General features: G+C 40.8%; 5 protein-coding genes and 2 long non-coding RNA genes across 14 annotated transcripts; 3 read left to right on the forward strand and 4 right to left on the reverse strand.

Moving 5' to 3' along the window:
- Positions 1–5,762: 5,762 nt before the first annotated feature.
- Positions 5,763–9,368, reverse strand: LOC114027119. Its single transcript, XR_003567210.1, has 3 exons — positions 8,808–9,368; positions 6,582–6,767; positions 5,763–5,797 (listed from the first exon to the last, which is right to left on the reverse strand). It is a non-coding gene; the product is annotated as an uncharacterized LOC114027119 (long non-coding RNA).
- A 1,568-nt stretch (positions 9,369–10,936) lies between these two features.
- LOC114027073 (verrucotoxin subunit beta-like) lies at positions 10,937–23,132 on the reverse strand. Its single transcript, XM_027840908.1, has 5 exons — positions 23,026–23,132; positions 20,993–20,999; positions 19,266–19,383; positions 14,538–16,580; positions 10,937–11,562 (listed from the first exon to the last, which is right to left on the reverse strand). Exons 2-5 carry the CDS (start codon positions 20,993–20,995, stop codon positions 10,979–10,981), a joined length of 2,748 nt encoding a protein of 915 aa, XP_027696709.1. The 5' UTR covers positions 20,996–20,999; positions 23,026–23,132; the 3' UTR covers positions 10,937–10,978.
- Positions 23,133–59,682: 36,550 nt separating this feature from the next.
- On the forward strand, positions 59,683–82,528 carry LOC114027117 (verrucotoxin subunit beta-like). Of its 2 annotated transcripts, XM_027840970.1 has the most exons (5): positions 59,693–59,856; positions 61,882–61,888; positions 63,499–63,616; positions 66,289–68,331; positions 80,604–82,528. In XM_027840970.1, the coding sequence occupies exons 2-5, from the start codon at positions 61,886–61,888 to the stop codon at positions 81,428–81,430; spliced, it is 2,991 nt and encodes a 996-aa protein (XP_027696771.1). In that variant the 5' UTR covers positions 59,693–59,856; positions 61,882–61,885; the 3' UTR covers positions 81,431–82,528. The 2 variants fall into 2 exon arrangements, with proteins under 2 accessions (XP_027696772.1, XP_027696771.1); XM_027840971.1 differs by lacking the exon at positions 61,882–61,888 and having other exon boundaries at positions 59,683–59,856; positions 63,503–63,616.
- A 6,855-nt stretch (positions 82,529–89,383) lies between these two features.
- Positions 89,384–106,688, forward strand: LRRC61 (leucine rich repeat containing 61). 5 transcript variants are annotated; one of them, XM_027840896.1, is made up of 4 exons: positions 89,384–89,665; positions 90,864–90,941; positions 94,428–95,738; positions 105,235–106,688. In XM_027840896.1, exon 4 carries the CDS (start codon positions 105,452–105,454, stop codon positions 106,238–106,240), a length of 789 nt encoding a protein of 262 aa, XP_027696697.1. In that variant the 5' UTR covers positions 89,384–89,665; positions 90,864–90,941; positions 94,428–95,738; positions 105,235–105,451; the 3' UTR covers positions 106,241–106,688. The 5 variants fall into 5 exon arrangements, with proteins under 5 accessions (XP_027696697.1, XP_027696696.1, XP_027696699.1 ...); XM_027840895.1 differs by lacking the exon at positions 94,428–95,738; XM_027840898.1 differs by lacking the exons at positions 90,864–90,941; positions 94,428–95,738.
- Positions 106,689–110,031: 3,343 nt separating this feature from the next.
- On the reverse strand, positions 110,032–115,738 carry RARRES2 (retinoic acid receptor responder 2). Of its 2 annotated transcripts, XM_027841063.1 has the most exons (7): positions 115,661–115,733; positions 114,293–114,423; positions 113,739–113,964; positions 112,513–112,617; positions 110,853–110,951; positions 110,441–110,568; positions 110,032–110,215 (listed from the first exon to the last, which is right to left on the reverse strand). In XM_027841063.1, the coding sequence occupies exons 3-6, from the start codon at positions 113,934–113,936 to the stop codon at positions 110,452–110,454; spliced, it is 519 nt and encodes a 172-aa protein (XP_027696864.1). In that variant the 5' UTR covers positions 113,937–113,964; positions 114,293–114,423; positions 115,661–115,733; the 3' UTR covers positions 110,032–110,215; positions 110,441–110,451. The 2 variants fall into 2 exon arrangements, with proteins under 2 accessions (XP_027696864.1, XP_027696863.1); XM_027841062.1 differs by lacking the exon at positions 114,293–114,423 and having other exon boundaries at positions 115,661–115,738.
- An 8,392-nt stretch (positions 115,739–124,130) lies between these two features.
- Positions 124,131–127,387, reverse strand: LOC114027152. The gene is made up of 3 exons (XR_003567215.1): positions 127,234–127,387; positions 125,460–125,595; positions 124,131–124,201 (listed from the first exon to the last, which is right to left on the reverse strand). It is a non-coding gene; the product is annotated as an uncharacterized LOC114027152 (long non-coding RNA).
- Positions 127,388–127,622: 235 nt separating this feature from the next.
- Positions 127,623–133,489, forward strand: REPIN1 (replication initiator 1). 2 transcript variants are annotated; one of them, XM_027841026.1, is made up of 4 exons: positions 127,623–127,727; positions 129,383–129,488; positions 129,802–129,879; positions 130,600–133,489. In XM_027841026.1, exons 1-4 carry the CDS (start codon positions 127,623–127,625, stop codon positions 132,411–132,413), a joined length of 2,103 nt encoding a protein of 700 aa, XP_027696827.1. In that variant the 3' UTR covers positions 132,414–133,489. The 2 variants fall into 2 exon arrangements, with proteins under 2 accessions (XP_027696827.1, XP_027696829.1); XM_027841028.1 differs by having other exon boundaries at positions 127,635–127,727; positions 130,603–133,489.
- Positions 133,490–140,891: the final 7,402 nt, after the last annotated feature.

Below are 140,891 nucleotides of genomic sequence, written 5' to 3' on the forward strand. Positions count from 1 at the left end.
TATAAATTTGACTTTATTCTCTATATATTTTATAAATGAGGCCCTTATCAGAAAGATTGGTTGTCAAAATTCTTTCCCAATTTTCTACTTTCCTTCTAATCTTGGTTGCTTTGGTTTTGTTTGTGCAAAAACTTTTCAATTTAATGTAATCAAAGTTATCCATTTTGCTTTTTGTAATGTTCTCTATCTCCTGTTTGGTCATGAATTCTTCTGTTTTCCATAAATCTGATAGGTAAACTATTCCTTGCTCTCCCAGTTTTCTTACAGTATCAGCATTTATATCTAAATCATGAACCCATTTTGACTTTATTTTGGTATATGGTGTGAAATTTTGATCTATGCCTAGTTCCTACCATACTCTTCTCCAGTTTTCCCAGCAGTTTTGTCAAAGAGTGAGGTCTTATCCCAGAAGCTGGGGTCTTTGGGTTTATCAGATAATAGATTACTATAGTCATTGACTACCGTGTCTTACATACTTAACCTATTCCACTGATCCACCACTCTATTTCTTAGCCAGACCAAGCAGTTTTGGTGATTGCTGCTTTATAATACAATTTAAGATTTGGAATGGCTCGGCCACCTTCCCCTGCATTTCTTTCAATTAGTTCCCTTGATATTCTGGACCTTTTGTTCTTCCAAATGAATCTTGTTATTATTTTTTTCTAATGGTATAAAATAATTTTTTGGTAGTTTGATTGGCATAGCACTCAATAAGTAAATTAGCTTAGGTAGAATTGTCATTTTTATTATATTAACTCAGCCTACCCATGAGCAACTGGTTTTTCTAATTATTTAAATCTGACTTTATTTGTGTGAAAAGTGTTTTGTAATTGTGTTCATAGAGTTCCTGGGTTTGTTTTGGCAGGTAAAATATTTTATAATGTCTACAGTAACTTTAAATGGAATTTCTCTTTCTATCTCTTGCTGTTGGGCTTTGTTGGCAATATATAGAAATGCCAATGATTTTTGTGGGTTTATTTTACAGCTTGCAACTTTGCTAAAGTTGTTTATTATTTCAAGTAGTTTTTCACTTGATTCTCTAGGATTCTCTAAGTATATCATCATATCATCTGCAAAGAGTGATAGTTTTGTTTCTTCTTTGCTTGTTCTAATACCCTCAATTTCTTTTTCTCCTCTTATTGCTAAAGCTAACATTTCTAGTATGATATTGAACAACGTTGGTGACAATGGACATCCTTGTTTCACTCCCAATCTTACTGGAAATGGAAGTTCTCCTCTAAGAATATGGATGTTATATCATTTGGTGCATATATGTTTAGTAATGATATTACTTCATTGTCTATGGTGCCTTTTAGCAGGATGTAGTTTCCTTCCTTATCTCTTTTGATAAGATCTACTTTTATTTTTGCTTTGCCTGAGATCAGGATTGCTACCCCTGTTTTTTTTTTTTACTTCAGCTGAAGCATAATATAACCTGCTCCAGCCTTTTACCTTTCTTCTGTGTGTATCCCTCTGGTTCCAATGTGTTTGTTGTAAACAACATATTGTAGAATTATGGTTCTTAATCCACTCTGCTATCCACTTCCATTTTATGGGAGAGTTCATCTCATTCACATTCACAGTTAAGATTACTATCTGTGTCTTTCTCTCCATCCCATCCCCCCATTTATGCTTTTCTCTCTCCTTTCTCCCTTTCCCTCCTCAACAGAGTTTTGCTTTCCACTACCACCTCCCTCAGTCTACCCTCCCTTCTATTCACTCCTTCCCTTTTCACTTTCCCCTCCTACTTCCTATAGGGTAAGTTAGATTTATATACCTAACTGATTATGTTATTCCCTCTTTGAACCAAATCTGAGGAGAATAAGTTTCAAACAATGCTCATCTCCCTTCCTTCTTTCCCTCTAACGAATTAGGTTTTTGTGCCTTTTCATGTGATACAATTTACCTTTGTCTGCCTCCTCCTTTCCTCTTCTCCCAATACAATCCCTTTTCAGCACTTAATTAGATTTTTTTTATCATCACTTCAATGTCAACTTATACCAATGCTTGCTATGTATACCACTTTTAAATGGTGTACTAATAATATAGTTATAGGGATGTTATTAATAACATGCTGTTTTTTCTTTCCTGTTTGCCTTTTTATGCCTCTCTTGAGTCTTGGATTTGAGGGTCATATTTTCTGTTGAGCTCTGGTCTTTTCATGAGGAAGGTTTGGAAGTCCTCTCTTTTTTTGAATGTCTATCTTCTTCCCTGAAAGATTATGCTCAGTTTCTCTGGGTAGTTGATCCTTGGTTGTAATCCAAGCTTCTTTACCCTATGCCACTCCCAATCTTTTAACGTAATCTGCAATGTAATCCTGACTGCAGTTCCATGATATTTAAATTGTTTCTTTCTGGCTGCTTGCAGTATTATCTCTTTGATCTGGCAATTTTGGAATTTGGCTACAATATTCCTTGGCATTTTCATCTTGGGATCTCTTTCAGGAGGTGATTGGTGGATTTTTTCCATGACTATTTTACCCTCTGGTTCTAGAATTTCAGGGAAGTTTTCTTTGATGATTTCCTGAAAGATGTTGTCCAGGCTCTCTTTTTCATCATGGTTCTCACAAGTAGACCAATATTTTTTAAATTGTTTCTCCTGGATCTATTTTCCAGGTCAGTTTTTTTTTTAACCAATGAAGTAATTTACTTTTTCTTTTATTTTTTCATTCTTTTGTTTCTGTTTCACTGATTCTTGATCTCTCATAGAGTCATTAGCTTTCTTTTTTTAAATTTAATTTTACTATTTTTTATTTCTTAATTTTTAACATGTGTTTTTAAAAGTTTGGATTACAAATTTTCTCTCTTCCTTCCTCCCCACCCACCCTCATTGAAAAGGCAAGCATCTCGATATAGGTTATAGATATGTAGTCATGCCAAACACTTCCATAGTAGTCATGTTGTGAAAAGCTAAGTATATTTCCCTTCATCCTATCCTACTCCCATTAATTCTATTCTCTCTTTTGACCCTGCCCCTCCTCAGAAGTGTTTGCTTTTGATTATCCCCTCCCCCAGTCTGCCCTCCCCTCTGTCAACCCCCTGTTCTCTTGTCCCCTTCCCCCCTAATTTTCTTGTCGGGTGAGATAGATTTCCATACCCCATTGTGTATGTTATTCCCTCCTTAAGTCAAATCCTATGAGAATAAGATTCACTCATTCCCTCTCACCTTCCCCCATTTACCCTCCACTTAAAAGCCTTTTCTTGTCTGTTTCATGTGAGATAATTTACCCCATTCTACTTCTCCCTTTCTTCTTCTCCCAGTATAATATTCTCTCACTCCTTATTTTTATTTTCCAAACATCACCCCTTCATCTTCAACTCACCCTGTGCCCTCTATCTATCTATACATACATATAATTTTTTCCCCTCCCACTAGCCTAATACTGACAAAGGACTCATGATTTGCAAATATCATCTTTCCCTGCAGGAACGTAAACAGTTCAACCTTAATAAGTCTCTTATGATTTCTCTTTTCTGTTTACTTCTTCCATGTTTCACTTGAGTCTTGTATTTGAAAGTCAAATTTTCTATTCAGCTCTGATCTTTTCCTCAGGAATGTTTGAAAGTCCCCTATTTCATTGAATGACCATTTTTTACCCTGAAAGATTATACTCAGTATTGCTGGGTAGGTGATTCTAGGTTGCAGTCCTAACTCCTTTGCCCTCTGGAATATCATACTCCATGCCCTCTGGTCCCTTAATGTACAAACTGCTAAATCTTGTGTTATCCTGATTGTTTCCACAATACCTGAATTGTTTCTTGCTGGCTGTCTGCAATATTTTCTCCTTGACTTGGGAATTCTGGAATTGGGCTACAATATTCCTAGGAGTTTTCCTTTGGGGATCTCTTTCAGGAGGTGATTGGTGGATTCACTTTCTATTTTGCCCTCTATTTTGATTCAATTTCTATTTTGCCCTCTGATTCTAAAATATCAGGGCAGTTTTCCTTGATAATTTCTTGAAAGATGATGTCTAGGCTCTGTTTTTGATCATGGCTTTCAAATAGTCCAATAATTTTTAAGTTCTCTCTCCTGCATCTATTTTCCAGGTCAGTTGTTTTTCCAATGAGATGTTTCACATTCTCTTCTATTTTTTTATTCTTTTGGATTAGTGTTACAGTGCCTTGATTTCTCAAATTGTCCCTAGTTTCCAATTTCTCCATTCTAATTTTTAAGGAAGTATTTTCTTCCATGAACTTTTGGACTTCCTTTTCCATTTGGCCAATTTTGCTTTTTAGGGCATTCTTCGCCTCATTGGCTTTTTGGACCTCTATTGCCATTTGTGTTAGGCTATTTTTTAAGGTGTAATTTTCTTCAGTATTTTTTTGGGTATTCTTTAGTATCACTCTCAGTTTTTTCTCTACTTCTCTTACTTGCTTCTTAAAATCCTTTTTGAGCTCTTCCATGAGCTGGGACCAATTCATATTTTTCTTGGAGGCTTTGGATGTAGGAGCTTTGGCTTCATTGTCTTCTTCTGGTTGTATGTTTTGATCTTCTTTGTCACCAAAGTAAGATAATATAGTCTGACTTTTTTGCACTGCTTGCTCATGATCCCTGCCAATTACTTGAGTTATAAACTCTTTGTAAAGGTAGGGGTCTGTTTGCAGTGTGGAGAATGTACTGTCCCAAGCTTCAGGGGTTTTGTGCAGTTGTTTTCAGAGATACTTCTAGGGACCTGTAAATTTTCAGATCTTCCAAGCTGCTATGATCAAGGGTGATGTGTTTACTCCTTTCCTGGCTTGTGCTCTGTTCTATGAGTGACCACATGCACTCTTTTCTGTCTTGGAATTGTGAGGAGGATTTCCTTTCCACAGCCACTACAAGCTCCACCACTCCAGAGCTCCTCTTCACCCCAGCACCGCCACCCAGAACCGTGACCCAGATCCAAGCATGGGCAAAGCAAGAGAATCCCTCCTCAGCACTGGCAAAGAGATCCTTGACATCCTCCTCTGATCATCCACTCGATTCCCCCTTAGTCTGTGGGCCAGAAGCTCAGGAGGTAGCTGCCACCCTGGGGCCCAGCTCAGGGACTGGGGCTGGAACCCCACCTTGATTCTCTCTCACCACAGCAGAAATAGACTCCTCTGAGGCCTGCTCCAGGTTCGCTGCAGCCTGAGCTCCTACACCGAACTTCACTCCTCTCCCAGCCTGGCTTGATATACCTTTCCAATCAACCATACATGTTATCTTGGGTTGGAAATTTGTTTCACTCTGTCTTTTGTAAGTTCTGCTGTTTTAGAATTTGTTTAGAGCCATTTTTTTATAGATATTTGGAGGGGTTTGGGGGAAAACTCAAGCAAGTCACTGATTTTACCCCACCATCTTGGCTCCGCCCCCCGAGTCATTAGCTTTTACTTGCTCCATTCTAATTTTTAACAAATTGTTTCCTTCTGTTAGATTTTGTACCTCCTTTTCCATTGGCCCATTTTAAGGAGTTTTTCTCTTCAGTGAATTTTTATGCCTCCTTTTCCTCTTGGTCAATTCTACTTTTTAAGGAGTTGTTTTCTTTCACATCCTTTTTTTTTTTTCCATTTGGCCAATTGTATTTTTTAAGGACTTGCTTTCTACAGTTAATATTTGTCCTTCCTTTTCCAAGTTATTGACTCTCTTTTGCATACCTCTCATTTCTTTTCCCAATTTTTCTTCTACCTCTTTTATTTGACTTTTAAAATCCTTCTTAAGCTCTTCCAAGAAGGCTTTTTGGGCTTGAGACCAGTTTATGTTCCCCTTTGAGGTTTTTGATGTGGGTATATTGACAACGTTGTCCTCTTCTGAATTTGTTCCTTGATCTTCCCTGTCCCTATAAAAAGAATCTATGGTCATTGTCTGTTTTTGGGTTTTGTTCATGATGTTTGCCTATTTCCTGACTTAAAAAAAAAAAAAAGAAACTGAGCTCTCCTGCTGGAGTGAAGGGGACACTTAGCCAAGTTTCTTCTACTGCTTACCCGGGTCTTATATAGGGATATTTTGCTGTTGGAGGATGTCTGTCAGCCTGGAGCTTTGCCTCCTGGAGTTGTGCTTCCCAGAGTTGTGTTGAGGAATTGTGGGATTTGGCTGCTGGAAAAGGCCATAGTCTATGATAGTTTTCTGAGCTGGTGTCTACAGGTTCCCCTGCCTATACTGAGATTTTCTGGCCTGTGCAGGTAGGAAGGGGAGGGTCCTGGTGTTGGTACTTGCCAGCTCCACCACCCTGGGTCTCAGGATATTCCCCCTGGTATGTAGAGGTGGGACTTGCCCCTGGCTTAGTGGGTTACCTCCCATCCTGTACTGCTCTTTCTCCCCCAGAGTGAGAGGGTCCTTTCCAGTTAATCCCCCAAGCTTCCTGGACTACAAGACTGCTGTGCCCCATCTTTCTGTTGGCTCCGCTATTCCATGTCAATATTTTCTGGGTTTTCAGAGGTCAATAAGGGAAGGTGAGTGTGACTTACTTCTTCCTCTGCCATCTTGGCACCTGGAAGTGGAACTCTTACTGTTAAAGTGATAATGGTAGAACTCCAATATGGAGTCACTTAGGCTAAGTGGTCCTAAGGCCCATAAAACTATGGTCAAAGTCAAATGAGATCATACTTTTCCATTGTTCTGACCTGAATTAACTTTGTGTCAGGCAGTTAATACTCCAAGCTTCTGACTAGATAAAACTTCTGTCCAGCTTCAGTTGTAGGAGAGTCTGGGTTCACTTTGGGAGATTTTTCTTGTGTCTGGTTCTTTACTCCCACTCAGAAGAACTAGACATTGAACCATTGGATACCTCTCTGCAAACACTTGCAAAACTCAAAGAAGAAGGAAACATTTACAAGTCAAAGAGAACAAATAGAACTTGTATCAGAGCTCAACAAAATGCTGCCCCCTGACAGTGGGCCCTTCACCAGACCCTGAACATCCTCAGACACTTACTGTCCTGTAGGGCTCCCAATTCTGCAAATGGCACCTGCTGCTAAGTTGAATTGGGTGGTGGTCATTGTGATTCCCCTTGTCTGTCACTCTGCAGATCTTTCAAGATCCCCGCAGCAGCAGCCTGTCCTACAATTCTTAGGCCTTCTTGCTCTGCTTTTGTTTCTTTTCAGTAGCCAGAAGAATAAAACTATTCATCGCCTCCCCCTCCCTCTTTTGGGTGGTCTCTCTGCCCCTAGAGAGGCATATTTTAGAGTTTCCTTGTTGCACGAGGCACTGGTTCCCCCCAGGTTTCAGTTCAAACACAGCACCAGACCTGGATACCTCTGTTCCAAAGTCCCTCTCTTACACTGGTTCCTATATTCTGCCCCTTTTGAAACCTCTCCTTCTTCCCTGTCCCCCAACTCTGGAGTCAATAATATATCCTACACTTGGAATTCCTGAACTGTATTCTATTTCAGTTGGTGTCTAGATGGAACATGGACTCTTGTCCATTTCCTCTTAGGCATTCAATAGCATGTTCCCCACCTTCCTCAGCACTCTTTGCCTTGAGAAGCTCCTTTATTAATTTTGTTTTGAATAGCATTTTATTTTTTTGGATTACTTAGAAAAAACATATTTTTTTTGCATTCTTTTTATTAATTCCTTTGATAATCTTGACCTTCTGTTCCTCCAGATGAATTTTATTATGATTTTTTCTAGCTTCATAAAATTTTTTTTAGTAGTTTGATTGATATGGCACTGAATAAATGAATTAATTTAAGTAGAATTGTCATTTTTATTCTATTGTCTCATCCTAACCATGAACAATTGATATTTTCCCAACTGTTTAGATCTGATTTTATTTGTGTAAAAAATATTTTGCAATTGTGTTCTTATAATTCCTAGGATTGTCCTGGTAGGCTGACAGCCAAGTATTTTACTTTGTCTACAGTTACTTTAAATAAAATTATTCTATCTCTTGCCACTGGACTTTGCTGATAATATATAGAAATGCTAATGCTTTACTTTATATTTTGCAACTTTGGTAAAGTTTTTTTTTTTTTTGGCTAAGCAATGTTGTTAAGTGACTTGCCCAGGGTCACACAGCTACTAAGTGTTATGAATCTGAGGCTGGATTTGAACTCAGGTCCTCCTGAATCCAGAGCCAGTGCTCTATCCACTGTGCCACCTAGTTGTCCCTTTGCTAAAGGTTTTTACCTGGTTCTCTAGGATAGGGGTGGGGAACCTGTGGCCTTGGACTGCATGTGGCCCTCTAGGTCCTCAAATGTTGCCCTTTGAATGAGTCTAAACTTCATAGAACAAATCCCCTTAATAGAAGGATTTATTCTGTAAACCCTGGTCTCAGCCAGAAGGCTGTACCTAAGCACCTAGAAGGTCATATGTGGTCTTGAGGTCACAGGTTCCCCACCCCAGCTCTACAATTCTCTAAATATACCATTATATCATCTTCAAAGAGTGATACTTTTGTTTCTTCATTGCTTATTCTAATTCCTTCAAATTCTTTTCATTCTCTTATTGGTAAAGCTAACATTTCTAGTACAATATTGAATAATAGAGGTAATAATAGGCACCCTCATTTCACCTCTGATCTTATTGGGAAGGCTTCTAGCCTATCCCCATTACATATAATGCTTCCTGATGGCCTCTCACCTGGGAATGGCTGGAGCCTAAGGGAGCAGGCTGGAACAGTCGGTTAGGGGAGGCACAGGGCTCTGAAGCATGCAGAAAAAAAAAAACAGCCAGAGGCACAAAGCATCAGGTATGTAGAGTTTGGCAGAGAACAGAGGTGTGCACAGGATATACTTTCCAGAACCAGGTCAAGAGAGGGGCCTTTGCATTTTCCTCATAAAGAAAGGTGAGCTCAGTCAAGGGGGAATTCAGAAGATTGGAGCAGAAACAAAGGGAAGAGGACTCACCAGACTGAGGAGGGGGTGCTGGACTCTGGAGAAATCTCTGGTGGCACCTAGTCCACTCCCACTGGTACTGGAGAGTCCAGTGACCCAGTTCCATGTCCAATCCCACTTCTGACACCAATTTATGTTAACCAGACCACAACTAGCCTCTAACCTGTGGGTGGTGGGAGCCACACAAAGCAGGTCAGAGGCAGGAGAGTCAAGACACAAATAGAAGTTTAATTTCAAAGTGAGGAAACTCTTGCAAGCAGAAATCCTTCTGAGAAGGAGGGTGTATCATGTGAGGGCAAAGGCAGTGCTTATGTACATAAAGACCACTGGGAGGAGCTGAGTGGGGTTGGATCACAACACAATCATTCTTGGTTCCTGAGTAGCAGTTTCCACTGCAGGGTCATACCCTGTGGAAATGGTCTCCAAGTCAATTTTCTCCCAGGAGGGTACAGAACCAGTTAGTGTGGTGGGAATAGGAGTGTAGTCCTTGGTTCAGTTTACTTAACAGTTAAAAGAAACAGGGATTGTGAACATATCGAGTGGTAAAATGGATGGTTTTAGGCTACAACATATTGGTTCTCCTGTCCCTGGGAAATAGGGGGTAGCGAACACCTGATGCTGGTCAATACCATATACTTTGCCAGAGGCTGGGATTATCCAGAGCACAAAGGATTGCTGTTATTCCAAACTCAGGCCACAGCTTGTTTGCTGAGCCTTAGCTCTGTGAAAAAAGGTGTCCCCAAATATCTTGACAGTTAAAGTTCGTAAATGAGTATAATAGAAATGTTCTTTTAAGGGAAAAAAATCATGTTGAACCACATGATTGTAAAATAGAAAAAGGAGGCAATAGTGTTGACAAAACTGTAGGATTGTTTGTATAGAATACCTTGCATTGTTCTTGAAAAGAGAATTTCTTCAGGATAATCAAAGGACTTGCATCGGTATTATGTCAAATGGGAAACTATGCTTGGTAAAGAGAAGCAACCAGAGTTGTTTGATCAAGAGTATGAAAATTGACGCAATTTAGGGGAATTTTGCAGCCTCTCTCTCGGGCTACAACCCAGCAACAGTAAACAAAAAGCATGGGGGTGTGGGGATGGCTTCTTAGAAGGGCTGACAATTCAAGAAGAAACTTCAGCTTCCAGTACCCAAAGAGCTTAAAATGTCTTTATGAAAACCATATATACTTGTAAGCCCAAATGTGAGAGGAATAAGGCAATCTATCACCCACAATCTGGTAAAACCTCTCTAGGAAGTGCTGTAGAAGGTAGAGAATAGGCATCATTAGAGTGGAAAAGAACAGGAGGTAGGAAAGGTCTGGGGAAAGGCCATGTGTTTGTAGCTGGTTCTTAAAGGATAAGTAAGATGGGAGTGATGGCCAAGAAAAAGGGAAATGCTTTCTGAGTTAAAAAAAAAAAAAGCAAAGAATCGAGTTCAGTAGTCAGTTCCTAATTGTACACAATGAGTTTTGAATTCTTGCCTTCTCCTGGCTGTTCCTAGCTATCTGTTCCGATAGCCTGAACATAAGCAATTCAGAAGTTATATCTGCTACTCTAAAAGATCAGGATACACTCTTCTGAAAGGAATTGCTCTTTAGCAAGTAGTGTGATGGACCAGATAGAACATTAGACTTGTAGTCAGGAGACTTGGGTTCAGCTAACGTCTGCAACCCTTATTAACCATGTGACCTCCATCACTTACCCTCACTTTGTATCACCAGCTCACATGGTGGAAACTAGATATGAAATGATTCTAGTTGTCAGAAGGGCTTCTTGAGAAGTACATGTATGGCAACTGATAGAACAAAGGAGAAAATTAACTCTGCAATTTTAAAAAGTATATTCGGATCATTCTCAGCCTCACCTTGGGCACCTTCTAAATTTTTCTGGTAGCTCTGAATTGAGACTTTTAACTCTTTCTTCTTATCCTCAAAAATCCTCTTTTTCTCCTCAAATTCTTCCTTTTGCTTCTCATATTGCTCATTTTCCTCTTTCAACTTTTCCTTTTTCTTCTTCAGTTCTTCAGTTAGATTCTCATACTTCTGTATGATTTCTTCTCTCTCCCTCTCAAATTGCTCCTTGTAGTGTTGCTGACGAGCCTCTGTGTCTTTCTGGAGAAGCGCTTCCACAGATTCATATATACTGTTGGTGTAGTGGGTACCCCTATTATCTTGCACCATTTCCTCAACCATGGCCATCAGCTCTGAAAGAAACATGGGCATGTCTCAGGGCTCCACGAGCATTATTGTCAAATGCACAGCATCGGTTTTCACACTTCTCCAACAACTCCTTGAAATATGAGTCATCAAAGGTTCTTAAGTAATCCCCTAAACTTTGTTCTCCCAGTTTGTCTTTCCCAGTGAATACAATGATCAAAAACTTCACTGCTTCAGCTCCTAGAATATTATAAAGCCGTTCAATGGCTGCCTTCTCCTCCTTGTTGAATCGGCCGACCGGCAGCACCAGGAGTAGAGCATGTGGTCCTGGAGAGGAGAGTGTCATGAAGCGAGCTATTTCATTTAAGCTTTCTTTCTCAGCAGTATTGGTGTCAAAAATGCTTGGAGTATCAACAACAGAAATGTCCCTTCCATTCCATCTGGTCCTGGCTTTCTTGTAGACTTTGGTGAGTGACCCTCCTGAAGATGTGGACTCAAACTCTCTCCTGCCCAGGAGGGTATTTCCTGTTGCACTTTTCCCAGCCCCTGTTTTCCCCACAAAGACAATTCTGAGTTCTGACTCCCTTGAGTCTCCTCCACTGTTGTCTGGGTCTGTAGGAAAGAAGTAAGAAAGAAGAATGAATGACTGGGTTTTGTAGATGATTGTAATAAAGCATTGCTCAGAAACCCTATCATGACATGGAGTGACCCTTAGGTTCGTGAGGGCTATGTCCATGAAGCACCAGCTGAGATGGGTTCTAACAATCTGAAGAAGCTTTGAGTATGGCCAGCTCTCTGTTGTCCTAGTGAAATTCACAGATGCTTGTCAGCTGAAGGGAGGCCACCACCAGCAGGTGACTTTTTTAAGGGGTGTGAGGAGATGGCATTTCTTAAATTTATATAACGGTAAATTCGTCCCTTCCTCTGGGGCATATAATGAATGAATCATTATTGCTTGTTGGAAAACACACGCATGTATGTACACACTTACAGATAGCCACATTAAACCCAGCTATATTAATAACTGAGGCCTTTTCCCAAGTTTGGATCTTTGTGTGACGTGGAAGTTTATTCCTTCCTCATCTTTGAATCTGAATTACTATTTCATAGTAAGAATTTCAAAAAAGAAAAGCTATTATCACCTCTGAACTCTGAGTGCAGATAGGAGTATATGTTTTTTCACTTTATGTTCTTTTTTCTTTTTTTTTGTGATGACTAATATGCATATATGAATTGCATGACTTCAAATGTTTAATGGGTGTCATATTGCTTGTCTTTTCAATGAGTTAGGTAAGGGATTGATGGAGGCAGAGTATTTGGAACTCAAAATAAAAAAATGAATTTAAAAAGATACAAATGTAATTAGGAATATTTAACAAAAAAATGAAATATAAAATGGAAGTTTTATAAGCCATTCCCTCTAGATTCTGAATTAGCATTTCACATGCAGAATCCCCCAAAAAATAGAAACGTGAGAACCTCTATAAGTCTTTTCCTCACTTATAAGAACAACTCAACACCATTCTCCTTTCACTTGACAGATAATTAGCAAGTTTCCTTTAAGGATTGTCTATTAGTTTTTGTTATTGCTCTTAAAACCAGTCAAGAAAGTCTCTCCATCTTATCCAATTAACTTAATAGATGAGTTCCCATCTCAGCTTAGATGGCTGATATCATCTCAGATCATAGATAACTTTCTCTATAGCTCCCTTGTCAGCCAATCTTGAATAAATGAGGGACTCTTTCAGTTCCATGTGGTCTTCCCCTCAAAGAAATCCTGTGTTTCTAGATTCCAAGACCCAGACCTGGAAACTGAGGTGGAAAATAACACCTTGGTCCTCATCCGTCATCATACTGGAATCTCTACCCCTACCTGCACCCCCTGAACAAATTAGGCATCTCTAGCAGAGATCAGAGAAGCTACTTTTCATATACAAAAAAAGGGAAACTAAGAAGTCACTTTTGGAACCTCCACACTACCCCAATTTAGATGTAGATTTTGGAGCATGACAGTAGCCCACTTCTATCTATAGCCCTCCTAGGGCTATAGGAATAACTTTTAATAAATAGTTTTGGAACACATAAATCTTATGGTTGGATTTCCTTTTTCCCTTTCCTGGTGTAGACACTTGGGTTACCACATAATCATTCATTGGGAGAGACATTTCCCACCAAATGAAGGAAAAGAAACAGGTAAGGTACCTTGAATAAGTCTTCTTCCTTTAAAAAAACTTCCTCAAACACAGGAATATATTTTGATAGTTGCATTAGAATATAATTGGTTTCTTTTGTGATCCCCTATTTTATTTTATTCTTTTAAAAACATTATTCTTCACAGAGGGCATCTATAGGCTTCACCATATTGCTAAAGGATGCAAGACAGAAAAAAACAACAAGAACACCTGTTCTCCAGTCACAAATTACTAGTGAGTTATTGCTCTGCACAGAAGGAGTTTCCATCATGGAATTTTTTCATGACATTGTTATGATATTACTGGTCCAGATTAAAGAAAGACTTAATGTGAAGTCAGCTGTCAACAAAAAAGCTAACAAAATCTTAGTCAATAGCAGTAGGAATACAAAGATTTAATCATGGTAAGTGACAGTCCCACTGGACCTCAAACTAGTCAGGTGCCATGTGCAACAGCATGTCCCAATTTGGGCACCAGATTTGCAGAAGTTTTCATTATGGGTTTGGGAGCTAGAAGGAGTCTGTAAGGTCATATAAGTACAAACCCTTCGTTTGACAAATGAAGAAAGTAAGTGTCAGGATGGTTAAATGACTTGCCCGAAGTCACAAAGGCTAAAAGAATCAGGATTTGACATGAGGTTCTTGGATTTCAATTGTCATCTCGTTCTACTACATTAGCAACTGGAGTTCATGCCAAGGGGGAAAATGAGCAAGGTGGAAGGTGTGGAGTTGATGGCCCAGAAGGAAGAATTCAAGGAATAGAGGATGTTTAGACTAGAGGAGAAAAGACTTGGATAAGTCATGGTCATTGGCCTCAGGTATCTGAAAGGATGCCCTACAGAAAGGGACTGTTCATGTTGCTTAGCCCCAAAGACCACAGCTGGTACTAGCAGGTGTCTCTTACAAGGACAAAGATTTCAGCTCAATTAAAAAGGAAGAAATGTCCTAACAATTTCAGCTGCCCCTACCATGCCATGCGTTGGGAGAGAGTGAGCTCACCATCACTGGTAGTGATAGAAGCCACAGGTTTTATGTACCTGGAATAAAACCATAGCTCAGAAAAATCTAGGGAATTACTATCAACTGGGTACGATTTCAATGGCAAGAATTTTGGCACTTAATTTAATAATTTGAATTAGTAGGTATCTTATCTATCTGGCATTCTTCTGGGAGGGGAGGGATGGAATTTGATTGATCAGAGACGCCATGCTCAATCCCCTCCCACACTAAATGGACCCTTAGAAACAGCAAATAATCCCTCATAGGCTGAGCCTCGGTAATTTCATTGAGTGGATTGTGAAATCAGTGAGAGTCTCCTTATCAACCCCTGCAACACTTCAAATATTCCAGTGATGAGAAACATCCTGATGGATTCTAGTTGCTAAAAGCCCCTTACCAGAGATTGTAGCTTCCTCTGTGGTAGGGAGGGTCCTCACTGTGTCACTCTCATCACTGTTCTCACTGGTCCGGCCACCATCATGCACAGCAGAAACTCGGAACCTGTACACAGTCTGAGGGGTCAGTCCGTCGATGTCACAGTATGTCTCCTCATTTCCTGTTCTCTGTTCATGCCATTCTCCTTCCCCCTCCTCACCCACAGTCTCACTCTCTTCTCTGTAGTCTATTCTGTAGTCCTTGATCTTGACTCCTGCTCCAGCAACCCTTGGACCCTGCCAGCACAGGGTCACAGACTGTGGGCCCACCACAACAGCTTCTGGCTTCCCAGGAGGGCAGATCAGGGTAAGTGTCCTCACAGCAAGGCTCACATCACTGCTCTCACTGAGCCCTGGCTCACACACCTTAGCAAACCAGAACAGATATTCTGTGCTAGGCTCTAGGCCACTCACTTTGAATACTTCTTGCTTTCCAGACACAGGGATGGTGGTCCAGTCCCCTTTCCCTACAACCTGGTACTCGACCTGACAGCCAGTGATCCTCTCCTCCTTCCCAGATGCTGAGGTCAGTGTGAGCTCTACACAGTCATGTGTGACCTCACCAATCTGGGGAGGGGGAGGTTTGACTGGTAGCTCAAAGTTGGTGCTGACCTGCAGTCCCTTTTCATAGAGGTAAACGGAGACCCCCTTGTTCTCCTGGTCTGGGACAGATGCTACAATGAAGTGAGTCTTCTCAGTGGAATGATTGGCCTTGGCAAAGTTTGAAAAGGATTCTGCCAATTGTCTTGCTTTTCTCCTTGTGTCTCTGTCCTCAACCCATGAGGAATATGTCTGTTGCTCACAGTCAAGACTGAATGGTGCTGGATTCCGTAGCCACTGTTTCCAGTCTGCTAAGTAGGGTTCCTTGTGCAAAGAGGTGAGTGCAAACACCAGGACATATCTGTGGGGAGAGCCTATTACCACATCGTCCACCTCATTCTGGTCAGCCATGACTGGCACCTCCTTCAGAAGGGTGAGGTAGGAATTTACCACCTTCATCTCCTGGAGCTTCTGATCCAGGAACTGTGAGAGCCTGCTAGTGCTGAATGGGGACTGGCTTTCCCTAATTATAATACTGGTCAGCTCATCTTCCTCTGCTCTGCCTTCCCGGGTCTCAGGTAAGGCCTTGGCTATTTCCTTCTGTAAAAGCTGTCTGTGCTGCTTATTTAGCTCTTGGAATTGCCTAATCTTCTCCCTGATTGCAGAAAAGACTGAGAGCCCTGGTGCCTCCAGCATGTCATTGCACCTCTTGTCATACTCAGATAACTTCTCCAGAGTGTCCTGGGCATCCCATACCAAGCTAATGCTGATTTCTCGAACCAGCCTGGCAGCCTTGGAATTCAGCTTCTCCAGAGGGTACAACCAGACTTGGACAGACACTCCATGGCCCCTAAGCAGCTTAGGAAGGGAGGCGTAGACTTCTACTGCATCTTCGTAAGTCACTGGATTGGTCTGAAGAACAAAATCCCCATAAAACTTACACCTGAATTCCTTGGTTGAATTTTTCTTATTATGCTCCTTTTTCTTCTTTCCCCCTACTTTTCCTGATACCTCGGGAATCTTCTCTACTGCAGCCTTCAACTTTCCTTCTATATCCTTGACATTTTCATTGGTGGAAACTTTCTGATCAAACACAAAGAAAGCCTGGGCCCCATAGAGCACAGTTATGACCACGTGGGTGGCTGTCCCATTATCAAACACATCATGGTAGGAAATATTCTGATATCCCAGGTGGTTCATGGTGAGGTGGGAATACTGGGTAGTCATACTGCACTTGAGAGTGACCCGAGCTTGCTGTTGGGATGTCTTGGTGTCACATAAATATTTGGCAGAACCTCCTATTTTAACCAGTCCTGCCAGGACACTTGCTTTCAGCTCTGCAGAGATATTCGTGGCCTTGGTCTTCTCATCAATAGAGTCAGAGGTGATGATGTCAAAGTCAGTTTTGCATTGCTCTTCTGTGGTCACATTTCTCTCAAGGGTCTCCCTGTCCCATAAAGTGATGCCTAGAATGGGACAGAGATTAGGGAGTAAATGGCAGATTGCAGAGGGACCACAACCTGTCACTTTAGGGTGCCCTCTCCAGCAGGGACAGCTGGGCCTGGGAGCAGCTTGTGGAAGGAGGGTGAGCAGGGCAAGAGGCACAGATGACAGGGGTGGACAAAATCCTACTCCTGACCTGGCAAGAACTTCTCTATGCCTCTTCAACTCCCTTGCTCCCCTGAGCCTTCTACGGCTGAAGGGGGAACCCTTACAAAGTCGCTCTCTACTCTGAACCCCTGAATCTGAATTCTCCTTCTTCCTCCCCCATAGTCCCAGTACACACCTCCCTACTCTGAGTCCCTGTGTTCCTTCCCCAAGTAGAGAAGCCTCTCCTCCTACCAGCCTGGGAGCTGCAGCCTAAAAAAGGCTCATGGTGATACAGGATTCACAAAGTTTACACAGCACGTTGCTTCCAACAGTTCTATGAATTAAGTAGTGTTATCATCTTTAGCCCCATTTTCCAGACAAAGAAACTGATACTCAGAGAGGTGGTAAATTTTTTGGAGAACCTACTGCTAGTAATTGTCAAAGCAGAGCCCTGGTCTTCTGACTACAAGAGTAGCCAAATGCATTGTCTGAACTAGATAGAGAACAGGAGATGACCCACAGTGAGGTCAGTGCTTGGTGGGTGTAGGAGGAATGTTGCATGTACAAAGCAGGTTTGGCAGTGTTAGCTGAGTATACGACCTTTGGAGCATTCTCTGAGACAGAAAAGGAGTAGTTATGCCTCTGAAGAAGTGTAGCTCCTTCTGGGTTGTCTTGGCCAGGCCCCTTGTGGTGAGACATTCTATGCTGCTAGCGAATGATAATCTTACTCTCTAGCATTAATATAGTACCTTAATATTTGCAGAGTATTGGGGAATGGCTGAGTAAGTTGTAGGATATGATTGTGTTGGAAAACTATTGTGCTATAAGAAATGAGGAGCAGGACGCTTTCAGAAAAACCTGGAAAGACTTACATGAACTGATGCAAAGTGAAGTGAGCAGAACCAGGAGAACATTGTACACAATAACAGCAATATTGTATGATGATCCACTGTGAATGCCTTAGCTGTTCTCAGCAGTGCAATGATCTAAGGCAATTCTGAAGGACTTTTGGTGAAAAATACTATCGACCTCCAGTGAAAGAACTGATGGAGTATGAATGAAAAGAGTTTTTTTAAACTTTGTATGTGTTTGTTTTGTGTATTTTCTTTTACAGTATGACTAATACAGAAATACATTTTGCCTGACTGCTCATGTTTGACCTAGGTAAAATTTCTTGCCTTTCCAATAAAGAGGGACAGGAGAGAGGAAGAGAATTTGGAGCTCAAAATTGAAAAAAAACCGAACATTAAAATTTGTTTAAAATAAATATTTTTATGTATGATTGGGAAAAATTAAAAATAATAAATATATTCAAATTACTTTGCAAATATTATGTCATTTGATCCTCAGAACAACCCTGGGAGGTCGATGCTTTTATTATCATCCTCATTTGGTAGATGAGGAAACTAAGGCAGACAGGGTTAAGTGACTTGCCCAGGGTCTAATAACTGGCATGTATGTAAGCTTGGATTTGGATTCAAGTCTTCCTGATTTCAGGTCCAGTCCTTTCAGGTCCATCCATTGCACCACCTAGCTGTATACTACTAACTGGCTCCTGGGATGTGACTGAGGAAGGCAGTGAGTGGGGTACAATTTAGTGGCTCTTCTAAATATGTCTTGTTTCTTGTTCAGTAGTTTCTGACTCTTTCTGACCCTGTGGACCATGGCTGTAGATGGAGTTTTCTTGGCAAACATACTAGAGTGATTGCCTTTTCCTTTTCCAGTGGATCCTTTCATCAGGCAATCAGAAGTTAAGTGACTTGCCCAGGGTCACACAGCTAGGAAATGTCTGAGGCTGAATTTGAACTCAGGCCTTGCTGACTCCAGGTCCTGTACTCAATCAACTGAGGCACCAGCTGCCTCTCTTCCAGATGCTGGTAAAGATCAAAAGCCAATACGTATTCATACAACCTGCAACTCTCATCCTTCTCAAGGGAAAGTGATGGGACTGCCTGCCCTTCCACCTTCCCCCAACCCCTCATTCTGAACCATCAGGTCTTCCTTTCTCCTTCAAGCTACCCTTCAACTTTATTTTAACCAGATTGGTTTACATGCACAAACACCTCAGATGTGTATGTGTGTGTGTGTGTGAGAGAGAGAGAGAAAGAGAGAGAGAGAAACAGAGACAGAGAGAGAGAGAATCTGCCCAGCTCTCCTGTCAACACTGTGTTTGATGCAATTAAGATTCTGACCCCATCTCTGACTAAAGGTGTTTTTTTTTTGAAAAAGTTCAGTCTTCTTTTGGTTTGATCTTTCAAAGATTGCTTTGTTTTCTTGACCCCCACCCTTCCAGGATGAATTAGCCCCTCCTTACCTAGCCTTCTTCAGACATCACTCCTCACTCCCGGCTGGGATTTGCCATCACATAGCATCTCCCATCAGAAGTAAGTGATCTAGATGGGTTCTAACTGGGGGAAAAAAGATGACACACTCTAGTTGCTGAGACTTTCTCTGAATCTGACTTGCTTACACTGATCATTTTTCACCTAAAAAGAACTCTTTTCTAACACTGTCCTCTCCTGACATCTGGAAGAAGGCCTTGCATTCCAGAGAGTAATTACCAGGGATGAAGGTATCTGAGCGGCAGTCATACAGTGTTCCGAGATGTAGGGGTTGACCAAGAGTTGAAATCGTCCTTGTGTGCTTCAGGGTCATGCTGCTTGGAAGTTCTTTCCCTAAGAAAAAAAAAATTGAGGTCCAGAGCAGTTATCAGGGAACTCCCTTTCTTTCAGGCTGCAACCGTAAGTGCCCCAAATTCCTCAGTGACCTGGCTCCCCCAATCTCTGTTAGCCAGGAATCCTTCCCTAGGATGGAAAGACATAATTCTTGTATGGAGGTAACAAAGGAACCAGACACCTTAGACTGAATTGTTCAGCTTAGAGAGAATCTTAGAAACAAGCTAGGTCAGAGGGCAGAGGTAGAGCTAGAGAGTAACCAGGAGGACTGGTTTGGTGGAGGGGAGTAAGTATTCATGTGCCACTAGAAGGTTTGCAGAGCACTTTACAAATGTCATCTCATTTGGTTCTCACAACAACCCTGGGAAATAAGTGTTGTTATTATCCCCATTTGACAGTTGAACGAACTGAGGCAAACAGAGGGCAAATGGTTTGGCTGGGGGTCACACAGCTAGGTAGTGTCTGAGGCTGAATTTGAACTCAGGTCTTCCTGAATCCAGGCTCAGCCCTCTAGCCACTGGACCACCTAGCTGCTTCTACCTCTCTTTTATTTGCCTTAAGGATAAAAATAAATGCACTTCCTCACTTGAGGAAATTGAGTCCTTCCCTCCCTCCCTGTAATTCCAGAAAAAAAAAAAGTTTTTTTGTATTTTTTTTTTTTAGGTAGTGGGGATTAAGTGACTGGCATAGGGTCACACAGCTAGTCAGCGTCAAGTGTTTGGTCTGAGGTCGCATTTGAACTCAGGGCCTCCGCTCTATCCACTGCGCCACCTAGCTGCCCCTTTTTTTGTATTTCTTAAAGAAATAATCGCAAAGGGCATAATGTCTTAACTGCTTCTTAACACAATGAATCCTAGATATCTGTGATTAAATCCAGTGATTACTTCCACTGAGCTGAGGGTGGAGGAACTGAAGCCTCCCTCTCTTACATGTACAAAACCCCATCTGGAGAGGCAGCTTGGTGAGGCAGAGAGCTGGCTGAGCAGTCAGCTGGGGCTGGCTTCAAGTGTTCCCACCAGCTGACATTTAGCCACCTCCTCTAGGCCACATCCTGCCCCATTCCCTTCTCTCACTCTAGCTGCTACTGGCTCAGGTTTTGCCTACTAAGAGCTGCTGCTGAGCCTCTGGCCAGCCCTGAGTGCCCTGCCTCTGGTTCCCCTCCCCCAATCTAGAAGAAGGGGTAGACTGAGGTTTTAAAGCCCTCAAAACTTTAACTCTTTGTTTAATCTCTGTCATAGGAAAGACTTCTGGCTTTGTTGTTGTTCATCCTGCTTTCTCAAAGAGGACTGATGACATCATGAGGGAATGTCTTGACATTGACTGGCATTTACCATCTTCCCCTTACATTTTAAAACTGGATCAAAGGTTTTCATTGAGTTAGAGAATTCTTGGTGAGGTAACTCCTTCTACCAGTGCAAGTCAGCACCTGCTCTGCAATGTATAGCTTTAGCACATTTCCTGGGCACTGAGAAGTTAAGTGACTTACCCAGGGTCACCTAGTCAGTATATGGAGAGATGGGTCTGGTGTCCTTCTGCCAGAATTCCTTGTCTCCTTCTTCCCTTGTGCTCTATGTCTGAGCCCAGCTCTCTACCCACTGTTCCACACTGCCTTTCATTTCCCTCTTTTGGGTAAGGCTAAATATAAAATGACCCTCATTGTTCATAGATAGTGTGGTGTTGTAAGACCAAAATACACATATTTGTGACAGATAATTTTGTTTAACTTTTATAACATTGAAGGAAGTATGGGATTAGAAATCTGTCTTCTCTTTCAATTTCATGGCTTAAGGGCAAATGTACCAGATTGCAAAATGTAACAGAATTCTTCTTCAGTCTGAGGTAATTTTGGCCATAAGAAACATTGTTAGAGTCTTAATCGGGGTTCAGGAGTTCTTTGAGGCCTGAATCTATGCTTGCGTATAGTAATGAAACCTAGGTTTTTGACCTCTGTAATATCTGCCTTGTGGTAAATATGTATTTGATAGCAATTACCCACATCAGGATCTCAGAGAGGAGATATTTCTCTCATAAGTCATCACATCCCTATGGAGACTTCAGTAATTTCAGAGCAGATTTGCAATGCAATGTTTAAACGTTTGCTTGACTTCCAGGTATAAGTGCAAGTAGCTTACAAGAAATGGCAGTCTGGAAATGTCTTGCCCATGCATACTGTTAAGTTGTACAAAAAAAATCAGACCAGCCAGGTGATCAGTAATAAAGTGAAGCATTTTATTCAGGGTGGAGGAAAGGCAACCAAGCAAACCTCTTTTCCTCATGTCTCCCTTCCTCTTCCTGAAACTCTCTGCATGATAGGGCATTCCTTTGAGTTAAGCATTGCCTCCTCCCTGAGATCCTCTTTTCGAGGAGAAATGGTTTATAGGCAGGATGATAATACACTGTAACAGTAACACTGTTGTAGCAGTTATGTGTGAGTTTTTTAGATGACTTTACTCTCTGACAGGAGGAATGGGGCAGCATTGCATCCCTGGGTTCCCAGTGAAGAAGGGATGCTTTCCTGGCCAAAGCTCATGGAGAAAAGTACAGAAAGGGGAGGTGGGGAGTACCAAAGATAAATTTCTTAGGTATCAGTTTCATTGGGATGATAACCCTGCTGGGGAGATGTGACACTATAGTCACAGAATTCCCAGAGGGAAGACCTAAAAGTTGTCTTCACACAATAGAGGAGGGGGACAGTAAGAAAGGAGGCCTGCAAGTTCAGTGTAAGAAGAAGAGCCAGCTCTGGCTCCCCATCCTTCCCCAGACATTTCTGGTGGCTGCCCTGACCATTCTTCTCCACTCCTTCCCTTCTCCCCACCCTCTTCCAGACACACACTTCTTAGTTGGGAGAAATGGAGCCATCCAGCCCCACATAGCTGCTTCTGCAGGGCCCTTCCAGTTCCATGACATGGCCCTCCCTTATCATTTCAGGGGTTTTCTGTGGGGATCACAGCATTCATGGTGGGGTACTCTTAGCTGGCTCACTGCAGAATACAGCAAAATTGTGAAGTGAGCTCAGTCTGTCTTTGATGCCCCATTGCCGCCCCACCCCCAACTTCCTTTGTCCGGGGCCCTGTTGGGAACACCCAGTGCCCTAAAGCTCTCTGTGACTGCAGAGAACTTTCCTTAATGGAAAGCTATGCAATTTTGTCCAGACTTCAGAATTATCCTTTTTTTTTTAAAAATTTCATTTATGGAATAAAACAAGCCTTTCCATAACATAGTATAATAAAAAAGATGATTGCACATGAAAACATAAATCTAATGTGTACAACTTGCTATTCCTTTTAAATGTATAATAATGTTATCATGTACATTTCTTTTTTTCCCTTTTTTTTCTTTCTTCTCACAATCCCCACTTCCCCAGAGATGGCTAATATTAGATAGAAATGAATATAAATATATATGTCAATACTCACACACACATACACATATATTGATATATATAAAGTTATTCTGTACCTATGGAGCTCTTGGAGGGAATAGGGACTCAGTCATCACACATATATTTCACCCTGACTCAACAGGAGTCAAAGCTAAGGTTTTAAGCATGCAGAAAAACAAAGCAGACTGCCTCAGAAGGGCAGGTCAGCCCTCCTGGACAGATCAGGGAGCCCACCCTCCCGAAGAGGTGCTGCCAACCCCTCACCTGGCCAATCTGGGCACTGTGGCTTTACCAAAATATACAGTCTTCTATCTCCCTCCTCATCACAGAGCTGATCTTCGGGGTCATTATTGGTGTGGGGTGTGCCTGGAGCCTGGGTATGTGTGAGCAGCAGAAGGCAGATTGAAAAACAAAAGAACTGCTGGAAAATGAAAGTTATCTGAACTAGGACCAGCACATTTCCTGAAAATGGGGAGATTTAGAGGAGATGTCCAAGGTCACCTTACTGGGTGTGCTCCTGCCTGCTGAGCCAATAGGGTCCCTAAGCTGAGGAACCAGAAAAAAGGGATCTTAATTGGGCATAAATCACTCCTCTGGAGTAACATGTAACCAGCTCTTAATGATTAGATCTGTGGATTAACCAGACCTTTGCTCACTTCCTAACTCTCTCTCTCTCTGTCTCCCTTGGTACCTCCTTCCCTAACTTTCATTTTCCTGCTTGATCACTAGGCCATTATTTTCTTTTTTTTAATCTTTTAAAATTTTTTACTTATTTTTAATTTATAGCGTAAAACAAGCATTTCCATAACAGAGTAAAATAAAAAATATTGCACTTGAAACTGCAAATTTATTGTGTATAACTTGCTTTTCCTTTTAAATACATGATAAATTTAGCATATAAATTATTTCCCTTTTTGTTCTTAATCCACCCCACCCTAGAGATAGCTATCATTATATAGAAATATGTATATATGTATGTAAATCATTCTATTTATCAGTTCTTTCCCTGGATGCAGATAGCAAATTTTTTCATCTGACCTTTGTAGTTAATTTGAGTATTGATAATAGTCACAATGACTTATTTGTTCAAAGCCCTTCTTAAAACAATATTGTTATCACTGTATACAATGTTTTCTTGGTTCTGCTTATTTCACTCTCCTTTATTTCATACAAGTCTTTCCAGGTTTTTCTGAGAGCATCCTGCTCATCATTTCTTACAGCACAGTAGCATTCCGTTCTAATCACATCCTACAACTTGTTCAGCCATTCCCCAATTGATGGGCATCCCTGCAATTTCCAGTTTGTTGTCATCAGCAAGGGAGCTGCCAGAAACATTTTAAAACTTATAGGTCCTTTTCTTTTTTCTATAATCTTCTTTGGAAATAGACCCAGTAGTGATATTGCTAGGTCAAAAGGTATAAGCAGCTTAAGAACTCTTTAGGCATAATTACACATTGCTCTCCAGAATGGTTGGAGTAGCTCACAATTCCACCAACAATCAACCAGTGTCCCCATTTTTTTCACATTTTTTCCAACATTTGTCACTTTCCCCTTCAATAATTTTAGCCAGTCTGATAGCTGTAAAATGATTCCTCAAGGTTGTTTAAATTTACATTTCTCTAATTAATAATGATTTAGAGCATTTTTTCTTATGATTATAGATTGTTTGTCTTTCTTTATTGGAAAACTGCCTGTTCATTTCCTTTGACCATTTATCAGTTGGGGAAATGACTCATATTCTCTCTCACCTGGCCATTATTTTCAAGCTCCTCTTTCACTAAAAAAGAGTGGGAAACCTGTGGCCTTGAGGCCACATGTGGCCTTCTAGGTCCTTGGGTTCGGGATTTGTTCTGTAAAGTTCACATTCAGTCCAAAGGCCGCACTTGAGGACCTAGATGTTCCCTTAATAAAAGAATTTCTTCTGTGAAACTTGGACTCAGTCAAAAGGCCAAACCCAAGGACCTAGAAGGCCATGTGTGGCCTTAAGACTACAGGTTCCCCACCCCTGCTCTAAAACCTTCTGATAAGTGAGCTTTCCTCTTCCTCTTACCCTGTAAGCTACACAGTCCCTTTAAGGCCCTTTTCACATGGAGCAGTTTTGTGATGAAAAAGAAAATAAAGGTATTTTTGTGTAAAAGGAAAGATTTAACTATTAAGGAATGTAAGATGTTGCCCCTGTTAAGAGATGAAACTGTAGATGCCCAAAAGGAATAGGAAAAGAACTTTGTTTAAAAAAAATACTTATAAATAAACAATTTTCATATGGGATTTGAGCAGTTTCAGATAGAAAGTTAACTGTGGCATCAATATAAAATAGTCCAAACCCTCACTCGATCCTGTCATCCCAACTATCTCTCTTCTACTTGGTGGCTGAAATTCTGGAAAAGGTTGGCTCCAATTGTTGTGGTTTAGGGGTACTGGAAACCCTGAAATTCAAGGGCAAAAGGCCAGGGTTCTGCCTCAAAAGAATTCAACTCAACCCTTCTTTTAGTCAGAGACAAGGTTTATTGAAACACTTGTTGGAGTGGGCAAGATTCCTAGTGAGTCTGTGCTATTGGCCAGATTTTAGGAATCTGAGCAATTTAATGGCAGCAAGATGGACCTTTATACAGGAAGACTGTGGAAAGATTTGGATGTGATCTAGGAGTGGCCAAGTAGTCTGGGGTGGGGCCAGGTGCAGACTATGAGGGCCACAGTGAAAGGGCAGTTAAAAGGATTATACTGGGATGGGCTGGGTGCCTCAGGCAAATGCCAGAGACTTGGTACAGGAGCTTTGGGGTTCTTGTAGGGGTCCAGTGGGAATCCCATCCCCATCATAATCAGCAGCTCTCTTTCCTTTTTTCCTACTCCATTCTTTTTCTTCATATATAAATTTTACTTTTTATCTTGGATGAGATACCTCACATTGTCTTCTATTTTTTCAAACTTTTGACTTTAACATGGAAAATGTGGGGCAGCTAGGTGGTCTAGTGGATAGAGAACTGGACCTGAAATCAGAAAGACCTGAGTTCAAATCCAGCCTTAGACTCTTACTAGCTATGTGATGCTAGGCAAGTCACTTAATTTCTGTTTGGCTCAATTTCCTCATCTGTTAAATGAACTAGAGAAGAAAATGGCAAACCACACCAGTATGTTTGCCAAGAAAACCCCAAATGGAATCATGAAAAGTTGGATATGATGGAAATGACTGCACAACAACAATAAAAAGGAAACTCAGTTATGCCAAAAAGAACCACAGACAACAACCCAACATCAGTCAAAGAAAAAATGTATTCTCCATTTGCCTTAGCATCCATATTAATAAAGCAAACATTATCTGACCTACAAAAAGACATAGTAACACATATGTGACAGGAGAATTCAGTATCCCTCTGTCGGTTTTGTATAAACCTAACTGAAAGATAAAGAAAAAGCAAAATATAGAACTGAACAAATTTCTGGAGAGACTAGAGTTGAAAGACTTATGGCATCTTCTGAATGGAACAGCAAAAGAATACACATATTCTTTATACTCTGTGAATTTTTCATAAAGTGGGGGAAAAGATATTGGAAGCAAATGTCAAAAGGCATAAATAGTTAATATATCATTTGCAGACCATGATGCAATAAAAATTTAAAAAAATGATTAAAGGACCACAATCAGAAGATACCAGAAGACCCAAATGAAGACTTAACAATGATGTCTGAAATCAAAGATTGGTCAAAAAACATAGCATAGAAATAATTACTATGTGAAAGAAAATTATAATGATAAAATACATATGCCAATTTCTAGAATGCAACTAAAGCATTCCTTAGGGTGGAAAAGCATATCCTAAAAACCTTACTTAAACAAAATAGAAAAAGAGAGGATTAAAAAATAGAATATACATTTTTTAAAATTAGAAAATCAGAAAAAAATGAAGCTAACATAAGTACAAAAGTACAAAAGAAGAGATATTAGATTAGATGGGGTACATATAAATTGGAAAGAAAAAATCCCTACACATGATAAAACTAAAATCTGGGTTCTTTGAAAAGATTAATAAAATGGATAAACCCTTAGTGAATCTGATAAAAAAGGAAGAGAGCAGAATGTCAAATCAACCAAATTGCAAATGAATAAGGTGAAATCATAGCAAAACCAGAAGAAATAAAAAGAAAAATCAGAACATATTATGTACAGTTATATACTAGAAAAACTGAGAACACAAAAGACATAGAGAAAAACATTCAGAAATATAAAATACCCAAAGAAGTAGATCAGAAGAATAAATACAAATCATAAGTAGCTCAAAGAAGAGGGTATCTATTTTTTCTAATGAGGACAAGGCAAGTTATTCATTCTCTTAAATTTTTCTACTTTTTTTTTTTCAGGATTTCACATCTCCAAATATATCAAATGCAATAGTTTGAGTACATTTTAAGTTGTTAAACTAACAGAGACAGTAAACTGTAAAGGATGCTTCAAAAATAAGGAATGGCTTATATTGGAAACTTTTCCAAAATTCCATTAAAAAAATCCCAACATCTGCGTAGCTTATCTTTCATCTCTCTGCTTCTTCTAGGCAGCCTTAAATTCAAAGGTCTTATATTTTATTTAATTTTTTCCCCACTCAAACTTCTTGGTTGGGATGGGATTAATGACACAGTAATATTAGATGAGACTTGGGATCCAGGTAGAAAAATGAGATCAGGAATAAATGGTTTGCAGTGGCTTCTTGCCACTGGGCTCTGCATTCTTTATGAATTCTATGTCTTTATGAATGCAGCCTAGAGTGCAAGCTAGATATGAAAGAATTATGTTTGTCAGAAAATCTTGAGAAATCCAGGTAAAGTAATTGATGTAACACTGGCCAAAATCAAGTGCAGAACTTCTCAAGTATACTCTGACCATTTGTGGCCTCTCTCCAGGTGCCATGGTAATATATCCAGTATCTCACCTCTTCTGACTCTTTCTTCTTATTATCATCATAGGTCTGCTTTAGCTTCTGATATGCTTCCTTTTGCTTCTCATGTTCTCCCTTTTGCTCCTTATATGGTTTATTTTCTCTATCTAACTCTTGCTTTGGCTTCTCAGACTTCTGTTTGATTTCTTCTCTCCGTCTCGCTCTGTCTCCTTCCAGTGTTGCTGACATACCTCCATGTCCTTCTGAAAGAGCACTTCCACAGGTTCATATATATTGTTGATGTAGTGGGTGCCATCATTATCTTGCCCATGTTCCCAATCATGATCATTAGCTCTGAAACCTGTTTCCTAAGTAATTCTCTCTACTTTTTTCTCCTAGTCTGTCTTTCCCAGTGAACATAATAATCAAAAACTTCACTGCTTTAACTCTTAGAATATTAAAAACAAAACATCCTATGGTTGCCTTCTCCTTGTGGATGAAATGAGCCACTTACAACACCAGGAAAAGAGCATGTGGTCCTGGAGAGGATCGTGATTGAAATGAAAGATTTCTTTCAAATTCTCTGGCTCTATGCTATTAGTGCCAAAAATGGCTGGAGCATCAACAAAAGAAATGTCTCTCCCATCCACCTGGTGCTGGATTTCCTGCAGACTTTAGTGACTGACCTTCCTGAGAACATGGGCTCAAATCTGTGCTGGCCAGGAGTGTGTTTCCTGTTGCATTTTTCCCAGCCTCTGTTTTCCCCATGAGAACAATTTTGAATTCTGACTCCTTTAAGTCTGCTCCACTGATACCTGGATCTATAGAAAATCAGCAAGAAAGAAGAATGAATCACCAGGTTTTGTAATATAGCTTTGCAAAGAGTCCTGTAAATAATATCTGAACAAATTCAATTCATTGAAAGTTGATTAGCAACCAGGTTTATAGGGAATACAGAGACAAAAAGGAAAATCTCTGTCCTCGGGGAAAATCCTACCAGATGCAAACACAGGATATTTTTTAAAAATAAATTTGGTATTTATAGTTTTTACACTGAAAACAAAATTTTGGGTTCCAAATTTTTTCTGTTCTCTCCTTTCCTTCCCCCACCCATTGAGAAGGTAAAACATTTCTATATTAACCATGCTTACTGATGATTTTACATTGATACTACTTATCATTTTAAGAGAAGCTTCATTTATTTCTGTTCTTTCTAGTGTTTCTAATAGGAATGGGTGTTGTATTTTGTCAAAAGCCTTTTCTGCATCTATTGAGATAATTGTATGATCTCTGTTTTTTTATCTTTATTGATACAGTCAATTATGCTGATAGCTTTCCTAATATTGAACCAGCCCTGCATTCCTAGTAGAAATCCCACCTGGTCATAGTGTATGATTTTTGTGACATATTCCTGTAATCTCCTTAGTAAAATTTTATTTAAAATTTTTGCATCAATTAGGGAAATCGATGTGTAATTTTCATTTTCTATTTTTGCTCTTCACGTTTTCTATATCAATACCACATTTGTGTTGTAAAAGGAATTTGGTAGGACTCCTTTGCCTATTTTTCCAAACAGGTTATATAGTATCAAAATGAATTGTTTTTTAAATATTTGGTAGAACTCACTTGTGAATCCATCTAGTCCTGGAGATTTTTTTTTTAGAGAGCTCATCAATGGCTTGTTCAATTTTTTTCTCTAATATAGGGTTATTTAAGTATTCTATTTCCACTTCTGTTAATTTGGGCAATTTATATTTTTGTGTATATTTATCCTTTTCATTTAGATTGTCAGATTTATTGGCATATAATTGAATAAAGTAGCTCCTAGTGATTGCTTTAATTTCACTGTCATTGTTGGTGTATCCGCCCTTTTCATTTTTGATACTGGTAATTTGGATTTCTTCTTTATTTCTTGCTTACTAGTACTTTTTCCCAATTACATGTAAAGATAGTTTTCAACATTCACTATTATAAGATTTTGAATTCCCTATTTTTTCCTCCTTCCCTGCATCCCTTTCCCCCGCCCCTGTCCCCTTCTCCAAGATGCCAAGCAATCTGATATTGGCTATACATATACAATAATATTAAACTTATTTCCACATTAGTCATGTTGTGAAAGAAGAATCAGAATGAAAAGGAAAAGCTACAAGAAAGAAAAAACAACAAAAAAGAGAAAATAGTATGCTTTGATCTGCATTCAGACTCCATAATTCTTTCTCTTGATGTTGACAGCATATTCCATCACAAATTTTTTTAGAAGTCTCAGATTATTTTACTGTTGAAAAGAGCTAAGTCTATCAAAGCTGATCATCCCACAATGTTGCTGTTACTGTGTACAATGTTATTCTGGTTCTGTTCACTTCACTCAGCATCAGTTCATGTAAGTCTTTCCAGGTTTTACTGAAATCTGCCTGCTCATCATTTCTTATAAAATAATAGTATTCCATTACATTCAAATACCACAACTTGTTCAGCCATTCTCCAACTGATGAGCATCCCCTCAATTTCTAATTCTTTGCCACCACAAAAAGAGCTGCTATAAATATTTTTGTTCATGTGGGTCCTTTTCCCTTTTTCATAGTCTCTTTGTGATACAGACCTAGTAGTGGTATTGCTGAATCAAAGGGTATGCATAGCTTGATAGCCCTTTGGGCACAGTTCCAAATTGCTCTCTAGAATGGTTGGATCAATTCACAACTCCTCCAACAATGCATTAGTGTTCCAATTTTCCCATATCTTCTCCAATATTTATCATTTTTTTTGTTTTGTCAAGTTAGCCAATCTGATAGGTGTGATGCGGTGCCTCAGAGTTGTTTTAATTTGCATTTCTCTAATCAATAGTGATTTAGAGCATTTTTTCATATGACTTTAGATGGCTTTTAATTCCTTCATCTGAAAACTACCTGTCCTTTGACCATTTATCAATTGTGGAATGACTTGTATTCTTATAAATTTGACTCATTTATCTATATTTGAGAAATGAAGCCTTTATCAGAAACACACTGACTGTAAAAATTTGTTTCCCAACTTTCTGCATTCCATCTAATCTGGGTTGCATTAGCTTTGTTTGTGCAAAACCTTTTTAATTTAATGTAATCAAAATTATCCATTTTGGATTTCATGATGTTCTCTATCTCTTGTTGGGTCATAAATTCTTCCCTTCTCCACAGATTTGACAGGTAAACTTTTCCTTGTTCTTCTAATTTGCTTATGGTATCATCCTTTATGTCTAAATCATGTACCTCCTTTTGACCTTATCTTGCTATATGGTGTAAGATGTTGGTCTATGCTTAGTTTCTGCCATACTATTTTCTAGTTTTCCCAGCAATTTTTGTGAAATAGTGAGTTCTTATCCCAGAAGCTGGATTCTTTGGGTTTATCATTCAGTAGATTACTGTAGTCATTGACTACTGTGTCTTTTGTACCTAACTTATTCCACTAATCCACCTCTCTATTTCTTAGCCAGTAAGAAACAGTTTTGATGATTGCTGCTTTATTATATAATTTCAGATCTGGTATGGCTAGGCCATCTTCCTTTGCATTTTTTTTGTTAATTCCCTTGATATTCTTGACTTTTTGTTCTTCCAGATGAATTTTGTTATTATTTTTTCTAGCTCTATAAAATAATTTTTGGTAGTTTGATTCTTGTGGCACTGAATAAGAAAATTAATTGAGGTAGAATTTTTATTTTAATAGCTCAGCCTACCCATGAGCAACCAATATTTTCCTGATTATTTAGATCTGACTTTATTTGTATGAAGTGTTTTGTAATTGTGTTCATATAGTTCCTGGGTTTGTCTTTGCAGGTAGACTGAAATATTTTACATTGTCTAGAGTTATTTTAAATGGAATTTCTCTTTCTATCTCTTGATGCTGGGCTTTGTTAGTAATATATAGAAGTGATGATTATTTGTGTGGGTTTATTTTATATCCTGCAACTTTGCTAAAGTTGCTAATTATTTCAAGTAGTTTTTTGTTGATCCCCAAGGATTCTCTAAGTTTATCATCATATCATCTGAAAAGAGTGACAGTTTATTTCCTCATTACCTATTCTAATTCCTTCAATTTCTTTTTCTTCTCTTATTGCTAAAGCTAACATTTGTAGTACAATATTGAATAACAGTGGTAATAATGGACATTCATGTTTTGCCACTATCTTATTGGGAAAGCTTCTAGATTATCCTCTTTACATATAATGCTTGTTGATGGTTTTAGATAGATGCTACTTATCATTTTAAGGAAAAAGTTCATTTATTCCTATGCTCTCTAATGTTTTTTAAATAGGATTAGGTGCTCTATTATGTCAAAAGCCTTTTCTGCATCTATTGAGGTAATCATGTTTTCTGTTAGTTTTATTGACATGTTCAATTATGCTGATAGCTTTCCTAATATTGAGAAATTGTTGTAATCTCTTTACTAATATTTTATTTAAAATTTTTGCATCACTATTCATTAGGGAAATTGGTCTATAATTTTCTTTCTCTGTTTTGGCTTTTCCTGGTTTAAATATCAGCACCATATTTGTATCATAAAAAGAATTTGGTAGGACTCTTTTGCCTATTTTTCCAAATAGTTTATCTAGTATTGGAATTATTTATTCTTTAAGTGTTTGGTAGAATCCCTTCTAAATCCATCTGGCCCTGGTGATTTTTTCTTAGGGAGTTCATTGATAACTTGTTCAAATATTTTTTCTGAAATGGAATTATTTAAGTATTTTATTTCCTCTTCTGTTAATCTGGGCAATTTATATTTTTGTAAATATTCATCCATTTCACTTAGATTGTCAGATTTATTGGCATACACTTGGGCAAAATAACTTCTAATTATTATTTTGATTTCCTCTTCGTTGGTGGTGAATTCACCCTTTTCATTTTTGATACTGGTAATTTGGTTTTCTTTTTTAAAAAAAAAATTAAATCAAACAAAGGTTTATCTATTTTATTAGTTTTTTCCCATAAAACCAGCTCTCATTTTTATTTATTATTTCAATAGTTTTCTTAATTTCAATTTTCTTAATTTCTCTTTTGATTTTCAGAATTTCTAACTTGGTATTTAATTGGGGATTTTTAATTTGTTCTTTTTTTAGCTTTTTTAGTTGCATGCCTAATTAATTGATCTCCTCTTTCTCTTTTATTCATGTAAGCATTTACAGTTATAAAATTTCCCCTGAGAACTGCTTTGGCTGTATCCCATAAGTTTTGGTATGTTGTCTTAGTATTCTCATTCTCTTTGATGAAGTTATTGATTGTTTATGTGATTTGTTGTTTGAGCTACTCATTCTTTAGGATTAGATTATTTAGTTTCCATTATTTTTTAGTTTATCTTTCCATGGCCCTTTATTACACATAATGTTTGTTGTATCATGGTCTGAAAAGGATGTATTTAATATTTCTGTCTTTCTGCATTTGATTGTGAAGTTTTTATGCCCTAATACATGGTAAATTTTTGTATAGGTGTCATGCACCATGGAGAAAAAAGTATATCCCTTTCTATCCACATTCCATTTTTTTCCCGGAGGTCTAGATATTTAACTTGTCTAAAATTCTATTCACCTCCTTAACTTCTTTGTTGTTTATTTTGTGGTTAGACTTAATTAATTCTGAAAAGGGAAAGCTGAGCCCCCCTCCCACTAGTATAGTTTTGCTGTCTATTTCTTCCTGTCTGTCCCTTAACTTCTTAAGAAATTTGGATACTATACCATTTGGTGTATATACGTTTCATATTACTTCGTTGTTATGGTACCCTTTATCAAGATGTAGTTTCCTTCCCTGTCTCTTTTAATTAGATCTATTTTTGCTTTTGCTTTGTCAGATATCATGACTGCTACCTCTGCTTTTTTTTTTTAACTTCAGCTAAAGCATAATACATTCTACCCCAGGCTTTTACCTTCACTTTATGTGTGTCTCTCTGCTTCAAATGTATTTCTTGTAAACAACATATTATGGAATTCTGTTTTTTCAATAACTCTGCTATCCACTTTTGTTTTCTGGGTGAGTTCATCCCATTCACATTCATAGTTATTATTATTGTGTATTTCCCTCCATTTTACTGTCCCCATTTATTCTTCTCTCTCTCTCTCTCTCTCTCTCTCTCTCTCTCTCTCCTTTCACCCTGTCTTTCCTTAATAGTGATTTGCTTCTGACCACTGCCTCCCTCAATCTGCCCTCCCTTCTATCAGCCCTCCCCTTTTCCTTGTCCCCCTCTCCTTCTACTTCCCTACAAGGAAATATTGATTTCTATATTCAACTGAGTGTATATGCTCTTCCCTCTTTGAGCCAAATCCTATAAGAATGAGGTTCAAAAAATGTTCACCTCCCCCTTTCCCTCCATTGCAATAGAACTTTCATGCCTCTTCAGGTAATATAATTTATCCCATTCTGCCTCTCCCTTCCCTCTTCTCCAGTTCAATCTTCTGTTTAAACCCTTTTTTTATATCATCACATCAAAGTCAATTTGTACCTTCACCCTCTGTCTATGTATACTCCTTCTAACTGCCATAATAGAGATACAGTTCTTTTTTTTCAACTATTTATTTATTTTTAGTTTTCAACATTCACCTTTATAAGATTTTGAGTTTTCTCCCCTCCTTCCCCCTAAGACAGCATGCAATCTGATATAGGCTATACATGTATAATCAAATTAAATGTATTTCTACATTAGTTATATTGTAAAGATAAATTAGAACCAAAGGGAAAAACTACAAGGAAGAAAAAAATTTAAAGAGAGAGAGAAAAAATAGCATGCTTCAATCTGCATTTAGACTCCATAGTTCTTTTTCTGGGTCTGAATAGCATTTTTCATTAAGAGACTTTTGGAACTGCCTTAGATCATTGCATTGCTGAGAACAAAGTCTATCAAAGTGGGTTATTGCACAATGTTGCTGTTATTGTGTAGTGTTTTCCTGGTTCTGCTCATTTCATTCAGCAAGTCTTCTCAGGTTTTTCTAAAGTCTGCCTGCTCATCATTTCTTATGTAACAATAGAATTCCATTACATTCATATACCACAACTTGTTCAGTCATTCCCCAATTGATGGACATCTCCTTAATTTTCAATTCTTTGCCACCACAAAAAGAGCTGCTATAAATATTTTTGTATATGTGGGTCCTTTTCCCTTTTTTATGACCTCTTTGGGATATATACCTAGTAGTAGTATGGCTGGATCAAAGGGTATGCACAGTTTTATAGCCCTTTGGGCATAGTTCCAAATTGCTCTCCAGAATGGTTGGATCAACTCACAACTCCCCCAAAAATGCATTTAGTGTTCCAATTTTTCCATATCTTCCCCAACATTTATCATTTTTTTTGTCTTGTCATGTTAGCCAATCCGATAGATATGATGTGGTACCTCAGAGTTGTTTTAATTTGCATTTCTCTAATCAATAGTGATTTAGAGCATTTTTTCATATGACTATAGATAGCTTTTCATTTCTTCATCTGAAACTGTCTGTTCACATCCTCTGACCATTTATCAATACTGGAATGACTTGTATTCTTGAAATTTGACTCAGTTTAGAGATATAGGTCTTTAGAGTTACATCTTCTTGTGTAGGGATGTAAACAATTTACCCTTATTGAATAACTTATGGTTTTTTTTTTCTTTCCTGATTACCTTTTTATGCTTCTCTTGATCTTGTATTTGAAAACTGAATATTTTGTTCAGCTCTGGTCTTCTCATCTGGAAAGTCTGAAAATTTCCTATTTCATTGAATGTCCATTCTCTCCTTCCTCTTAAAGATTATGCTTAGTTCTGCTAGGTAGTTGATCCTTGGTTGTAATCCACCTTCCTTTGTCTTCTAGAATAACACATTTCAAGTCCTCCAATTCTTCAATATAGAAGCTGTGAAATCTGTGTAATCCTGATTGTGACTATATGATATTTGAATTGTTTCTTTTTGGCTGCTTGGAGTATTATCTCCTTGACCTGAGATTTCTGGAATTTGGCTATAATATTCCTGAGTTTTCATATAAGGATCTCTTTCAGGAGATGATCAGTGGATTCTTTCAATTACTTTTTTACACACTGCTTCTAGGATATCAGTGCAGTTTTCATTGACACTGTCAATGGTACTGTCAAAGATACTGTCTGGGCTCTTTTTTTTTTTTAATCATAGCTTTCAGGTGGCCCATCATTCTTAAATTATCTCTCCTGGATCTATTTTCTAGGTCAGTTGTTTCTCCAATGAGATATTTTACATTTTCTTCTACTTTTTCATTCTTTTGATTTTGTCTGATTGATTCTTGATGTCTCATAGAGTCATTAGCTTCCACTTGCCTAATTCTAATTTTTAAGGAGCTGTTTTCTTCAGTTAGCTTTTGTGCCCCCTTTTCCATTTGGCCAATTCTAGTTTTTAAGGAGTTGTTTTCTTCAGTGGATTTTTGTGCTTCCTTTACCAAGCTGCTGACTCATTTTTCTTAATTCTCTTGCATAACTCATTTCTTTTTCCCAATTTTTCTTCTACCGCTCTTATTTTGACTTTTTAAATCCTTTGTGAACTCTTCCAGGAGAACTTTCTGGGCTTGAGAACATTTCATATTTCTCTTTGAGGCTTCATGTATAGGCATTTTGGCATTATTGTCCTCTTCTGAATTTGTGTTTTGATTTTCCCTGTCACCATAGTACCTTTGTATGATCAGGGCTTCCCCTTCCCCTTCATTTTCCAGCCTATTTCATGACTTTTAAAGACAAGCTCTGCTCCTGGGGCTCAGGGGACACCATCCCAGGTTTTTTGTGCAGTATACCAGGGACAGAGTCCCTGGCTTGCTGAGTGGGGACCTCCAGGGCTGGAGTTTGCCTGTTGAGCCAGTGGGGATGGGGTTGGGGCAGCTCTGGGGCTGGCAATTCCCTCACTGCACTGGGGTCTCCCAGCCTAGTCATATCTGTTGCAAATCAGAGGTGGGATAGAGTGAGGGGGAGGTAGTTTCTGGAGCTGTCACTTTGCCTGTTGAGCTGGGGCTAGAGGCCTCACTGCTGGCTGGCTTACTGCTAGCTTGTGGTGTACTCACCCTGGGGCCTTGGTAGCTGATTTGGGCTTGCGCTAGTGTTCTCCCATTGGCTTGCCTGAAGGGCATCTGTACTGTGCTGTGCACTTTATTCAAATGAGACAGATCTTTCCTATAGTCCTTCTATGTTATCTTGGGCTGAAAAAGTGTTTCACTCTGTTCTTTTGTGGGTTCTGTTGCTCCAGAATTCATTTTGAAGCTTGATTTAAAGTTGTTTTGAGGAAAACTGGGGAGAACTCAGGCAATTTTCATCCTTTTCTACACCATATTGGCCCTGCCACTGAGAAGTTGAAAAAAAAAAATTTTTTTTCTCCCTAGTCATCTCTCTGGTTATCTTGGGGCAATCAACTATAGTGAAGTTATTCTGATTGCTCTGATTGTAGTCCCTGTCTCAATTTCTATTTTTATTGCCTTATGATCTATAAATGATATATCAATTATTTCAGCCTTTTGACATTTGTTTGCAATATCTCTGTACCGTGAAAGTTCCATGTGATGTATGTATATTCTTTTGCCATTCCATTTGGAAGGAGCCATAAGTCTTTCAATTCTAATTTCTCCAGGAAATTGTTCAGGTCTATGTTTTCCCTTTTGTTTATCTTTCTGTTAGACTTATCCAAAACTGATAGAGGGATATTGAAATTTTCTGTCACTATTGGGTTACTGCCTGTGGCTTCTTGAAGTTTAAATAATGTTTCTTTTATAAATTTGGATGTTAAGGAATATGGAGTGTAAAAATGTATTACTAATATTAGTTTGTTGTTCTTTTCAGCATACTATAGTTTCCTTATTTATCCCTTTTTATTTTTTATATAATTGTTTTTGCTTTGTCTAATAGTGTGATGATGGCAACTCTTCCTTTTTTGGATTCACTTGATCTGAAGTTTTTCACATCACCTCAGTTTTATTTTGTGTATGTCTTTGTTTTTTTAATGTGTTTCTCATAAGCAACAGACTATTGGATTGCGCTTTCTCATCCAATCTGTCACTCTTGTTTTATTGGATTGTTTAATCCATTTATATTCACAATTATGAGTTAGGTTTCTATTTTCCTCCACCTAAATTTTTTTTTCAAGTTGTGATATTTCCCTCTCTTCTGCTGCATCTTTTCTTCTTGTTTTTGGAGGAAATCTATGAATTCTTTGAATTGGGATTTCATTTTCTATGTCTAGAAGTTCTGGGCAGTTCTCTTCTATTTCCTTCATTATGGTGTTAAGGGTTTTTGTCCTTCCATGTCCTTCTGAGAAACCTTTAATCATTAGTTTATCTCTATGGATCTTATTTTCAAGATCAGTATGTTTTGCTTGCCTACTGAGCATATTTTCATTTTTTGAAAGAAATTTTCAAAAAGTATATGTTAATATGCATTCAGAGTTTATCAATTCTCTTTCTGGAGTTGGATAGCATTTTTCATCATGAGTCCTTTGGAATTGTCTTGGATCATTTCCTTTTTCTTTCATCTCTTCAGGATACAGATCTCATAGTGGTATTGCTGGGTCAAAGGGTACACATGGTTTTGTAGCCTTCTGGGCAAATTGCTCAACAGAATGGTTGGACCAGTTCACAACTCCACCAACAGTACATTAGTATAATGTACAACAGTCCCTGCTTTTCCACATATTATTGGACTACCTGAAAGCCATGATCAAAAAAAGAGTCTAGACACCATCTTTCAAGAAATTATCAATTAAAACTGTCCTGAGATTCTAGAACCAGAAGGTAAAATAGAAATTAAAAGAATCCACCAATCACCTCTTGAAAGAGATCCCAAAATGAAAACTGCCAGGAATATTATAGCCAAATTCCAGAGTTCTCAGGTTAAGGAGGAAATACTGCAAGTAGCCAGAAAGAAACAATTCAAGTATTGTGGAGTCACAGTCAGGATAACACAAGATTTAGCAGCTTCTATATTAAAGGATTGGAGGGCTTGGAATATAATAGGAGAGAGAAAATAGAATTAATGGGGTGGGGTGGGGAGTATGATGAAGGAATACAGTTAGCAATAGTAACTGTAAAAACAATTGGAATCAAGTTTCTCTGATAAAGGCCTCCTTTCTCAAACATATAGAGAACTGAGTCAAATTTATAAAAATAAGATCTCTTCCTCAATTGATAAATGGTCAAAAGATATGATCAGCTTTCAGATGAAGTAATCAAAGCTATCTATAGCCATATGAAAAAATACTCTAACTCACTATTATTTGGAGAAATGCAAATTAAAACAATTCTGAGGTACTATATCCTTCCTATTAGATTGGCTAATAAGACAGAAAAAAAATTACAAATGTTGGAGGGGATGTGGAAAAATAGGGACATTAATGCACTGTTGTGGAGTTATGAATTGTGAATGGTGAACTCCAACTATTCTGGAGAACAATTTAGAACTAAGCTCAAAGGGCTATAAAATCATGCATACCCTTAGACCTAGCAATACCACTACTAGGTCTGTATCCTAAAACAGACAACAACAACAACAAAAAAACAAAAAACAAAAAAAAAGAAAGGAAAAGGACCTATATGTACAAAAATATTTATAGCAGTTCTTTTCTGGGGACAAAGAAGAATGCCCATCAATCGGGTAATGGCTGAACAAGTTGTGATATGTGATTATGATGGAATACTATCATACTATAAGAAATGATGAGCTGGATGCTCTCAGAAAAACCTGGAAAGATTTACATGGGCTGATGCAAAATGAAATTTACTATGTACAAAGTAACAGCAATATTTTAAGATGATCAGCTGTGAATGACTTAGGTATTCTCAGCAATACAATGATCCAAGACAACTCTGAAGGACTTATGATGAAAAATGCTATAGAAACAATTGATGGTGTCCAAATACAGATTAAAGCATACTTTTTTTTTTTACTTTCTTTATTTTTCTTGAGGTCTTTTTTGTCTATATTTTCTTTCACAACATGACCATTACGGTTACATTTTGCACCTACAGAAGAGCTAGAGCTGATCAGATGTCACACTAAGTTCAGCACCAATAGGATGAGTCTCCTGAAAAGTAGAGGGTTACCAGGCTGTCTGAGGAGGGCAAAAGGGCCCAAGTCAGAAAAAAAAGGAATAGGTTAAAACTTTGGTGCTGCTCAGGTGAATGGCTGCTATACTTCCAGCCTGGGCAAGATCAAATAATCCCTCTCTCCTCCCCCAAAAAAGGTTCATGATTAAATTGAAATATAGAAATAATCTCAGCCTCATGTCAGTGGTTAAATCTCATAGATCACTCCCAATTGTGGGCAGGAGCACAATTCCTCCCAGTCTGGCACTCTGGCCTAGGGAATACAGGGAGAATAGAACTTCATGGATCTGGCTTCACAAGGTTAGTCAAACTCTGAACTGGTTTTTGTTCTAGAAAATACTAAAAATATGTCTTGGTTTGCATAGGGCAGGAAAAGAAAACAATCTGAAAAGGAAAACCAACCAGTTTTGGTAACGCCCTTCCTCTTGAAGAGAATTTCCTGTTGAAAGGCAGCTGATAGAAGATCAGATATGCATTGCTTTCATGTCATATACAATTTCTTGAGAAGAGATCTTCTGTGCAACAGCCCACAATATTTCAAGTATGGAAAGCATCTTAAAAGCTGTTTGCTGTTCCTCTTTCTTTCTGCTTTGAGACTTGTAAGGTGCTCTTCTTTTTAAATTTTTTTTTTAGCATTTTATTTTTATTTTCCCCCAGTTACATGTAAAAACAATTTTTAACATTTGTTTTTAAAACTTTGAGTTCCGAATTCTCTCCCTTCCTTCTTCTCCATCTCCCCATCCCACTGAGAAGACAAGCAGTTCAATATAGATTATATACATGCAGTCATGCAAAACATTTCCATAATAGTCATATTATGAAAGAAAATAGACAAAAAAACCTCAAGAAAAATAAAGAAAGTAAAAAAAAGTATGCTTCAATCTGTATTTAGATACCATCAATTCTTTCTCTGGGTATGGGTAGCATTTTTCATCATAAGTCCTTCAGAGTTGTCTTGGATCATTGTATTGCTGAGAATACCTAAGTCATTCACAGCTGATCATCTTATAATATTGCTGTTACTTTGTACACAGTAAATTTCACTTTGTATCAGCCCATGTAAATCTTTCCAGGTTTTTCTGAGAGCATCCTGCTTATCATTTCTTACAGTATAACATTATTCCATCATAATCACATATCACAACTTGTTCAGCCATTCCCCAATTGATGGACATTCCCTCAATTTCTAATTCTTTGCCACATGAAATGAACTGCTATAAATATTTTTGTATATATAGGTCCTTTTCCTTTTTGCTTTTTGGGATACAGACCTAGTAGTGGTATTGCTAGGTCAAAGAGTATGCCTGGTTTTATAGACCTTTGGGCATAGTTCCAAATTGCTCCACAGAATGGCTGAATTAGTTCACAACTCCACCAACGATGCATTACTATCTCATTTTTTCCACATCCCCTCCAACATTTGTCATTTACCTTTTCTGTTCCATTAGATGATCTAATGGATATAAGGTAGTATCTTTTAATTGTTTCAATTTGCATTTCTCCCATCAATAGTTAGAGTATTTTTTCATATGGCTATATATAGCTTTGATTACTTCATCTGGAAACTGATCATATCTTTTGATCATTTATCAATTGGGGAATGGCTCTTATTTTTATAAATTGGACTCAGTTCTCTATATGTTTGAGAAAGGAGGCCTTTATTAGAGAAATTTGCTTCAAAATTTTTTCATTTACTACTGCTAACTGTATTTCCCTCCATCCCCCCCATTTATTCTATTCTCTCTCCTTTCACCCTGTCCCTCCTCAAAAGTGTTTTGCTTCTGACTCCCCCTCCCCCAATCTGCCTTCCCTTCTATGACCACCTCCCTTCTCTTATCCCCTGTTATAAAGAAGACCCCAGATTTAGTTCTGAAGACTGGTGTCTCAAAGACTTTTTATTAAAGAGGTTGAAGTGTGTCCTTTCGATTCTTGCGAGAAGTGGGCGCACCTCCAAGGAAGGAGAGAGTGCACCGAGTACAGAAGCAAGAGCAAGCTTTATAGTTAGTAACTGCCTAACTCCTCCTTTCTGGATCAGGATTGGTCCTAAACCTTCTGGGTTACAATCTTCCTTATACACCCTGTTCATATATTTGATATATATTATATATATATATATGTGTATATATATATATATGTATATATATATATGTATGTATGTATGTGATCCCCACCCCTGAACATACATACATTTTGTGCCTAGAATTGTGTTGTCACTCCCTACCCTGGATGGAGAAGTTGGCCTGTCTATGCTGATTTCTTATCTACTTATGTGGAAACTCAACTCTTATTTCCCACATCCCCTTTCCCTTTCTATGTTCCTGTAGGGTAATATATACCCAATTGAGTGTATAAGTTATTCCCTTTTTGAGCCAATTCTGATTAGAGTAAGGTTCACTCACTCACCCTCACTTTCCCACTCTTCCCCTCCATTGTAAAAGCCTTTTCTTACCTCTTTTATGTGAGATAATTTGCCCCATTCTACCTCACCCTTTCTCTTTCTCCCAGAATGTTCCTCTCTCACCCCTTAATTTTATTTTTTAGATATCATCCCTTCTTATTAAACTCATACCTGTGCCCTCTGTCTATATATACTCCTTCTAACTACTCTAATAATGAGAAAGATCTTATGAGTTACAAATATCATCTTCCCATGTAGGAATGTAAAAAAGTTAAACCTTAGTTTCTTATGATTTCCCTTTTTTGTTTACCTTTTTATGCTTCTCTCGAGTCTTGTATTTGAAAGTCGATTTTCTACTCAGCTCTGGTCATTTCATCAAGAATATTTGAAAGTCACCTATCTCACTGAATATTCATTTTTCCCCAGAAGGATTATACTTAGTTTTGCTGGGTAGGTGATTATTGGTTGTAATCCTAGCTCCTTTGCCTTCCAGAATATCATATTCCAAGCCCTCCAGCCCTGGTTGTTTGTTTTTTTTCTAGGAATATTTGTATTCTCTTTCTGAATGGTGAACAGTCAAAAATGTTTTTTTTTTTTTGAGGTGGACTGTGTTAGTGAGAGATGATGGTCGACATGGTGTTTGCTGCCTGACAATTCCAGGAGAAATGCCAGAAGCAGAACAGAGGTTTGTATATAACTTTTATCGATCTGATCGAGGCCTTTGATGCTGTCAGTCAAGAGGGCTTGTGGAAGATCATGGCAAAATTTGGTTGCCTAGAAAATTTCATCAGTATGCTTGGATGGGTTCTGGATAATGGACGATTCTCCGGCACTTTCCCAGTCACCAATGGAGTGAAGCAGGGCTATGGGCTTGCTCCCATATTTTTTAGCATGATATTTTCAGTGATGTGGTTGAACACCTTCAATGAGGATGAAAATGGCATGGAGGTCAGCTACCACACTGATGGTAAATTATTTATTTAGCTTGATTCTTATTCCCTCACTGAGAAGAATATTTATTAGGCTTACAGAAATGCATATTGACCACATTTTTCTTCTGAACTCCCTTCCTCTGCTAACATTTGGTCTACAACCTTTGTATGTAAGAGGTGAGAATGTTGTGGGTTAACTGATAAGTCTATCTCATTCATTTTGTTTCCTTCACCAATTCATTCTTTCCTGAGACACTACAGAAAGACCTGGAATAATCACCCACTTCCCATTCAGCCGATTGTTACATTTTCTTCTGTGCTTCTCCATTATCTCAGTTTCTTTTTCATGCACATAACTTCAAGAAACCTTCAGAAGCACCTCCAGAGTACTCCCCCAGTGATATCTAATGGCTAAAATATGAACTGACTCCTCTCATTATTCCACAGAATCACAGAATCTTAGATTTGGATGGGAAATGAAATGCTATTTAAGTTCAACCTATACCTGAGCAAGCATCACCTCCTTGACCTATTTGACAAATGGTCACTTAGCCTTTTTCCTGAAGACCTTAAGTGAAGCGGAACCCACTACTCACATGACTTTTATATAGCTCTAATAAAGAAGAGGTTTCTTTAAATTGATCCAAAACCTTCTTTTCTGCAACTTCTACCCATAGTTCCTAGTTCTGCCCGGTTGGTCAATAAGAACTAGTTTAATCTGTCTCATGTGACTGATCTTCAATTATTGAGGACATCTCTCTTGCCTCAGCTCATTTTTCTCTAGGCTAAATCTCTATGACTTATGCAATGATGACACCTTTGACCAACTGGTCATGCACTTAAAAAAATTTATTTCTAATCAAAAGGAGAGATTATACTGAAATAGTCACACTATTCCAACAGGTCCTCCTTCTGGCCCATAGCAAAGAGGATACTATTTGTAGCCACAGAATAGTTGGGTTTTCCCGTAGAGTATTTGAGGTTTTCAACCTCTTATGAGAAGTTAACTGGTGCACATACTGAACCAATAACTAATCTTGCCTTCATTCTCAGAATGTCTATTTGCACTTGGTCATCCTGGGTGGTGGAGGGTTGTGGACACAGGGAGAAGAAAGAAAGCCAAGGAGGCTTTGGTGGAGGCTGAACTGGGTAAGGCAGGAGGGATTTACAAATCCCCATTTGCAGACCCCATTAGTTCAAAGCATGGGCATTTAACAAAATAACATGGTTGGAAAAGTAGCAATAAAACATTTGCTACCTTCAAACTGGTGCACGCTCTCTCATAAATACATCTACTATCACTAGAAAGAGTAGGCGCATGTAGGAAATGCACGTGCCCAAGGTATATATGTGGTGGGGGGCAATTCACACCTCTGCTACTACAGGAAGTCTGGACCAATTCCCCATTGACCTCACAGTCTTCATCAAATGTATTGTCTCCATTGTGCATGTAGTCTTTGCCAGATGCTCACCTCTTCATCCAAATGTTGCTGCTCTCTACTACCAGGTATATTTCCATGGGATTTGTGGTTATGAAGATTTTCTCAGCTTCCAGCTTCTGGCTCCAATTGCTATGCCTGTTCTTCCTCATGAGAAGAATGAGCTCTGCCATTGTCTTTTAGTTTAAATTCCCAAGGATTTCTACAACACTTTTGGAAAAACCGCACCCTTTACAGAAGTCATCCATCAGCTTTTTGTTTTCTATTTTCTTTCCAGGAGTAGCTTACAGAGGTTTGGCTGTAAGTGGTTTTCACCTGTACTGATAGATTCTTTGTCTTAGCAAAGAATCTTTGCCCCACAAAGCTCTTTAGAAAGCACAACAGAGCCACTTCTTGCTAGCTAGGTAATTTGTAACCTCATCCTTAATCTATTTTTTTAAATAAATTGTCCTGGTTAATGGGACTTACTTTTCTTTCTTATTCTTTAAAGTTAGCTTTTGTTTTTCAATCAACAAAAATCGGCTTTCTCTCTCTCCCATCTGCCCACCCCTTTCCAAAATCCAATTAAAGAAAAACAAACCCACTATTACAAACATGTATATTCAAACAAAACAAATTTCCTCAATGGCCATTTCAAAAATATATGTCTCCTAATCGATGAACTCTGAGTTCATATTGAAGCATATTTTTTTCTTTTCTTTTCTTTTTTTTTGCCTTTTGTTTGCAACATGGCTAATATGGAGATATTTTGTATGACTTCACATGTATAATCGATATCATACTGCTTGCCTTCTCAATGGGTGGGGCATGTCTGGAGGGTGGGAGAGAATTTGAAACTCAATTTAAAAAACTGAATGTTAAAAATAAATAAATAAATGCAAAACATCTAGCTACCTATCTCCTTCTGCAGTCTGAGTCTTTTGCCTCTCTAACATGAGGTGGGTAGCATGTTTCATCATTAATTCTCTGGAATTGTGGTTGGTCATTACACTGATCAGTTCCTAAATCTTTCAAAATTGTTTTTCTCTATGTTTTTGTTGTCACTGTATAAATTGTCCTCTTCACTCTGCATCAATTTATACAAATCTTCCCAAGTTTCTTTGAAACCAATCCCTTCATCATTTCTTACAGCACATTGTATTCCATCACATTCAAATACTTCAACTTGTTCTCCAGTTGAAGGGTACTCCTTCAGTTGTTTTTTTTTTCTTTGCCACCACAAAAAGAGCTATAAATATTTTTGTACATTCTTCTTCATGGGTTTTGTTTGTTAGTTTTGCTTAGGACTAATCTTCCTATTAATCTATCCTCCTTCTCATTTCCTCTTTTTCCTTCTCCCTTTTCTTTCCTTTTCCCCAGTTGAGTGAAATGTATTTCTGTACCTAACTCCGTGTGTGTGTGTGTGTGTGTGTGTATATTCTTTTCTCCTTTAACCAATTCAGATGAATGAGGTTCAAATGTCAGTCACTCCCCTCAATCCTTTCTCCTTATTTATGTAGACTTCTACTTGCCCATTCCAAACACATGAATTAATTTTCTTTAACTTTCTTCTCCCTTTCCTTCCCTTGTGTAACCCTCTTCCAACCTCCCCACCCCCTTTCCATTCTTTTAAGACAGTCAAGATATTGTGGAACCACTCCCAGGCCTTTCGTTTAATTAGACTCCCTCTATGACCCATGATGATGGTAGGGTTTAGAAGGGACACATATCTCATCCTTTTATATTAGCGAGTAAATAGTTTGTTCATGTTTACCTTTAATGTTTCTCTTGAGTCCTGTGTTTTCACTTCAGGATTTTTATGCCCTGGTCTTTTCGCCTCTGGAATGTTTGGAAGGCAAGGACACAGCCTAGGGCCCTCAACTGCTCCTTAATGCAGAACACCATCCTTAGATACAGGTCATCTCCTCAGTGATCTGGATTTCTGACTTAGCACTGGAGAGTTAATGATAACTCTAGCACCTTTGCTTGCACCTTCTACAAGTTTAGTCCCCTTAATACTGGATCTAAGATGTCATTTTGCCCTTGGTCTACATACAACTTCTCTCTGAGCTGGAACACTTTCCAACTGGCCAAATGCCATCCCTAATGTCTGTAGACCTGTTTTTCTCATCATGCTGATGTGATTCTTTCTGGAATTTCCTGATCAGGATTTAGTCTATTTAGAGGAGGGTTATTTTTGTTTTGGGTTTTTTGGGGGGTATTTTTGAGTGGAAGGGTGTAACTCACTGTAATTGTTTCTGCTAGTCCATCATCTTGGCTCCGCCTGTGGCTCGACTTTCTATCAGAGACCTGGTCTTTGGCTTTGAGTGGGCATTCGTTATTTCTGCCTGTTTGAATCCCCAGTGGCTAGGCTACACATAATTATCATCCAACCTAGTAGCCAACACATTGCCAATGTTTGGGTACCTGGGATTTCTCACTTTCTTAGTCTAAAAACCCTTTCTCCTCTTCCATGCAGATGGTAGAAGAAAGCCCATAGACAAAACTAAACTGGGGGCATGGTCATTTTCTTATTATTTCCCTCTGAATCACATTTCTGTTTTAAATATGTATATGTGGCCAGGATGGCCTTTTCAAACTTTGGCATCCTTACCTTTAAATGAATACTTTTCTCAATCTTCATATTAAAATGTCTTGTTCAGTAATAAAAATCATTTCATTATCTACTTTATTGGATTATAAACTCATTGAGGGTCCAAACTATTGTTCTTCAATTTTGTATCTCCAGGACCTCCTTCAAGTGTTTTGTATTTAATAGGTGCTCAGTGAATGTTGACTAAATTGAATTTGTATCCATTTTAACCAAAAGAGTGGAGATAATACGAAAAAATAACTTTTCTTTGGCTTCCATCAACCTGAGAATTTAGAGAGCTAGGTAGTACAGTGGATAGATCACTGGGACTAAAGTCAGGAAGACTTGAGGTCAGATTTGGCCTCAGTTACTTACTAGATATGTGACTCTGGGTAAGTCAAGTCACTTAACTACTGTCTGCCTCAGTTTCCTCACCTATAAAATGGAAATAATAATAGTATCTACCTCTCATGGTTGTTGTGAGGATTAAATGAAATAATATTTTTAAAGTGTTTAGTATGTACAGTGAGGGAACATAGTAGTAGTTATATAAATGTTAGCTATTATTATTATTCAGTGAGTGTAATGAGGAGGATGGTGGTAAGAAGAGCTTTTCAACAGAAATATTAAATGCATCCTTTTCAGCTCACAATGCAATAAAATTAAATTTAATAAAGAGCCATGGAAACATAGATTGAAAATTAATTGGAAACTGTTATTTCTGTTGTTTGTCCATCATCCTTGAAGAGGACCAATGACATCAGGAAGGTGATGACCTGACTTGCAAGCAAATTGGATTTAAGTGAAGGAGGGCTATGCAAAGTCACCAGCCTCACTCTCTCCTCCAGAGCCATGTGGGTCCAGTGGCGAGAAATTGATTAGGATAACTGGAAATGGCCCAGCATATAGTAAGAGACCTTGGCTTTTTTAAGCTAAGTCTGAGTTCGTCTGAGGGAATGTCTATTTGATGATTAAGGCTAGGTAAGAAATGAGGCAAAGAATGGCTTCTTTTACCTACTTAAAAAAAATCAACCTGGGAGGGGAAGACCCTCAGGGTTCCTGTCCAAAACAGAAACAATTGCTATTTACACTTACTCTGAGTGAACAGAACCCAAATAATAACCAAGCAAGGCTTGGACTAGAACCTATTGTTGGCCAATCAATGAGAGTCAGAGTGATTCAGGTTTAAGGCATAGTTCTTGAAAAAGAAATCTTAGTCAGTAGTGGGTCAACGAACAAATCACAGAAACAATAAATAATTGAATTAAAAAGAATGACAACAATGGGACAACATACCAAAATTTGTGGAATGCAGCAAAAGCAGTACTTAGAGTAAAATTTATATCTCTAAATGCTTACATCAATAAAATAGAGAAAGAGTAGATCAATGAATTGAGCATTTAACTTAAAAAAAAAAACTAGAGAAAGAACAAATGCAAAATTCCCAATTAAAGATCAAATTGGAAATCCTGAAAATCAAAGGAGAGATTAATAAAATTGAAAGTAAGGGAACCATTGAACTAATAAACAAAATTAAGGAGCTGGTTTTATGAGAAAAAAACCAATAAAATAGATAAATCTTTGGTTAATGTAATTTTTAAAAAGAAGAAGAAAAGTAAATTACCAGCATCAAAAATGAGAAGGATGAGTTCACCACGAATGAAGATGAAGTTAGAGCAATTGTTAGGAAACATTTTGCCCAATTATATGCCAATAAATCTAACAATCTAAGTGAAATAGAAGAACATTTTTAAAAAAACATAAATTGCACAGATTAACAGAAGAGGAAATAGAATACTTAAATAACCCCATCTTAAGGAAAGAAATTGAACAAGCCATCAACGATTTCCTTAAGAGGAAGACGAATTCACAAGTGAATTCTATCACATATTTAAAGAACAATTAATTCCAATACTGTATAAACTCTTTGGAAAAATAGGCAAAGAAGGAGTCCAAGCAAATTCCTTTTATGATACAAATACGGTGCTGATACCAAAACCAGGAAGAGCAAAACAGAGAAAGAAAACTAAAGACCAATTTCCCTAATGAATATTGATGCAAAAATTTTAAATAAAATACTAGCAAGGAGATTACAGCAATACATCACAAAGAGCATATGTTATGACAAGGAAGGATTTAGGGCTGGTTCAAAACTAAGAAAACCATCAGCATAATTGTCCATATCAATAACAAAACAAACAAAAATCATACGATTATTTCTACAGATGCAGAAAAAGCTAACAAAATATAACACTCATTTCTATTAAAAACAGTAGAAAGCATAAGAATAAATAAAGCATTCCTTAAAACAATAAGTAATATCAAACCATCAGCAAGCATTATTTATGATGGGGATGAGCTAGAAGTCTTTCCAATAAGATTAGGGGTAAAGCAAGGATGCCCATTATCACCACTATTATTAAATACTGTACTAGAAATGTTATCTTTAGGATTAAGAGAAGAAAAAGAAATTGAAGGAATTAGAATAGGCAATGAGGAAACAAAGCTATCATTCTTTGCTAAGCATATGATGGTATACTTAGAGAATCAACTAAAAAACTAGTTGAAATAATTAACAATTTCAGCAAAGCTGCAGGATAGAAAATAAACCCACAAAAATCATCATCATTTCTATATATTATTAATAAAGTCCAGCAGCAAGGGAGAGAAAGATAAATTCCATTTAAAATAACTGTAGGCATTATAAAATACTTGAGAGTCTACCTGGCAAGATAAACAATTATAAAACATGTTTCAAACAAATAAAGTCAGATCTAAACAATGAGAAAAATATTAACTCTCATGGGAAGGCCAAGCCAACATAATAAAAATGACAACTCTACCTAAATTAACTTACTTATTCAGTGCCATCCCAATTACATTATCAAAAAATTATTTTATACTACTAGAAAAAGACTGTATCAAAATTCATCTGGAAGAACAAAAGGTCAATAATGTCAAGAAAATCAGTAAAAAATTATGAAGGAAGGTAGTGTACATCTCAGATCTCAGACTGTATTATGAAGCAGTAATCACCAAAACAATCTGGTACTGGCAGAGAAATAGAGTGATGGAACAATGGAATAGATTAGGTCAGAGGTGAGGAACCTGCAGCCTTCAGGACACATGCGGCCTTCTAGGTCCTCACGTGGGTGGGGCCTTTTAACTGATTTTGTTCTCTAAAATTTGAATTCAGTCAAAAGGCCACATTTAAGGACCTAAAAGGCCACATGTGGCCTGAAGTTCTTGAAAAAGAAATCTTAGTCAGTAGTGGGTCAACGAACAAATCACAGAAACAATAAATAATTGAATTAAAAAGAATGACAACAATGGGACAACATACCAAAATTTGTGGAATGCAGCAAAAGCAGTACTTAGAGTACTTAGAGTACTTAGAGGGGTTCCCCACCCCTGGATTAGGTACATGATACACATTTACAAATTACTGTAGTAATCTAATGTTTGATAAATGCAAAGATCTAAGCTTTTGAGACAAAAACTCACTATTTGACAAAAATTTCTGGGAAAACTGTAAAGCAGTTTGGCAGAAACTATTTATAGACCAACATTTCACATTGTATACCAAGATAAGGTCAAAACGGGTACATGATTTAGATATAAAGGATGATACCATAAGCAAATTATGGGAGCATGGAATAGTTTGCCTGTTAGATCTATGGAAAAGAGAAGAATTTATGACCAAACAAGAAGTAGAGAACATTACAAGACATAAAATGGATAATATTGATTACATTAAATTAAAAAGATTTGCATAAGCAAAACCAATGCAGCAAAGATTAGAAGGAAAGCAGAAAACTGGGAAAAAATTTTTTTACAGCAAGTTCCTCCAACAAGGGCCATATTTCTTAAATATATAGAGAACTGAGTCAAACTTATAAGATTACAAGTCATTCCCCAATTGATAAATGATAAAAGGATATGAACAGGCAGTTTTCAGGTGAAAAAATCCAATGAAGAAATCAAAGCTACCTATGATCATATGAAAAAATGCTCTAAATCACTATTGGTAAGAGAAATGCAAATTAAAACAACTCTGAAGTACCACCTCTCACCTATCAGATTGACTAATTTAACAGAAAAGGACAATGACAAATGATGGAGGGGATGTGGAAAAATTGGGACACTAATGCACTATTGGTGGAATTATAAACTGGTCCAGCCATTCTGGAGAACAATTTGGAACTATGCCCCAAGGGTTATAAAACTGTACATACCTTCTGACCCAGCAATACCATTACTCATTCTGTATCCCAAAGAGTTTTTTTTTTTCAAATGGAAAAGGATCTATATGTACAAAAATTTTTATAACAGCTCTTTTTTTTGTGGTAGCAAAGAATTAGAAGTTGAGGAAATTGCTGAACAAAGAGCTATTAATAACAAAGATTTAGTAAACCACCTATACCTTTTGACCCAGCAATACTACTACTTGATCTATTTCCAAAGGTGATTAGGGAAAAAGGAAAAAAAGCTATATGTTTTAAAATGTTTATAGCAGCTCTCTTTGTGGTTGCAAAGAACTGGAACTTGCAGGGATGCCCATCAATTGGAGGATGACTGATCAAGTATATGATTGTGATTGAATATTATAGCACTATTGTGCTATAAGAAATGACAAGTAGGATGCTTTCACAAAAATCTAAAAAGACTAACATGAACCAATGTGAAGTGAACTGAAAAGAACCACAACATTTCACACAGTAACAGCAATAGTGTACAATGACCAACAGTGAATGACTTAACTGTCCTCAGCAATACAGTGATCCAAGACAATTTCGAAGGACTTATAATGAAAAATGCTATCCACTTGCAGAGAAAGAACTGATAGAATCTGAATGCTGATGAAAACATACTATTTTTTAAAACTTTATTTTTCTTGTTTTCTTGGGTTTTTTTGTCTATTTTCTTTTGCAACATGTCTAATATGGAAATATGTTCTGCATAACTGTACACATATAACCTATATCTAATTGCTTGCCTTCTCAAGGGAGGGGAGGGAGAATATTTGGAACTCAAAATTTTAAAAAGTGAAAGTTAAGAATTGTTCTTTACATGTGATTTGAAAAAAAAAAAAACATATAGAATGCCCCCCACCAAAAGGAGGCACTTTTCTGGGGAAGGAGTTTGAATGTCAGATTGTCTCCTTGATATGTGTAAAACAAGGGGAAATAGATGTCTTCTAAGGTACCTTCCAACTCTCAGTGTATGATCCTATAATCTCCAAATGGAATTCTTATAGTCATGTTAAAATCAACATGTCCAAAAGAACAAAAATAATATCAGCTACATTTGTAAAGTGCTTTAACTTTTACAAAGTGCTTTCCATATGTTATCTCATTTGATCCTCAGGATAACTGTAAGGTAGATGCTATCATTATCCTCATTTTATAACTGAGGGAACAGAGGTTGAGAGAAATTAAATGACAAAGGAATTAAGTGCATTGCCCAGGATGATGTAACCAGTAAGTGTCTAAGGCGGGATTTGAACTCAGCTATTCCTGACTCTAAGTCCAGGACTCTACCTACTGTGTCCCTTAGTTGCCTAAAAGGAATTCACTTTTGCCCCCAAATTCCACTCGTCTTCTGAATTTCCTCATTTCTAGGGATAACACCACAATTCTTCTAGGCACTAAGGTTAAAAACCTCAGTATTAACTCTGACTCCTCACTCTTATTCAATTGGCTGCATCAAGTTTCTGAGACACCAAATCTCTTGTGCTTCTTCATCAGGTCTTTGCAGTTCTGGGTCATCTCCATTCACAATTTCTTTGGGAATCACGTCACATTTCTTTGGGAAAAAAAGATGATCATAAAAACAAAACATAAGGGTGTTCCTTGATTAGTCTTCATCAAATTTGTAAAAACAGAGGCAATTTGATGTAAGGGTGAAGCCCTTTCAGGTGTGATGGAACTATTCTTTAACTACTAATAGATGAGTAATTACTTTGCATATGAAAAGGCTAGCAGAGACAACGAATGCTTGCTTAAGCCACAGAATACCTCAGTATCTTTTTGAGCCACTGATTGGCATAGACACAGACCAAAAGGAAGAGAAGGAGAAGGAGAAGGAGAAGGAGAAGGAAGAGGAGGAGAGGCAGCTAGGGAACCCTCAACCCAGATGCCATCTCAGGTTTCCTTGACTCCAGAACTAGTATTCTATCCACTGCACCACCAACTGCCTCTAGAATATTCTTGTACAGATCAGTCCTTTCTTGCTGTCAATAACCTCCTTAGAATATTTACCTAACCTTGGTATCACTAGATCAAAGACTATGAAAAATTTTTGGCTTCTATCTTACAATTCCATATCTCTTTTCAAAAGCAATCATGTCAATTGACAGCTGCATCTGCTGTATGTTAATCAGTGAGCCCATTTTTACATAGCTGACCGATATTGAGTTTTCTCCTCTTTAACTAATGGCCAGTTTGCTGAATGTGCATAAGTTAATACTTCAGAGTTGTTTTCATGTGTGTTTCTTCCCTTCTTTGGAACTGTGAGGAACCACTGATGAGGAATATTCCATGTGCCATCAGACGAGGTGATGTGTGAGTTAGTTTCTCTGAGCTGCTTTCTTCTTCTCTTTAATTTTTTATTACTTTATTTTATTTTTAATTTATAGAATTATAACATAGTATAATAAAAAAGATGACTGCTCATGAAACTGCAAATTTACTATGCACAACTTGCTATTCCTTTCAGGTACACAACAAAATTATCATGGAAATTTCTTTTTTTCCCTTTTTTTCCCTCCCTCCCTCCTTTCCCTTCCACCCTACAGATGGCTACCATTACGCACAAATAGATATATATATATATGTAAAATTGTTCTACATTTATTTCCATTTAGCAGTTTTTTCTCTGCATGGAGATGGCATCTTTTTTCATATGTCCTTTATAGTCAGTTTGGGTATTTATAATAGTAAAAATAACTTATTTGCTCAGTCATTCTTAAAACAACATTGCTACTACTATATACAATGTTCTCTTGGTTCTGCTCATTACACTCTTCATTATTTCATGCAAGTCTTTCCATGTTTTTCTAAAATCTTTGAGCTCATCATTTCTTAAAGCACAGTAGTGTACCATAACAATTTTATACCACAGCTTATTCAGCCATTCCCTAATGGGTGGGCCTCCCTGCAATTTCCAGTTCTTTGCCACCACAAAGAGAGCTGCTATAAACATTTTCAAACATATAGGTTCTTTTCCTTTTTGTCTAATCATCTTTAGAAATAGACCAAGTCAAAGGGTATATAGGTAGTTTAATAGTTCTTTGGCATAATTCCAGTTTGCTATCCCGAATGGTTGGATCAGTTCACAATTCCACCAACAATGAATTAGTGTCCCAATTTTTCCACATCATCTTCAACATTTGTCACTTTCCCCTTCTGTCATTTTAGCCAATTTGGCAGGTATAAAATGATATTTCAAGGTTTGTTTAATCTTCATTTTTCTAATCAACAATGATTTAGAGCATTTTTTCATGTGACTATACATTGTTTCGATTTCTTCACTGGAAAATTCCCTGTTCATTTCTACTTTTTCTTATAAGGGATAACTCGCTAGGAAAGATTAAGGAGGGATATATTTGGATGCAAGGCTGAGATAAACAATATATAAATTAAAATTGAAAACTTAAAAATAGAAAGAAAAGCACCAGGTCATATCCTTTGACTACTTATCCATTAGGGAATGATTCTTAGTCTTATCAGTTGTTGTCACATTCTAATTCTAATGGGGGAGACATGCAAAACAACTCTAGATCTACAACATATATTCAGGGAAAATTGGAGGTAATCTCAGAGAGAAGGCACCAGTAGTGAGGTAGCAGGAGTGTTACACCATGAAAAGACTTATAAAAGGCAGGATCTGAGGTGTGTCTTGGAGAAAGCCAGGGAAGTTAAGAGAATGAGGAGAGGAGAGAGAGTATTCTAGGCATGAGAGACAGTCAATGCATCTGAAATTTTGTCCACAGGGCCTTAGTTACTATCCTGAGCCCATGTTGTTTTTCACTTTTTTAAAGAAGTGTTTTTATTGATTTCTTTTGTTTTTATCATCCTCATAGGTTTCCCCAGTATCCCTCTTCCTCTCCATCTCAGAGAGCCATCCAGTTTTTTTTACAGACATAAAAGGAAAGGAAGACAAAAAAAAATCACCCTAACTGATCAATACACTGGAAAACATGTGCAATGTACAACACTTATGGGCCTCCTACCTCTGCAAAGGGTTGAGGTGATTGTATTTAGACAATAAGCTCTTTTTAAGCAAATCTACCTGTCCAACCCTTCTACCTCCACACACTTTAAGATTCATGGCTATTAGTTGGGGGTGGGGGGTGGTTCATGTCCATAGTTCCTTCTTCTGAGGAGGCTAAGGCTGGTGGATCGCTTGAGTTCAGGAGTCCTGACCTACAGAAGAACTAGAGCTGATCAGATGTCACACTGAATTCAGCACCAATAGGAGGAGTCCCCTGAAAAGTAGAGGGACACCAGACTGCCTGAGGAGGGACAAAAGGGCCCAAGTCAAAAAAAAAAAAAGGAGCAGGTTAAAACTTTGGTGCTACTCAGGCTGCTATACTTCTAGCCTGGGCAAGATCAAATAACCCCTCTCTCCTCCCCCCAAAAGGGTTCAAGATTAAATTGAAATATAGAAATAATCTCCACCTCATGTCAGTGGTTAAATCTTATAGATCACTCCCAGTTGTGGGCAGGAGCACAATTCCTCCCAGTCTGGCACTGTGTAAAGATACTTTAGTCCAGGGAACACAGGAAGAATAGAACTTCACAAATCTGGCTTCACAAGGTTAGTCAAACTCTGAATCTGTTGTTGTTTTAGAAAATACTAAAAATATGTTTTGCTTCACATAGGGCAGGAAAAAAACAACCTGAAAAGTGAAACTATTGATTTTTGGTAACATCCTTCTCCTTGGAGGGAATTTCCTGACATTACAAAGCTATTTCTTGTTTAAGGTAGCTAGCTGATAGAGGATCAGAAATGCATCGCTTTCAAATCATATACAATTTCTTAAGAAGAGATCTTCTGTGCAAGAGCCCAGAATATTTCATGGCTGGAAAGGATCTTAAAGGTTGTTTTTTCTAGGAATATCAACATTCTCTTTCTGAATGGTGAATAGTCCAAAATGGTTTTTTTTGAAGTATACTGTGTTAGCAAAAGACAATGGGAATTAGAAGAGATTTGTTAGGCACAAATGCTGCTTAACCCTGAGGACCAGTCAAGGGCAGGGAATTGTCATGGTGCAGTGAAAAGAACATGGGAGTCAGAGGACTTGGGTTTAAATCCTCTCTCTGACATTTTCCACCTAAGTGACCCTAGGCAACTCATTTAAATTCTCTGGGCCTCAGTTTCTTCACTGGTGAAATGACCCCTACCCTATGAGCAACAGATCCAGGAAGTTGGAAAATTCACTAGTGTGTTTTGTTGAACTGAGAAATTTCTCTCAATGTTTGCCTGGATAAAACCAAAGAGGACAACTGAGGCATGGTGACAGCTGCTACAATCAAATCCATTTCTGTAGGTCTTTCTCCCTCTCCCCACTTGGAGGGGACTTGTTTCTCTGAAGATAAAGTTAACGTAAGTCCAGCTATTTTCTCCCTTGGGGACAAATCTGAACTAAATAGTCTATCCAGAAATTTGTTCAATTCTGTATTTTGCCTTTTCTCTATCTTTCAGTTAGGTTTATACAAAACTGACAGAGGGATGCTGAATTCTCCTGTCACATATGTGTTACTGTCTATGTCTTTTTGTAGGTCAGATAATGTTTGCTTTATTAATATGGATGCTAAGGCAAATGGAGAATACATTTTTTCTTTGACTGATGTTGGGTTGTTGTCTGTGGTTCTTTTTGGCATAACTGAGTTTCTTTTTTATTGTTGTTGTGCAGTCGTTTCCATCATGTCCAACTTTTCATGATTCCATTTGGGGTTTTCTTGGCAAAGATACTGGTGTGGTTTGGCATTTCCTTCTCTAGTTCATTTAACAGATGAGGAAATTGAGCCAAACAGAGATTAAGTGACTTGCCTAGGGTCACATAGCTAGTAAGAGTCTAAGGCTGGATTTGAACTCAGGTCTTTCTGATTCCAGGTCTAGCACTCTATCCACTGGGCCACCTAGCTGCCCCACATTTTCTATATTAAAGTCAAAAGTTTGAAAAAATAGAAGACAATGTGAAGTATCTCATCCAAGATAAAAAGTAAAATTTATATATGAAGAAAAAGAATGGAGTAGGAAAAAAGGAAAGAGAGCTGCTGATTATGATGGGGATGGGATTCCCACTGGACCCCTACAAGAACCCCAAAGCTCCTGTACCAAGTCTCTGGCATTTGCCTGAGGCACCCAGCCCATCCCAGTGTAATCCTTTTAACTACCCTTTCATTGTGGCCCTCATAGTCTGCACCTGGCCCCACCCCAGACTACTTGGCCACTCCTAGATCACATCCAAATCTTTCCACAGTCTTCCTGTATAAAGGTCCATCTTGCTGCCATTAAATTGCTCAGATTCTTAAAATCTGGCCAATAGCACAGACTCACTAGGAATCTTGCCCACTCCAACAAGTGTTTCAATAAACCTTGTCTCTGACTAAAAGAAGGGTTGAGTTGAATTCTTTTGAGGCAGAACCCTGGCCTTTTGCCCTTGAATTTCAGGGTTTCCAGTACCCCTAAACCACAACAATTGGAGCCAACCTTTTCCAGAATTTCAGCCACCAAGTAGAAGAGAGATAGTTGGGATGACAGGATCGAGTGAGGGTTTGAACTATTTTATATTGATGCCACAGTTAACTTTCTATCTGAAACTGCTCAAATCCCATGTGAAAACTGTTTATTTATAAGTATTTTTTTTAAACAAAGTTCTTTTCCTATTCCTTTTGGGCATCTACAGTTTCATCTGTTAACAGGGGCAATATCTTACATTCCTTAATAGTTAAATCTTTCCTTTTACACAAAAATACCTTTATTTTCTTTTTCATCACAAAACTGATCCATGTGAAAAGGGCCTTAAAGGGACTGTGTAGCTTACAGGGTAAGAGGAAGAGGAAAGCTCACTTATCAGAAGGTTTTAGAGCAGGGGTGGGGAACCTGTAGTCTTAAGGCCACACATGGCCTTCTAGGTCCTTGGGTTTGGCCTTTTGACTGAGTCCAAGTTTTACAGAAGAAATTCTTTTATTAAGGGAACATCTAGGTCCTCAAGTGTGGCCTTTTGACCGAATGTGAACTTTACAGAACAAATCCTGAACCCAAGGACCTAGAAGGCCACATGTGGCCTCAAGGCCACAGGTTTCCCACTCTTTTTTAGTGAAAGAGGAGCTTGAAAATAATGACCAGGTGAGAGAGAATATGAGTCATTTCCCCAACTGATAAATGGTCAAAGGAAATGAACAGGCAGTTTTCCAATAAAGAAAGACAAATAATCTATAATCATAAGAAAAAATGCTCTAAATCATTATTAATTAGAGAAATGTAAATTTAAGCAACCTTGAGGAATCATTTTACAGCTATCAGATTGACTAAAATGATTGAAGGGGAAAATGACAAATGTTGGAAGGAATGTGAAAAAAATGGGGACACTGGTTGATTGTTGGTAGAATTGTGAGCTACTCCAACCATTCTGGTGAGCAATGTGTAATTATGCCTAAAGAGTTCTTAAGCTGCTTATACCTTTTGACCTAGCAATATCACTACTGGGTCTATTTCCAAAGAAGATTATGGAAAAAAGAAAAGGACCTATATGTTTTAAAATGTTTCTGGCAGCTCCCTTGCTGATGACAACGAACTGGAAATTGCACGGATGCCCATCAATTGGGGAATGGCTGAACAAGTTGTAGGATATGATTAGAATGGAATGCTACTGTGCTGTAAGAAATGATGAGCAGGATGCTCTCAGAAAAACCTGGACAGACTTGTATGAAATAAAGGAGAGTGAAATAAGCAGAACCAAGAGAACATTGTATACAGTGATAACAATATTGTTTTAAGAAGGGCTTTGAACAAATAAGTCATTGTGACTATTATCAATACTCAAATTAACTACAAAGGTCAGATGAAAGAAGATGCTATCTGCATCCGGGAAAAGAACTGATAAATAGAAGCCTGTATAGAATGATTTACATACATATATACATATTTCTATATAATGATAGCTATCTCTAGGGTGGGGGGGTAAAGAACAAAAAGAAAAATAATTTATATAATAAATTTATTATGTATTTAAAAGGAATAGCAAGTTATACATAATAAATTTGCAGTTTCAAGTACAATATTTTTTATTTTACTCTGTTATGGAAATGCTTGTTTTATGCTATAAATTAAAAATAAGTAAAAAATTTTAAAAAGATTAAAAAAAAAAGAAAATAATGGCCAAGTGATCAAGCAAGAAGATGAGAGATAGGGAGGTAGGTACCAAGGGAGACAGAGAGAGAGAGATAGGAAGTGAGCAAAGGTCTGGTTAATCCACAGATCTAATCATTAAGAGCTGGTTACATGTTACTCCAGAGGAGTGATTTATGCCCAGTTAAGATCCCTTTTTTCTGGTTCCTCAGCTTAGGGACCCTATTGACTGAGCAGGCAGGAGTACACCCAGTCAGGTGATCTTGAACATTTCCTCTAAATCTCCCCATTTTCAGGAAATGGGCTGGCCCTAGGTCAGATAACTTGCATTTTCCAGCAGTTCTTTTGTTTTTCAATCTGCCTTCTGCTGCTCACACATGCCCAGGCTCCAGGCACACCCCACACCAATAATGACCCCGAAGATCAGCTCTGTGATGAGGAGGGAGATAGAAGACTGTATATTTTGGTAAAGCCACAGCGCCCAGATTGGCCAGGTGAGGGGTTGGCAGCACCTCTTCGGGAGGGTGGGCTCCCTGATCTGTCCAGGAGGGCTGACCTGCCCTTCTGAGGCAGTCTGCTTTGTTTTTCTGCATGCTTAAAACCTTAGCTTTGACTCCTGTTGAGTCAGGGTGAAATATATGTGTGATGACTGAGTCCCTATTCCCTCCAAGAGCTCCATAGGTACAGAATAACTTTATATATATCAATATATGTGTATGTGTGTGTGAGTATTGACATATATATTTATATTCATTTCTATCTAATATTAGCCATCTCTGGGGAAGTGGGGATTGTGAGAAGAAAGAAAAAAAAGGGAAAAAAGAAATGTACATGATAACATTATTATATATTTAAAAGGAATAGCAAGTTGTACACATTAGATTTATGTTTTCATGTGCAATCATCTTTTTTATTATACTATGTTATGGAAAGGCTTGTTTTATTCCATAAATGAAATTTTTTAAAAAAAAAAGGATAATTCTGAAGTCTGGACAAAATTGCATAGCTTTCCATTAAGGAAAGTTCTCTGCAGTCACAGAGAGCTTTAGGGCACTGGGTGTTCCCAACAGGGCCCCGGACAAAGGAAGTTGGGGGTGGGGCGGCAATGGGGCATCAAAGACAGACTGAGCTCACTTCACAATTTTGCTGTATTCTGCAGTGAGCCAGCTAAGAGTACCCCACCATGAATGCTGTGATCCCCACAGAAAACCCCTGAAATGATAAGGGAGGGCCATGTCATGGAACTGGAAGGGCCCTGCAGAAGCAGCTATGTGGGGCTGGATGGCTCCATTTCTCCCAACTAAGAAGTGTGTGTCTGGAAGAGGGTGGGGAGAAGGGAAGGAGTGGAGAAGAATGGTCAGGGCAGCCACCAGAAATGTCTGGGGAAGGATGGGGAGCCAGAGCTGGCTCTTCTCCTTACACTGAACTTGCAGGCCTCCTTTCTTACTGTCCCCCTCCTCTATTGTGTGAAGACAACTTTTAGGTCTTCCCTCTGGGAATTCTGTGACTATAGTGTCACATCTCCCCAGCAGGGTTATCATCCCAATGAAACTGATACCTAAGAAATTTATCTTTGGTACTCCCAACCTCCCCTTTCTGTACTTTTCTCCATGAGCTTTGGCCAGGAAAGCATCCCTTCTTCACTAGGAACCCAGGGACTCAATGCTGCCCCATTCCTCCCGTCAGAGAGTAAAGTCATCTAAAAAACTCACACATAACTGCTACAACAGTGTTACTGTTACAGTGTATTATCATCCTGCCTATAAACCATTTCTCCTCGAAAAGAGGATCTCAGGGAGGAGGCAATGCTTAACTCAAAGGAATGCCCTATCATGCAGAGAGTTTCAGGAAGAGGAAGAGAGACATGAGGAAAAGAGGTTTGCTTGGTTGCCTTTCCTCCACCTTGAATAAAATGCTTCACTTTATTACTGATCACCTGGCTGGTCTGATTTTTTTGTACAACTTAACAGTATGCATGAGCAAGACATTTCCAGACTGCCATTTCTTGTAGGCTACTTGCACATATACCTAGAAGTCAAGCAAATGTTTAAACATTGCATTGCAAATCTGCTCTGAAATTACTGAAGTCTCCATAGGAATGTGATGAGTTATGAGAGAAATATCTCCTCTCTGAGATCCTGTTGTGGGTAATTGCTATCAAATACATATTTACCACAAGGCAGATATTACAGAGGTCAAAAACCTAGGTTTCATTACTATATGCAAGCATAGATTCAGGCCTCAAAGAACTCCTGAACCCCGATTAAGACTCTAACAATGTTTCTTATGGCCAAAATTACCTCAGACTGAAGAAGAATTCTGTTACATTTTGCAATCTGGTACATTTGCCCTTAAGCCATGAAATTGAAAGAGAAGACAGATTTCTAATCCCATACTTCCTTCAATGTTATAAAAGTTAAACAAAATTATCTGTCACAAATATGTGTATTTTGGTCTTACAACACCACACTATCTATGAACAATGAGGGTCATTTTATATTTAGCCTTACCCAAAAGAGGGAAATGAAAGGCAGTGTGGAACAGTGGGTAGAGAGCTGGGCTCAGACATAGAGCACAAGGGAAGAAGGAGACAAGGAATTCTGGCAGAAGGACACCAGACCCATCTCTCCATATACTGACTAGGTGACCCTGGGTAAGTCACTTAACTTCTCAGTGCCCAGGAAATGTGCTAAAGCTATACATTGCAGAGCAGGTGCTGACTTGCACTGGTAGAAGGAGTTTCCTCATCAGGAAATGTCTAACCCCAATGAAAACCTTTGATCCAGTTTTAAAATGTAAGGGGAAGATGGTAAATGCCAGTCAATGTCAAGATATCCCCTCATGATGTCATCGGTCCTCTTTGAGAAAGCAGGATGAACAACAACAAAGCCAGAAGTCTTTCCTATGACAGAGATTAAACAAAGAGTTAAAGTTTTGAGGGCTTTAAAACCTCAGTCTACCCCTTCTTCTAGATTGGGGGAGGGGAACCAGAGGCAGGGCACTCAGGGCAGGCCAGAGGCTCAGCAGCAGCTCTTAGTAGGCAAAACCTGAGCCAGTAGCAGCTAGAGTGAGAGAAGGGAATGGGGCAGGATGTGGCCTAGAGGAGGTGGCTAAATGTCAGCTGGTGGGAACACTTGAAGCCAGCCCCAGCTGACTGCTCAGCCAGCTCTCTGCCTCACCAAGCTGCCTCTCCAGATGGGGTTTTGTACATGTAAGAGAGGGAGGCTTCAGTTCCTCCACCCTCAGCTCAGTGGAAGTAATCACTGGATTTAATCACAGATATCTAGGATTCATTGTGTTAAGAAGCAGTTAAGACATTATGCCCTTTGCGATTATTTCTTTAAGAAATACAAAAAAAGGGGCAGCTAGGTGGCGCAGTGGATAGAGCGGAGGCCCTGAGTTCAAATGCGACCTCAGACCAAACACTTGACGCTGACTAGCTGTGTGACCCTATGCCAGTCACTTAATCCACACTACCTAAAAAAAAAAAAATACAAAAAAACTTTTTTTTTTCTGGAATTACAGGGAGGGAGGGAAGGACTCAATTTCCTCAAGTGAGGAAGTGCATTTATTTTTATCCTTAAGGCAAATAAAAGAGAGGTAGAAGCAGCTAGGTGGTCCAGTGGCTAGAGGGCTGAGCCTGGATTCAGGAAGACCTGAGTTCAAATTCAGCCTCAGACACTACCTAGCTGTGTGACCCCCAGCCAAACCATTTGCCCTCTGTTTGCCTCAGTTCGTTCAACTGTCAAATGGGGATAATAACAACACTTATTTCCCAGGGTTGTTGTGAGAACCAAATGAGATGACATTTGTAAAGTGCTCTGCAAACCTTCTAGTGGCACATGAATACTTACTCCCCTCCACCAAACCAGTCCTCCTGGTTACTCTCTAGCTCTACCTCTGCCCTCTGACCTAGCTTGTTTCTAAGATTCTCTCTAAGCTGAACAATTCAGTCTAAGGTGTCTGGTTCCTTTGTTACCTCCATACAAGAATTATGTCTTTCCATCCTAGGGAAGGATTCCTGGCTAACAGAGATTGGGGGAGCCAGGTCACTGAGGAATTTGGGGCACTTACGGTTGCAGCCTGAAAGAAAGGGAGTTCCCTGATAACTGCTCTGGACCTCAATTTTTTTTTTCTTAGGGAAAGAACTTCTAAGCAGCATGACCCTGAAGAACACAAGGACGATTTCAACTCTTGGTCAACCCCTACATCTCGGAACACTGTATGACTGCCGCTCAGATACCTTCATCCCTGGTAATTACTCTCTGGAATGCAAGGCCTTCTTCCAGGTGTCAAGAGAGGACAGTGTTAGAAAAGAGTTCTTTTTAGGTGAAAAATGATCAGTGTAAGCAAGTCAGATTCAGAGAAAGTCTCAGCAACTAGAGTGTGTCATCTTTTTTCCCCCAGTTAGAACCCATCTAGATCACTTACTTCTGATGGGAGATGCTATGTGATGGCAAATCCCAGCCGGGAGTGAGGAGTGATGTCTGAAGAAGGCTAGGTAAGGAGGGGCTAATTCATCCTGGAAGGGTGGGGGTCAAGAAAACAAAGCAATCTTTGAAAGATCAAACCAAAAGAAGACTGAACTTTTTCAAAAAAAAAACACCTTTAGTCAGAGATGGGGTCAGAATCTTAATTGCATCAAACACAGTGTTGACAGGAGAGCTGGGCAGATTCTCTCTCTCTCTGTCTCTGTTTCTCTCTCTCTCTCTCACACACACACATACACATCTGAGGTGTTTGTGCATGTAAACCAATCTGGTTAAAATAAAGTTGAAGGGTAGCTTGAAGGAGAAAGGAAGACCTGATGGTTCAGAATGAGGGGTTGGGGGAAGGTGGAAGGGCAGGCAGTCCCATCACTTTCCCTTGAGAAGGATGAGAGTTGCAGGTTGTATGAATACGTATTGGCTTTTGATCTTTACCAGCATCTGGAAGAGAGGCAGCTGGTGCCTCAGTTGATTGAGTACAGGACCTGGAGTCAGCAAGACCTGAGTTCAAATTCAGCCTCAGACATTTCCTAGCTGTGTGACCCTGGAAAAGTCACTTAACTTCTGATTGCCTGATGAAAGGATCCACTGGAAAAGGAAAAGGCAATCACTCTAGTATGTTTGCCAAGAAAACTCCATCTACAGCCATGGTCCACAGGGTCAGAAAGAGTCAGAAACTACTGAACAAGAAACAAGACATATTTAGAAGAGCCACTAAATTGTACCCCACTCACTGCCTTCCTCAGTCACATCCCAGGAGCCAGTTAGTAGTATACAGCTAGGTGGTGCAATGGATGGACCTGAAAGGACTGGACCTGAAATCAGGAAGACTTGAATCCAAATCCAAGCTTACATACATGCCAGTTATTAGACCCTGGGCAAGTCACTTAACCCTGTCTGCCTTAGTTTCCTCATCTACCAAATGAGGATGATAATAAAAGCATCGACCTCCCAGGGTTGTTCTGAGGATCAAATGACATAATATTTGCAAAGTAATTTGAATATATTTATTATTTTTAATTTTTTCCCAATCATACATAAAAATATTTATTTTAAACAAATTTTAATGTTCGGTTTTTTTTCAATTTTGAGCTCCAAATTCTCTTCCTCTCTCCTGTCCCTCTTTATTGGAAAGGCAAGAAATTTTACCTAGGTCAAACATGAGCAGTCAGGCAAAATGTATTTCTGTATTAGTCATACTGTAAAAGAAAATACACAAAACAAACACATACAAAGTTTAAAAAAACTCTTTTCATTCATACTCCATCAGTTCTTTCACTGGAGGTCGATAGTATTTTTCACCAAAAGTCCTTCAGAATTGCCTTAGATCATTGCACTGCTGAGAACAGCTAAGGCATTCACAGTGGATCATCATACAATATTGCTGTTATTGTGTACAATGTTCTCCTGGTTCTGCTCACTTCACTTTGCATCAGTTCATGTAAGTCTTTCCAGGTTTTTCTGAAAGCGTCCTGCTCCTCATTTCTTATAGCACAATAGTTTTCCAACACAATCATATCCTACAACTTACTCAGCCATTCCCCAATACTCTGCAAATATTAAGGTACTATATTAATGCTAGAGAGTAAGATTATCATTCGCTAGCAGCATAGAATGTCTCACCACAAGGGGCCTGGCCAAGACAACCCAGAAGGAGCTACACTTCTTCAGAGGCATAACTACTCCTTTTCTGTCTCAGAGAATGCTCCAAAGGTCGTATACTCAGCTAACACTGCCAAACCTGCTTTGTACATGCAACATTCCTCCTACACCCACCAAGCACTGACCTCACTGTGGGTCATCTCCTGTTCTCTATCTAGTTCAGACAATGCATTTGGCTACTCTTGTAGTCAGAAGACCAGGGCTCTGCTTTGACAATTACTAGCAGTAGGTTCTCCAAAAAATTTACCACCTCTCTGAGTATCAGTTTCTTTGTCTGGAAAATGGGGCTAAAGATGATAACACTACTTAATTCATAGAACTGTTGGAAGCAACGTGCTGTGTAAACTTTGTGAATCCTGTATCACCATGAGCCTTTTTTAGGCTGCAGCTCCCAGGCTGGTAGGAGGAGAGGCTTCTCTACTTGGGGAAGGAACACAGGGACTCAGAGTAGGGAGGTGTGTACTGGGACTATGGGGGAGGAAGAAGGAGAATTCAGATTCAGGGGTTCAGAGTAGAGAGCGACTTTGTAAGGGTTCCCCCTTCAGTCATAGAAGGCTCAGGGGAGCAAGGGAGCTGCAGAGACATAGAGAAGTTCTTGCCAGGTCAGGAGTAGGATTTTGTCCACCCCTGCCATCTGTGCCTCTTGCCCTGCTCACCCTCCTTCCACAAGCTGCTCCCAGGCCCAGCTGTCCCTGCTGGAGAGGGCACCCTTAAGTGACAGGCTATGGTCCCTCTGCAATCTGCCATTTACTCCCTAATGTCTCTGTCCCATTCTAGGCATCACTTTATGGGACAAGAAGACCCTTGAGAGAAATGTGATCACAAAAAAGCAGTGCATGACTGACTTTGACATCATCACCTCTGACTCTATTGATGAGAAGACCAAGGCCATGAATATCTCTGCAGAGCTGAAAGCAAGTGTCCTGGCAGGGCTGATTGAAATAGGGGGTTGTGCCAAATATTTATGTGACACCAAGACATCCCAACAGCAAGCTCGGGTCACTCTCAAGTATAGTATGACTACCCAGTATTCCTACCTCACCATGAACCACCTGGGATATCAGAATATTTCCTACCATGATGTGTTTGATAATGAGACAGCCACCCACGTGGTCATAGCTGTGCTCTATGGGGCCCAGGCTTTCTTTGTGTTTGATCAGAAAGTTTCCACCAATGAAAATGTCAAGGATATAGAAGGAACATTGAAGAGTAAAGTAAAGAAGATTCCCCAGGTATCAGGAAAGGTAGGCGGAAAGATCAAAATGGAGGACAGTGAGAAAAAGTCAACCAAGGAATTGAGGTGTAAGTTTTATGGGGATTTTGTTCTTCAGACCAATCCAGTGACTTACGAAGATGCAGTAGAAGTCTACGCCTCCCTTCCTAAGCTGCTTAGGGGCCATGGGGTGCCCGTCCAAGTCTGGTTGTACCCTCTGGAGAAGCCGAATTCCAAGGCTGCCAGGCTGGTTCGAGAAATCAGCATTAGCTTGGTATGGGATGCCCAGGACACTCTGGAGAAGTTATCTGAGTGTGACAAGAGGTGCAATGACATGCTGGAGGCACCAGGGCTCTCAGTCTTTTCTGCAATCAGGGAGAAGATTAGGCGATTCCAAGGGCTAAATAAGCAGCACAAACAGCTTTTACAGAAGGAAATAGCCAAGGTCTTACCTGAGATCCGGGAAGGTAGAGCAGGGGATGATGAGCTAACCAGGATTTTAATTAGGGAAAGTCAGTCCCCATTCAGCACTAGTAGGCTCTCACAGTTCCTGGATCAGAAGCTCCAGGAGATGAAGGTGGTAAATTCCTACCTCACCCTTCTGAAGGAGGTGCCAGTCATGGCTGACCAGAATGAGGTGGACGATGTGGTAATAGGCTCTCCCCGCAGATATGTCCTGGTGTTTGCACTCACCTCCTTGCATGAGGAACCCTACTTAGCAGACTGGAAACAGTGGCTACAGAATTCAGCATCATTCAGTCTTGACTGTGAGCAACAGACATATTCCTCATGGGTTGAGGACAGAGACACAAGGAGAAAAGCAAGACAATTGGCAGAATCCTTTTCAAACTTTGCCAAGGCCAATCATTCCACTGAGAAGACTCACTTCATTGTGGCATCTGTCCCAGACCAGGAGAACAAGGGGGTCTCCATTTACCTCTATGAAAAGGGACTGCAGGTCAGCACCAACTTTGAGCTACCAGTCAAACCTCCCCCTCCCCAGATTGGTGAGGTCACACATGACTGTGTAGAGCTCACACTGGCCTCAGCATCTGGGAAGGAGGAGAGGATCACTGGCTATCAGGTCAAGTACCAGGTTGTAGGGAAAGAGGACTGGATCACCATCCCTGTGTCTGGAAAGCAAGAAGTATTCAAAGTGAGTGGCCTAGAGCCTAGCACAGAGTATCTGTTCCGGTTTGCTAAGGTGTGTGAGCTAGGGCTCAGTGAGAGCAGTGATGTGAGCCTTGCTGTGAGGACACTTCCCCTGACCTGCCCTCCTGGGAAGCCAGAAGCTGTTGTGGTGGGCCCACAGTCTGTGACCCTGCGCTGGCAGGGTCCAAGGGTTGTTGGAGCAGGAGTCAAGATCAAGGACTACAGAATAGACTACAGAGAAGAGAGTGAGACTGTGGGTGAGGAGGGGGAAGGAGAATGGCATGAACAGAGAACAGGAAATGAGGAGCCATACTGTGACATCGACGGACTGACCCCTCAGACTGTGTACAGGTTCCGAGTTTCTGCCGTGTGTGATGGTGGCCGGACCAGTGAGAACAGTGATAAGAGTGACCCAGTGAGGACCCTCCCTACCACAGAGGAAGCTACAATCTTTGGTAAGGGGCTTTTAGTGACTAGAATCCATCAGGATGTTTCTCATCATTGGAATATTTGAAGTGTTGCAGGGGTTGATAAGGAGACTCTCATTGATTTCACAGTCCACTCAGTGAAATTACCGAGGGTCAGATTCTGAGGGACTTATTTGCAGTTTGTAAGGGTTCATTTAGTGTGGGAGGGAGTTGATCATGGCACCTCTGATCAATCAAATTCCACTCCTCCCCCTCCTATAAGAATGTCAGGTAGATAAGATACTTATTAATTCAAATTATTAAGTTAAGTGCCTGAAGTTTTTGCCATTGAAAATCATACCCAGTTGACAGTAATTCAACACATTTTTCTGAGCTATGGTTTTTATTCCAGATCTATAAAAATTAGCCTTTGGCATTTGTTTATTTTTTTAAATGACAGTTTGAATTGCTTGACTTGAGAATTTCAAGACCCTCTTTAGTATAATATAATAAAAAAAAAGCCTAGAGTTAGAAGGAATCACTTCTTCTGACTCCTAGCTGTATCATATGCCCTCTCTCTCTATGACGTTTCCAAAAAGTGATCATAAAGCGATCAGTCTGTAGTCGAGGTTAATACTGCCAATGATCAGAACTCATTCTCTCATGAGGCAGCTTTTTCATCACATTTTGGTGAGCTCTGATCATTAAGAAGTTGTTTCATGGAGCTAAAATCAACCTTCCTATAACTTACATCCATGGGTTTTAGTTGTGCCCTCTGGAGCCAAGCGGAACAGATTTTTAGTCACTTTTCCATAGAGCAACCCTTGAAATATCAAAGAAAGTTATCATATCCCTCCTGTCCATGTCTTTTTTAAAATAATATTTTCCCCAAACATGTAAAAAACCAATTTTAACATTCATTTTTGAAAATTTTCACTTTCTCTCACTCATCTTCCCCCTCCCTGAAACAGCAAGCAATTTGACAGATGTTATACATGTTCGACTATGCAAAACATATTTCTATAGTAGTAATGCTGCCAAAGAAAACACAGACAAAAAAAAAGCAAGGAAAAATGAAGACAGTAAAATATTAATACTATGTTTTGATCTGCATTCAGACTCCATCAGTTCTTTCTCTGGAAGTAGATAGCATTTTTCATCATGAATCCTTTGGAATTGTCTTGCTAGGAAAGAATTTTTTTTAACATTTCCATAATATTCGTGTTGTAAAAGAAAACAGACAAAAAAACTCAAGAAAAATAAAGTAAAAAAAGTATGCTTCAATCTGTATTCAGATACCATTAGTTCTTTCTCTGGGAATGGATAGCATTTTTCATCATAAGTCCTTCAGAGTTGTCTTGGATCATATTTCTGAGAATAGTTAAGTCATTCATAGCTGATCATCTTACAATACTGCTGTTACTTTGTACACAGTACATTTCAGTTTGCATTAACCCATGCAAGTCTTTCCAGGTTTTTTCTGAGAGCATCCTGCTCATCATTTTTTATAGTACAATAGTAGTACATCATAATCACAACGCACAACTCATTCAGTCATTCCCTAATTGACGGGCACCTCTTTAATTTTGGAAAAAAATTTAAAAAAACCAAACGTTAAACTTTATTTACCTGTAAGTGGAAAAAACGCATTAATAAAGATTTGTGATAGCTGAGGAAATCAAAGATCCTTTAGGGATTTGAGTATCTATAACAAAACCTTGTTCAAACATTTATACTATGAGGAGAACATACACATCAAATATTTCTTCTTTATAAAGTATAGTAAAGTTTTTCAAATGGTTTCCAGGTCCATGCTTTCAAGTTCACTGAAATTTTTAAGGCAAGATATAATTTCAAATATCTAGACCTGAGCCATGGGCTTTTTAGAAAATGGAGATACTTTCTGGAATTTCAAGATCACATACTACTGTTTCACTCTTACAATGTTCTGATGTTTTGTGTTTACTTTTATCCGTTTTGGATATTACTGTCACATCTCCTGTCTCTTTCCCAGCAAGACTGTATTGCTGAGAATTCATTCACAGCTGATCACTGCACAATGTTGCTGTTACTGTATACAAAATTCTGTTTCTGCTCACTTCATTTTGCATCAGTTCATGTAAATTTTTCCAGCTTTTTCTGAAAGCATCCTTCTCCATCATTTTTATAGCATAATAGCATTCCATTGCAATCATATACTACAACTTGTTTAGCCATTCCCCAATTGATGAGTATTCCCTCAATTTCCAATTCTTTGCCACCACAAAAAGAACTGCTATAAATATTTCTGTACATATAAGTCCTTTTCTTTTTTTTAAATCTCTTTGAGATACAGGTAGTGTGATTGCTGGGTTAAAGGGTATACACAGATTTATAGCCCTTAGGGCATAGTGCCAAAGTGATCTCTAGAATGGTTGGATCAGTTCACAATTCCACCAACAATGCACTAGTGTCCCAATTTTCCCATATCCCTCCAACATTTGTCATTTTCCTTTTCTGTCATGTTAGCCACTCTGATATGTGTGAGATGGTACCTCAGAGTTGTTTTAAATTGCATTTCTCTAATCAATAATGATTTAGGGCATTTTTCATATAACTATAGATATCTTTGAGTTCTTCATCTGAAAACTCTGGTTATGTCTTCTTTTCCCCAAGCTAACCATCGCAGATTTCTTCAATTTTTCTTATATAACATGGGTCCTAGTTCCCTTACAATCTTGGTTGCCATTCTCTGGATTTGTTCCAGATTGCCAGTATACCTTCTAAAATACAGTACCCAGAGGCAGCTAGGTGGCACAGTGGATAGAGCACTGGCCCTGGAGTCAGAAGAACCTGAGTTCAAATCTGGCCTTAGACACATAACACTTACTAGCTGTGTGATCCTGGGCAAGTCACTTAACCCCATTGCCTAGCCAAAAATAAAATAAAATAAAATAAAATATAGTACCCAGAAATGAATATAGTACTCCAGTTGCAGACAGACACATAGGAAGATGATTACATTTTAAAGTGCCTACTCTGTGCCAGGCACTGTGCTAATCACAATGTGCTTGGCATAGTGGGGATACAAATACAAATAAACACAAAGATAGTCTCTGCCTTTAAGGAGCTTACAATCTAATGAGGAAAGACAACACACAAAAGGAAGCTGAAAGGGGGAGAGTGAGAGAGGAAGGCACATAGTGGATGAATATTGGAGAATTCCAGAGAAATTCAAAAGCAGTATAGCTTGTGGAAAATGGGGGAGGGACTATGCTGGGCCCCCTCATTAAATAAAGGCCCTGGAACCCAAGGCTCTACCCCTCCAGTCATTTGGAACTGACCAGTTCAACCAGTTCCAAATATATCTAACTATACTGTCACTCACCCCATATCTCTCATCTTCTTCCCAAAGACATAATAAGAGAATTATTAGATGCCTTATTGAAATCCACATGCATTAAGCCAAATACATTAGCCCTGGGTCTACCAATCTAGCAATGCTGTTATATATATACATACATACATACAGATAGATAGATAGATAGATAGATAGAGATAGAGATAGAGATATAGATATCTCTATCTGTCTATATCTACATATATATAGAGAGGCTGATCTCATACGCTTTGTTCTTAATAAGCTTATGCTGATTGCTGCTGGGCCCCATTAGGTGCTCATAACCCATGTGAAAGAACTGTCATTCAAAAGAGGGTTTATTACACTTGTAACTAGAAGCAATGGGTGGAAGTTATAGGAAGGTTAGGGTTTGTTTAAAAATCCTTTCTGGAATTCTTCTTGGAACTAGCCAGCAAGCTCTTAATCTGCAGATTGAGAAATTCACATCCTTCCCTCTTTTGAAAATTGAGACATTTGCCCATTTCCAGTGTTTCACAGCATTTTCAGATCTCTTCAAGTATCAGTTCAGCTATTACATGTCAGTATCATGATGGAGTCCGGCTGGGCTGAGCCTTTTTTTTTTTTAATTTTAGGACTTTAATTTTAATTTCTTTTTGTCAATTTGACAAATTTGACAAATTTAAATTTGACAAATACCAGCAAAAATGAACATTCCCATGTACAAAGAACAAAAAGAGGAAAACTATGAATTTTTATCATATACTGCTTGGTTTTTTCAAAAAGTATTTGACAAATTCAATTTGTTAGTTCCAAAGCTCTGCTGTTAATCTGTATCTCCCTCTGGAATCTTTTCTGTTCTTTTCTGTCCAGCTAGGTGGTACAGTGGATGAAGGGCTGGGCCTGAAGTCATGGGACCTGAGTTTAAATCCAGCCTCAGATACTTACTGGCTGTATGTCCCTGGGCAAGTCCCTAAATCGCTATCTGCCTAAGAATCCTCATCTATAAAATGGGGTCAATAATAGCACCTATCTCTCAAGATTGTTGTGAGGATAAATAAGATAATATTTGTAAAGTGCTTAACAAACCTTAAAAAATTCTATAGATGCTAAATGTGGTGATGATGATGATGATGATGATGATGATGTTCTTTCCTTTCTTCTTTTTTTGGTAGGAACCCTTTTTAATTACATTTGTTTACACTGCCCAGGCTGAATACCATTTCCCTGAATGGAAAAGACAGAAACCAAACAGTCTTTGAGTTGTTTCATGTTCTCTATGGTATCTCTCTATAGGCAATTATATTACCTATGGCCATGTAGCAGAACTATCTTTCCCTAATTCCTTCTCTTGTCTAGAATATAGCTAAAAATGTCCTTTTTAAAAAATTTCCTTAGCATTTTTACTAGCTGCAACCCACAATGGGCATTAGCCTTCTTGACACTGTTTCTGCAGATATATGCCACTCATTTGTGTTCTATTTTCACTGAATTTCACAAACATTTAAGCATCAAATACATTCAAGACACTGTGCTGGTTAACATTTTATTTGGCTCCATTTTGGTTCCATTTCAGTACATAATTTTTAAAAATATCTGAGCTTATGAGAAAGTTTCATGTGAAATATATTGGTCTATTTTCCCTTTGTCTCCTTTATTATGATTATCCACACTTAAATTATCAGAATTTTGTCTGTGACTCAGGTCTCAAGCCTGGCATTTACAAAAGACTCTTCACTGAAGAAAAGAATGAGTACTTCCTCTCCCAAGCTCTTGTCAACTCAGCCTTTCATGCAGGCAGAGAGCTCTAAATTAATCTCTCTACCAGGGAAAAGAGTCTTATGCTAATACTAGACTTGAGCCCTGGGCTACATATTTTTAAGAATCTTCTAGCACTCTTGATCTGTTCTTCCCTTTTAGTGTTTCTGGCCATGAAATCATACCTATCTTTCCTCTAAACTTTCTGAAATATACTTTCCTATTCTAGAATATATGTTTGATCATGTCCAGTATGTACCCTCCCTTAATCGTTGGGGACTCCAATATGACATAATCACTCTTTCCCCAGGTTCCCATGATTCACCCTTCATTAATCAGCTCTTCTTTATTAATTATGCTTTGAGTACTCATTCTTCTTGTTTCCTCTATCTTGAAAGATGAAATTGTCAGCAATGTAAATAAAGAATTCATCATATATTCTAACTTTAACAGATTAAAACTTCCAGCAGATGCCTAAATAATGATCCCCTACCCTAACCCCCATAATTTCACATCTCGACTCTTTGACAGTTCTGTGTTATGTATAAAAACTTATATTATATATATATAACACACATACACACATACACATGTGTTCATGTACATATATGCTATATATGCAGGTGTGTATATATACATATACATATGTGTTCATGTACATATATGCTATATATGCAGATGTGTATATATACATATACATATACACATATATCTATATATCCTCTACCAAGCTAGGCAATCTATACGATAGTGTTATGATAGTATCTTAGAACAATAGAATCTCAGAGTTAAAAGGGACCTCAGATTTCATTTTGTCCATCCACACACTGCCTGAACCATGAATTCCTACATTAATATCCACAAGAAATGGTCATCCAGTCTCTAATTGAAAATCTTCACTAAGGACTTCTCCTTGATCTTCCTAATTGATCTTCCTACTCACCTTCCTACTCAGTAAACTCTATTGGCTCCCTATTGCCTCCAGGATCAAATATAAAATCCCTTGTTTGGATTCTAAAGCCTTTCATAACCTGGCTCCTCTCTACCTTTCTAGTCTTTACTTCTACTTTACTTTACTTCCTTCTATGGTCTCTTGTGATTCAGTAACACTAGCCTCCTTGCTGTACTTTGCACAAGAAATTCCATCTCCTATTCCAGATATTTTTACCGATTGTCAACAATACTTCGAACATTTTCCTTCCTCATCTCTGCTTCCTCGCTTCCCTGGCTTCCTACATCCCAGCTAAAATCTCACCTCTGCAGGAAGCCTTTCCCAGTCTTCCTTAATTTTAGTTCCTTCCCTCTAATTTATCCTGTACACATCTTGCTTGCACATAGTTGTTTACATGTTGTCTTACCTACTGGATGGTCAGCTCCTTGAGAGCAGGGTCTGGTTTTTCCCTACTAGTCAAATCTCTTCCATCCTGTACTAATGAAGTTGATTTTCTCAACCCAAGTGTAGGAATTCATATGTGTCCCCATTAAAGTTTGCTTCATCAGAATAAGCTCATTTTTTAACCATTCTTTATTCTTTTGAACCCTTATCTTGCCATCTAGTATATTAGGTATGGGCCCTAGCTTCATATTTATCTTTAATTTGATATCCATGCCATCTATGTCTTCATCCAAATTTACTTCTTTGTCTTTGCCAAAATGTTCTTTATTATTCTGTCCCCACTTAGGTTCAGGTATGTTTCTATTTTCTTGACAAATAGCACTACTTCTCTGCCCCTTCCATCAAATCTATTACTTTTGAACAAGATGTGTTCTTTACGTTAAGAACCACATCTCACCAAGTCTCAGTGATTCCTATCAGTTTCTATTTCCCTCCTGTTAAAATCGTGAGTTTACTTTGTATGCAGTAGTACACACTTCAAGGTATATACTAGAAGGGCATTGTGGTCTCAAAAAAAATAAAAACACCCCAAAATCAGAAATAGGAACCACTGCTAGGTAACACTCCTTTAGCACCATTATTTCAATTATATACCCAAGGATTCACTCAGGTCATTGTGATCACAGAATTATAAGACTGAAAGATTGGCTTAGTCCATTTTGTATCCTTGGCCAAGAGCAAAGACAGATAAGACACCTACTGTTTTTAAGGGAGCTCCAGAGAAAGAAAACCCTAGTGGGTCACCAGGTCCTCAGTCAAGATTTTGGTGGAAAGAGAAAGTTTTTTTCCTTAAGAAAACAACATTTCTATTGCCTTCCTGTGGGACCCCTACCTCCACAGGACTGATAAACACATATCATTCACATCATCCTTAGGATAGCATTCATTTTTCTTCATGAAGATAACAGTTAAATGAAGCAAATCTGATTCACATATTTTCTTTTTTAAAAAAAATATTGACTGGATTTATTTTATTTAATTTAATTTTCATTTCTTAAGTCTCTCTGTCCCTCTTCCCTTTCCACCACCTATTGAGAAGGCAAGAAAAACAAAACTCATTACAAATATGTACAGTCACCCAAAACAAATTTCTACATTGTGCAAGTCCAAAAAGAAAAAGAAAGAAAGAAAAGAAAATACACTCCAATCTTCACTCTGAGTCCATCATTGGAGGATATTTAGAGGGTAGCATGTTTCATCATGAGTCCTTTAGAATTGTGGTTGATCATTGTGTTGATTAGAGTTACTAAGTCTTTCAAAGACCATTATCATTATAATGTTGTTATTATATAAATTGTTCTGGTCCTACTCACTTCACATTGCATCAATTCACACAAGTCTTCCCAGGTTTTTCTGAAACCATCCCTTTCATTTCTTACAATACAATAATATTCTATAACATTATTGTACCATAATTTGTTCATCCATCCCTCAATTGATGAGCATCTCCTCAGTTTCCAATTCCTTGCAATAAAAAAGAGCTGCCATAAATACTTTTGTACTATGGATCCTTTTCCTTTTTCTTTGATCTCTTTGGGATTCAGGTGCAGTTACTAGCAGTGTCTTTGGATCAAAGGCACACACAGATTAATAGCTTTTGGGGCATAGTTGAAATTGCTTTCCAAAATGGCTGAACTAGTTCATAGATTTACCAACAGTGCATTAGTGTACCTGTCTTTCTATAACCCCTCTAGCACTTTTCATTTTCTTTTTTTGTCATCTTAGCCATTCTGATGAGTATGAGGTCGTACCTCAGAATTTTAATTTGCATTCCTCTAATTATTATTAAGTTAGAGCATTTTTTCATGTGGCTATTGATAGCTTTGATTTCTTCCTCTGAAAACTGCCTATTCATATCCCTTGACCATTTATCAATGGGGGAATGGCTCTTATTCTTGTAAATTTGACTCAGTTCTCTATATATCTTAGAAATGAGGGGCAGCTAGGTGGCGCAGTGGATAAGCACCAACCCTGGATTCAGGGGGACCTGAGTTCAAATCTGGCCTCAGACCAAACCTTTGACACTTACTAGCTGTGTGACCCTGGGCAAGTCACTTAACCCCATTGCCTAGACAAAAAAAATTAAAAAATTTTAAAAAAAATGAATTTTGGTAGCTAGGTGGCGCAGTGGATAGAGCACCGGCCCTGAAGTCAGGAGAACCTGAGTTCAAATGCGGCCTCAGACCAAACACTTGACACTTACTAGCTGTGTGACCCTGGGCAAGTCACTTAATCCCAATTGCCTAAAAAAAAAAAAAGAAAAGAAAAAATTTCAAGAATCATTCCATTCAAAAAAAAAGAAATGAGACCTTTATCAGAAAAACTTGCTGCAAAGATTCTTTTCCCAGTTTTCTCCTTTTCTTCTAATTTTAGATGTGTTGGTTTTGCTTGTGTAAAAACTTCAGTTTTATGTCATCAAAATTGTCCATTTTACCTCCCATGAACCTTTCTATCTCTTGTTTGATCATGAATTCTTCCCTTATTCATAAATCTGACAAGCAATTTCTTTCATATTCCACTAATTTGCTTATGATGTCATCTTTTATGTCTAAATCATGTGCCCATTTTGAGCTTTGTCTTGGTATATGGTATAAGATATTGATCTATGTCTAGTTTCTATCAGACTACTTTCCAGTTTTCCAATAGTTTTTGTTGAATAATGAGTTCTTGTCCCAATAGTTGGGATCTTTGGGTTTATCAAACTCTAGGTTACTGTGTTCATTTACTTCTGTATATTTTGTACCTAATACGTTCCACTGATAACTGCTCTATTTCTTAATCAAATTTCTTTGATGATTACTGCTTTGTAGTAGAGTTTGAAATCTGGTACTCCTCATTTTATTTTTTTATTGATACTCTTGATATTTTTGAACTTTTGCTTCTCCAGATGAACTGTTATTACTTTTTCTAGCTCTGTGGAGTAATTCTCTGGCGGCTTGATTGGTATGACACTGAATAAGTAAATTAATTTAGGCCATATTGTCATAAAGTGTTGGGCAGAGTTTAGATTCTATTGCTTCCTCTCACTCCCCCATCTTGGCTCCACCCCTACATGTTTTCTCATAGACCCTAACCAGGAATACACAATAGAGCTAGTGCCCAACTTTGGCTCCCTCATCAGCTGAATAGACAAAGGAAATGGGGAGCTACTATAAATAACATCAGGCTTCCAACCCAGTATAGGACTTTTGCATAGGCAGTTCAATCAATGTTGAGATTTTAGGACCTCAGAGAAGCCTCCCTCTTTACCTCACCAAAACAAAACAAAACAAAACGAAACAAACAAACAAACAAACAAACAAAAAACTCCCCCAACCTGAGTGCTAACATTTTTATCAGACTCTTTACTGAATACATTGATAAGAGTAGGGACCTCTCATTTAGTCTGGATATTTCCAGCTCCCTGAACCTCATTTTCCCCTTAATCTATCCTCTAGAATTATAGAATATTATAGTTGGAAGGGCCTTAGACCAGTTCAGTAAAGCCTCCAGGCCTTTTAAATTATTATAATTTTAATAGCAGCATTCTTTATTACTGGTCTATGCTAAGTCTTTATGGGACATCCTGAGCACTTGAAGAAAATAACACATCTTATCTATGCTGCTTCTTTCTATATCATCATCACTTTCCAGTGACTTCTCTTACCCTACCCTACCCTCAGAAGAGTGCGTGAGTCTGGTCAAGTCACTCAATCTGTCTGCCTCAGTTTCCTCAACTGTAAAATGGGCATAAAAATAGCCCTTACCATCTAGGGTTGTTGTGAGGATCAAATGAGATAACAATTGTAAAGTGATTAGCACAATGCCAGGCACAAAGTCGGCACTTAATAAATGCTTGTTTCCACCGTTTCTTCTTTTGGAATCCTCTCTTTTACAGTTAAGCATAACAAATTGACACATGGCTCATTCTCTAGACCTTTTTCACACGAATTTCTCTCTAACCCTGTTAGAAAATGTCACACTCAGAAAATGAAAGGAATAACAATGAACACAAAATGAAAGACATCAGTCATCAGTGGAAACAACCCACCTGCAAAATGGTTTATAGATGCATTGCTGGTAATACTAGGGTTTTTCTGAAATTTCAGCAAGAATGCAGTGGGAGCCTTCCTTAAAAGGAAGCCCTGTATTTTCAATAACCCCTCTGGGATCAAAAACTCAACGGCACAAGTACAGGATGTAGGAAGCTTGGTTAAACAACAGTCAACATGAACCAGACCTGCAGATGTCAGGAGACTATAAACTCCCTATGAGGTAACAACATGACAACAACAACAGCAACAACAACAACAACAATAATAATAATTGGCATTTAGATGGCGTTTCAAGGTTTGCAAAGCATGTTACATATGTTATCTCATTTAATGCTTGTAAACCACCTGAAGACGTAGGTGCTATTTTTAACCCCATTTTTTTTTACAGATGAGAAAACAGCCTCAGAGAAGTTTTAAGTGACTTGCCCAGGGTCACATAGCTAGTAAATATCTAAAGCCAGATTTGAATTCAGATCTTCCTGAATTCAAGACCAATGCTTTATCCACTATGTAATCTAGCTGACAAAACAAGGAAGAGTCACTGTAAACTGTGTCCAGAGAGGACTAGTGCCCATAATGAAGGAAGGAGGTCATAGTCCTATGAGATACTTTCCAGGTGAGACCACACCAGGAGAACCTTGTCTAGTTCTGGTCGCCATATTTTAGGAAAGGCATTGACTCCCTGGAACAAATACAAACAAAGATGACTAGAGTGGGGAAGAACTAGAGCCGGGTTGGGGGCAGTGCAGTGTTGGTAAATGCTTAATAACTGGCTCTCCAAAATATAAGACATATTTAAAAGTCTAATCTGCATATTAACATTTTCTCCATCACTTTCTCAGGTCTAGGCACCTAACAAAACAATAAATCAAACCCTGATCTGTAGCTTTTGATGATTGCTGAGGTATAAAGGGTCAAACTGAAAATGTAATAACCAGTTGTTGGGAGTCAGTATGAGCTGGCTCCAGTATATCCCTGACTGGGGACAGAGTTGGAAGTAAAGCAGAGATAAATTGTAGGTATAGGTATAGCAGCTGGGGGATGAGAGACCTACCCTTCTGTTCTTCACTTTGTTGGTGACAGTAGGGGAAAGAAGTCGGAGAGGAGGATGGGAAAGGGAGCTTGAGGCCCTGGGACTGTAGCCTTGGAAAAGAAGCCTACTCCCCTCCCCAATACTGGTACCCTGGGGCAAAGCCTTCTTTACCTCGTGCTAGGTAGAGTTCTGGCAAAACCTGGCCTGAGGCATATTGCTATCAGGATGGTTCACTATGAAGTAGGGCACAATAACAGCAGAGGTAGGGAGGAGGATGAAGAAAGGTTCAGGATTGGAGAGAATAGAAAAAAGCTGTTTTAGGAGCTCCTGCTAACACAAAGTACTGAATATATTGATCAGATGTATTGATTTTCATTTTGTTTTTCCTTTAAAAATACTGTTAAGTGGGATGGCCATCCGGCAAGGGGAAAGGGAAGAAAAAGGAGAGAGATATTGGCAGAAATTGTGGAAACATTTGAAAAAAAACCCAGAAGATATCAATAATTTTTTTTTAGAAATTTTATTTATTTATTTAGAAATTTTAGAAATATAAATAAATAGAATATTTAGAAGAAAAAAAAAGAAAATGTCGGTAGACCCTATGGCAGGGTCCTTGAGAGGCAGCAGGTGACAAAGTTAAGCCAGGGGCCCAAACTTTGGCTCTTGCCTAAAGAATAAAGGGATCACTTTAATAGTTGCCTCATTTCTAACTTCAATTCAGTCTGTGAAAGGAGGTTATGAATATGTCTTTCTTCTTCCCAGGAGGGCCTGGACCTGGCAGTTACTCAGAAGATGTCAGAATTATCCTTTTGGGGAAGACTGGGTCTGGAAAAAGTGCAACGGGAAACACTATCCTCGGCAGGAATGCATTTAAATCTGAATTATCCCCAGTTTCAGTAACCAAGAAATGCGAAAAAGCAAGCAGCATGAGGAATAACAGAATAGTTTCAGTGATCGACACACCTGGCATTTTTGATAGAGACAACAATATCGAAGAAACTATACAAGAACTTGCTAAGCAGCTGGTGATCTCCTCCCCAGGGCCTCATGCATTTGTTACTGTAATGTCTTTAGGCTGTTTCACTAAAGAAGACGAAGTAACCATTCAACTCATCTCAGAAGTTTTTGGAAATGATGCACTGAAATACGCTATCTTATTATTCACTAAAAAAGAGGGGCTAAAGGGGGAGAGCATAGATGATTTTGTAGAGAAATGTAAAGATCAGGATTTTGCGAAGCTGATAGAAAGCTGTGGAGGACGGTACTGTGCTTTCAACAATGATGCAACGGGAGAAGAGAAGGAAGCCCAGGTCATCGAATTCATAGAAAAGGTCACCCACATGGTGAAGAACAATAGGGACTCGTGCTTCGGCAATCCAATCTACACTCAGACTGAAGAACTCGACCAAAAAGAAAAAGAAAGGTCAAGTCCCAAGAAACAGAAAAGCAAAAATGAGGACAATTTCTTAAAAAGGCTAATTTGGCGAATTATTACTTCTTTAAGGTGGTTTTGGGAAGAAATTTGTGCTTTCATCCGGAAGCATCGAGATGAATTTCAAAAATTTTTTAAGATTCTTAGTTCTTCTTAGGATGGTAGTTTTTTCCAGTGATGAAAACATTGAATAATAAATATTTTCCAAAACCACAAGGACCTTTCTCCCTCCTATCTTAGTAGGATGAATCTCTCTACAAAGGCAGATCACAAAAGTGATTTGTGCAGGGTCACACAGCTAGTAAGTGTCGAGTGTTTCATCTGAGGCCGCATTTGAACTCAGGTACTCCTGACTTCAGGGCCAGTGCTCTATCCACTGCACCACCTAGCTGCCCCCCTGATTACAACCTTTTGAGTCTCTCAGTAAGCAGTCATTCTGAGTTCTATCCACTCTATCCTGCCTTTCCCCCAAAAAACCCAAAATTGCCTTGTGGTCAACTTCCTAAGGGTGAGTTTCTCTTAACTTAACAAAAGCTGGTCTTTGGATAAGAAGTGCAATATGTGTGATGGAACCTGTATTCAAAGTCCATCCAACCTGATAGGAATTGGCAGAATTTGTACTCCCTTTACAATGCTTTTGAGAACTTAGGTCATCTCCATGTTAGGATGAGGTACTGAATGCAGAAATATGTGTCTACAAATCAGGCTCTGAGTGTGACCAGAGATAGGGACACAGGGAACAGGCAAGGCATTGAGAGCCCGAGAGATCTTTCACCTGAAAATTACCCAGGGTGGACAAACTTCAAGTTTGGCAGGAAGCCCCAGAGAAGGAAAATTGGAAGCCCTAGGGAGCAGCAATGGGCAGCAACCATTATCCAGCTCCAGTGCTCAGACAGGGACAACTCATACCTGGGGGCTTGGAGGTCCCTAATGCTCTATACAGGTATTGAAATTCCAGATAGGGCCTCAAAGATCCAGTATGTGGGGCTCATCATGGGAAATGGAGGTCAACGCAAGAACTCAAGAGAACTAGGATGAGACTAATCTGCTTGACCCAAAGGTGCAATGGGGGGGCAGCCTGAACCTAGCACAAAGTCCCAATTCAGGAACTAAAGCTGGAGATGAGTAAATCAAAGAAGACACTGACCTGTATAAAAAATTATTGTAGATCTAGAGATCCTCCAGAAGTATGAGCAAGTAACCCTATAACACTGCAAGCCGAGAATCAAACGGCAAAAAAAAAAAAGAATTTTCTGTAAGAACTATATGAATACCTAGAAGAAATGAACAAGATATTAAAAATAATAATAACAATAGCTAGCATTTGAGATAGATTCAGGATTTACAAAGCCCTTTGCAAATATTATCTCTTTATTCTTACTACAAGATAGTGACTATTAGATAGGACTATTATTATCCCCATTTTACAAATGAGGAAACTGAGTCAAACAGAAGTTAAGTGATTTGCCCAAGGTCATACCTAGGAATTATAGGAGGCTGAATTTGAACTCAGGTCTTCCTGACTCCTGGTCCAGGACTCTACCCACTGTGTTACCGAGCTGTGGAAAATAAAATGAAATAAAAATTTTGGAGGAAAGAATGAGAAGGAGAATAAGTAGCTTAGAAGAGAAAATGGTAAACTTTACCCAAATAGTGGCGTTCCTAAAAATCAGAATAGACCAAATATATCAATGGTTCCATGAAATAGTTAAGAAATATTAAGACAAAATCAAAAGATGGAAAAAAATAGAAGAAAAAATGTAAGATTAGTACAAAAAAAACAGTAAAATTGGAAAGCAGGTGACCAAGAGAAAATTTAAGAAACACTGGACTCCCTGAAAACCATTTTTAAAAGACTGAACACCATATTCAAGAAATCATACATAAAAACTGCCTAGATCTATTAGGACCAGTGGACAAAGTAAAGCCAAAAAAAAAAAGAATTCACCAATTATCTTCTGGGGAAAAAAGGAGTAAAAGTTACAGTATTATCAGAGCCAAAAACCAAAAAAAAAACCCAAAACCCAGAGTTCCCATATCAAAATAAAAATACTACAAGCATCCAAAAAGAAACTATTCAAGCATGAAAGAACAAAGGATCATGCAAGACCTGGCAGCTCCACATAGAAATGAAAAGAGATCTTAGAATATTCCAAAAAGCAAAAGATAAAGATTTACAATCAAGACTAACATACTCAACAAAGCTAAGAATAAACCTACAAGGGGAAAATGGATTTTTAAAGAATTAGAGGACTTTTAACGATTATCTATGAAAACTTAGAGCTGAGTAAATGCTTGAAATATGAACACAAGAGTCGAGGGAAACCAGGAAAGGTAAATTTATTTGAGCAATTAGAAGGAATTGTATGATGACCTGGACCTAGTATTAACATTTTAATAGGGGGTGAAGTAACCAGTGTCCTTTCATAATCTTAATGTCTTCAAAGGATATTTAGGGAGTCAAATAAGCAAAACTGAGGTACTGGGGGTGGATTTGTTTTAATCTAAGGATTTAGTGAAGGGAAAGAGAAGGAAGGGTAAAAGGAATACACTAATGTAGACCGGAGAAATAAGAAAATGGAACTTGTGATTATTCAGAGCTGGGATGTGTGAGTGAAAGATGATACAAACACGGAGGAAAAGGGGGAAGATTGGGCAACTACCAACCATGTCTCCAGAAGGCCTATGATGAAGTATGTTACCCACCTCCTGACAAAAAGGTATTGGAAACAAGGTGAAGAAAAAGGCATACATTTTTGGACATAGTAACAGTGTGGATTTCTTTTGTTTGAATTTGTTTGAATTTTTTCCTTTCTTCCTCTCTGTTTTCAGTCAGGGGGGGTAGGGAAGTAAGGGGAAGGGAGGTTAACAACAGTGATACCAAGATGGAGGGTCATTAAGACAGTTAAAAATACATACAAAGAAGCACAGATAAGCAGGGTGGTTTTGAAAACAATATTGTAATATTTATTATATATTTTTAAAGAAAAGCAAGCTGTATGAAATAGAGATTGATAGTTTTATATAAAAATTATTAGCAATTCTATGTCATATCATGTATGAAGTAGGTATTCAATAAATGCTTTTAGACTACGGTAAATCAAAACTATTTTGATTACCATCACTTAGTTTATTTGTAAAAACATGTACTATGTTCACCTTCCATATCCCTTTTCTCTTACATAATCTATGATCCTCTGCTTCTCCTGCATCCCTTCATATCAGCCATGAAGTCCCATTGATTTTTCCTTAAAAATGGTCTCTTGTCATACTTGAAACAGAAGTACACAAACACAGAGTTAACATTAGGGGCTGGAGAGGGATCTGTTATATAGCAATTATGATTTCAGACAAAGCAAAAGCAAAAAACAGACATAATTAAAAGAGATAAATGAGGAAACTACATTTTGCCGAAAGGAACCATAGACAATGAAGTAATATAAAAAATTTATAGCAAGTGTCTCTGATAAAGGCCTCATTTTTAAAATATATAGGGAACTGAATCAAATTTATAAAAAATAAAGAGCCATTTCCTAATTGATAAATGGTCAAGGGATATGAACAGGCAGTTTTCGGAAAAAATCAAAGCTACCTATAACTTATCAGAGTCAAAAAAGAAAAAAAAAAACAGAGTTCCCATATCAAAATAAAAATACTATAAGCTTCCAAAAAGAAGCTAGTCAAGAACCAAGGAACGTAGTCAGGATCATGTAAGACCTGGCAACTTCACATATAAATGAAAAGTGATCTTGGAATATTCCAGAAGGCAAAAGATAAAGATTTACAATCAAGACTAACATACCCTACAAAGCTGAGAATAAACCTATAGAGGGAAAGTATAACAAATTTCACGTGAAAAAATGCTCTAAATCACTACTGATTAGAGAAATGAAAATTAAAACAACTCTGAGGTACCACCTCACACCCTAAAATGATAGAAAAGGAAAAAGACAAATGCTGGTGGGGATGTAGAAAAATAGGTGAAGAGGTCCAGGGGTTTTGGGGCGCTTGGACCCCCCCAAGATCACGGCACTGGGACTGCCTGAATGAATTCAACCCAAATCTTCCAGCCAGAGAAATAGTTTATTAAAGATAAAGCATATAGACCAGACTCCCAAGGAACCCAAAAATCAGTAATGCCCATAAGGACCAGCAGGCATGAGAAAACCTCAGCCTTTTGGGCATGAGATTCTCAGCATCTGAATGTGGGCTAGAGTGGATAAATCACATATAGGCCAGGTGATGCCCGTAGGGACAGGAGGAGCAGGCATGAGACAGCCTCAGCCTTCTGGGCGTGAGATTCTCAGCATCTGAATGGGGGAGGCCAGGTGAAGCCGAAAGGACAAGTGGGCATGACAGTCTCAGCCTCTAGGCGTGAGAGGTTCTCAGTATCTGAACCGGGGCTAAGGTGGATCTTAAATACAGTAAAGTAACTTTGGGTGGCCAGAGGAAGGGGGGGAGGTGGTTGGGAAAAAAAGGGTCTAGGTAGGAAGTCTGTTTGGGAGGTCTGAGAGATTGAACAGACAATGAGAATAGATAATGAAGGGAACTGGAAGGAGGAAGTTTGCTTTCCAAGGAAGATAAAGAGAGTAGATAAGGAACCTAAAAGTTTAAGGGTTTTCTGGGACCCACAGACAAACTGGAGCCTGGTTCTTTTTAGGGCTAGGGAGGAAAGGTGCATATCAAAAGGCGAGGCTAAGGCTTTGGAAGGCAGATAAGGGTTTTCAACAAATGGGAGCCAAATTCCTTTTGGTGAAAAGGGGCAAAGGTCACAGCGTCTGAAACTGAATGAAGCCCTCGTCATAAGTACACTAATGCACTGTTGGTGAAATTGTAAACTGGTCCAGCCGTTCTTGAGAACAATTTGGAACTACTCTCAAAGGGCTATGGGGCAACTAGGTGGCATAGTGGATAGAATGCCAGGACTGGAGTCGGGAGGAACTGAGTTCAAATCTGGCCTCAGATATTGACTCTATGACCCCGGGCAAGTCACTTAACCCAGTATGCCTCAGTTTCCTCATCTGTAAAAATGAGCTTGAGCAGGAAATGGCAAACCACTCTGGGATTTATGCCAAGAAATCCCAAACAGGGTCACAAAGAGTAGGACGCAACCAAAAGACTCAACAACAACCAAAATAAAACTTCATAACCTTTGACTCAGCAATACCACTACTAGATCTGTATACCAAAGAGATCAAAGAATAAGGAAAAGGAGCTATATGTATAGCAACTCTTTTTTGTGGTGGCAAAGAATTGAAAACTGAGGGAACATCCATCAATTGGGGAATGGTTGAAAAAGTTGTGGTATTTGATTGTAATGGAATACTATTGTGTACAAGAAATGATGGTTTCAAAGAGATAGTTTCAAAAAAAAAAAAAAACCTGGAAGACTTACATGAAGTGATGCAGTGAAGTGAGCAGAACCAGGAGATAATCATATATTGTAACAATGATCAACTGTGAAAGACTTAGCTACTCTGGTCAACACAACGATCTAAGACAATTCAAAAGGACTCATGATGAAAAAATGCTATTCACCTCCAGAGAGAGAATTGAACTCTGAGTACAAACTGAAGAATAATTTTCTCACTTTATTTTTCTTGTGCTTTTTTTTGTAACATGCCTAATTTAGAAATGTTTTGCATAATTTCACACGTATAACTGATATCATATTGCTTGCCTTCTCAGCAGGTGGGAGAAAGGCTGGAAAGAGGGAGAAAATGTTCAAAAGAAGATTAAAATAAATAAATAATAGATTGAGGGGAAAATGGTCTCTTGTATTCATCTCTTCGTTGCTATTTAAGTTGTCATCACCTTAGTCTGTATCTTTACCAGTTTACATCTGAACTATTGCAGATTGCCTCCCACATGGTCCCCTTGCCTCTAGAATCTTCTTGCTCTAGTGTGTGGTCAGAACCAGTGCTTCCTGAGTAATCTTCCTTAAAAACAGTTTCATCATGGCATCCCAAAGGGGAGGGCAGGGCAATGGCAAAAACCACATTCTTTTTCCTTTGGGAACCATTAGACTATGAAGATAGGAGGCTTTGCTTATCTGCAAAGGACCCCAACTATACAAGCATTATCCCAGACTGGCACAGATTGGCTGGCACCTTTCTTGCCCCTCAAGGACACGTAGGGAATCCAGGTTGGGGTACAAACAACGAATTATGTCAGTTTAAAGGTAAACTTTGTCCTTGACACATTCAGGGTCTCCTGCATGCTCTGGGTCCAGTGCTCCTAGAAAATATAGCAACTCAAAAAGACAAGTTCAGGGGATCCTTTAACAGTTCTTAACACATTCTATTCCTATAGAAGAATAATCACTTAATATTCTAAAAACAATTGGGTCTTTAAATGACCACTCCCCTCAAGAGTGGAAAAAGCTTTGATCTGTGATCTGTGATCAATACTCCAATCTAGGGGTTAGCAAACACTGTGGAGAGCCAAAAATGGATTTATATTTTTAAATATAATAAAACTTTATTTAAAAAATGTAAAAATAGTCCTAAGTCAAGGATGGTACAAGAAACAGGCCAAGGGCAAGATTTGCTATGCTCTATATCCCTTCTGAATGGGAAAGAAGATACTAAAGTAGGATCACAATAGCAACTCCTTCAGGGGATGAAGAAGGCAACATCTTAACAAGAAAGGAGGTACTTTTTGTTCTCATTTTGGTTATCACTCTTAATCTATTTTCCCTTGGTCTTCTGTTTTTGTTCTTAAAAGTTCTATACATTTTCCTAAAAGGAAATGTCTAGAAAGACTGGAGAAATATTTATTTCTTAATATTTTAGTTGAACTAAAAAGACTGCTTTTGATATACCTCCACAAGTATTAGAGGAAAGCTTGATAAATTGTTCCATCCAATGACCCTGTCCTCCAAAGCAAAACAACCACAGCCGCCCAGCTTCAAAAAGTATTTTTCAATCTGCCATTCCCTGGAATTAGAATGTTATCTGCCAGCTCAGACTCCAAGTTCTCTAAGGCCTTCCCCATAGCAGGTGAGCTCAAAAGTATCTGTTGAACTCAATAATTGAATAACATGGTACTGAGTTGGCTTTTCCTCTCTAGCATCACCTTCTCTACTGAATTTCAGGTTCCTTTGCTCAATTCACCTACTTGTACCTTTCCCATTCCTACATGTGACTGGCTAAACTCCATTTATATCTCTGTTCATGGCATTTTCCCCAAATACAATGCCTCTTCCAGTCCTTTTTCTCTAATTCTCATCTACTGGCTACTTCAAATAAGTCTTCTCTGATGAGCCCTACCCTTCTAGAATTGCTCCCTTACTTTACATCCCTCTAGTCTTTCTCTATTCAATTTGCACTATAGCTTTTAAAACTTTCTTTGCAAGTTGGAAGTGGCATATGTTATATGTATTCATATGTGTATTTCATGGTCATAGAATCTTAAGACTGGAACACACTTTGGAGATCATGTGGTTTGATCTTTCCCTCTTCCAATCACTCACCATTCTTTTCTTGGTTATTTCCCACACATTAATAAGATTTTGTCATTTTGTTATTTGCCTATATGCAAAAAAAAAACCAAACTCACCAAAAAAAAAACAAAAACAAAAACCCTGAACCTAATGTGATACATGTCGTTCAGTTTACATTCACACTTTTCCAATACTGTTGGTAACCAGTATGATTTTTTAAAAGTTAGTCAATACATACTTATTAAGTGAAGTCAATTCATCAATTAAAAATAATAATAAAGAAAATGTGTTTTGTTTTTGAAGTTCTAAGTTATTCTTTGGATCAGATTTTGCCAGTGGGGGACATGGTGAATAATAATGTACAAAAAATACTTTCCAAGTGGTAGAGTTATCACTGACCTTACATTTTCTAAGAAGAACTTTTTATATTCCAGCTTCAAATGTGTCTACCGAAAGAATTAGGGTGCATTCTTGTGAAACTGGGCTTTGATGCGTGCCCAGACCACCTAAAAATAGTGACGACTCACGTGAGAGATGCTTGAGACCTATGGATGGTGGAGGAAACCAGGAGAATTGGAGCATGCGCGTTACATAGCACAGCACGCTAATGAGGGGGAGGGTGGAGAAATCTCCACTTGGACTGTTTATTTACTCGGGGGAGGACACGATTTTTCGGCCTCAGTAGGCGGTCATTCTCCTTGACAACCCCGCCCGCATCTCTGGGTGGTGACTGGGCTCCCCCTCCGTCACATCCCGATGAGCCGGTCCAGTTCTTCGGCTCTCTCCGAGCCTCACCATTGGCTAGTCCTAGAGGTTGCGTCCTTGGAGAGCCTCCCGCCAGCGAAAGTGGGGCGTGAGCTGCTCCCCGGGTCGGGCCCGCCTCTGTGGGCGGACTGGATTGGGTGCTGTTCGTTACCGCCCTGACAGCGACTTTCTCCACGGCGCGGGGTAAGGGCCTCTGGCGAGGCGAGGCGAGGCTTAGTTCACGGTCGGGGTCACGGTCGGGGTCACGGTTGGGTCACGGTCGTGTCACGGTCGGCAGAAGCGCTGTTGTCTGGGGAAGCGGAGCTGGGACTTGTGCATCATTTCTTCTCGACTCCCCTTCACTGCCCGGGGTGAGGGTCCGGGGGGTGGTTTAAAGCCGAGTTGCCCAAACAGGATGGCCCGGCGAGTGCCCTGCCCACCCAGGAAGAACCTTAGCTTTACACGAGATTCTTAGTCCCGGAGAAGCATGGTCCCGGCGCAGGCCGGCCCGCTCCATCCTCACGCCGCCCTGCTATTGGTGGCTGAAGCAGGAATGAGGATTATCCCCAGGATCCCCCGTGTGACCTGGGGTAACCTCTCTGGGACTTGGTTTCCTAATGTGTAAAATAAAGGGGTTATTTTCAGCGGGGTTTGGAGTGCCTTCTAGCTCATATGTAATAGTAATAATAACATATAATGTTAATAATATATACATGCTAGCTTTTATGTAGCACTTTAAGGTTTGCGGAGTGCTTTACATATATGCATAGACATACACATTCATGTCTCTATGAGATTCCACATCTACCTTTGAGGTAGGGATGTCTCATTGGAAATGTTCAAGGAGAGGGTAGATAACCAGGATTATAGTGATGGATTCCTGATTAAACTAAGAGGTTGGTCTGGACGCCGGGGTGGGGAACCCGCAGCTGGCCACATGTGGCCTTAAGGCCACAGATTCCTGTCCCCTGGTCCCCCCCAAGGTGTCTCCCTGACTCTTAATCCTGTATGACTTGCTCAAGGTCACACAGAAAGTGTGTGCCAGAAGTAAGACAAAAACAACGTCTCTGCATTGCTGGTTTAATGTCTTTTCCACTGCTGTAGTGTTTCCACCAACTGCACATCGAGAAGGTGGACTTAAATAACAAAACACATCATATGTAAGTGGGATTTCTGTAAATGCTCTTGTCTGTGTTGAGCCCTATAGGGCTTACAATTCACAGGATTTTAAGATTGAATAGACTTTAGTTTATCTAGTACAACTTCCTTATTTTACAGATTAGGAAATTTAGTGAAGAGATTTTCCTGAGATCACATAACTAATAAGTAGCTAAACCAGGATGTTATCGGTTATCTGACTCTAAAGTTATTGCTTTCTTTTTCCCCTCATCCCTAATAACAGTTGCATGAAAGATATCCTATTAAGCTGTTAGTACTGGAAAGACAAAGTGGATGAAGAATGAATTTTGCAGAAAGTCAGGTAAGCCAGAAATGTTGAGGGAGTGAGAGGCCTCAGATGGAGCCCAAGTACAACATTGGTAGGACTGATATGATCAAAGGGTTGGAGGAAGTACTTCATTGTGCTGGGTGCATTCTTCAGAGGAAGATATGAATGCACAAAACTCACAACTATGAGAAGTTTTTGAATGTTTGACATCTATTGTCAGTCAGTCCATAAATATTTGTTAAACACTTGTTATGTGCCAGGCACTACGCTCAACTCTGGTTAAAGAAGTACCCACCCTGATGAGATCACATATCTCTCGGATTGTTGAAGATATACACACATGTAAATATATGCACATATTCAGGGTTACATAAAAATCAGGATGTGGTTAAAAAATAGCATGATGTAGGTGGTTCATATTTGAAAGTAAAATAAAATTTTAATGCAACACCAAGGTGTACATGATTTTGTGATTTTAAACATTCTCTCTTGCTTATTTTTGCTTTATAAAAGGCAAGTTTTCATATGTGAAAAAAATTAACTGTAGTTATTTTTACCTCATCCTGTTAGACACATATGTATGTGAATGCACACAGTACCCCAGCCATCCTTCCTTTTCTTTTCTCCCTAGGCTCTTCCCTTAGTAGGTAGGACTCATTCTCATGTGGCTCTGAATTTGGACTTTGGAGACTTGGGTTTGAATCCTATATCTTTCACTAGCAGTTTGGCTGTGGACGAGTTACATGAGCCTCAGTTTCCTTATTTGCAAAATGGAATAAAAATACTCGTACTATCTAGTTCATAAAATTGTGATTTCAGGAAAATTGCTTTGTAGAGTTTAAAGCTCTCTATAAATATCAGTTATTACTGTCACAAACTGGCCAAAGGGAGTGCAACCCAAGATGTCACAAAACACACAATCTGTCTTCAAAATCCCCTGTGCCCTAAAGGTGTCTTCAGATGGATGCTGGAAGACCATTTGTCAAACATTTTGGAGGGGCTCCATGCCTCAAATGGGATGCTCTAATTGTTTAATTTAGTCTGTTATTCTCTGTTTCTCTGGTTGGAAACTGTAGGGCTGGGACCTTGAGAGTTTGAGAGGGTGACAGCAAGCAGGAACTCAGTAAGGAGAGCTGAGACAAAAGGCAAAGAGACCAGCGTTGATTCAGTGCTCACTCACTTGGAAAGGGATAGTAAGAACAAAGGGATTACAAATAAATATGGTGCAGACAGAATATGCAAACGCCGAAATACAGCTTATATAGGAGAAAGGCAAACAGATTTACATTTTATATAATTGCTGATGGAGGATTTTAAACAGGAAAAACAGTTCACAAAAAGTGGCCTAACTGTGCAAATGATTATAACGTGGTCCTAGAATACAGGTTTGGGGAGGTAACCAAGACCCTAACCCAGCCTGAAAGGACCCTCTCCCATTCCTTTGTGGTAAGTGAGAAAGTCTCAGTAGTTTGCCGGTAGTTTTTGATTTAAATCCTATCTGGCAATAGTATAGGAGGAAAAACACTGGGCTTGGAGCCTAGAGGCGTGGATTCTAGTCCCAGATCTGTTACCTACTGTGTGACCTTGAGTAAGTTGCCTAACCTCTCCTGGCCTCAGTTTTTTTCATCTGTAAAATGAAGAGTCTGGACTAGAAAACTCCTAAGATCCTTTCCATGTCTAATGTTCTGACATCCTTCTTGAGCAGGGACAAGGCCTTTAGTTTTGGGGTTATTTTTTTTTAGTATCCCACCTCCTACGAACACAGAGAATAATACTTTTATTATATTATACACTTGAGTTCAACAAATAGTTAAGTGTATACCACGTGCAGGAGACCATGCTAGGCATTGATGGTGATTCTAAAGTAAATAAGACTTACTTTCTGTCCTCTGAGAACTTAGAGACTCCTAGCTCTGTGACCATGACCCTGACTTTGTGACCAATTCACCTTTTTAAGCCCCATTCCTCATCTGTAATATAGTAATAGTAATACTTATACTACTTACCTTATAGGATGTGAGGAAAATGCTTTGTGAACTCTAGAGCCTCTATACAAATGTGAGCTATTAGCAAGGGAGATAAGTCAAGTAATTGTGGTATAAAATAGAAGATGATCAATGCCTGATGTATGTTAACAGAGTGCTATGAATGCCAGTACCATAAAGAGATCACTACTGGTTCATGGGCTCACAAATTTAAAATTCATAGGATCACCATTTAAGTTGAGGGACCTTGGAAGTTTTTTAGTCCAGTTTTTTATTTTACAATTTGTTCGTGGTCACAGGTTAAAAGCAGCAGAGCTGAGATTAATCCTGTGATTGTAATTTCAACATTCTTTCTGAAATACCACAGTAGAAGGGATAGAGAAGGATTTATTGAGGAATAGGCATTTAAACAAAACTTAATATTCAAATGAGAACCTCAAAGACTTGATTAGGTATTGGCTAGAGATAGGGATAGAATTGAAAGTATTGAATCTTTCCTTTCCAAGACCCTCAAAACAAAGATCATCCAGTCTGTCCTCTCTACTGACCCATAGAAATACATTGCACAGCAGCCATCTAAGCCACGTAGGCATCCCTAGAAGATGATTCTGACACCTGCTGCAGTAGTAATACTCTTCAATTTTGGGCAGTTTTCCATGTTGGGAAGTACTTTGTTATATTTAATTTCAATCTCTCTTGCTACAACTTCAGTCCTTTTTTTTTTTTCCGTTTCAAAGGAGATAGAGAATAGCTGATTATCATATTCTGTGAGGTGAGAGTTAGGCTCATAAGGTTCAGAACTGGAGTGATTCAAGAAAACATCAAGTCAGACACCTTCATTTGACAGATGAGGAAACTGAGAGCCGGAGATATGAAATAACTTGTCCAAAGCTTCACAGGTAGTAAATAGTAGTGTTAGGATTTGAACTCAGGTCTTCTGACTCATACATCATGTTCTTTCCACTGTACAATTTTGTCTTCTTTTCATCTAGTTGACAGCCATATTAGATCTTCTCTTTTACAAGTCAAATAATACCAATTTCTTTGCTGTTTCTATATCCTTTTATTATCTTTGTTTCTCTCATCTCATTTCTTTCTCAAATTATCCTAATTCTTCTTACTCCATTATACAGAGCCCTGAACTTGAGTCAGTAGCCTAGTTAGGACTCGGTATCAGTCCTAAAAAATCCTTTAGGGGTTTGTAAAATGCATCTTATGAATTATAACATATTTTTAATCTTGGGCTTTCTTCTTGCACTGCTTTCGTCTCTCCTTGAAATGCAAACTCATTTTATCATTAATTAAAGATTGAGGTAACTGAACAGGCAGATTAGCAGTAAAGTAGCCATGTAATGAATTATATTACTGAAGAGCAATGACTTTGGGTTAACTTTATCATACCACTTCGAACTAGCATGACAGACTTTGAATTGACTCTGTTTTTATGCAGACAACTTGTCTGACCCAGCTCCAGAAGTGACTCTGAATCAAGGGAAGCCTGATGGAATTTTCATCTTACCCTCTTCCACCATAGGTCCACTTGTTCCAGTTTGCGCCTTCTAGTCCTTTGGCATCTGAGTGATTGTGTGGGATGAGGCAGTCTGCTGGCTTTCACCAGAGGCCCCTTTTGTCTGCTGCAATTCTGGCTCCATTCTACCTGGAGGAGGATTCTTGGAAGATCACCCACACTTGATCACCTGATCACCATTTAGGCCCGAGATCAGTTGTAAGAGCTGTTACAGGAAGCAGTGTGGAAGAAAGGCCATGCTGAGTAGAAGGATAGTTCATCTCTAAGAGCTCCAGTTAGGCCAAAAAAACCAAACCCAATAAAATCCACCTGGACTACAATCAGAGGAGGCTTTGAAGTTGAGGAGTCACTCCTTTTTGCTCTGAACCAGTTTGTTTTGTGCAGAAGAGAATAGTGTATAGTATTACTAGGGCTTTTGATGTGAGAAAGTTTTGATTCCTCATCTTTGAGGTTTTGTCTTGAGCCTGGCGTATCTGCTGTTTCTCCTGTAGCTACCTCTTTTCATCACATACTTTCTTCTTTTCAGTCTTCTTATTCCTTCCTATCAATACTGGCCTATTTTTTCTATTCCCAAATATAACCTCAGTTGGGACAAATTTGAGCAGACATCAGAGAGAGTCTTTCTTTGAAAATTGTTCTGCTGCCTGGGCCCCTTCCCTACTATTCAGCTATCTTTTTTAGAGTCAAGATGTCAGAAAAGGAAAAAAACAAACTCAATAAGAAGCATAGTGCATTAGACTCAGTTGAAGCCAGGTCTCAAGGCGTGTACCACCCTGGCTGAGACCAGTTCCCAGAAGCCAGCAGCCACTTCTGTTGTCCCCCGTGCTTGTTCAGCATCACTGATGTCCCTCAGCTGTTGGGTCTGGTGCCAGGAAGTATGTACCAGACACTGAAGTCAGACTGGAGTCCAGTGAAAAGGAATGGTTGAAGGAAGAGGCTGAGACTTTTTAACTCTAAGAGGAAGAGCTGTGAGAAGGAAGACTTCCTAGCCTTTCAAAGGATTGCTTTTTGCTCACACCCTGATCAGAAGACCTCATCTCTGCCTGGTCAGAACTAAGCTTGCTTGAATAGTCAAGAAGGAAAATTCATACCATCTGCATACAGAAGGGAAAATATAACTCATCAGTGTGGCAGTCCTTTGACACAAGTGTTGGAGTGGGCAACCTGCACCTTATGCCAGGTCAGCATTAGGCAGAACAAGGTAAAGGGAAGCTTTGGCATCAGTACCTTCAGTTGTCATCTGGAAAAAAATCACCTGTTGGAATAGGATGGAGAAAGAAGATGCCTCTCAAGAAGAGCAAGATTTCAACAGAGAAAGTAAGTGGAGGAGCGTGGGAGATTAGGTAGTGAGGGAAAGAAAAGGGGGGAAGGGAGATCAGAAGAGATAGTCTTCTCACAGTATCTAAATTTGATTTTCAACTACATCATACATTTTCTAGCTCTGGCCCAATTCTTCCTTCTGTATCACCAAGATATCCTTTCAGTATGAATGTGACCACTACAGTGAGAATGAGAACCAAGGTGGAATGAACTCTCAATAGCTTGGCTGGCCAAAGAGATGAGTATCCAGAAAAAGAGGGAAAATGAAGACCAGAGGAAGACTAAGACCAGAGGAAAAAGTTAGGGCACCATCCAGACCACTTAAACCTACCATCTTTGGCCCAGGGACTAATGATCCCAATTATCAGCATGTATCCCTGAACTGTTAGGATCAAAGGCCATCTCAGTGGACTGGAAGTTCTTTTTTATTGACTGCAAAAATACCAGCCATGCCATCTGTACCCTGTGCTGGGCCCACATCAGCTGGGTCAAGGTTCACTTAAGCACATTTCTCCAGCATCACTTGGAAGGAAAGCAGTCCCTTGGGATGGGAAAGAGCTGCAATGAAAAAGCAGTGAAGAGGAATAAAGTGGAGGAAAATAAGGAGTTAGTCATAAAATCCACTGACATTAGCCCAAGAAGGGATCCATCTCAGCCATCAGTGTTCCCTTATCATATGAAAGTGAGTCAGCTCTGAAATCTGAAGATTAGAAAGCCTATTGTATCCCATTTATGCTCACAATGTAGAAGAGCAGACTCGTTACTCCCCTTGGAAGAGCTAGGGTGAATAAGAATGATGTATATCCCTCATACCCCAATCATCTTCAGGAACTTGGCTGGAACCACAGCATTACAGAGCTGTTTTGTAGCATGACTCTGCCTTACTTCTTTGTCTCATCGAGACCTTTTTGCTAATTTATGGCCCATGTTGTTTCTTTACCATTTGCTCTCTCCAGCCTTTTTGTTCAAGGCTCTGTCTGCCTCAACTCCATGAAGCCATGTACTTGCAGGTGTTCCAGAAATTGAAATGGGTCGAAGGAAAATGAACCTACCTCACTACCTGATGTGCCAATCCAGAACTCTGAGATGAACTATCTGGCAGCCTCTGCTCACTGAGAATCAGTCTGAGCAGATAGCCATTGGAAACGTGTTGTGTTTTACTCACAGACTCCCCAGAAAGATACTCTGGAGAGTAAGCAGTAAGAGTCAGAACAATTCAGGGCTCGCCCAGGCTTCTTGGTAGCAGGTGGCTGCCCTAACATGGAGCAGACCTTGAAGACCATATCCCCTGCTTTACCCATTGCTTCAGTACATTATTGGCAAGTTTTCTCCATAATTTGAGCAGACATCAGAGAGAGTCTTTCCAGTATCACAGATACTGGATTGTATCCAGATTGTCATTGATTCAGCCCAGGTTATTTCTACAACTCAAAAGAAGTCCAGAGGCTATTGTCCTAGATGAATCAGGGTAGCCTCCCACCCTGACAACCATGGCTGAAAGAGTCAGGTCACTAGGACTCCACCTTTCACATATTAGAATGACTTGTAGAACAGAAGCACCACCCCTATAATTATGCCAAAAAGCATCATCTTGAAGAATCTGGGGGGACCCTGTCCCGAGGATTTTAGAGCTTTACAGAAAACCTAGTGACTCTCCTCTAGCCCTGTGAGATGGTGGCCTGAGAGCCCAGGGCCTCAATGAGCCAGGTGCTGCCACAGGTGTGCTATCTCCACATCTTCCTGAAGGTCCGTTTGCACTTTGAGGCTCATGAAAATGGTGAGATTGTTTCTGTTGTGCTGTTGTCAGAGCTTAGCTCCAAAGCTTTCTACCACCATTTCCATTAGCTTCCTATAGAGATGGAGCCTGAGAGAGGCTACTTCTACTTCTACTGGGAAAAGTGTAGTGTCTGACCAACCTGGCCCAGCGAGTCATCTTTTGCTTGTCCTACCCACCCTCTAGAAGAAGAGTGGGGGACCTGTGGCCTCGAGGCCTTTGGATTCAGTCAAAGGGCCTCAGTAGAGGACCTAGAGGGCCACATGTGGCCTCAAGGCTGCAGGTTCCCTACCCCTGCTCTAGAGCCTTCTCTGAATGCATATTTGACTCTTCAAACAGCCCTATCATCTTAGATCAGAGACATTCCCTGGAGATGGAGAGCATTAAGCTTTTCAGAGAACAAGATGGAGAACTTTCCCAACATTGGCCTTCCATCCTTGATCTTTTGCTTTGACCTTGAGCCTGGGGATGGCAGTAGTCAGTTGGAAGAGAAGGCCTTTTCTAGCTCTGGCTTCCTTAGCTAGCCTAAGTGTTTAGGGCCTGGAGAGACTAGAGGATGTGGAAGCTGTTAACCCACTCCTGCTAATCCAGAGAGCTCAGAGCATTCAGCATTCTGGTCCCATTCCACACCGCCCCCCTCCCCCATTTTTACACCCACTGAGACCCTCTGTAGGCAACAGATTAAAGTATTACCTGATAAGACCTGTAGTCTCTGAGAACTGTGCCCTTTCCCTCCGGTGGAGACACAACAGGAATTTTATGCCCATTTGATGAAATTTGGGACAGCTTTCAGATGCCTAGATCTCCGTGCTTAATCAGAAAATTGTCACTTTTCTTTTAAGTCATTTAAAAGTTACAATTTCATTATTCATATGTGAGTAAAAATGTTTGTTTCTTTTTTGTGTGATTATTATTACCTTGTAGGAGCAGAGTTGATCATATCTTGCGTCATACAGCTTGTGAAGCATATATCTACCAAGCCATTTCAACATCATAGAAGGTGTTTTATAGAAGGATAGGCAATAGCAGGGAGATCCTTTGCTTGATAAGAAAAATAGGTGCAGGCCAACAAAACATTTCTCAAAATTTCTTTCAAGCCTTCTTGAAAGGATGCTAAAATGTACCAGTTTAATAGGGAAGGGAAAATATGTAACCCCGACCTAAAAATCTCAAAGGTTGTATTTATCCATTAATGTCTTCATGGACCCAGAGTCACAGAGGATTATGCTCAGATAATTGGGAGTAGCTTGCAACCTAAGTGGTATGCATTGGGGGCTACCCTCATTCCCACAGTATCTCCCCCACTAATCTGCCCCATAAGGTTCACTCCTTCATGGTAAATTGAATCTAATGAGTTTTTACTGTTTCCTACTGTGTACAAGGAACTACACAAATGAATAAAATGTAATCCTTGTTATCAGGGAGCTTGTAGCTTAATGGGTAGGGCAGAATATGACAAATATAAACAAAACTAGAAAACAAAGTAGAGTGAGGAGATCATGAAGTACTCCGACCAAAACAACCCTGAAAGGTAGGGAGGGCAAGGGCTGTCCCATTCTAATGGGCTAACCCAGGATTTGAACCCAAGGCTCAATTCCAGATCCAATGCTTTTATTCACTACACCATAGTGCATCCTGAAAGGAAAGCATCCAATAGAGTGAAATAAGGCAGCAGGTTAAGATGGTGTTTTATGAGGGCTCCTATTAAAGAGGACAGGCCTCAACTGGAAGTAGTAATATAAAAAACACATTAACATGTTAAGGTCAATCATATTACCCAATGAGAGAGGCCCTAAAAGGATGAGTCACCAGACAGGTCAATTTTGATGAGGGAGTTAAGGAAAGAAAGAGAAAATTGGGGATTGTTCAGGAAGACTAGTTCAGATGGGATGCCAAAATATGGGACTCTGACCAGCATGCTGACATTTGGGAATCTGGTGTAGGAGACATTAAAAGGGGGAAAGGAAGGTTGAAAAATGAGATGGGTTGGTGGTCCAAAGGCCTTCTTCCCAGCTTGGTCCTTGGCCAGCTTAACTAAGAGCTTAAGAAGATAGCCTTGGGGATGCATGTCCCTTTTCTCTTTCATAGATTGTCAGAGCTAAAAGGGACCTGAAGGATCATCCAGTCAATTCCCTCATTTTGCATGTGAAGAAACAAAGTTAAAACTGAGAAAAGTAAAGTGATTTCCTCTACTTCTCACAATGAACTCGAGGCAGAGTTGGGTTAAAACCACTAGATGCTCAAATAAGTGCTCTTTCCGCCACACTAAACACGTTCTAATGGGCTGATGCATCCAGACCCTGCCTTTCAAGTCCCTCCAACCCATTTTGTTCCCACAGTGTCTGTCCTCCTGAGGCCATGTTTTATTTTTCATTATAATGCCAGATTCATTTTATATTTTGAGCACTGGCCTAAGAATTACTCAGATACTTCACTTCCTCCTTAGTTTACAGAAAGAGGTGTGTATGTATGCTTGTATTCATATATGTGTAGCCATGTTCAATGCCTGTGACCAATAGCATGACATAGTGGAAAGAAAATAGGGTTTGGAATCAGAAGACCTGGGTTTGAATGCCTGCTTTGCACTTCACTACCCACTGTGTGATCTTGGAGAAGCTTCCTCATCAGTGTGTCTCATCTAAGTAGGGAATTGTTCTAGATCATTGGTTCTCAAGCTTTTTGGTCTCTGGACTCCTTTACACTCTTAAAATTTATTGAAGACTCCCCAAAGAGCTTTTGTTTATGTGGGTTGTATCTATCAATATTTATGTTAGAAAATAAAATGTCTTAGTATTATTCTGAAAATAGTTTTGACCCAGAGCATCCCCTGAGAGGGTTTTAGGTACCCCTAGGGGTCACCAGACAACACGGAGGACCACCGAGCTAGATGATATCTAAAGCCCATTGCAGATCTAAAACCTATGATCATATGTCTGTCATTTTCTTAGTGTCCCTTCCTCCAAACACATTGTGTTCAGATCTGAAAAAAAAATAACCAGGGCATATGACTTCCTTCCTTTCCTCTTTTCTTCCTTTGTTCCTTCCTTTCTCCTTCCCTCCCTTTCACCCTCTATTACTTTCTGCAAAGTACTGTGCTAAACTCTAGGTACACAAATAATAAAAAAAAAACAAAACATCAGACACTGCTCTCCAGGAGCTCACATTCTAATGGGAAGACAACACGTATGGAATGTTTCATCTGCAAATCATTTGGAAAGGTCTCGTGGTCTTTAGGGTGTAGCAGCTAAGCAGCTAAGCAACTAGTAATTAATGCTTCTTCTTTGATGTCATTTCCACTGATAAAATCATATCCACTTCTAGACTAAAAGCATTTCTATTCCAAAACCTCTTGGATTCAGAGTCTTCTAGTGTCCTTCAGGTTCTGAGGGAGATGGTAGTAGCATTTGGGGATGGTTAGCCTTGTCTCTCACGATGGCTGTGGTGGCTGGGCCAGAAGCAGAACCCACAATAGTTTGAGGGTTGTATCCACACCCAGGACTTATCCTCCCTTTGGGTAACAGCTAACCAGCAGCTGTTGTTATTATCGGTGGGCCTCTTTTCCACAATGATTTTTCCCCTCAATAGTGGCTGGAGGGCTTGGTCTGGAAACAGGTCTAGTGACCTGGGAGACACTGCTACTCCCAATGCTTTTGGGTTTAGGGTCTTTGCTGTTTCCATCAGGGTTTGAGTGGAGATAATGGTTAAGGTAGTGGTGATGATTTGTTTGCCTCGAACAGAGGTGGGGAACCTGCGGCCTTGAGAACACGTGGCTTTGAGGTCTCAGCTTCCCCACCCCTGGCCTGGAACATGCCTCCTCCTGTCTCTCACTCAGGGTGCATTGCTGCTTCAGCTAGGCTGGCTTGCCTCCCTGTGGGTGGCTGTTGAGGAAGGAAATCCTGTCAAAGGAAAAGGGCTGAAGTATTTCCTAGGAATATGGGATGGGGCATAGAAATCTCCCCACTCCCCCCACCCCCCACACGGCTCTGCAGAGTAGTTGCCTTTATCTCAGGTAGTTATGAGAGGATCTTGGCTCATTCTTCCAGGTGTTGGTTGTTCCCCTTTCTGGCAGAACAGAAATACCATTGTGGGCCCTATGCTTCAGGTAGGAAAATTGAGACTCAGTGAGGAAACTACACCAGTTTCCTGAGTATAAGTTCCCTAATAGAGAGAAGGGACTTAAGAGAGAATCCATTCATTTGTAGATGAAGAAGCAAGAGGTTTAGAAGACTTTTACTTTTCATCATATTGTTTTTCCTTGGATTATCTTGTGTGAAAAAACTAACCTCTGCAAGGGTCATTGTCTCCATTGTACAGAAAGTAAAACAGGCTCAGAAAGTGGGAGTCTTCTACCCTTTGTCATACAGCTACCCAGATCCTTCTAGAATACTGCTTTTTGTATACAGAGATATTGCTATTGTTCAACTATCAATGCATGTGTACTTTTGAGTTTTTTTCAGGGTAGATGAATTTGTACTGATCTGTCGAGGTACAATTTTGACTCTGCAAAAACTAATTTGCCCATTCAAGAATTGAATCTATGACTCTGTCTGCCCTAATAGCACTGTGACCTAACTACTTAGTAAGCAGCTAATGTAGGAGTAAGAACCAGGGGCTTATTGATTCCCATACCTCTCTGCTATAGTCCACATAATAACAATAATATTTATGCAATATTTTGCAAAGTGCTTTCCATAATATCTCAGTTGAGTTTTGCAACAGTCTTTCAAGGTGAGTATTATTATCCCAATTTTACAGATGTGAAATTGAGGCTCAGAGAGAAGTGATTTGTCCGTGATCCCCAACGGTGTCAGGCAAGACTTCATCCTAGTACTTCCCGATTTAAAATTCAGTACACTGCCCGCTTGCCATACAGTAACCCCTGAGACTTAGGCCTGTTGTGAAAATCAAAAGGGAAAACTCTAAGAAAATAGTTGCCTAAATATACTTTTACTTCCAAGCAAATTTGATGAATACAGCATGTGTACAAGCTCAATTAGATTTTACTATATGACTTCTTTTGTACAGAAAAGTAACAAATCAAAGGAAATGTTTGTTCCAGTGGTTTTCAACTTTTTTGTCTTAACACCCCACTATACTTTTTTAAATTGTTGAGGACACCCCAAAGAGCTTTTGTTTATTAGGATTACATCTATTGATATTCAGAAATGAAAACATCTTAGTATTATTATGAAAACACTTTTGACCTCATGAACTCCTTGAAAGGGTGTCAGGGACTCCCAAGAGTCAAGCACGTTTTGAGCATTGTTTTTTTCTGATGGGCTGCACTAACAAGTACAGATATATATGAGAATACAGAAAAGGCAAACCCAGTTAAGAAATATCTACTTTAAAATGACATAAATGATATATGGTAGAGACAACTACAGCTCACAAGGCATTTGCACAGACAGGATATAGGTGACATATTGTTCAGAGAATTAACTGCCACAAAGAAATATCTGTTGGAACAGGATGTTTTGTCAGATGCACATCTGTTCTGGGATAGGTCTGACTCAGGACAGTCCCCTGGTAGTTTAGGTTAAATGTGGAGCAAAATCAGACTCTCATTCGTCATTCAGCAGTTAAATTAAGAGAGAGAGAGAGAGATTTGTTTAGCCACAGCAAGAGAAACATATTCAACAAAGATAGGCAATCTCAAGTTGATTTGGAAAATGAAACTCTCTTGTCTGGGCTGTCCATCTGGATCTACCAATTAAGCAGCAGAATGCCCTGGAAAGCCTCCTAACTGCTTTGTATTTAGCTGATCGTGCAGTGATGTCAACAGTCTGAGCCAACCAAGCCTCAAAGTTGGTCTCACTACCTTTTAAGAAAAAAATTAGCTTGTGGTATATGTTGTGAGAGTATTGCTTTTATTGTAACACTGTTCTGTATTTGTACTTCCTCAGCAAACCGTAGCCATTTACTCTGTAGTTACTTAAAACAAAGGTGGAGTTACTTAGATTCAAATTTAGCTAACCTCTATTTCTTGCCTAAATAATGGAATTTATCTCCTTCAACAGGACTTGAAGCCCCTTAGTTAAACCCTCCTGAGAAGCAATTCTTTTTTCAAGAACCATCATAAACTGTTGGCCAGGTCAGACCTGCAGTAGGAGACCTGGGCTTTGGACCAGGTCTGCCTCTGCCACTGACCTGCTGTATTACCTTAAATGTATCACCTCATCTCCCAGTGCCTCGTCTTCCTCCTCGGTAAAATGAAAGCCAGAGCTGAATGAGCTTTCAAATCCCTCCCAGGGCAAATGCTTCTATGACTCCAAGGGCACAAGGAATCCAAAAATGTATAGAGAGTGAGGCGAAAGCTGAAGAGTGGTAAACTGGTTTTGCGTGGCTTGTGTCTTCAGTTAAAAGAAATCACTTATTTTATGTTTTAGCTTTCTTTTAAAGTGTAACTGACTTTTTCTTCACAGTGTTGATGAATAATATTGGACTACATTTAGGGATATTGAGAGCTAGTAGAGTGAATCTGGGAAGACTTCATGGAAGAGGTGGCCCTTTAGAAAGACCAAACACAAAAATGTTTGTTTAGATTAGATGTGGGAATGGAGAGAGAAACAGATATGTGCAGAAGACAGTGGTTAGGTTTGTTTAATTTGAGTTGTGTTGTTGTTTTGCGCTACAAGATGATTTAGGTAAGGGGAGTAGGGCAGCTAGTGGAGTCTTGCAGAAGAATTCATAGAATAAGGGTGTTTGCCAAAGCCAGTGGTACTGTCAGTGAGGGAAAGAAAGAGAATTATAGAAATATTCATTAACATCCCTCCCAGACCTTTGCCTCTGAAATTATGTGCTGGCACTTGGGTGTGTCTAGCCCTTTAAATGTTCCTTGCTGGTATGGGAGGAGCTGGTTGCCTTGGCAGAGGGTCTGGTTTCCATGGAGATTGGTCTGCTTACAAGGTGCTAACTGTTGTAATTAATAGCAGCATATCTTAGGAAGTGGCTGCAATTGAAAATCACCAGATTCGAAAACGCGTGGGGTGAGTGGATTCTCCCGGCCATCATCCTCAGAAGCCATTCCTGATTCCTTTCTGTGCCTTTGAGGCACATCCAACTTGCCACCAGGATAAGGGGTTGGTACTGAGCTAGGACTCCTGGGTTTGGGCCCAGCCTGAGTGTCTCAGCCTGAGCATGGCCCAAGTATGTAGGGAATGTGGGCCTTAAGTCAGCATTGAAGGACTAGCTTGGGATTTGTCTCTTTTAGTAGAGCTATTTGAATTTATCCAGCCCTTTCCCCTTAGTGCACATCCTTCCCTCCAGCCAGGTCAGGTTCTTTTCTATCTCTTCCCTCCATACCATGATTCATTCTTTCCTTCTGCCCTTAGCTTATGCTATTTTCTATCTATTCCCAGCTTGAAACATCCTTCCCCAGATACACATCCCTCCCTGCAAAATAGTGCCATCATATCTGCCAAGACAGGGACTATTTCAACCCACATTGGTCTCTCCATTTTCTAAAGCTGCTTGTAGCACTTAGAACCTGAACCATGCATAGTAACTGTGAGGTGGATAGTGGTGGTGTTTTCTTTTCCATTTTGCAGATAAGAACCAAAGCCCAGAGAGGATGTGGTTTGTCCAAGGTCACAGTGCAAGCATCAGAACTGAGTTTTGAAACCACAACTTCTGACTTCACCTCTAATGCTCTTTTTGTCACACCAAGTTGCTTCTGTAGTAGAGTTCAATAACATGTTGATTGTCTTCCTACCCCAGGGACCCTGAAACAGACGACCTGGAACTTGGCCTACGTCAAGTTGATTGTTGATGCAAGGGACAGTGTACGTGAGGAGTGACTATCTGAGCTGACCCTTGGATGAAGCCAGATCTCCATTGACTAACACTTTCCCCAGTTCACCCACCCATCCCTGGATAACCAGACTCCAGACAACTGAAGCCTTCTTAGGCTTCAGACCATAGCCACCTGCCTCTCATGGAGCCCCATGGGGAGAGAGCTGGAGAGGGTGATAGGGTGCGTATTACAGCCCAGATGCTTAAAGCCTGGTCAGGTGAATTTTCCCTGGAATCCATCTTGTTGCTGAAACTTTGTGGTTTGGGACTGGTGGACCTGGGCTGCCTAGGTGAATGTTTGGGGCTGGAGTGGTTGGACTTGTCTGGTAACACCCTCACCCACCTGGGACCCCTGGCCTCTCTTCGGCAGCTAACTGTACTCAATGTGTCTGCCAACCGCTTGACAGGGCTAGAACCACTGGCCTCTTGTGAGAGCCTGCAGAGTCTCAATGTGGCTGGTAACTTGCTGGCTGGGGTGGGCCAATTGCAATGCCTGGCAGGACTTCAGCGGCTGGAACATCTGAGGCTTCAGGACCCCTTGGCACGGCTTAGCAACCCACTCTGCAACAGCCCTTCCTACAGGGCTGCAGTAGGGGAGCTGTTGCCTGGCCTAAAGGTCATCGATGGGGAGCGAGTGTCGGGTCAGGGCAGTGAATTTTACCAGCTGTGCCGGGACCTTGATAAATCCTTGCACCAGAGCCCAGGGCCTGTCTCTGTGCTTCCCCCCTCTGAGGCTAAGCCCTGGGTGGAGCCCAGCTACTGGAAGCCACCACAGGCCCAGGGCAGCTCCATCCTGGAAGATGCATGCCGCCAATTCCAGGACACCATACAAGAATGCCAAGAGCTGAGTCAGAAAGCTGATGATAGTCTGGCCCAAGCAGAGGAGGCCCTTAGACCTGCCAGTGGGGGCACAACTTCCTTTGTCTTCTAAACCCAGCCAATCCCCAATGTTGGGGAGGGCAGTGGCTGGAGAAGGGAGTCTCCCAGGTTCCCCAGGATTTGAAGAACTCTAGATACGATCACAAACCTCATTACTGGCCCCACAGTTTGTATCCAATTAGTTTTGTCCCTCTTATTTATGTTTCCTACACACTTTCAAGGAAAATTCAATCTAGATCCTTATTCTTGTGGAGATGTTATGCTTGACCCTCTTCCTTTCTGTCTATAAGTGCTCATAGAGAACCAAGAATTCTAGGCCTCTTCCTGAGTGTCCTATGCTCCCCTCCCCACCCCCACTCTCATAAGACTGATGCCAGGAGAGCAAGTACTTGCACCTAAGTTGATTCTCTGTCCCCCCTACCCCCCCTGCCCCCAGTTAGAGGGCTGTGATGGAGAACTGGCTAGGTATGTAAAGACTTCTTGAAAAATAAAATATACTATCCTGGTAAGAAGCTACTTTGCCTTATTGGTACCTTACACCTATCTGATGCTTGCTTGCCTATAACACAGACCTGAGGGGCATGGGGGAATTGGCCATACCTTCTAAAGATCCTGAGACAGAGGGTTACCCATCTTGGGACAGAGAGGATGAGGGATGGAGGTGGAGGGCAGAGCCTTCAGTTTCTAAGATTTTCCCAGAATTGCCTATCAAAGCCTAGCTAAAGTCACATCTCCATGAACTCTTCTGAGACCAGTATAGTCCCTCCTTGGTCACCTTCATCTCTGACATTCTGCTAAAACTTATAGTAGCTAACCTGGAGAGCAGAGAGCATAATCGTCTACTCTTTTGTATAGTTCTGTCTTGTTTTATTTCTTAGTCGTCTTCTAAAGGGGACTGATTACTCTTTTATCAGGAAATATGACTGTTCCTAAGACTTTTGGGTTCAGGGTCCTGGACTGCCTCCCTCAGGGTCTGAGGGGATGTGGTGGTCAAGTTGGTGTTGGCTGTTTGACTTGCCTGGCACGTGCTGCCTCCCGCATCTCCCTCGTAGCTTCAGATAGACTGGCTTGCCTACTGTATGAGTGATAGGTGAGTAGCCATTAGTAGGAATGTCCTCAGTCATTGCTTCCCAGGACAATGGCTGTGAGGGCTGGGCCTTAAGCAACACCCATTGTGGTTTGGAGGATGTGCCGCAACTCCTAGGACTCCTGTGTCCTCAGCTTATGGATGGCAGTTGGTCAGTAGTTTGTGGCTGGTGGTGATGAGGTAGGTAGGACTCTTCTTCAAATGCTCTCTCTCTTCAATGATGGCTGTGTGGATTGGACTGAAAACAGAGCTGGTAGCCTGGGGGATACTGTTATTCCCATGATTCTTGGGCTAGGGTTCTGGGCTATCTCCATTAAGGGAGATAGTGGTGGTTTGACGTGTCTGGCACTTGCTACCTCTTTTCTTTCCCCAAAGGGGAATTACAACTTTAGTGAGGCTGGCTTGCCTGCTCTGTGGGTGGAGTTGCTTTCCTGGATGATAGTTGTGAGGGTTGGTCTAGAGGCCAAAATGCTTGAACATCCTCTATTTAATTAATCAATCAATAAGTATTTACTAAGCATGTACCATGTTCCAGTCCCTGTGTTAGAAGCTAAAGATTCAAGTACAAATAAAGAGATGATCCCTAAAGGTACATGTTTTTTTCCTCTATAAAATTATACTCAGCTTTGAGGGTAAGCTATTGTTGATTATAACCCTTAATCTTTTCCCATTTGGAAGACTGTATTCCAACATGTCCTCTCATTTATAGTAGAAGCTGCTAGATCTTGTGTGATCTTTACAGTAGTTCCTTGGTACTTGAAATACTTTCTTCTTGATACTTGCAATATTTTTTTTCTCTGATGGGGGAGCTCTGGATTTTAGTTATGACATTTATGGGACTTTTCCTTTTTTCCAGGAGGTGATTGATGGATTCTTTCTATCTTCACTTGTCTTCTAATTCTAATAGATTTGTGCAGTTTTCATTCATGATTTCTTGAAATATAGTATACAGGCTTTTTTTCCCCTCATGATTTTCAAGAAGTCTAATGACTCTTAAATTATTTCTCATTGACCTTTTTCCCCCCAAGTCTTTTTTAAAAATCTGATATCTTACATTATCATCTGTTTTTTCAATATTTTGGTTTTTTCTAGTATTTCTTACTGTCTCCTGAATTCACTGATTTCTGTCTAGTCTGTGCTGGTTTTCAGGAAGTCCATTTCTTGGATAAGGTTTATCCAAAGTTTTTATTCTCCTTCCAATTCTTTCCTCCAAAGTTTTCAGTTCATTTCTTATTTCTTGCTTCATTTCTTATACATAGTCATGTAGTCTTTGTGGAAATCCATTTTTTTCCTTTAAGTTACTACTTGTAGTTTTTTATGGAATTACTTCTTCTTTTGGGAGATCTCTATATCTACAATAATTTTTGATACTGGTCTTATGTTTTCTTAGATTTACTTACCTCCAGCTTTAGTTCTAGAATTGGGGCTTTAAGCTAAAGCCAGGCTGTGCCCCCTGCTACATAGTTGGATGGGGTGGTTGGCCCTGCTTGGTCTCACCCTTTTGGGACCACTAGGTTCTTATGCTAACCCAGGGCTAACCCCTTTTTACCCACCTATATATTTGAGATTCAGATCACTTGACCTCTCTGACCTCTCAGGACACTATTAAGCATCACAGACACCCTGAGCCTAGGGTATGCAGGCCTGAGTGCAGCTGCTCTGTACTGCTCCCTGTCATTCCCTAGGGCTTCCAAGGTCCCCACTCTGGGAATTTCTGACTACCTGGGGGTTTTCTAAGGGGAGCCCTCCACTCACTTTCCAAGGCTGCCTTCTTTCCTATTGACCTCAGATCTCTGATTAATTTTTTTCTCCAGAGTCAAGTGGAAGTATTCACTTACTATAGTTTCTTATTGAATTATTGAATTTCATAATCATTCAATATGGTATGAATTTCAGGGTTTTTTTGGAGTAGGTATGGTGGAGTTGTAGGGTCTACCTCTCTTCAGGTAGCCATCTTGGCTCAGATTCGAACAACTCTGAGGAAATTTTTCTCCACATTGAACTTAAATCTATCTCACTGCAACTTCCCCACTTTGCTTCTAATTCTGCTTTCTATAGGAGTGCAGAATCTAATATTCATTCCACATGACAACCCTTGAAATATTTGAAGACAGTTATTATGTTCTTTCTACCCTAGCCCTCTCAGGCCTTCACTTTTGTAGGCTAAACACTCTCATGTGGAATAATTTTGTGCCTCTTCACCATCCTGGTTGTCCTCCTTAGAACATACTCCATCTCGCCAGTGTCCCTCTTAAGACATGATACTCAAATCTGAAGACAGAACTCCAGATGTGGTGTGATCAGGACATTATCACCTCCCTTGTTCTGGAAATTCCATTGCTCCTTCCTTGAGTTCTGGTCTGATCTTTGCTCCATTTGTGGGTAGGATTGGGGTAGGTGTAAGGGTAAGTTAGTGAAGTAACCATAGTGGCAGCAACCAAGTTTGACCCCCTTTTAAAAGTTTATTGATGCTTTTTTAAAGTGCAGTCATTTCCTAATATATTATTCCCACCCCTTTGAGAATCTTCCCTTGTAACAAAGAAAGACAATTCATCAAAACCAACTGACAAAGCAAGCCATCTGACAGCATACACAACATTCCTCCCTCCATAGTCCACCACCTCACTACTGAGAGATGTTTTATCATCAGTCCCAAGGAATGGAGATTGGTCATTGCCATTCATCTAAGTCCTGACCCCTTTTGCATGATGCTTATTTACTTGTAAGGCACTGTGAGAGGAAGTAAACACATGAAATAGGGAGTGCAAAGTTTCTGGAAGTTTTATTTGAGACAGGAAGAAGCAAGGGTGCTGTGTACAGCATTAGTAGGGCCTGGCCTCTTCTCCCAGGTGAGGAGGGATAGGGGGTGCTTGCCCTGGTGGGTGGGGAGCCTTGGCACTATTCACTGGTTTTCAAAGGGATTGAAAGCAAGGTAGCACCCTAGAAAGAAGAGAAATTCTTGAGTTAAAGATGAAAAAGAAATTCTTAAAGCCGTTCCCATCCCTAATACTGACTTCCCCAATGCCTAACTCTGTTCTCTATCTTGACCCCATTCTCAGTGTTGGATCCAAATCCTAGCCTTATTCTCAATTCTTAAACCCATCCTCCCTGGCTAACCCTGCCCAGTGTGCAGTTTTTTTTTTCTTCCTTCCAAGAGGTTCTTACCTGCTTAGTATTCAGCCAGAGCTGTGACTCCTAGAAAAGGCATATGTGCCAGGGAAGTAATAGCTGTGGGGTTCTTCACCAGCTCTCTCCACTTGAGTGCACTGGCTTTCCTGCTGCCCCTCAGGATCCTATAGATACATTTAGGCTTGGTCTCGGCCACAAGGCCAAAAAGGAAACCACTTCCTCCTATTCTGCCAAGTCCTTAACTTGACCTTGTTTCACTCTCCCTCCTACTTATTGCCCCTTCATATACCTGAACCATTTCCTCTCAGGGAATGATGGATGCTGACCAAGATGCCTCTTCACCCACTTACCTTCCTCTGCGCTATTCAGGCTTCACGGTTTTTCTCTTCTCTTTTGCCCTCCACTCTTCCCCTTACCCCTGCCTTAGAAACAAAGCATCAAGGCTTACCCTTTGACCTGATGGGGCCCCAATGGGGCAGTGAATCATCTGTTTCAGGATCCGATCCTTGGAATCAAACTTGATGCAAGCCAAACAGTTCCTCTTCCGCTGGGATCATAGGAGCATAAGTCAAAGGATCATAGATCTATTAGCTGGAAGGGATCTTAGAGATCATCTAGTCCCACCTCTTCATTTTACAGATGAGGAAACTGAGGCCCAAAGAAGAAGTGACTTGCTCAAGATCACTCTAGTAGTAAGTGGCAGAGGTGGAAGTCAAACTCAGGTCCTCTGACTTCCAATCCAGCACTCTTCCTCCAATGCCACATTGGCCATATAATAGATGGTTTAGTACCAAGGAATGGGGTACACTGAGGATATGGCAGGTTACAACTGTTGTGGCTTTGGGGTGGGGTAGGGGTTATATGGGGTCAGCTGTGCTGAGATGGAGAGCGCTGGAGTCAACAGGCTTATTTCTTGGCTAAAGGGTACCAGAGGTTGAGGGGAAGGTGGGGTTACTGATGACAGGTTCGTCAAGAATAAGTGGAACACTTATGCCCAGAACCTCCTCCATCCTAGGACTTTGAGATCTTAGAAATGATTTAATCCAACCCCCTCATTTTATATATCCAGAAATGGAGCCCTCGAGAGGTTAAGTGATTTGCCTGTGGTTACTGAGGGACTCAGTAGCAGAGCTATGCCTAGAATTGAAGCCTATAGATATCTGGTCCAATGTTCCCTCCACTCACTGTATCACATAGCTTCCCCTCAACTGGATTGGTTCTGGTTAAGCTCTGGTGTTTAGGTCTGTATTAGTTCAATCTCAGGTTCACCCAGTGGGCTAGATCTGGGGCATCCTCATTTTTTTAAGGATCAGAGAAGCCTAGGGAATTCAGTAGTCCTGGGAGGTCCCAAACCAAATCCTTTGCCTTGAGCCTCTCCAGTGTCTTGAAACCTAGAAGTGGTAGGTACAATCAACCTCAAAGCAAGGCCTCACCCAGGACCTGTCTGATACCACCCCTGAATCAATCCCCATATAAACAGTCCTATCTCCTCACCTTTACTCTTGAAGACCAAGCTCATTCCTACCCTCACCCATGTAAGGGACTCATTTGAAAGTGGCTCAAGTTCCACAAAGCTGTCAGTCCACCCCTCCCCACTCACTCCCAATACCCTGCCATTGCTGCTGCCTTCCAAGATGAGGTCTGTCTTCTCAAGGCTTCTCATTATCCTTTCTCTCCCCCAAGCCATATTAGTACACACACAAGAGCCACATTTTCCCATAGCTACCCGTCTCATGCTGTCTCTCTGACATACATAAAAGAGGCACATGTTCTGTTATGTAGACACCCCCCCAGCTGCCATTTCTCTATTACACATGTACAGTGCATGTCCAGTTACATTTCTAGGCACACACAAAAGACACATGTTCCACTGTGTATACACAATATACTCAAAGGCATGTGCCAATATATAGACAGAGATATATCATATGTACACACATTTTGACATAGGGATCCATTATATATGCAGGCATGCATACATCCCTATGTCCCATTCTATACAGACATTTTTCATTATATACACAGAAGTACATAGAGACTCAGATCTATGTCCCTGAAACCACACAAACACACACATATAGCAGAAAGGATGCTTGACCTTCACTCACCCCGTTGGGCTTCACCTTACAGTCAACATTCTTCCAGTCCTGCTTTCGGCAGCTGGTCTGCTGGAGCCCAAACTCCAGTCGAACAAATGTCCCTCCAGGGAATGACTGAGGTTAGACACAAAGGTGAATCAGCAGTTCCTACCTGTGACCTGCTCACCTCCTTTATCTTGTGACGTATAGGTTTCATTGGGGTTAGAGGAATTATCTTACCTTCCCCCCCAATGCCTAGCACAGTGTTCTGTAAACAGTAGGTATTTAATAAATGTTGGTTGCATTGTACTGCTTTATATGGTATTATATTGCATTGTTGTTTAGTTATTTTTCAGTCATATTTGACTCTTCATGACCTCTTTTGGGGTTTTCTTGGCAAAGATATTAGAGTGGTTTGCCATTTCCCTCTCCAGTTCATTTTACAGATGAGGAAACTAAGGCAAACAGAGTTAAGTAGCTTGTCCTGGGTCACACAGCTAGGAAGTGTCTGAGACTGGATTTGAACTCAGGTCTTCCTGACTTCAGCCTGGCACTCTATCCACTATGCTACCTACCTGCCCAACTATATTGCATTGCTTTCCCTCAAGTGAGATGGCTGTGAGAAGATGACATCCAAGTGTGGTACAATGGAAAGAGTACTGGATTTGTAACCGGAGAACCTGGGCTCAAATCCTGGCTCTGCCACTTACTATCTGTGATCTTAGGCAAGAGACTATCTCTGTAGGCCTCGATTTTCTTATCTATAAAATGAGACCATTGGACTAAATTACCTCTGAGGTCCCTTCGAGCTCTGAATCTGTGGCCCTATAGTCTTTACTTGGCATCTGGAGGCTTATAAATTCCACATCATTTTCAAACTTGCCTGCTGGGCATCTGATGCTATCAGCAGGTGTCAGTGGTCCTACATCAATAGAGAGCAGGTCAAACATGGGCCCTGGCCATATGTCTTCTACATGTGTGCTCACTACTTCCATGGAGAGCTTGTGCATCTGGGAGAAAGTGTGCTTTAGGTTTGGGTGGAGTAATGTTCTATTGTGACTTTTTTTTTACTATGTTATTTCATTAAATGCCTTTGCATAAAAACAAAAACAACAAAAAACTTGCCTGCTGGAGAAATACTGATATCTCTGGGGTGAAACCCCAGAATGTACCCCTCCCAGAGCAAAGTGCAGAATTCTTCTCTCAATATACCCCTCCCCACCCTCATTTCCGCCAGGGGGATCCCTCCCACCCACCATGTCACTGGCACTGTCCACACCAATCTCCTTGAATGCCCACTGCACAGGTGGGTGATTGTGGAACTTCTCCAAAGCCACCTGCAAGCCTCGTTGTTGTGGCACCGAGAGCTCATCTCCCCTGGTTCCTGTGGGCCCCAGAGCACCGAGCCACAGGGCAAGGGGCAACAGCAACTGCCTCATTTCTTTTCTGCACATCACAGTCAACTGGACCCGGGCCAGGCACCTGCAAGGAATGAGGCTGTGTCCATGAGAGCAAGATCCCCTGCCAAATCCCACACTCTCCACGCTCCGTCCACTCCCTGCTCCATCCTCGTCACTTCTGTCACCCAGACTCAATATCATGGTTCCCTGATGGTCCTGGTTTGTCCTTTAGTTGTATGGGGAGAAGCAGGGCTCAGGAGGGGAAAGTGTGATGGATTGGGGAGGAGGGGTTGATGTGGCCTTAGATGGGGCCATCCCTAGGGGAGTGGGGAGTAGGGGACAAATGCACCCTACCCTAATCAGGTGAAATCAGGAAAGTGAAAGCAGAATAAAATGAACAACCAGGGCACCTTTGATAGGACAAAGAGCAATGTGGCACAGTGGGTAGTGTCCTGGATTTGTAGGCAGAGGACTTGGGTTTCAAACTCAACACCGATCACTGGATAAGCCTGGCAAGTTGTTTCGCTTGGATCTTAGATTCCTAATTAATAAAATAAGGAGGGGTGATTGATCTCTGAGGCCCTTTGCAGCTCATTTCCTAGGACCACCTGAGCCACAGCAGGGGAACAGGAGAGAGTTATATGGAAGAAAAGAGGTCAGGGCTGCCAGATAGTACAGGACATTTAGTTAGGTCTTTTTAGCACCAGCCTGGGGTGCCCCTCCTCACCTGTTTGCTTCCCTAGGTTAGCTGCAGACCTCCCTGTTCTGGGCCCATCAAAGCCTAGGGCTAGGGTGAGGGTGGGGGGCTGTGCAGAAAGAGCTACCTCCTGTGAGTCCTTCCTGAAAGTGACATTTTGGGTCCCTGGATGCTGTCCAGCTGGCCCTCTTTCCTTTCCCTTCCTAGCTTTCCCTTTTGTGGCTCCCTTCCCCAGCAGGGCAGATTGGGAAGAGCTGCTCTCTGAAGTTTCCCAGAAATTGGAAATGATGTCATAGCCAGGGCCAGGTTCCTGAGGCCCTGGAAACAGATTCCATCTTCCCTCCCACTCTACTCCTACCATGCCACCCCTCTTCTCAGCTCAGTCTCTCTCCCCAACCCTTCCCCTCCTCTCACTCTTGTCTTGCTCCCTCCTCTGGGGTCAGGTCAGTGCCCTGGACTTTCCCAGCTCCCCGGAGGTCTTAGCTCCACCCCCAGCCCCAGGCACTGAGAAGGCCTGTGGGGGAGGGAGGGGAATAGAGGGAGACGAGGAGAAGCACACATTGAAGATGAATATTTTGGGGAGGACGTAAACATCCAGAAGGGCTGAGCCGGGGCTTAACCCTCAGCGTGCTAGGGCCTGTTGCTAGGCTGTCCAACCGAAAAAATCTTCGTCTCAACAAGATTCCTCTCCTCTTCCCCTTGCAGAGCCTCCTGATTCCTAACTGACATTGAATCTTTTCTAGTTTAATGGCTTCCCCACTTCCCCTAAAAGGCCTCCCTTTGCCCCTCTCTTTTCTGGGGCCAAATCACTTCTGCTTCCTTCTTCCTCCTCCCAGTTTCTGATTCAGTTTTGGATCTTTGCGAATCAGACTTCCATTGCCCCAGTCCCCTACTAGCTCCACTGTGGCAGACCTTTCAGCCCTTAGAAAAGTTCCAAAGCTTGGTACAACCTCCAGGATAAGAGGGATATGAAATTGGACTCTGGTGTCTGCTTTTCCCTTCACCTCTGACCCACCCTTCTATCTCCTCACCCTCCTGTCCATCCCCCATTTCCCTCCCCTCCACCTCTCTCCCATTTCACCTTCTTCTTAGCTGGGGCTGCTGGACCTCTCCTCTTAAGCTCCCGTAGCCGTCTGCCTCTCCTCCCCCTTACCCCCCAACCTCCGCCTCCCCAGCTCCTCCCCTGCATCTGGTCTCTGCCCCCATCTCCTCCCACCTCTGGCTCTGTGACACCCCCCCTCCCCATTACCACCATCCAATCCTTCTAGGTCCCTACTTCCACAACTCCTGGGATGCCCTTCTGCTCTAACCCTGAAGGATCCAGAATGGTCTCCCATGCAGCAGTCCCAAGCCTCCACCCCACCCCCCAAACCTCCCCTTTCTTTTTGCATTCTCCCTGACCCCATCCCCCATCCAAGTCCAGGGAAGCTGGCCAGCTAGCCGGACCTCAGTCAAGGCAGTTAGCTGAGCTCCTCCACCAGACTGAGTCATCAAAGTAGGGGATCCTGTCCAAAAGAACTACCTTTGGGGAAAATCCTGCCACCCCTCAGCCTTGCCTAGTCCAGACCTTGGCCCTCCAAAGACCATTGGATAGTCTTTGGTCTCTCCCCTTGCTTCTAGGCAGGGCTGCCTTTAAATATCTTTCTTGCCTCTCTCAATTGCCAGTGCCAAGGTATTACATGTATCTAATCAGAAAATTCCTTCTAAAGTCATAGATCCCTTGATTCAACAATAAAATAAACATTCATTGAGCCCTTATTATGTGCTCTGTGCTAGCACTGGGGATAGAAAAAAAAATCCCTGCCCTCAAAGAGCTTACATTCTATATGGGTTTTAGGGACACATTTACACAAATAAATGATACAGAAGAAACACGTTAGTCCCCTTGCTAATACAATGACATTGTGATGTAATGGGAGGTTGATCAGGAGAACTTCCGCTCAGCCTGACAAATCCCTTAATCAACTTGATGAGATTATAGGACCTAGACCAGAGGCGTCCTGGAGCCAACTCTCACTGGTTTATGAAAAGGAGCTGCTAAAATTTCAGTGAGTATTTACACCTCAGAAATTGGCAAATGCTACAAATTAGGACTTGGTTTATTGTTTAATTGATTGTCTACTCTAGACTTAAGAAAATGATGGAGGAATTGTAAATAATGCTGATTAAACTTTAAAATGTGTCAAGTGGCTCTCTTTTGGAGAGCCGTGTGTTAAGCATTTAGCAGCAGGAGGCACTTCCATGCCACTTGCAGAGGGACAGTGAGCTCCTCTGTTTGGGCTCCAGACTGGGATTGACCTGAAGATGATTGGTGATTTCGAGGGGCAGGGAAGGAGAAAGGGGGATGGACAAATTGTTGCCAGAGAATAGTTTGGTTAGTAAGAGCAAGCTCTTTCTTTTGGTTCTCCAGACCATGGTGCAGGAAGAATGCAGCCAAGGGCAGGGAGTGGGGAAGGGGATTTTTCTTTCCCTCTCAACCCCACCAGGAGCAGCAATGGAAAGTTACAGTAGAAGCACCATGGAAGCTGAGACTTTATTCTAGATGACTTCTGCCTTCCTATTCCCTTTTCTGAGCACAGCTTGGTAACTAGTTTATATATATCCTAATTGGTCTATAGGCAGCTAGGTGGCAAGGTGGATAGAGAGCTGGGCCTGGAGTCAAGCAGACCTGAATTCAAATATGACCTCAGACACTATCTATGTGACCCTGGGCAAGTCACTTAACCCTGCTTGCCTCAGTTTCCTCATTCGTAAAATGAGCTGGAGAAGGATATATCAGACTACTCCAGTATCTTTGCCAAGAAAACCCCAAATGGGGTCACAAAGAGTCGGATTCAACTAAACAACAATAAATGGTTAATAGTCAATAAACATTTATTAAGCTCCTCCTTTGTGCCAAGCACTATACTAAGCTCTGGGGATACAAAGAAAAGCAAAAGGGCAGCCCCTCGTGACACTGATATAGATTCATTGGCCCTTTGGGTTCAGAGACTGATGTGGATAACAGATATGATGGGTGGTGAGAGGTCAGGCACGTGACTGCCCTAGATTTTTGAAGGTGGAAGTGAGGGAACAAAAGGCAGCAGCCACGTTGGCCTCCCTGCCTCAGGAAAAAGTAAACATTTACGCTTCCCAGATAAAGGCTAGGCTTCTAGGATAGACAAGTTCTCTGGCAGCAGAGGGCAGTAGCTAAAATGACCACAGTGAGAGTGAGAGGAGGCTTCAGGTTGCGCTCAGGAAGGAAGCAGCAGATGAAATTCCAGAGAGTGAAAGGGGATTTCCAGACTTCAAGATGCTGTCCTGATTTTGAGATTGGATTGTTTTTCCCTGTGTCCCAAGCTGTAGCATGAGAGCTGGAATGTTTGTAGTCTTATACTCACTTCCTGTGGTCCTATGATCTAGACCCTCCCTGACTAGAGAGGCTGCCACTGATGGGAAAAGAAAGGCTGCCCCAAGTGAGTATTTTCCTTTGATGGGGGGTGGGGAGAGTGGAGAGAAAAGCAGGGAGAATTGGATCTGGGAGTTAATGAAACTGGTGTTACATTGAAGCAATCCTTCTGCTTTTACTGCCCACTTATTTAATATAATTAAACTGCTTACTAAGAGAATGACCTTTAAAAGGGCAGAAGCTTTTGATTGACATGTGAAAGAATGTAGTGAGTATATAAGCTAAGAGACTAATATGCATGCGTATCTCCAGATCAGGGTTTTGCTTTTTTTTTTTTTTCAAACCTGGGATCCATGTCCATAGGTAGATTTGAGGGCTCTGGTGAACTTGGATGGGGAATATTTATATTTTTAATTTTCACTAACCTCTAAGTGAAATCTTTTCCTCCAATTATAAATGTGGGCAAATAACCATGATAATATTGTGATAGTGCCTGGTACTTTGTCACCAATAAAAATCACAGATATTTTCATATCATATTACAGTTGTTGCAGATGTCTTGAAATAGCATTTATGCTCATCATTACTTTGAAATTACTATAGTTATTAGCCCCACCACTAGACTGCATGTGATCGCAGTTTTGCTGTCTACAGAATGTATTTTAATATAATTGGTTTCTTTTGCAATCCTATGTATTTTATTTTATGCATTTCAAAACATTATTTTAAGAAGGGGTCTATAGAATTCACCAGCCTGCTAAAAGGGTCCATGACACTCGCAGCAGAGTTAAGAACCTCTGCTTTAGGTGGTATAAAAGCCTGGGAGCCATAATGACTTTTGACTCAGATTTAAAGGCCTGGCCAGGCAGTTGTACACTCCAACAGCACAACCTAGTGGTGATAGTAAATACAGTGTAATTTGGAGTATGGGAATGCATCATCAACCAGGTTGCTCTGCAAACTCCTTAGGCCTTGGGGCCTGTAGTGAGCCTTGGAGAAAACTAAGGCTTCTAAGACATGGAGGTGAGGAGAGAATGCATTCTGGACATGCGAGACAACTGGTGAGATAGAACGTGAAGGTCAGGGAAAAGCAGAGCATGTAGTAGGGGAGTCATGTGAATGAGTCTGGAAAGGTAGGCTATAAAAGACTTTTATAAATACCCAAGCTTCAGAATCAGAATTTTATCTTTGAGACTGAAGGTTGTTGAGCAGTCAGATGTGTGTTTTATTTAGAAAGATTATCTTAAAAGCTATGTGGGGGGTAGATTAGAGGACAGACTAGAAATTTGGAGACCAATGCTATTGTGATAGTACAGGAGAAAAGTGGTGTGGCCTGAATGAGGGTGGGGAATAGTGTGAGAGAGAAGGGTGTGGTTGCAAAAGATATTGTGGAAGTATAATTCACAAAAGTTGGCAGTTGTTTGGATATGAGAGGTTAAGGACAAGAAACAGTGAAATATGATTTTGAGATTGTGAATCTGGTTGACCGGAAGGATTGTGACACCCTCAGCAGAAATAAGGAAGTTTAAAGAAGGGGGTGATAAATTTTGTTTTAAATATGTTCAATTTGAGGGGCAGCTAGGTGGCGCAGTGGATAGAGCACCGGCGTTGAAGTCAGGAGGACCTGAGTTCAAATCCGGCCTCAGACCAGACACTTGACACGTACTAGCTGTGTGACCTTGGGCAAGTCACTTAACCCCGATTGCCTCATTTAAAAAAAAACAAACAAATAAATAAATATGTTCAATTTGAGATGCTTTCAAGACAAGTCCAGTCAGTTGAAATGTCTAGCAGGAAGTTGGGCAGGACCAAAACTCAGGAGAGAAATAAGGGCAGGATTTAGGGCTGTATCTAGTACATGCTTAGGACAAGTAGCAGGAAAAACACTCGCATTTAGGGGGGTGGGATGGGGAGAGAACAGAGAGTGAAGAAGTGACAAGTGGGATGACGATGGAAAGGGAGGAGGAAGCAGGATGGGATAAAAGTGGAAGTATTGTTAATGTTGTCAATGCCCTCGAAATTCAGTGCCCTGGGGCAAAGTCCCTGTCATCTTACCCTAGTTTTTCTTCTAGCTGGTGAGATAGATTTGACAGTCACCTGCATAGTGATGATAATTGAATCCGTGGGAATGGATGAGATCATCCACAGAGTATATAAAGAAGAGAAGGTGGCCCCCTAATGAAGCCTTGAGAAAACACACGATTAGTGGGTGAGACCTGTATGATGTCAGCTAAGGAAGCCAAGGAGTAGTCAGACAGGCAAGAGGAGAACAAAGAAAGAACAATGTCATGAAAGCCCAGGGAAGAAAGAGTATGCAAGAATCAGCTAATCAGCTAAACATCCTTGCTAATCAGCAAGGCCAAAAGCTGCAGAGATAAGGCGAAGAAGGTTGACTGAGGAAAGGCCATCAGATTTAGCAATTAAGAGACTATTAACTCCCCTATACACTAAAATATTTGTGGGGACACTTTGTGCAGTATCAAGGAAGTGGAAACAAAATAGATGTCCATCGATTGGAGAATGGCTAAAAAAAATTGTGCGTGTTAACGTAATGGAATATTGCTATGATACAAGAAATGAAAAAAGGAACAATTATAAGATCCATAGGAAGACATATTAACTGTCACAGAATGAAGTCATCAGAACCAGGAAAACAATATACAAAAGGACTACAACAATTTGAACAGAAACATAACCAAGGCTGTGAAATTATGAGTAAGCTTGGCCCTCGAGAAGAGTTAAGGAAATTTACCACTGTCCCTTCTTTACAGAAGTGGGGGACTTTAGTTATGAAGTAAGTATGTAAGGTCAAATATGGGATATACTCAGAAATGACTGTGATATAAAAACAGAAAGTATCAATAAAAAAATCAGATTAAAAAAACCAACCAAACAAAAAAATAGATTATTGGTAGCTTTGGAGAAAGCATGTTAAGTCAAGTGTAGGGCTGTAAGGGTTTGAGATGTGAGTAAGAAAGGAAATAGAGACAAGTATAGATGGTTTTTCCTAAGAATCGGGCAATGAAAGGAAAGGATATGTGATTTTAGGTTGAGGTAGTAGTGAAGGCTTATTAAGTCTGGGGTAGACCTTGATTCAAATACAGTAGAAGAGTGGCTAGATAGGAGAATTTGAAAGTGAGGTTGGGGAGAGAGAGATTCAGTTGGATAAACAGGCACGTTGATGCAGAGACAAGCTTCTAGAGGAGAGAGGAGAAGATAAGAGTCAAGCGCATGAGTTGAAGGGTTGGCTTTGGCAGAGAGAAAAGGTACTTTCTCAGAGACTGAACCATTCCCTTACCATCTAAATCAATATACTACACTCCATACCACCTACGAGGACCTAATCCTCTTTCAAAGTTTTATCAAGAAATTATCTTTATCAGTGATCATTTCAGTGCTTAATAACTTTCACCACAAGGAAGTTCTTACTTATTTCATGCATGGATCTCTCATACTACTATTCAAACACAATTCCTTTTGTTCCTTCCACAGTGGAGATGAGGTTGTCTTGTAACAGGAAATTGGAATATCATCAAAGTCACAACTCCAGTCAGACCCTGGTGATTGATTATTTAGCAGATTGTCTGTCCCCTGTTGAAATGCAAATCATCCCAGAAGACTAACTCTGCAATCATTCCATAGTCTAAATAAGTTCTTGGAAAAATTCTGACTGAGAAGACCTTTTTTAAAAAAATTATTAATGTATCTGTTTTTATAAATATTTATTATCTCTCCCTCCTACTGCCCCCCTTCAATTGAACAATTAAAAAGAAAAAAGAAAACAAATTCCAGACAGGCACAATTACAGAGAGGTAATCACTTGAGGCAAGAGGACTTCTGATAGCACAGAAGAAAATTGGTAGGAAGTTAAGAAAGAGAGATAGCCCTGGCAATCATGTAGTGTGCTGCATGATCACACCTTAAAGAGAAAAAGGAAATTGAGTTCCTGCAGTACCAGAGTCATGAGTAGCTTTGGCGATATGTGTTCCCTACATGAGTGCCTAATTATTATTGTAGTCTAAGTTTTTGTTCACTCTTCTCATGGACTCTGAATGTCTGTATGGGAGAGAAGGCCCAAGTTTGAAGAAGGAATGGGAAAATGTTTTGTAGTTACTGTTATTTCTTTACCATTTTAGTAAAAGCTGTTGATGAGGAAAGAAAAACATGTATAATCCAGAAAAATTAATTTCCACATTAGCCATGTCAAAACAACAACAACAACAACAACTCATATAGAACAAGTTTGATAAGGTATAGAGGAGTGTTGCCTTAAAGCCACGGGGTACCTGAGCAGAGGTGTGTTAGGGATGGCAGGAAAGCTAAGAAGGAGAAGGATATTAATAGGGAGTGGGTGGGAGGGTTCTAAAGACAAATTTCTAGGGTCACATGAAGGAATTGTGTCTTGAAGGCCCCAGAAATAGCTACAGGGCACATAAAAAATTAAGTTATTGGGGGAGATTGGGTGGGGCAAAACCTCCAAATGCTCTGGAATGTTTCCCAACTAAAGTAGGGTATATGGGTACCCTGAAGAAATAGCCTCCCCCCATGTTGCTGCTGTTGAGAATTGTATGTAATTGTACATAGTATCAAATAAAAAGTCATACACTAAGGATAGAGAGAAATCATTCTCCTTTATATTTATCTCCCTCTCCCTTGTGTTAGAACTGTTTGTCTACCTTCCTCTTGGGGGATGAGACCTGTGATTTCTACAGGGGACTCGCTATAAGGAAACACCCTCTTCTGTTGCAGAATGGCACCTACTTTGCAATTTATGGTCTTAGAGTTGCCTGGGGGCACAAAGAGGTTAATTAGTTTGCTCTGTGTGTCAGTGTCCAAACTTGAACTCAGGGCTTCTTGATTCCAAGGCTTGTTCTCTATCTACTTGTGGTACAGTGATAACCATTTGTTTTTTGGAAAAAAAAGTTTTTATTGATGTCTTCTATTTCTTACACCAATGGTGTCAAATAGAAATGGGAGCACTAAACCATATATAAGGATCCCTACAGGTAGCATCTTGACTTAGAAAACCACATATTAACAATATCTATGTTTTATTGTGTTTTTATTTATTTTAAAAAATATTTCCCAATTATATTTTAATCTGTTTTGAGCTGCACTGGGGAGGACTACAATGTGGCCAGGCCAGAGTGTTTGACACCTCTGCCTTTCATCATCATAGTTATTTCCAGTATCTCTCCCCCTCCCAGAGACTCATCTCATATAACAAATAATATGGACAATGGGTATGTTACACCTGTGGATCTACTGTCTCCATAAAGGGTGGGCTAGAGGTGTCTTTCACATCTCTTCATTCCTGCTTCAGTACTGCTTGATGTTACATTTACTTTGGATTTTGGGGTGTGTGGTGGTTCTTTCCATTTACATCGTTGTAGTTACTGTGTATACTGTTTTCTTGGTTCTGCTTAATTTACTATGTATCAGTTCACGTAGATCATTCCATACTTTGCTGTATTCATCAGATATGTAATTTCTTATAGCATAGTATTATTCCATTACATGCATGTATGCATAATTTGTTTAACCATTCCTCAGTCAATGGGTAATTACTTTGATTCCAATTCTTGGCTATCACAAAAAACTACTACTAAAAATATTTTTGGTGTATATGGGGTCTTTCTTCTTCCCAATAGCTTCCTTAGGGGGTATAAGCCCAGTAATGGAGTCTGGTTCAAACAAGATGGATATCTTAGTCACTTTATTTTTAACCAGAAGTATCTTCAGCGACTGCTTCTTTGATAGGAAGATATGCCTTGACTCATTAATCTGAACTTGGGAAGTGGGGAGCCCAGCAAATTTGGACAAGTTATGGTGCCTGGAAACCCTGTCCCTGGAAGTTGGTAGGAGGGGCCAGAAGGGGTTTAGCTTTGAAACAGGAAAGAACTTGGTCTGGGGTTTTATATTGTATGTGATAGGGGGTTAGGTGAGCTCAGGGCCTTTCTTCTGAGTCAGAGAAGTGAGCAGCTGGCCTCATGGAGAGATCTCTTTTTTTAATCATTATCTATGGTTAGAATAAGATCTTCATGGCCTGTAGCTTGATGATTCTGATGTTTGTTTTTATCATATCCTTTTTCCATTAGAAGCAGATTGTCATCATGGAAAGAACACATACCATGGAGTCTGAAGACCTGGGTTCAAATCTCAGCTCCGCTAATAACTACTTCTGTGACTTTGGGCAAGTTACTTAGAATTTTTTCTGGGCCTTAAATTCTTCACCTGTAAAATAATGAGTTTGGATTAGATGGATTACAGCTAAGGCAAGTTATTAAAGCAGTTTTTTTGGAAAGACCCATTCTTTGTACTAAGTGATAAAGAGAAAGGAAATGCGGAGATGGGGTATTCATACTTTAGAGCAGAAAAATTTAGGGGAACTGAAACTTCCCAGACTGGTAGCAATAGAAATGAGAGATACAGAAAGGGATTCTACTCCAGTAGCTCAAGGATGCTGGCCACTAGTACTGATCAGCAGAGAAAAGGAAGAAAACACCAGATGGAATTGAATCCAGTTGGTTTATTCACTTTCCAAGTATTCCTTTCACATGACTTGTAATAGTCCTAATGCACTGTTCTGATCATGTCATTACACATCTACTCAAACAATTTCAGTTTCTTGACACTGTCTACCCCAAAAAGTATAAAGTCACACATGATCTGGCTGTAGCCTACTTTAGCTTTATGCCATGATCCTCCTCTTCAGTTAATTTGGACATTTCTTCTTCCACAGTCCTCATGTACTGTCTCCTGCTTGTGCTGTCCCCTGTGCCAAGAAAGCATTCCTTTACCTCCTGCTACTTTCATCTGTTGACGTCCTTTCCGCAGAGGTGCTGCCTTCTCATGAAGTCTCACTCTCTCTGATTTCCCACTCCTCTAGGCTGAAGATGCATGATCTCTTGCTAATCATATTTCTCACAACTCTTTGTTTGGACCTCTCCTTTGCAATTACTTCATTCTTTTGTGTATCATACTTATTTGTAAACCTGTTTTCCCTGACCTCAATAAAGGCAGGATTTATGTCTGTGGTTCTTAACCTGGGGTCCACTGACTGCCAAAGGATCCAGGGATAGATTTCAGGAGGTATGTAAACGTGGATGGGGGGAAAATATGTATACACACACATCCATCTTTATTTTCACTAACTTTGGTTTCCTTTGTAATCCTATGTATTTTATTGTATGCATTTAAAACCCTTATTCTGAGAAGGGTTCCATGGGCTTCACCAGATTGCCAAAGGGTGCCATGACCCAAAAAAGGACCCTGCTTTGTGTTCTATACATTCTTGTATCTGTAGTACCTAGTATAGTTCCTAATATTTAGTTAGCACATAGTATATGTTTGTTAAATGAATGAGTAATTGAAGGTCTCCTTCCTGACTTGGGTCCTATTGATTCACCATGGTTATCTGTGTTTTCAAGTAGTGTGGGGAAGAGTTGAAAATCAAAGTTTGTTGGGCCTGGGAATCACAGGTCACACTGACCTCTACTTCTGAAATTCACTCAGGCCTTTGTGGTAGGTCTTCACTTCCCAAGGGCAGGGAGACACTGGCTGGGACTGGGATGGGGACCAAGAGAAAGGTCCTCTTGGGGTCTGTAATGGATGAGAGGCCATGTTACCTAGAGGTAAGAAGATAAATAAGATGGTGATTTTATGAAGGAATTCCTATGGAGCTCAGGGATGAGTCTAGGTAGATGGCGTTGTCCTGTTCTAGTCAGTTAGATGGGGTTGTCTAGAGCCACATATGCCTTGGAGTGAATTATTGAGTAAGTCAAGTCTTCCTCTTGTGAAGAAGGATTTTAATGGAGTGAATTTAAAGGTATGCCTTTCAGGCTAGGAAGGAGGAAATGAGTCCATGATAAGTGGGCGGGGGGGGGGGGGGGGGGGGGGGGGGGGGGGGGGGGGGGGGGGGGGAGAGGTGTAGCTCTTTGAAGGAGAGGCTGGGCCTCAAAATGTCCTTCATCACACCACACACATATACCTTCTACTCCACCTAAGTCTCAGTTCTGTCATTAAGTAGCTTTATGACCCTGGGCAAATTTCTCTGGGTCCTGATTTCATCTGGAAAATGAAGGTCTTAGACTAGATGATCTCTAAAGTCCCTTCAAGGGGCAGCTAGGTAGCACAGTGGATAGAGCTCCAGAGTCAGGAGGACCTGAGTTCAAATCCAGCCTCAGACACTTGACACTTACTAGCTGTGTGACCCTGGGCAAGTCACTTAACCCCAATTGCCTCACCCCAAAATAAATAAATAAACAAACAAACAAACAAACAAATAAATAAATAAAGTCCCTTCTTATGCCAGTCAGGTCACCAATGCCCTTCCTCTCGCTCCTCTCTTAATATTGCACATATATCCTTAGCCAGGATGCCATCCCCTCCATTACCTGAGAGCACCATGATTCTTTGCCAAGGGGATGGAGGAAGCTGATCCAGAAAGACAAGCTAAAAAGCTGGGACCTCTTTAGGGTCCCAAGCTGAGCAAGGGGTACAGGCAGAAAAAGATAAGATTTGAGGAGTGTTTGGAGGTAGTTGAAAAAATAGATGGGAGGGCCTGACAGGACTTTAAGAAATCATTTGGTCAGATTCCCCTGATTATATGAGAGCAGCCCAACTTTGGTTCCTATTCAATGAAGAACTATTTAGTCCCTTATGTGCATAGTTTTATTTTGTTTTTTATTGGACTTAACCAAACACTCAATTAATCAAAAGTATTTCTTAAGTGCCTACTATATTCGGACCTGGGGAAGAAAAAAGGATGAAACAGCAATCCCTAATCACAATGAGTTTGGATTCTAATGGGAGAGTCTATATATCTATATCAACCATATTCAGTTCCTCGTCAGTAAAATGAACTGGAGAAGGAAATGACAAATAATTCTAGTATCTTTGCCAACAAAACCCCAAATGGGGTCACGAAGAGTCAGACAGGACTGGAAAAAAAGGGTGCTAGGCGCCTCGCTAAACACCCACGAAGTAGTTAAATACCAGGTACAGGGGAGGACGGGCCGGGGTGAGGTGCGGGCAGAGAGCAGGGTCAGTGCAGGTACGGTATTTTACAGATGAGGAAACTGAGGCCCAGAAAGGGGACTCGTCTGGACAAAGTCACCCCCCATCTGGCTCTGAGTTCGGGGTTAAGGTGGGGGGGTGTCTTTTTTTCAGCAACACGACAGATCTACGATTAATGGAAATCAAGGTCTTTGGGACACGTCCGCACTCCTGGAGGTTACACCTGAATTTCCTTTCGGAGGACCTACCTACGTTTGAATCCTAGTTACTGCCAACCGCATGACCTTGGAGAAATCCCTCAGTTTCCCCACGTGTAAAACAAGGGCGAGGTCCCCGTAATCTCTCGGGTGGAAGCCTATGACACCCCACCTCACCCCATCAGAGTCGGAGCGTCAGGCAGCAAGGCCTAGACCGGCGGTCCAACCCTCCAGAGGACACCGCCCCCGCCCCCCCGCCGAGGCCTTGGCAGCCCCGCCCCTCCCCGCCCTGCGCCCGAGCACGGGGACTGACCCTCGGCAGCTCCGGTAGTCACATGGTGCTGGGCTCTGCCAGGGAAGGAGGGAGGCACAGAGGGTCGGAGCGCGGACAGGGGGGCTGAAGGAGAGCTCGAGGGAGGCCGGGAGGTGGCGGGGAGGGGATGGGCCTGGCGGGGGTGAGGCTGGGCCTGCTGCTGGGCGGTGAAGCGGCACCGGTTTCCCCGTACATGGATGGGAGGCGTGCGTACAAGCACACGGACCGGGGGGTACGACCCGGCGGGGGAGGGGGGGGGGGGGGGGGGGGGGGGGGGATTGGGGGGGGGGGGGGATGGCGCCGTCAAACGCCTGGGGTGCGGGGCCCCGGAGGGCGCATGCGCGGGAGGAGGGTGGAGGGGTAGCAGTGCGCCTGCCGGGGGCGCTGCAGTAGGGAGGGGAGGGGGAATCTTGAGCACTGGAGGCTGGGGTGTTGGGGGGGGCGGGGATGACTCCTGGGGCTCTTGTGAGGCCCAAATACGCGTGGGTGCAAGTGTGTATGTACACATCTTTGTGCGCATGTGCTGCAGGGAAGGATGTGTAGATGTGCACGTACACCTGGAGGTGTGTGCACGCCCTTGCGTGGGAGAGGTGTGCTTGTTCGCTTTGCCTTGGGTGTGCTCCGCACGTCTTGGTCCTGCCTTTGTTCTCCACCCCCGCCCATTGGAGGTGTGAATGTGTGGGAGAGGGGGAGGGGGAGGGGGAGACTGTGTGCGCGCGCGCGCACGCCTGGCCTTCTGGCCATCTAGGGAAATCAGACAAAATAATGGCAGGTTACGGATGGGAGAAGCCCTTCAGGGGGGTAAAAGGGATGCCTGAATTGGGGCGGGGGCGGTACACATCCTTTGGGAGTGAAGGCAGAACAACAGAATCTCAGAAACTATCAAAGCCAACCTCACTGACCTAGATTCCCAGCACAAACAGTGATCTTCCAGCCTTCACTTGAAGACATTTGTGAACATAAGGTCACCAGAGTCAGTCCATTCCTCTCATGCATTACTCAAATTGTTAGGAGTTTTTTCCTTTACCTCCATCTGAAATCTGCTTCCCTACAACTTTTAGCCCATTGTGGCTCTGCTGACCTTTTGGGGAAGCAGAACAAGTCTCTTTAACCTGTAGGCTGAATATGATAGGGAAGAAGGATTAGACTTATTTTGATTGACCCAAGAGGTCAGCAGAACCAGACAGGAAGGAACGCTTCAGGGAGTCAGATTTCAGGTGGATGTGGGGAAAGAACAACTAACAATTTGAATCATTAAAAAGTGAAATGGAATATTGTGTGTGTGTGTGCCTGTGTTTGTGTGTGTATGTGTACATATATATTATGTATATGTATGCATGTTTATATTTCTATATCTATATACTAAAAGACAGTTGATATATCTGCTCCCTCCCTAAGTCTTCTTCAGGCTAAACATCGCTAATCCTTCAAGCAGTCTTGTGAAGGCATGGTCTTGAGAGCCTAGATCCATCCAGGTTGTTTCTGAGTATATGCACTGAAGCTTGTCAGTATCCTTCCTAAAAGGAAGTGCTCAGACCTGAACACAGTTCTCCAGATGTGGTTTGACCAGGGAAAAATAGGGTGGGGTCATCTCTTCCTTTTCACTGAATGCTGTATGCCTCTCTTAACTCCACTTAAGATTGCTTTAGCTTGTTTAGGCTGCTATGTCAAACTGTGGATTCATATTGAAATAGAGTCCACAAAAACTCCCAGGTGCCTCTCCATCTTATACTTGTGAAATTACACAGATGTAAAACACTTCAGAGGAAATTAGCAGCTGCTCCTTGAAAGCTGGTTTCTCTCTATCTGTCTTTGGAAGGACTGGCCCCCCTGTGGTTAGAGTAAGTCTTGTCCAGAGTGGTGTAGGTAAAGTCTTTGTTTTTGCAGGCATCCCTGCATTCTGGAAAGGATCGGAGATACCTCTCTCTGGGGAGAAGTAGGTTCATTCGGAAACGAGGCTGGAAGGAGAATCGCCTGTTCGTGCGTTCACGGGGTAGGGTCTGGCCTTCTTCCTGATCCCTCCTAGGTTTGGTGAGGGTTACATATGTAGGGATCACATTTCAAGTGAGGGCTATCGTGGGGCTGCATTTGATTTTGTACTCAACTGCTTAGCCTGGGGGAGAGAGCTAATTCTTTCTTCCTCTATATAGAAGAGGGAAATTGAGAGAGCAGTAGGGGAGGGGGAGGACACTTGGAGTAGGTGGCAAGGCAGGAAGCTGGAGGGACCCTAGGGAAAGCCTTGTTGAGTATCAGGGGGTCCCTGCCACCTCCTTTCTCCTATTCAATATAGCTATTTCTTCTTACAGGGTCTCCTGGGGAGGAACCATGTGGCAGTGGGGGGCAGCTCCCTTCTGGTGGGGGCAGGGTGATCCGAAACACTACAGGTAAGTGTCCCTTTGCTCAGTCCTCTTGGTCCTCTGAGTCTTGAACAGCTTCTTGCTATTCTCTCCTACTGTGGCCTTGAAGAAGACTGCTGTCCTGTTCCCCCTTTAGGTGAGGGAAGGAGAGGTAGGCCTCATAGGCCTCAGCCTCCCTGAAGGATGGCTTATTCCTTGCCCAGAGTTGCTTCAAAGACTGCCTTCAAGGGTGCCTGCTTGTGAAAGGGGATTATTGCTCTGTAGGGCAGTAGGGGTGTTAGCTTTTTCCTTGTACTACTTAGAGGATCAGAGGGGACAGTCAATGCTGTCTGAGTTTAAAGTCTAGGGTAGAGCATTGTAATTTGGAGTGTTCAGGACAGACTTCATGGAAGAGAGGAGGCATGAAATGACTTAATTTTTTTTTTTTGACTGAACCTGCAATTATGTTGGTGCAGGGAACTCCCTGTACTAAAATAGATCAGCTCCTTATGATCTTTGTAAGATGGCTGGGGTACTGAAAGATTTAAGTGTCTTGTCCAAGGTCAAACCACCATTATGTCAGAGGTAGGAACTAAACCCAGGTTTGCCTAACTCTGATGCTAGATATTTAGGGCTAGATAGCACCCCAGGAGTGGTCTAACCTTCTCAATTTATAGATGAGGAAATGGAGTTCCAGAGAAGTCATCCAAGATTTTCTCCAGGTCACATAGTAGCCCTTCTAAAATGACTCTGATTTTTTATCCTCAGCAGGGCAACGACCTCTGTTGGAGCGTCACTGCAGGAGACCCCCTGCTATGGGTCCATCTCGGGCTCGGCTCTTCTCTGGATCCTTTCAGGAGTCACTCCAAGGGTCACAGCAGGATACCCATAAGATTAAATTAGAAGGGACTGTGGCAGCTAGTCGTGGGGGCCTGTTCCAGGGCGGTGCCTACCGCTGTGCCCGCTGTGGGAGGCACTTCCCTGGATGGGCAGCCTTGCGCCATCATACTCGTTGGCGCCATGGCCATCCACCTTTGCCCTGCCCTGAGTGTGGGCGTCGATTTCACCATGCTCCTTTCTTGGCCTTACACCGCCTGGCCCACTCTGCTGCCACAGCCATACCTCCTGCCACAGGTTTCCTCTGCCAAGTCTGTGGGCAGAGTTTCAGGAGTTGGGCAGCCCTTGCACTGCATGGCCAGGCTCATGCTTCATCTGCCCGGGCAGTTGCCTGCCCCAGGTGTGAGAAATGCTTTAGCCGAACCTCCCAGCTGCGGGCACACCTGCGACAGAACCACCCACCTGCCCCGCCACCTCGCCGTTTCATCTGCAGTGGCTGTGGTCAGAGCTTTGCACAATGGGCGGAGCTAGTTGCCCACAAGCAGATCCATGTGGCTGAAGCACAGGCATCAGAAAAAGTACTTGCACCTCGGCCCCGGGGCCGCCCCGCTCTTACTGCTGCCCAGCCAGGTGGTGATGCTGCTGACCGACCCTTCCAGTGTGCCTGGTGTGGCAAATGTTTCCGTCACAAGCCCAACCTGATTGCTCACCGCCGTGTGCATACTGGTGAACGTCCCCATCAGTGCCCTGAGTGTGGGAAACGGTTCACTAATAAGCCCTACCTGACCTCCCACCGGCGAATTCATACTGGTGAGAAGCCTTATCCGTGCACTGAATGTGGGCGCCGCTTCCGTCACAAACCCAACCTTTTGTCCCATGGCAAGATTCACCGGCGCCCTCAGGGCTCTGCCGAGGCCACCAGTAGCCAAGGGAGTTTCCAGCTTCCACTTCAGCTGTTAGAGACTCAGCACGACCAGGCCACAGACACCCAGCAGGACCAGGCCATGAACCTTCAGCAGGACCAGGCCATAGACTCCCAGCAGGATCAGTCCATAGACCGTCAGCAAGATCAGATGGACTCCCAGCAGGATCAGGTCTTGGACCCTCAGCAGGACCAGGGAATGAATCTTCAGCGGGACCGGGAAGTGGATCCTGCTGTCCCCTATAGTTATGATGAGCATGGCCGCACCTTCCGGAACCGAAGGTCCTTGCGAGGTCAGCAGCAGCTACATCCTGGGGAACGTCCTTTCACCTGCAGTGAATGTGGAAAGAACTTCAGTAAGAAGACCCACTTAGTGGCTCACCTCCGTATCCACTCAGGTGAGCGACCCTTTGCCTGCCTGGAATGTGGGCGCCGTTTCTCACAAGGAAGTCACCTGGCAGCCCATCGTCGTGACCATGCCCCAGAGCGGCCCTTCATTTGCCCGGACTGTGGCAAGTCCTTTAGGCACAAGCCCTACCTAGCCGCCCACCGCCGCATCCACACAGGTGAGAGGCCCTATGCCTGTCCTGACTGTGGCAAGGCCTTCAGCCAGAAATCCAACCTTGTATCCCACCGACGCATCCATACAGGTGAGCGGCCTTATGCTTGCCCAGATTGCGAGAGGCGTTTCAGTCAGAAATCCAACCTCATCACTCACCGCAAGAGCCATGGTCGAGAGGGGCCATTCATCTGTGCCACCTGTGGTGAGAGCTTCAGTCATGAACAAAAGCTCCTGACCCATCAGAGGAAGCATGTGGCCTGAGCTGGCGGGAATGAGAGAGCAGAGAGAGGGAGACAAACTTTGGGGGGTAGGCAAAGATAAGGGACAGAGGTGTCATGATGGAGAAGGGCTGGAGGATGTTAGTGACGATGGTGGGAGGCTTCTGGTGGAAGCTGGTCAGGACCCTGGAAAGAGGACTGGGTGCCCTTGCCCCATCAGGCTTGTTAGAGGTTTCCAGGTATCCCAAGCTGTTCCCGCCTCACTGGAAGTTCTGCTTCATGCCCCCCTGGGGAAGAAGTATTTGAAAAGAAGATGCATCAGTAGCCAGAGAGAATGAGGAAAACATCTGGACACATGCAGAGACCTCCAATATGTTAGGCAGCATCTGGATTTATTCAGACATCTCCAGGGAAGGAAGTACCCTAATGGTGTCAGTTTTTAGCAGCACGTGATTTTCCCCATCCCCTTCATGCTGTTCCCTCCCCCCCCCCAATCTCAAGCCCAGATCTACCCCTTTTCCTTCACCTTTTCTTTCCCCTGTGTGTATGTAGCCTTCTCTCTACTCACAATTGTTTTCAGCTTTGTAATGGCTCAACACAACCTTTTTCGCCTTCACTCCGTTTTCATTTCCCAGATCAAGACTTTTATCTAAATCCCTGAAGTAGAGTCCCCTTTTCCTTTAGTTCTTGTAGCTCTCATTAATGTACTGGAGAGAAAGGGAGACATTGGGCTTCTAATAATGAATCTAAGAAGGGTCAGTGGAAAAGCCCTGGGGAATAGGCCAGGTATGGGATAGGCACGGAAGAGATTCAAGAGCCTGTTGGAACAGACATTAGAGTTCATCTAGTTCTCAGCTAATGCAGGAATTTCTTACCTCATCTCTTAACAGACCAGCCTCTGCTTGAACACTTCCAGTGGTGGGGATTGAGAGACCTCTGAAGGTAGTTCATTCTGCTACTGAATATCTAGTTGTTAGAAATTTCTTTATTACATTAAGTGAAAGTGTATTTCTCTGTACTTTCTACCCATTGGTTCTAGTTCTGTTCTCTGGAGCCAAGCCATACATAGCAAGTCTATTTCCCTCAAATCCCAGTGAATAAAACTGATTTCCAACTATGGCTGAAATTTGTTCTCTCCCCGTGTTGAGTTGCAAAGGTATGAAAATAGAAAGCTAATTTCCAAGGGAAATGTGTGCAGAGGTAGAAACTCACACAATAAAATCAACATCAATGGGACTTGGGGTTTTGGGTGAAGGAGAATGGGGTCAGGGATCAAGTCAGGTCCCCAGCTTGAGAGATTCCAGAGTGCCTTGGACTTAAAAGTCTCTTACAGTTGGGAATCTCAAGAGAATGCAGTGACTTTAGCCCTGACGGTTGTGATAATTTTCTAGAAGGGCAAACAGGCCTCTCCAGGGCTCTCTGGCAAGCAGATAGAACTGGGATAAGAACCCAGGTATCCAGGGAGCTTTATCTTCCTATTCTTTGGCTCTGGGTCATCTCCTGTCATCCTGATCTCTATCTTGCCACTGGACCCAGATGGCTCCCAAGGAGAAAGTGAGGCTGGTGACTGCACAGCCCTCCCTCACTTAAATCCAGTTCACTTGCAAGTCATGGTATCACCTTTCTGACACCATGGTCTCCTTTGAGAACAAAGGACAAACAACAGGCTACTAGGAAAAGCGGAACCGTCTTTATTGCTGATTTTACCATTATAGGATCAAAGATTTAGAGCTGAAAGAGAGAACAGATGAGAGGTTATCTGGTCCAATCCTAGCATCTTACATATAAGAAAATGAGGCCCGTAGACCTGCTTAAGGTCACATAGGTAGTAAGTGGCAGTCAGAATCTAAATATGGGTTCTCTAAATTCAGCTTTGTCTAGGCACTACCAGCATCATCGGTGTGATGAAGATGTTACAAGGTTTGTAGGCTTTTGTTAGACTCGGATTTTGCCCTTTAGCAGCCTGTGCCTGCCTAGTGGGTAATCAAGATGCGACGTTAGTAGGGAAAGTGGTTCTAGGGTAACATCAATTACCCCACACTTGGCAGGAGTGGGCTAATTTTACTTTGGTGTCAAATTCATATTACACAAAAATGCACATACATATGTAAATGATGTCAGGCAGGTGGACAGGACCTCTATAAATGTTTCTTCCTGCCTTTCGAGGGCCGTTGAACTCCCAATATTACAAGTCACTCTACTTTATATTTAGTTATTTGTGTACATGCTTCCGATTCATGACCTTGGAGAACATTAGAACTGGAAGAAGAGATCTTAGGTAACTGTAGTATTTGATGCTGTGGCTCCCTGGTGCCATCGTACTTGATAGCCTCTACTTTGGTTTACATGTTGTTGCATTTTATTCAGTTTGCTTCTGACTGATCCTTAGAGTTGGTTCTTCATCATCCTACCCCTCAATCCTAAGTATCCCTCAGGACACTCGGCCTCTTCCATTTTCTTTTGCCAATACTTTCTGGTCCCATGGCTTCAGTTAGCATGTCTATGCAGGTAACTTCCACATCTTTTCTGGTCAAACTGGGTAACTTCCCTATTAATATCCTATTCCTCTCCTATTCATAGCCTTTTCCCATCTTCGTGGGAAATAGACAATAGACTCTTTCCTAGAGTTCCAGCTTCAGAACTCCAACTGTGAATCTCCATCTATACATTCCACTGGTACATCAAAATCAGTCTGCCCAGAACTGAGCTCATCCTGTGATCTACAAAACTTGCTTTTCTCACAGCCTCCATTTATGCTGTAACCACCATCCTTTCAGTTACTGATGTATATAACTTGCCTTTTTTCTTAAACTTCTCTTCCTACCCCCTCCCCCCACCTCCATATCTAGTCAGTTATTTAGTTCTGACAATTCTGCCTGCCTGATGTCCTCCATTGTAGTTTAGGGCCTCATCTCTCTTTGTCTAGGCTATTAACATAATCTTCTAACTGATCTTCATGCTTCCAAGCTATCCCCTCCTTGCTGCTTGAGCAAACTTTTTATGTCACTTCTCAAAAATCAGTGGTTTCTTATTGCTTATAAATTCTTGATCCTGACATTTGAGGTATTCCAAAATCTTTTTCCACTCCACCTTTCAAGTATTATCTTTCCCTTAACATTATTTGAGCTAAGCTAGGTTTTACTCTCCTCCATTTTAATCTTGCCCCCCCCATATCTGTATTCTTCATAATGTCTTCCATTTTTGTAATGGACTTTATGCTTCTCCCACCCGCCCCCATCTCTGTCTATTGCAAAGTCCCTTCCTTGAATACCCAGTTGGGTTTCATCTCCACAAACCTTTCCTAACCACTCTCTCCCACCACCCTTTAGGTGAATGTGACTTTTCCTTCCATTTTTCCTGGACTTTTACATTTAATCTCACTTTCCCCTTGTATCATTGTTATTTCTGTACCTGTCTGTTCCCGTTAGATTGTATGCTTCTTAAGAGCAGGGTCTGTGTTGTGTCTCTGTATTCCTGAAACCTAGAATAGTTCACATAGGAGGTGCTTCATAAATGTTTGTTCAGTTGAATTAACTGGTCCAGCCCCCTCATTTTGCAGATCAGGATGCTGAGGTTCAGAGAGGTGGGAGGCCTTTTCCAGGGTTACACAGCTAGTTTGTGGCAGAGCCTAGACTAGGACCCAGGTTAGTGCTAGTTCTGCTTCCCCCCCACTACCACTTGCCTACTAGATTGTGAAGTCCGGAAGGGCAGAGACTATCTGATAACTCTGTATCTCCCCTCAGCAAGTAAAACATAATAAATGTGTTGGATAAATGAATGAAGTGACTCCTTTGAATTAAGGCATCCTGTTAAAATGGAAATGTTTCCTTTGAGGAATGGTATTGACAGCTCAGTTCTGTAGCATTTTAAGGTTGATAAAGCACTTCTTTCTATAACCTTGTGGGAATTTTATCATCCTTATTTTGCAAAAGAGGAAATAAACAATGAAGTGACTTGGTCATGGTACACCCAGCTAATAGTGGTAGAAATGTACCCAGACCCCTCTTCTGTTATTTCCAATTCTGTATTCTTTAGACTATGCCTAAATTTCCTAAGAATGATGACATTCATCTGAAGTCCCATATCCTGTATACCCCCCAGCCTTTTTCCTTGACTTCTTCCCAAAATCGTGAAGGGCAGGTCAGTTGCCTGAAAGTGGCAGCTGTTGCTGATGGCCCTGAGCAGAGTACCAACCTTTTCCCCCCCTGAAGCTGCCTATGGACAGAATATGAAAGGATTAACCTGAACCTCTCTGATGATATTTGACTGGCCGTTATACTGAGATTACAGGGCTCAGTGTATTGGTAAATGGGAGAACAAGAAGTAGGTATGACCTCATCTTGGTAAGCTAACTTAAGAGTCTGGTTACCTGAGTGGCTCTTTTTTGGGTGTCTTTGTTTTGTGTTCCTTGTGCTTTATGTACTGTCTTGTACATTAGGTTCTGTGTCTAAACTTTCTGAGGACTTGGGCACAAAGTACACCAAAGGTTTGGGATATAATACACTCAATTACAAATTCTGTAACAGTTGCGTTCTTAACGTATCTAATGCCTATTTATACATTTGTAAGAGGATTAAGGAAACCTGTTTGGTCCACTGAGTCCCGAGAACTCCCACTGCATCCAGATCTCTATCACAAGGAATTAATTAGAAAAGCACACAGTTATTTTAGCAGAGAATAGGATCTTGCAGAGCTGGGACAAAAGGGGGGTGAATTTTGATCAGAGTGGTAGGGAATCAGGATCTGCTAGGTGGAGGCAGAGTCTAGTGAAGGATGCAGTTCCCTAATTTGGGCAGCCAGATTCAGTATGAAAGCACCACATTCTTGATGGGAACACCATGAATCTGGAGAGACCCAGTTTTTTCTAGGACCCTTAGTTGTGGTCCTATTCTGTGCTGTAGATTCTTTGTACTGTGAGAAAAGTCCCAGTGACCTCCAGTGGCTTTGTAAAGTACATACTTGGAGTCAGTCAACACCTAAGTGTTTGTTTACCAAGTGCCAGATGGTATGAGGAAGGCAGGCCAGGGGTGGATAAGGGAATGTGAGAAAACCATAGAAAGGTTCCAACTCCAGGTACAGGGTGCTTTGGATACTACTGTTACCTGCTTGTGTACAGAGGAGGAAATAGGCCCAATAGTGTGACTTGTGAGATAATATGAAGGGCACCCACTCCTATCATTCCCTTGAGAATCAGTCAACATTTTTTAAACACCAACTATGTGCCAGGCACTGTGCTAAGCACTGGGAGTACAAAAAGAGGCAAAAAATAGTCCCTGCCCTTAGGAGCTTACAATCTAACAGAGGAAACAACATGTAAACAAATACAAAGCAAGCTATATACAGGATAAGTAGGAAATAATTAAAAGAGGGAAGGCATTAGAAATAAAGGGGTTATGGAACAACCAGGAGGCCAATGTTACCAGACTGAAGAAAAATGTATTGGGGAGTAAGGTGTCAGAAGACTGGAAAGGTAGGAGTGGGCTCAGTTATGAAGGTCTTTAAATGCCAAATGGAGCACTTCGCATTTGCTCCTGGAGGCAATAGGAGGCCCCTGTGTATGTGGTGGGGGGGAAGGGGTGTTCGGGAGACATGTGACATGATAGGACCTGTCCTTTGGGAAGATCATTTTAGTGGCTTGATGGAAAATGGATTGGAGTGGGTAGAGAGCCTTGAGTCAGGTTGACCCACCAGCAGGCTATTGCAATAATCAAGGTGAGGTTATGAGGGTCTGCACCAGAATAATAGCAGTGTCAGAGGAGAGGATGCAAAGATGAAATCAACAGGCCTTGGCAACAGCTTGGATGTGGGGGCATAGAAATAGGAATCTAGGGTGACTCCTAGGCTTTAAACTTGAGGAATGGACTGGGTGGATGGTATTGCCCTCCACAATAATAGGGAAGGTAGGAATGAGAGGATTTGGGAAAAAGATAATGAGTTCTGTTTTGGACATACTGAGTTTAAGACTTCTGCTGGACCTTCAGTTTGAGATGTCTGAAAGGAAGTTGGAGATGTGCAGTTTGAGGTCAGTAAAGAAATTGGGGCAGGAAAGGTAAATTTGATAATTATCAACCCAAAGATGGTAATTAAATCCATGAGAGTTGTTGAGATCATCATTTGAAATACAATAAAGGAAAAAGAGGACTCAGGACAGAACTCTTAGAGTATGGTTAAAGGGCATGAACTGAAGGAGGATCCAACTAAGGAGACAAAAAGAGTGGTCACATGGGGGTAAACCGGGAGTGAGTGGGGTCTTGAAAACTTGGAGAGAAAAGAGTCTTGGAGAAGAGAGTCATCAGCAGTGTCGAAAGCTGCAGAGAAGTCAAGGAGAAAGAAGATTGAGAACAGGCAATTAAGAGATCATTAGTAATTTTGAAGAGAGCAGTTCTGGTGGAATAATAAAAGTTGGAAGCCAGATTGTAAGGGGTTAAGAAGATAATGAGAGGAATGTGGAGGCACCTCGTGTGCCTTTTCAAGGTGTTTAGCTATAAAGGGCAGAGACGATAATAGGACAATAGTTCTCTGGGATGGAAGGGTCAAGTGAGGAGTTTTTCCAGCATAGGGGAGACATGGGCATGTTTGTAGGCAGTAGGAAATAAGCCAGTAAGGAGGAGAGATTTAAAATAAATGAAAGAGTGGGGATGATGGGGAAATCTGTTGGAGGAGATGGGTTGGAATGGGATCACCTGAACAAATAGAAGGGTTAGCCTTGGTTATGGTTAGCTATTTCATCATGTGAGGTGGGTGAAGGAGGAGAGAGGGTTAGAATGCATCTGAGTGACAGGAGATGAGGAACATGTGGCAAATGGCCTCAACTTTTTTGTAAAATATGAGAGGGTTCTCAGCTGAGAGAGTGGGGGGAGGGAGACTGATGGGAGGTTTGAAGAGGAATGAAAAGTTTTGGAAGAGCCGTTGTGGAGAATAGTGAGTTGATAAGGGAAGGCATAGTAAGATTGCCTAGCAGCAGTGAGGGCTCAGTTGAAGTTATTTAACATAAAATTGTAGTGAACCCAGTCAGAGTTGGTTGCATGATTTTCTCCACCTTCATTTAGCAGCATGTGTAGGAGCAAAGGCAACTAATGGTAGGAGTGAGCCAAGGCTGAGGCTTGACTGGGTGTAATCGGTGATATGATAAGGGGGTTAGGGATTCAGGAGAGGACAGTGTAGAAATGAATTGCTTCACCAAAGAGTCAAGATGAGAAGAGGAGAGAGTAGCTAGTGCAGGAGAGATGGCCTGGGAGAGAATTGAGGGGTCACGGGATTGGAAATCACAATGTGGAAGAAGAGTAGGGTCATGTGAATGATGGCAGAAGGAGAGGTGAAAAGCCAATAGATGAAGGTTGGATAAGAGCATTTCTGAATTCCTGAATATGGAGGTGGTCCATTTGTGTGTGATGGCAAGAACAAGGGTATTATAATCTTTGTGTGTGGCTGAGGTAGGGTAGAGGTGGCTGTTGTGGTGGTTGTTTGTCCTTTGTTCTCAAAAAGGACCATGGCATCAGGAAGGTGATGCCATGACTTGCAAATGAATTGGATTTAAGTGAGGGAGGGCTGTGCAAAGTCCCCAGCCTCACTTTCTCCTCGGTAGGTCCAGTGGCAAGATACAGATCAGGATTACTGGAGATGGCCTCCAGGGTAGAGGAGTAGCTCATACGAGGTGAGTGGGTGGAGGAGCTCAGTGGTTAGGGTATTTGAGGGAAGAAAAATTGTAAGCTAGGTATCTAACTCATTGAGGAAGGTAGGAGAATGACCTGAGGATCTGTAGACAAAAGTTACCAGCTTTTTTATTGGATAGTGGATATGAATAGGAAGGAAGAGGAGGTTCAGAGGAAGAGAGGTTGCTGACTGATGAAGGAGGAGAACCTAAAAGTGGCATTGAGAAGCAAGAAATATTCCAACTCCCATGCCTTGATTAGTGAGCTGGGGAGAATAATTGAAGGTGCAACCAGTACTGGAAAGAGTGGCCAGGGAGGTGGTGTTATTAGAAGAAAGCCGGGTTTCTGTAAGAGCCAGTAGATGAAAGGAGTGGGAGAGGAAAAGATTTTAGATGAAGGCAAGTTTGTTGCCTATGAAACAGGCATTCCAGAGGGCACAGTGGAAGGGCTGGGTGGAGTTTGTATGGAGTCTTGAAGGTTCTAGAATGTTAGAATTGTATAGGACCTTAGAGACTACCTAGTCCAACCCTCATATTGCAGATGAGAAAACCGAGGCATCAGAAGTGGAAATGATCCATCCCAAGTGACAGAACTAATTAATGCTGAGTTTAGTAGACAACCAGGTGTGGTACCTTTTCTGCTATCCCATACTTCGTGCCAAAAGTCAATGGATCTGCTTTAAATTCTTATTCTGTTACTTAAGAGAAGATCAGGAGGCAACTATGGCTCAGTTTTTCTCATTTATCAAATGACAGGGCTGGATTAAATGAGTAAGGTCCCTTACAGATCTAAATCCTGTAATCCTGCGCCGTTTCGCGCAGGTTCACCATCCCCCCCCCCCCCCCCCCCCCCCCCCCCCCCCCCCCCCC

This window comes from Vombatus ursinus, unplaced genomic scaffold, assembly GCF_900497805.2.
Source record: "Vombatus ursinus unplaced genomic scaffold, bare-nosed wombat genome assembly UNPS02014852.1, whole genome shotgun sequence".
In the NCBI taxonomy this organism is placed as follows: Eukaryota; Metazoa; Chordata; class Mammalia; order Diprotodontia; family Vombatidae; genus Vombatus; species Vombatus ursinus.

Excerpts from the sequence above, each read along its gene's own strand:
- LOC114027073 (XM_027840908.1), bottom strand. Across the intron at positions 16,581-19,265 it reads CTCAGATACCTTCATCCCTG|GCATCACTTTATGGGACAGG; the intron begins GTAATTACTCTC and ends GTCCCATTCTAG. Across the intron at positions 11,563-14,537 it reads AGAGGAAGCTACAATCTCTG|ACCCAGACAACAGTGGAGGA; the intron begins GTAAGGGGCTTT and ends TCTTTCCTACAG.
- RARRES2 (XM_027841062.1), bottom strand. The coding sequence starts at position 113,936 with ATGTGCAGAAAAGAAATGAGGCAGTTGCTGTTGCCCCTTGCCCTGTGG. Across the intron at positions 110,952-112,512 it reads GTAAGGTGAAGCCCAACGGG|CGGAAGAGGAACTGTTTGGC; the intron begins GTGAGTGAAGGT and ends CTATGATCCCAG. Across the intron at positions 110,569-110,852 it reads GGGCCCCATCAGGTCAAAGG|GATCCTGAGGGGCAGCAGGA; the intron begins GTAAGCCTTGAT and ends ATGTATCTATAG.
- LRRC61 (XM_027840896.1), top strand. The coding sequence starts at position 105,452 with ATGGAGCCCCATGGGGAGAGAGCTGGAGAGGGTGATAGGGTGCGTATT.
- REPIN1 (XM_027841026.1), top strand. The coding sequence starts at position 127,623 with ATGGGCCTGGCGGGGGTGAGGCTGGGCCTGCTGCTGGGCGGTGAAGCG. Across the intron at positions 127,728-129,382 it reads ACAAGCACACGGACCGGGGG|GCATCCCTGCATTCTGGAAA; the intron begins GTACGACCCGGC and ends TTGTTTTTGCAG. Across the intron at positions 129,489-129,801 it reads CCTGTTCGTGCGTTCACGGG|GGTCTCCTGGGGAGGAACCA; the intron begins GTAGGGTCTGGC and ends TTCTTCTTACAG.
- LOC114027117 (XM_027840970.1), top strand. Across the intron at positions 63,617-66,288 it reads CTCAGATACCTTCATCCCTG|GCATCACTTTATGGGACAAG; the intron begins GTAATTACTCTC and ends GTCCCATTCTAG. Across the intron at positions 68,332-80,603 it reads AGAGGAAGCTACAATCTTTG|GAGGGCCTGGACCTGGCAGT; the intron begins GTAAGGGGCTTT and ends TCTTCTTCCCAG.